The sequence below is a fragment of the Aythya fuligula genome, chromosome 15, assembly GCF_009819795.1.
Source record: "Aythya fuligula isolate bAytFul2 chromosome 15, bAytFul2.pri, whole genome shotgun sequence".
Lineage (NCBI taxonomy): Eukaryota > Metazoa > Chordata > Aves > Anseriformes > Anatidae > Aythya > Aythya fuligula.
This window is the reverse complement of record NC_045573.1, coordinates 17,115,415-17,242,376: the sequence shown is the minus strand read 5'-3', so window position 1 is coordinate 17,242,376 and position 126,962 is coordinate 17,115,415. Positions and strand designations below refer to the sequence as shown.

At 39.2% G+C, this 126,962-nt stretch overlaps 2 protein-coding genes across 2 annotated transcripts; one reads left to right on the top strand and one right to left on the bottom strand.

The window, feature by feature from the left end:
• Nucleotides 1-9,457: 9,457 nt before the first annotated feature.
• LOC116495373 lies at nt 9,458-100,739 on the top strand. Its single transcript, XM_032197794.1, is given in 57 exon segments — nt 9,458-9,595; nt 10,426-10,615; nt 21,357-21,553; nt 29,391-29,573; nt 30,950-31,102; nt 31,480-31,624; nt 33,995-34,153; nt 34,912-35,030; nt 36,070-36,139; nt 37,132-37,214; nt 37,373-37,528; nt 38,000-38,184; nt 39,029-39,211; nt 40,784-40,875; nt 41,071-41,188; nt 41,190-41,238; nt 42,024-42,183; nt 43,983-44,062; nt 45,341-45,521; nt 47,778-47,954; nt 52,748-52,881; nt 53,912-54,025; nt 54,615-54,795; nt 56,636-56,847; nt 58,066-58,182; nt 59,052-59,200; nt 60,611-60,773; nt 60,908-60,994; nt 61,507-61,632; nt 62,069-62,188; nt 62,425-62,642; nt 64,246-64,445; nt 65,140-65,442; nt 66,950-67,079; nt 67,360-67,519; nt 70,439-70,789; nt 71,870-71,980; nt 74,211-74,342; nt 76,472-76,588; nt 79,587-79,724; nt 80,233-80,395; nt 81,623-81,744; nt 82,679-82,819; nt 84,429-84,557; nt 84,983-85,144; nt 86,340-86,504; nt 87,628-87,793; nt 89,038-89,138; nt 89,784-89,876; nt 90,162-90,366; nt 91,198-91,385; nt 92,087-92,184; nt 92,606-92,805; nt 94,623-94,825; nt 95,324-95,501; nt 97,304-97,413; nt 100,596-100,739. Coding segments are annotated over 57 exon segments (8,649 nt in total).
• Nucleotides 100,740-111,897: 11,158 nt separating this feature from the next.
• On the bottom strand, nt 111,898-113,180 carry RMI2 (RecQ mediated genome instability 2). The gene is made up of 2 exons (XM_032197802.1): nt 112,895-113,180; nt 111,898-112,690 (listed from the first exon to the last, which is right to left on the bottom strand). Exons 1-2 carry the CDS (start codon nt 113,175-113,177, stop codon nt 112,542-112,544), a joined length of 432 nt encoding a protein of 143 aa, XP_032053693.1. The 5' UTR covers nt 113,178-113,180; the 3' UTR covers nt 111,898-112,541.
• Nucleotides 113,181-126,962: the final 13,782 nt, after the last annotated feature.

Sequence of the window (126,962 nt, the reverse complement as noted above, 5' to 3'; positions counted from 1 at the left end):
ATTCCTTCCCTCTAAACAATGCAACTCTGCAAAAACAACATTTATATTCCCACATCTGGAAGAACGAATAAGCAGAACAGAAGACAGACAGTGAAGCTCCTTCAAGCAAGAGTGGAAAGGAAATTTTTTTATCAGTAGTTTGGTGAGCTGTGGACTACTAATATCTGATGTATTGTAAAAGCCTGAGTGCTGTCGGACTGTAGTTTAGTCTTTTTTGTGTTCTTTATGCACAATTTCAGCCATCTTAAATTTGGGACTTTGGTTGAAGGGATGAGCTGCCTCCCATGAACTCATTGCTCCCAATGGAAATAGCTTTCCTTTAGTCTCGAAGCAAGTTTTCATCCTGTGTGCTTTTGATTAATTATTGCAAATGATTGCTGGGGTGTTTTTGTTTGTTTTGTTTTCCCCCCAACCTTACTGTGTGGGATTGTTCTTAGCATTTGCTATTTTGTGATGTCATGTACTTCATTTATTTTCTTTGCAATTTTGTGCAATTTCTAACAGGTTAATTTCTTTCTCTCTGCCCCTTTTTATAGCAAAAAGGCTGAAATGCTGTTAGGACTGGATGAGATGTTTGTGTGCTTCTCTTCCCCTTTCTTCACACGTGTACCCTCCCCTCTACAGGCTGCCCTGCCAGAGCCCCTCCTCTGGCTGGAAGAAGAGAAATAGCAAGCTCCTGTTTTGTGAAGGAGGCTGTCTTTCACTGCCTTGCTCAGAGATGCCTTTGAGAGGAGAACTGATGTGATTTTGTTAACTTCTGGGCTGAGGAGGGAATTTCACTGGTCATGGGGCTGCAAGCCATCATTTTACTCTATGCTGTTGCAGCAGAAGCTTCTGGGAGTAAGTAGAATAAACTTTTTCCTCTGCTAAGACTGATATCTCTCAATGCAAAATATTTCTGCCAAGGAATGATCTCACTATCAAAACCAAGGAATGATCTCACTATCAAAACTATCAAAATCTCACTGTAAATTATGTTACTGCTTACAATTCTGCACTAATTTTTGTAGCAGCTTTGTCTCGATTCTCAGTGTAGTGTAGCAGCTAGCTTTACAGAGCTCCCTGGGTGGTACATGGGCAGGTGGGAGGGCACCCTGCCTATAATGCTGTTAAGTAGTGCATCTTCCTTCAGGATTACAAGAGAGAGCAATGGAAATGGTGAGATTATGCCAATTTTCTCACCTGAAAATAACAGGCAAAAATTCTGTGCTAGCCTCTTGTTCTAAACCTGTGCTCACTTTGTAATTTGGCAGATGAAAGATTTTCTTAAAAGTGTGAATAAAACATGAAATGTCAATTTTGTGGTCCTTGGTTATCCTTTGTAACTCTTGTCAACTGAAAAGCGATAAGTACATGAAGTATGTACTATGTGATTTTCTCTATGGAAGAAAATTTACAACTTAAAAAAACAAAGAGCAGAAGCTCTAAGTTTAGGCACCTTAACAAAATTATCCAAGTGCCTGACTGGACTGTCTGAGGTGCCCAGCCAACCACAGCATCTGTCTGTGATAAGCACATTGAACACTTCTGACTACAGCGTTCAGGTATCTACGTGGGAGCTGAGAGAGCTCTTAAATCTGGTCCTGGGGAGGCATGCTGAACATTTGAAAAATCTGATGCTGCATAAGAGATTAATTTTCCAAGTTTGCCTTACTATATTTACTTCAAGTTTATTGAATGCGATACTGATTTCTTCATTAAAAGCTAACAACTTGAAACAAACTTTTTCCACAGTTTAAAAGAAAAGAAGGGGGGGGGGGGGTGGGGAAAGGGAGTGTCTCTTTTTTTGCCTGAACCACAAGATACTTAGGGATGTCTTAGAGGCAGTTGCAGTGATGCACAGGAAATAGATACCCTAAAACTTTGACTGGTCTTAACTTTCCATGTGCAAACAGAAATTCTCCTCCAGTCTGTCATGTGCTTTTTATGTTGTCTAGCAGTGCTTGAAATTCCTACCTTCATGTCAATGCGAACACGAAGCAATTCCCTGTGTGATGTAGGTGTGTTCTGGTCTCCCTCAGATTCACTGCCCTCCCAGCCCAAGTCTGAAGGAAAGTCATGCTGGAGAGCAGGCTCTCCGGTGCTGAAGGATGCTAGCCTTGAGTTGTGATGTTTAAGTGTTTGTTCCTTAGTGGGCTGGTGCTGAAAAAAATCTTTCTTCAGCAGTAAAGCTTGCTCTTGTTCCTGTTTTAAATGGTACTTATGAATTCTTGATTGTCTGTGTGCAATAAAGATTTTAGTTAAGTAGACATTTTCCTAAGTTAAAGGCCTGTGGCTGTGCAGAAGTTTGGCGTATAGGAAATATATTTCTTTCTTGGATTAAGAACCCCTAGTTAATGCAGGCATAATTCCATTGAAAAAAGAGCCATAATTTCCTTTTTGTTCTTTATTTGGTTATCCATGGTATTGTTGCATTTCCATACCTACCTCAATAAATACACTAAGGCATGTCATCCCTTTATCTGTGAGCTTGTGTGGTTTAGACACATGGAAAAGGGTGAAAGCAAAGTCTAATCCTTGCATACTTAGTAGCAAAACTTTTTTTTTTTTTTTTTTTTTTTTTTTTTAGGGGTGGGGGGTGTTGGGCTTTGGTTTCTGTTTGGAACAACTCAATGAATGGTTGAGGCCTGGTAGCAACAAAAGGACAGAGGGTAGAGCCATGCTGATGTTTCATGTGGTCACATACTTTAACTCTGAAAGTAAATGATATTTTTCTGCTCAGTGGTTGTTTCTAAGATTTTCTTCTGGAAAATTGAACTTTTAAAAAAGACAGAATATGCTAGTTATTGTTTTTCTCTTTTCTTTGATCTTTTCACTAAAAAGAAGGCAAAAGAGAATAGATACATATCTATACAAAAAAGTGTAAGATTGAACACTAGTATATACTACCTGAAACAACCACTGCTCTTCTCTCTCCTCCCCTTTCCCCCCCAAGTGAGCTCCAAAGGGTTCAGCTCACAACACCACGGAGGGTTCCTGTCTGGAACAGGAGACCCCTTGCTCTTGGTGCTGAAATCAAATGTACACTTCACTTTTACACAGATGGTGGTGGTACGGAATGGGTAAGAATCCTTTGTAAGAAATATAAAGTGGATCTCAGCACCAAACTGTTGGATATGATCCTTCTGAGTTGCTCTAACATTATGACTCTCAGGGTAAGGATGTGTGCTTGCCCACCTAGGGTGTTCATATGTTGCTTCTTATTATTTCATGTTGGGTTTGTGGTAATTGAAGAGCAGCAGATCTGTCCTGAGCTGCATACAAATTTTCAATGCTTTTCAGTAATCTTACCTGTCATTACAGGATCCTCAGAAAATTTAAGTTCTGGAGCTTCCTGTTCTGCTGATTGTGTTGGTGAGTAACACAAGACTGTATTCAGGCCTTGTATGTGATGAGGAAAGAATGATTTGAAAACTTCCTTCTCTTCAACAGGGACGTTGATTTATTAGAAGAATGATATTTATGTCCAAGTGATATGCATTCATAGAAGTATCTGAGAAGTCCTACTGAACTTTACCATGCACAGACAGCCTCAAGTTCACATTCTGTGAACTGAGAAAACTCATAAACATTAGGGCTAAACAAACTACTAAGCCAGTGCAGGACAAAACCCAGCCATGTATGAATGTCTTTTTTCCAGAACCCAGTGTTAGCTCCTTTCATACTGAAATGGGCATGAAGAAAGACTTCTCCTTCATACTGAAATGGGCATGAAGAAAGACTTCTCCTTCAGTGACCATGAACAAAACTTCTCTTCTTTAAAGGACGGACAGACAGGAAGACAGGATATTGAGCTGACATGGAAAGGTTTGGTTGGATGGCCTGAAGTACAGTTTATAACTTTTGCATCTGATTTACATTGCCAGCAGGTGCTTGAATGTGCATATATATATATATATATATATATATATATATATATATTATATGTTTTTATTGTAGCAGGAGGGAAAGCATGTGGATGTTCTGCTCACAAGATCTCACCCTGGCCTCTTAGCTTCCTACCCAGACAGTGCAGCTTAGAGACTCTTGGTTTGTTCAGCATTATTTCATCCCTGTGTGGCATTGTCATTGAAAGTGCTTGAGTGTGTCAGTGCCACTGTGAGGCAGAGAAAAGGAAGCTCTATTTTATGGGAGTCACAGTGGTCATTTTTCCGGGGTCTTGTCTTCTTCACCTGAGAGAAGAATGTGTATTTTCGATGAATCTTTCCTCTTCTGCACTTCAGTGGTCCTAGATAAGGCCATACCATGATATCTTCTAGGGATATCGTATTTGTTACAATCTCACACATCACAGACACCAAAACTTTTGGCACTAAAGGTATTATGACTCCAATCCTCTCCTCCTATGAGGGTAAATTATCACCTGGCCTAGAAGAGAATCTCCGATTAGAGGAATACAGACACTATGCAACACGCATCAGGGTGTCTGACGTCGTGTTCTCTAGAGGACAGTGCTGCTAATGGACGTTGCAAGGTCACAACAATGTCTTCATATACAAACATGAACAATCCCTCTCTTCCCATGCTTTCTTTTCCTCAGCCTGGATCTTCTAGGGTAGGTTGTCAGAACCAAACAAACTTTAGTTTGTGAAGGTCCAGCTTTGCTGCTCTCTGAAAGGTGTCAAGAGAGCATCATGCCACAACTGCATTACATTCTCTTTCTGCTCTTGGAATTAGATTCCTGACTTGATGGGAATTGTGAGGCTGTGAGCATAAGAGAGAGGGAAATTCTCTCCACCTTCCATATAGGAGCTATTGCTTGCATGCAGGGTGCTTTCAGAAACCCGGTTCTTTCAGTTGTAAGCCCAAGTGGGAAAGGAACATTTTGAAAATTTAGCCCCTTACTTACCTGATTTTAGTGGTGAAAAGATTAAAAAATATATTTTAAAAAGGAGGAAAAAAACCTGCAAGAGACAAAAGGTTTTTTGTTTGTTTGTGTTTCCTAGGACACAGTGCATCATACTTCCCCCAAAGACCTAGATACAGCTACAGGTATTCAGCAGTCACCAACACGTTCCTGCAGGAGAGTATTTATAAAAGCAGTGGCATCTCTTTGGAGAGCACAGTGATCATTGAAGTATTGGGGAACTGCCAGATGGTTTTGAAAGTGAGTATTGTCATAGTCTGAGTGATTGGGATGAGCTAACATGGAACTGTGTCTTTCTGTGGGATTACTGCTACATTTAATATATATTTTTTTCTTATAATTAAAAGTCAGTTAGATCCTGGATCTCATAATTAGAGTTGCAGATTTGCCTGAATGCAACACAGCTTCAAATTAAATAGCTTAGAAGGCAGATTAAACAAAACATTTTATTTCTGAAGTGGCCTGTTTTGTTTTCATAAATTTCATTGTTTTGTTACATTAAGTGCAGAACTAGATATGAAATACAGAACTAGATGTGAAGCTAATCCCTTTGAAAAGAATTTGTTTTATTTTTAATTACTTTCATATCTGTAGCTGTAATTTAAAAATAGCAAACTTTTTAAAGAGAACTTGAGAAACCTGTATGATGTGCTGGATAGGTGCCTTTCCTAGTACAGTGTAAAATTCAGTTTTGTAACACTCCATTGATCACAGTAGAAGATCTCTGTCTTAGTGACAGACCAACAGACCATTTTCAGTTTACAGACCTCTTCCTTGGGTGAACCCTGTGGTAGGCAAGCTGAAGAATTACAGTTCCTAACAAGGTGAGCATGGAAAATAAACTCTCATCTGCCTTAGTTTTATTTGGGTTAACAAATGAGCTTATTCATCCGTTCTGTGTGGGAGTTGACATATGTATGCAATATACAAAAATATAGATGAAGCCAACAAAGAATAGGGTAGTTATCTCTGTCCTAATATGGCTATGTGGATAAAATTACCTGGTCAGTGGTAATGTTTTTGCATAAAAAAAATGAGAATTTGGTTACTGTCTTCAGGTTGAATCATTGAGTTCTGCCTTGTTATATCAGTGGCTGAACTCTGCTACTTCTAGCTTTTTGTCTTAGTTGAGGCCTCATAGGACATGCAAAAGAATCTGTAGTTAAATGCTTGTCTTTATAAAATAGAAAATATTAGGGAAAAAATCACTAGTGGTTGTAATCTATGCTGTATTTAAAAAGGGGACAGCGGAACACCATTCTTGTTACATCTTTCGAGAACAGTTCTTCCTTAGTACTACCAGCCAAATTGGAAATCACTTAGACATGCATTTTCTCCTCTGAATTCAGTAAAATTAAACTATGAAATGGCTAATGAATATGGAGCACTTTACTGTGTTTAGTTGCAAGAATCAACCAACATAAGTAGTCATTTTGCTTCTCCACAGAAGTAGAAAGGATTTATATTTATCCAGGTTCCTACTTTACCTTAGAATTGGTGATTGCTTCTGGCTTGAAAATAAAAGGGTATAACTGTGCTGTACAAAATACACTTAATAATCAGTGAAACTTATTTGTAGAAGAAATTTCTGGAAACTGTCTCAGATATTTACCCTGAAGATGTGGCTATTGCAGTTGTCTTGTTTGCAGCATTGAGGCTTTTCTTCATAGTCTTCTACTTACATGTCGTTATGTGACAAAGTCCACATGTTCCTAATGGCATTGATATTAATTGCTCTATAATCTTTACTTCTAGGTGCAAGATGTACAGATCAAGAAAAGTCTTGCATCCAGAGAAGAGTCTCTGAAGGAAATGGACACTCTAAGGTGGAAAAACTTCTAATTTAGCTTAGTTTTGTTTGTTTGGTTGGTTTGTTTTTGTTTTTGTTTTGATACTGTATGGTTTAGCAGCAGATAAATCTGAAGACCATCAGTAAAATGAGAGTTATATGGTCCAAAAAGATTTTTTGAACTTATTTTTCATCCTTTTTATGTAAAATTATTTGATGAGTAGACAGTTTAAGTGATTCTGGGTACAAACTGTCAAGCCTCTTGCTGCCTAGCAGCAAGTATGGAACATTCATTAGTTTTCTGAGTTGCAGTTGTTACTTGCAGAGACTCTTGAGTTTTGAACTCCATTTTAGAAGTTCTGTGTTTGTAGGGGACTGTATTTCTTGTGATGTAAAACTTTTTTTTTTTCTTCTTCTTCCAGGTGATTTAAATTCCATTTATTCTTCTAATGTCACGAGTCTTCTAATGCCATCTTCTTCCACTTATACTAGCTTACTTTTAATATACTGTCAGTGTGTAGCTCTCTGACAGGCAAAGGTGTGGACACTTGTGAAGAATCCAATATAAAAAGAAGCCTCTTCTAACTGTGGAGGTCCAGTATTTTTCCAGAGAGCTTCTTGTATTACCGAAAAAAAAAAAAAAAAAAAAAAAAAGGAATTTCTGTTGTCTGGTCTGAGCCTCCTAATCTTCTCTTTGTCCTGCTGCTTGGATTCTCAGCCTTTAAACAACACTGACAAGTGAGATAATTGACTCAATTCAGAGTGTCAAAAAGAGCAAGTTTGGAGTAAATGTATTGCTTTTTATGTTCATCAAGAAGAGCTCTGTGTTCCAAAATAATAGTGGTATTGGAGTTCCAATCATTTATACAGGCACACATTCTTCCATAAAGATATTTGTTGTCTTATTCTTTGCAGAGAAGTGAAAAAAGAGGTAGCAAAGAAAGCATTCAGTGAAGTCTGGCTATTGAAAATAATTATTCAGACCAGTGAACCTTATTAGCATTTCCCTCAGCCTATTGTGAATAACAGTGGTATAGCTTGTCCTCTGAACACATGTGTAATTTCCACAAATAGTAACAAAAGCAACCTCATTTGCCTAGGAGTATAGAAACCCTTATCCCACGTACAGTCTTTTCTTCTGGAAAGACTTTTTCAATGCACTAACACCTGGACAATGTTTTCCTCTTGCACTGTCTTTATGAGTTGGCTTGAAATGAACGGTTAGTTCCAATGTTAATGTGCAGAAGAACCGTGTATCTCCCTGTTTGGGAGCTGACCATTGGAATACTGCAGAATTCTTCCTTTAGATGGCTTATCTTTCCCTATTGAGAGGGAAAATAGATTATTAGAGTACATTGTGTTAGGACTGAAAATCAATGTTCGAACACAGTCACTTCCAAAAGTGGAAACTTCTGTACTCTCAGCCTGGGATAGCAAAGTTACTGGGTCAGACAACAAGGACTGGGGGATAACACTATGATAAAGCCCAAGTATGTACACCTAGCAGAGCAGGAAGATAAAAACAAGGGGTTGACTGGAAAGCACTTACTCATGGTTTTGTGTGTATCACAGCAGAAGACAAATTTTTAAGAGTACATACAGCTGCATCACAAATGAGACATGCTCACCAATGCTGCAGGCACCCTGAATCATAAAATAAAATTGCTCTTTTACATTAAACAGTAATTGTTGCCATTAAGTACAATTGCTTGTAAATAGTTTCCCAGGAAATTGCTTTACTAAATGTTACAGTTATGTTGAAGATGTTATGATTATCTTGTTTGTTTGTTTGTTTGTTTGTTTTGATTGTTTTGAAAAGGGGCTTTTAGGGTCAAAGCTAAATCATGAAAAGTAGAGGTTTGTTATAAAGAATGGAGATAAGAGTAAGATGGATCCATTGTGGGGGAACAACTCTGTTCAGAAAATCTGAATCTAATGTCATAAGCTGACGGGCAACCACTGTTTTGAAGTAAGAAGCACTGTTTAATTGCAGGGAAGTACTAGAACAGCATCCTCTTCACTTTTCTTTCCATGATGGGAAAGTTCTGAAGCTCTGTCCTGTAAGAAGTGAACAGACTTGGGCACTAAACATAAAGTGGGGCATTCTCAGTGTCCTGCAGACGTCACAAGCATCCACTGCTCATGCAGTCATTGAAGACGTGAGACCTGGTAGAGTCATGCTCTAGGTTGACTGTTAGCCTTTGTGCCTACTATGTCTATCTCCTTGTTAAAGACTACAAATTGTTACGGCTTGATGACAGGCTAGCAGCCTATGGTGCTTCTCTGATTTGTTTTAGTAGTTAGTGTTATGAAATTATCTGTAATTTGCATTCTTGTTGGGGTTAGGAAGCCAACACATTGTTACCTGAGCACAGTTTGCACTTGTTCTCATGCTATTGCTACATAGCATTGTTTAAATAAATGTTCCTTTATAAGGTGTGGGTCATATTCAATTCGATTTCTTTGAGTAGAGTAAAAATATTCTTCTTAGTTAATGCTTCTCTGCAAACACAGAAAATCTGAAATGAAAAAGCATATGTCTGTAAATGATCTGATTAAAAATAATGCACTGAAGTTAAACACACCCACAAACCCTGGCTTTAATAAAACTTGTCTATGATCTTTAAAATGATTGGGCTTTCTGTGGCTTTTGTATCAAACCAAGTGTCCTGCAAGGTAGAATTTATGTCTCTACTCTTTCATTACAACAAAGCAATGACTTTAAATCATTGTAATAGGCCATAATACTTCCTAGTATTGTAGCATGCATGTGTGATTTCACACTTTACATTTGTTACCAGATGGATGTGCTGGGAATATGCCCAACCAGGTATCAGCGAAAGGGTTCTGTTCTTGTCAAAACAAGGGACTTAAACCTCTGCTCTCATCGATATTCTGGTTTTACTTCTGTGCAGTCTGTTGCTCTTCCTCGTATGTCGGTAAGTGCTGGGAAATGGCATTGGTTCTTCCACAGGTCCTTTTAATTTCTTTGGAAAGTCTAAGGACCAGGTTTACAATTCGTGTCAGGTACTTCTGTGGGAAGGAACATTTTTCGTAATGTAAATGAAAACATTTTGAGTAGTTGTTTATGCTCAATTACGTTTGTGCGTGTCTACCCAAATTTGAATCCTTAGCAAAGAAACAATTACTGTTGTTGTTGTCCTTTTAATGGCTATTAACATAATCTGGTTTTAATGCAGATTTGTACTGTAGTTGTTGAGTATTATAGAATAAATGCAAGAGGTTACTATGGTGCTTGTATTAACCTCTGTCATTAAAACATTATAGTGGAAACTGACAGAAGAGCATGAAAGAGGGGAATAGAAAGAAGGAAAAGAAAGCTTTTTTTAAAAGCAAAATTTACAACTTTTCACTGCTCATAGCAAATACTGTTAATGTTTGTATTTTGTATCACTTTAATTAGGTGAAAAATAACTGTTCCTTGTATTGTACTAGCTAGTCATCATTTACCAGCCTTTTTCTTGACTTACTTGACCAGAAAGATCTGCTTAACACTAATGCTTTGCAAACTGAAATGAATTGAGACCATTTGACACTGAAAGTTAATAGCAGTTGCATTTCAGTGAAGGAAAAGTGTAGACTGAAAAAAAGAGCACATTAACCTACACAAGCTGGGGGCAGTCAGAGGTCTAGACAGAAGACTTAACTACATCACAGAACTGGAAACCTCCATGAAGTCAGGAGTGAAAAAATTGGGCAGCCTGACATAGGTCATCAAGACTTTCCCTGAAGTATCTTTTCTTCTCAGTCGGAGCAGCAGATCCTGTCTTCTAAACTGGAATGTGTTCAGAGCATTAAGGATGGAGTCCTGGCAGAAGCCAAGTGTACTGAATCCAACCTCGTTGCACCATTTTCTCAGAAAGGTGGCAGGGTAAAGACAGAGACTCGGTCTTTGTTGAAACTCTTTCAAGTGGAAGCAGAGACACTGTACAAAAAAGGTAATAGGATGTTTCTGCTTTATCAAGAATAAAATTATTTCTTGCAAAACCAAATGGTTTCCTAGAAGAATCTTGGGACTGCATCTTGCCTGTGAGAACTCCAGATATTTCTGTTCTAGTATTAAACTATGTGAAAGGTGATGTTTGTACAGTCTGGGCTACTGACAGCTGCCATTTTTTTGAAAGCTGGAGAGACTGCTGTAACTGTACTTTGAGTGGTTATCTAAAAGTGGTAGATTGAGCTCTAAATGTGAGGAACCTTTTTTTTTTTTTTTTTTTTTTTTTTTTTTCCTGCTTTAAAAATATATATATATGAATTTCTAGAATACTTTTTATTTGTATTTGTACTGATGTAAGATGACGTGATCTTCCTCCTGGGGAAGAACCTTAGAGTCCAGCCATGTATTATTCTTGGCACACAGATCTATTGAATTTTGGGAGGTTGGGGTATGGGACAGAGTAAATGATTATATAAAACTAGAAAGGACAATGATTGTAAAGAATCAGGGTAATTGTAAAAGGCATATTTATAGCAAACAGGATTTTTTTTTTTTTCAGATGTATCTGCTTTGTTTTGTTTCTCTGAATTTCTTTCACACCACATTTGTGTTTAGGCCTTCATTCTATGATATTCAACCAGAGTACAGGCACACATATTCATCCCTTGACTTTACGGAAACTAGAGAGATTCTTATATGTAGAAAGAAATGCTGAGAGTAACATTTCCCTAAAATTTGGTGTTAACCAAAGCAAATGGCCAGAAACCAGATGTCTGATTTTTTCTTACGTCTTTCCAGTGGACTCCAAGGATCTATATATGACCAGCATGCTCTATGAAAGGGAGCAAACCAAGAAGGAGGTCACTGGGAAGGAAGTGACCAACCTATTGTGGAGGCTTTGCCTAGCACATAGTACGAGTTTTGAGGTGAACTTTTACATGTAACTTCAGTTTCTAGTAATACACTTTTTGGTCAAAAAAAAAAAAAAGTGTAGTGGGCCATATCCGGCTGGCGGATGGTCACTAGTGGGGTCCCTCAAGGCTCCATTTTAGGGCCCTTATAAATGTCCTTACAAATGATTTGGATGTAGGACTAGAAGGTGTTTTGAGCAAATTTGCTGACGACACCAAACTTGGAGGAGTTGTGGACTCTGATGAGGATGGAAAGGCCTTGCAGAGAGATCTGGACAGACTGGAGAGCTGGGCGATCACCAACCACATGAAGTTTAACAAAGGCAAGTGCCAGGTCCTGCGCCTGGTAAGGGGCAACCCTGGCTATATGTACAGACTGGGTGATGAGACGCTGGAGAGCAGCCCCGCAGAGAAGGGATCTGGGGGTTGTGGTTGACGGCAAGTTGAATATGAGCCAGCAGTGTGCCCTGGCAGCCAGGAGGGCCAACTGTATCCTGGGGTGCATCAAGCACGGCATCGCTAGTCAGTCAAGGGAGGTGATTGTCCCGCTCTGCTCTGCGCTGGTGCGGCTTCACCTCGAGTACTGTGTGCAGTTCTGGGCACCACAGTACAAGGACATGAAACTGTTGGAGAGTGTCCAGAGGAGGGCTACGAAGATGGTGAAAGGCCTAGAGGGGAAGACATAAGAGGAGCGGCTGAGGTCACTGGGCCTTTTCAGCCTGGAGAAGGGGAGGCTGAGGGGGGACCTCATCATGGTCTACAACTTCCTTGTGAGGAGGAGTGGAGAGGCAGGTGACCTATTCTCTGTAAACACTAGTGACAGTGATTCAAAGATTGAAGCCAAAATTTCCTTAAGTGGTATATTCTTTATTGCAGCGCTGGATGCACGGGGGATCTTTCCACCTATCGTGCATGTCCGAAGTAACAAACCATCTCATATTTATATATCAAAACGATGAATATTCTATTTAAACGCCTATACATATTAATTACCTAAACCCGCCTACTCTCACTTCGTATGCTAATTAGCTTATCAGTCCTTGCGCTTGCGCAAAGCCTTCCAAGAATTGTGGGCCGGGGTCTTTGGGACGTGGGCAGTGGTCTCTGGGAAGAAGACCGTAGGTCTTCCTCGTGATGCACTTTTCACCTTTTGCTTAAAAAATGCCAGATAGGATGAATCAGTTTTTTTCCAAGCTGAGTTGGATTTCGGCCTAAATGAGGATCGGCAGATAATGGGATGTCTCAGTTAACAAGACATAACAGAAGGTTGACTCAAGTTATCTCAAGTCTCAGCCTGACTGAGGGTTGACAGATAATGGGATGTTTCAATTAACAAGATGCTTCAACATAACAAAAGGTCGACAGATAACAAGATGTCATCTATTTTGTTCTCATTAATTTTTAACCACAAGATTTATTCTATCCTAAAGTGAGTCTATACAATATCAATAGGACCTGCGGGAATGGTGTTAAGCTGAGGCAGGGGATGTTTAGGCTGGACATCAGGAAGAGGTTCTTCACCAAGTAGGTGGTTGCGCACTGGAACAGGCTCCCCAGGGACGTAGTCATTGCACCAAGCCTGTCTGGGTTTAAGAAGCAATTGGACTGTGCACTTAGTCACATGGTATAAACTTATGGGCAGACCTGTGTGGTGCCATGAATTGGACTTGATGATCCTTATGGGTCCCTTCCAACTTGGGATATTCTATGATTCTATGGTCTGAGAGTTCTACACAGACAGATGTATGACTTCCATTGGACAAGTTTAGAATCACTCTAGCACCATTACTGTGGCCCTTCATTATCCTTACGTAATCCATAGCATCAAACCTGTTTCTATGAGAATTGTACAATTTATGATGCAGCAAGAGAGTGTAACAGAAAGAGGGAGATGGGATAGTAAATCTAGTAGCCTCGAGGTTATGGAGGTCACTTATTTTTTAACTGGGTAAATCCAAGTGTTTGAAAGCAATTAAAAAAATAAATAAAACAAAAACCCAAAAATGTTCTTTTGCTCACTAAACTGACTGGCTTCTTTCCACTTACCTTTTTCTATTACCTGCATGCTGTACTTACTGCCTTTGTTCTCCCTGCCCTATTATGATTTAACTGCATGTTTTAGTTGTATCTTTACAACTTTGTATCTTTACAACTTTACAACTATCTTTGTATCATTAGGTATCAAACATATATAAACTCTACTGTAGCTCAGACAACTTTATATATAGGAGTTTAAAAAAAACTATTTTTGCTGCAGATTGGCTAAAAATTTTGAAAGCTGAAACATTGTGTAAAATGGAATTTATGCATAATGGGTTGAAAAGTTTCTAAGCTCTGTTATTATGAACAGATTTTCAATCTTTATTCCAAGTTAGTTGTAATAGAGGTGGGGAAGCAGAAAGATATGTCCCATTTCTGGAGTATGCAAGTAAAGCCAAAAGATGAATATTTACATTAGCATTTAGCATTGCCATAAATTGTTAGTTATGTGGTTTGTTTAATATTCAAAATTACTACCTAACATATGAAACTAATGTGAATTTCCAAAAATATGTTTTTAAACATCATACATCTCTCCTATGTCTTGTGACCTTTTACTGTTCTTGGTTATGGATTTATTGTTAGACATGTCAGAAGAATACTGGCTCCAGGTTCTTCTTCTGGTAGTTATATGTAGCATGGGCCTGATTCTAAGAGTCAGCAGAAGTTTGTTCTGGCTACATTATGCTAAATAAAGAACAGTTTTTGTAGCAGAATATTAAATTCAGTAGAAATTGTAGTTTTGATTTTAAAGGGCAGCGGTTTTGAAAACGCTGAAGCCTTGCATTGTCTTGGGAATGTATAAGTGTTGGATTATAAAAAGATAAAATGCTTTGAAGTGTCACTTTTACATATAAACAATAAATCAGACTGAAAAGATGACTTGTAAGGTTGTAAGACCATTGAATATTGGGAAAAAGCAATTTTGAACTGTATAAAAAAAGTCTGGTTTGTGTTGATGCTGCAGTTTGTACAATTCAGCATCAAAAACTTTTTTCCTACAACTTTACTGGGAGATACTGTCCTTGGTAGTGCTATTGTTTCCATGTTTGAGTTCCAAAGTTCTTTTCACTTTGCCTCATTCCCTTAAAACAGTTTGCACATGAATCCCCTGCTGCTGAGTCTTAAATGGTTTGTTCCATGTGTTTCTGAGGAATTCTAGCAATAACTATCATATTTTTTTGGGAGTGCTGCTTGGGGCCAGAGGGAATCTTCTCACCATTTTCACTGGTGATTGCTGCTAACGTAGGGTAGAATATTGTGGTCACATGGAACATGCAGTACCTTCATTTTTTTTCTGTGATGGCCATCATTCTAGATGGGGGTCTGCTTGTATCCTTAGATTGTTCAGGTCTTGACATTTTTATTGATACACTGGAAGCAACATATCAGTTAGTATTTGTTGCTGTCTTTGAAACGAAGATCCCTATCTTCTGTGAAATTCTGAGGTTATCAAGAACACCTGTTATATACAATAGAGAATGATCAGCAGATGATGGTGCTTAATCATTGCTGATGGGAGAAAACTGATGCCAAAACCTAAGAGAGTGAGCACTGCAATATCCCATTATCCTTCAAATTGAATGGTTCTTGCTGGTAATGGAGCTTCCATATTGAGCTACCTTGAAGAAAAAAAATAAATAGAAGAACACAGTTCTTGTTTAAATCATTCATGGTCAGCATGTTACTAGAAAACAGATATGTCCTATTGGGGAAAACACTGAATTGAGCCTTAGTGCCTTCAAAAAGCTTCAGACCTAGCCTAGGAGAAGGCATTCCACCTTCATTCGTGTAATGTAAGTCCGGTGTCAAGTAACAAAGGCTGTCTGCATCTTTCTTGGGAAGAAGGGACACAGATGCTCCAGTATGGGTACAGATGGGTTACAGGCTTTATGGGGACTGGAGAAGAAAACCATGGTGGATTACAGCTCTGCAGGGTAGTGGTGCCTGTTTAGATATGAATATACTGCATATATTCACTTTTCTCTTAGTATTAGCTGTGATTAACAAGCACAAGTAGGTGTTTGTGTAATGTGGCATGAGACTTATGGTAAAGACATAATATAATAATAAAAAACGACAGCCCTAGGAGTTACTCCTAATGTATTAAATAGTGATCATAGCCTGACCTTGTATCACAGCCTGACAAAGACCTATAGCACTAGGCTGGGGAGCAAGCGGCAGGTGGCCTTTCGAAGTGCTGTTCTGTGGGACACGTTTCTGTCACTGAGCTGTAAGCAAGTCTGCCATCTTTTTAGCATGTGTTAGGGAGACTGGTGCTAAAGAGAAATAGCAGAGCTGTGAAAATAAGGGTTCTTGGTATGTAGAATAAAATCAGCCTCTCTACTTATGATAGCGCTGAATTCCATGTGACTGTCTTTGTAAACGCAATATATAATGGCATTTAGGAACAGACTAGAGTGCTAAATAGTGTTTGGAAAATGCTGAAAAAAGAAATCATTGTAGTGAACCTGAGAAAGTTTCTCTAAATCCTGCCTTCTTTTGAACACCCGTATTTCAATGTCTTTGAAGAAATGGTAGATGATTTTTCCCAGAAACAGAGGGATGTCACTTCTGTCTCCAAAGGGGCCCCGATAGCTTCTTGTGTGGGAAATTTGTTTTGTAAATTACTAGGATTAGCACAAGTGGCTGCTGTCTGTGTCACTGCCTAAAAGAGAGGTGAATTATTTATCATAAGGCTGTCCCAACACAGGGTTTGACTGGTCATCGGCTGTTTTCACTGTTCCAGGGTGTTCCTTCTTTGTGACAAGGCATTTCAAAAGGGATCTGTATTATCCCTCATTCTAACCAATAAAATGTCCTTTTGGCCAGGAAAGAAGTTATGGGAATGGCGACAATGTTGCTTGGGAGACAGCTCTGCTGTTACGCATGTATGGCTTGTTTGTCCCCTTATTGTCTGACTGTGAATGAGGCAAGACCTCATGAATGAGGCATCTCTTTCAGGACCCCAAACCAAGAATAAGTAGAAGGGAAAATCTCAAACTCCAGTGAAAACAGTAAACAGTGGAGAAAATGGAGGAGGAGACTGTCATTTCCAAGGAAGAAAAGCTGTTGTTTAATTTTTTAAGCTATTATGAGACAAGATTGAATTTCAATGTGGTTGTAGATTAGCTAATGGACCATTAAGTGGACAAGCTGCATACTGACAAAGAATGGTCAAAGGGATATGGGGAGAAGGGATCCTCACTTGAGAGAGATTTGAAGGAAGGCTGTCATACAGCTTTGGCTGGGGGCTGCATTTACATATGGCTGTCTGAAATTTGTTGCTGAACTGGTAGCTCTGGTGAATGTAGCCGTATGTGTGCATCCAGCAGCGTGGGCAAGAGTATGTCAGGCTCGCTCACCCAACTTCTGTATCCCAATCTGAGCCAAAAATGCTGACATATAGGGCATAGTCTCACTATTCGTTTTTTGTATGAGCCTTTCTATATACATGCACTATGGACCCATACAGTAACTAGTTCTTTCCATAAATATTCAACAAGAAGTTTTGTACTGATTAAGGAGGTATTGGGGAGGTATTGGGGAGGCAAGGACAATCCCCAGACATGGACTGTATATCTCGAAACAAGACACTGGAACTCATGATAAGGAAGCGGCAGACGGACAGAGAAACAAACGTAAGGACTATAAATCTCGAAACTGGACATTGGAATTCATTATAAAGATACAACAAACGGAAGAATTAGCAACAACCAGCTCTTGCAATTAAGAAACCTGCCAATTCAGCAGATTCCTGACCAAAGGTGAAAAGTACACTGTGAGGAAGACTCGGGGTCTTCCTCCCAAAGACCCCTGCCCACGTCCCAAAGACCCCTGCCCACAATTCTTGGAAGGCTCTACGCAGGCGCAAGTGCCAAAAGGCTAATTAGCATGAGAAGCGAGGGAAGGCGGGGATAGGTAATGAATATGTATAGGTGCTTGTAGAATATTGATAGATTGATTGTATAAATTCAAGACTGCTTTCCGCTTTGGGTATGCACGATAGGTGGAGAGATCCCCCGTGCATCCAGCGCTGCAATAAAGAATATACCACTTAAAGGAATTTCGGCTTCGATCTTTGAATCAATCTGGCGACCCAGATGGGACAACCTCTCTGCCGGACCGCAGGACCCGCTGGGGACAGGACTCCCTAGGGTACCCCCGGGATTTCCCGGAGGGACTCCTCGACTCACCGGATCACTGCGGAGGCAGACAAGGACCCCATCATTGTAAGTGAGTATATTCTTTATTCTGGTTTGGTTTTCTGGTAGACCGGTCATCTGGGACTGTCCAGTAAGTCGGAAGGTGACTTCTGCAGGACAGTATTTGGTATATACTTTGTGGTTAGTACCACAAGTATATCTGGGGACCTTGGGGTCCATCTGTATCTGGAACTGTCTGTAAGTCAGAAGGTGATCTTCTGTGAGGCAGTGTTTGGTATATACTTTGTGGTAAGCACCAAAAGTATATTTGGGGACCTTAAGGAAAGAGCTCGCTTTAAGGTCCATCTGGAATTGTGTTGTCTATTTCGGTTTTCTGACTCATGGAGTATGGTATTTAACTTTGGTTATTGTTACTGTGATTTTGGCTATTTTTCTGGTGGTAATAGTAGGTTTGTGGCATTGTTATAAGAGAGATATCGTTACGGTGTTACACAGTTCGGTTTTCTGACTTATCGCATGTGGAATTTGACTCTGACTATTGTTATTGTGATTTTAGCAATATTGCTGGTAATAGTAGCTTTGTGACATCGCCACTGAAAGATATTGCGTGCCCATATTTTTGTGAGTGATACGTTTTGTGATACGCTTTTGTAAGTAACATGTGTATTCTGAAAGTGTAAACTGGAAAGTGGGGGGGCAAACAAGCAGTGAAATTTTAAAGAAAAGTGTGTTAGGATGTGTTTTAAGTCACTGGAAGGATATTGGAGGATCTGCCGGTGGAAGTGTGAACAGGAAAACATTGATAAAATATCGTAATCAGTGGTGGCCACTTTATAAGCTGGAATGTGGAGAAAAGTGGCCCCTAAATGGAACTTTAAACTATAATATTTTGCTACAGTTAGTGTTGTTTTTGGAGAAGCAGAACAGGATGAAATGTTGTATACTGATGTTTCAGCATCTTGGTGGGAAAAGGTACAGAATTAAGTTGGCCCCTGACTGAGCCTTTGATGATGGCATTAGAGAAGTACAGGCTGGAGAAAGATAAAGGAAGTGTTGAAAGGGTTGTTGAAAGTGTTAAAGATGTTTGAAGTTGAATGAGCAGGGAAAGAGGATGTAGGAATGATAATAGTTCTGCCTCTGCCCGAGGCAGAGATCTTAAAATCAGGGGTGTTAGCCCTTTGGGGCAAAGGGACCACAATGGGTCTGAGAGAGTTGTCACAGAAACAGAAAAGCAGTTAACTCTTAAAAAACCTGAGTTCATGTGCGAGCTCAGATTGCCGATGGGACCGCTCAGGGAACTGTGGACAATTGCATTCCCCTGACCGACCCCCACTAAGACCCGAATCATCCTGAAAATTATGAACGGTTAAGTAAATACTAAAACCTGGATGAATTGGGAATTGAGAATATGCTTCCAACAAGGTCTAAAAGAAACCCCTATGGAATTTTTGGACCAACTCCGAAATGTAATGAAAATAAATAAATAAATAAATAAAACAAAACGGTTTGGACCTGGCTTTGGAGGACAAATTGACTAGCCTTTTCCTAGGGTAATCGACCCCTGATTTCAACAGGAATAATGGGGACTTGGGGAATCTACCCTAGCGGATCCTCCACTGGTTATAATGAAGCTAGGGGAGGAATGGAAGTGAAATTTCTTATTGATATGGGGCAACATATTCAGTTCTAAATCAAGCATTAATGCCTTCACAGAATTATTATGTTAGGGTAAAAGATGTGTCGTGGTTTAACCCGGCCGGCAGCTAAACACCACACAGCTGTTCGCTCACCCTCCCCCTCCCTCTCTGGGACGGGGGAGAGAAATGGAAAGTGAAGCCCGTGAGTTGAGATAAAGACAGTTTAATAAGACAAAATAATAATTATAATAATAATAATAATAATACAATGATGATAATAGTACTACTAATAATAATATGTACAAACAAGTGATGCACAATGCAATTGCTCACCACCCGCTGACCGATGCCCAGCCTAACCCCGAGCAGTCTGGCCCCCTCCCCCGGCTAGCCACCCCTATGTATTGTTTAGCCTGATGTCAGATGGCATGGAATACCCCTTTGGCTAGTTTGGGTCACCTGTCCTGGGTCTGTCCCCTCCCAGCTCTTACTGCACCCCCAGCCTGCCTGTTGGCAGGACAGAGCAAGAAACTGAGATGTCCTTGGCTTGGTATAAGCACTGCTCTGCAACTATTAAAACATCAGGGTGTTATCAACACTCTTCTCATCCTAAGCCAAAACATAGCATACTACCAGCTACTAGGAAGAAAATTAACTCTGTTCTAACTGAAACCAGGACAAGGTGTAACCAAAAAGGCTTATTTTTGTGAACCTTTGAAGTACAAGTTAGGGAAACAATGGGGCATACACAGATTTTTATATATGCCTAACTCCTCATGGGCACTCTTAGGTAGAGATTTATTAGAGCAAGTAGGAGCAGAAATTGTCTTTGAAAAAGGGAAAATGGAATTAAGAATAGGAGAAGAACAACTAACAAATGTGTTAAGCTTGGCACTAATACAAACTGACCCTAAAAGTGAAATACCTTTAGAGATCACAGATCAAGTATGTCCAGGAGTTTGGGCTACTGAAACCCCTGAAAGAGCTAAAAATGTGACCTTAATAATTATTAAATTAAAGCCAGGAGAGAAACCCGTTAAGGTTAAGTAATATCCTTTGAGGATAGAAGATAGGAAAGGAATTAAAGAGATAATTGATCAATTTTTACAGTGTAGATTATTGAATGCGAATCAGAATACAATGCACCCATATTGCCAATTAAAAAGGCAGATGAAAAAGCTATAGGCTAGTTCAGGATTTGAGGGCCATAAATAAAATCACTGAGCATATACATCCAGTAGTGGCAAACCCTTATACTTTGCTGACTAAATTAAAGAATAGTCAAGTCTGGTTTACCGTACTGGATTTAAAAGATGCCTTCTTCTGCCTAGGCTTAGCCACAGAAAGCCAAAACCTATTCGCCTTTGAATGGGAAAATCCCGATTCAGGCAGAAAGACGCAGCTTACGTGGACATTACTACCTCAAGGATTCAAGAATAGCCCCACTATTTTTGGAAACCAATTAGCAAGGGAACTCGAAACATGGATGCCTCCGGACACTGAAGGTGCTTTGTTACAATATGTAGATGATCTCTTAATAGCTACCGAGACTAAAGGGAGTTGTATTCAATGGACTATAAGTCGTCTTAATTTTCTGGGTTTAAATGGATATCAAGTCTCTTGACAGAAAGTCCAGCTGGCTCAACAAAGTGTGACCTATCTGGGATTTGACATTTCGGAAGGACAACGAGAACTAGGAACTGAACATAAGGAAGTCATTTGCCGGACTCCAGAACCTCAAATGGTAAAGAAGCTACAAACCTTTTTAGGAATGACAGGTTGGTGTCGCCTTTGGATTTATAATTATGGACTATTGGTAAAGCCTCTATGTGAATTGATAAAGATTAACCAGTCAAAGTTAGTCTGGACTGGAGAAGCACAAAAAGTCTTTAAACAACTTAAACAAGAATTGATGATTTTGAAATATCAAGCAATATTGGTAGAACAGGACAACGTGGAAATTGTGATAACTAATATTGTGAATCTAGCCTCTTTTCTTAGTGATGCTCCGGCACAACCTGTGATTCACGATTGTTTAGAAACTATAGAGACTGTGTATTCCAGCCGACCAGACCTTAAGGAGGAGCCTATGGAAGATGCGGAAGAAACTTGGTTCACGGATGGGAGCAGTTTTGTTACGCAAAGACAACGTAAAGCTGGATATGCTATAACAACTACTCAGCAGGTAATCGAGTCTAAGCCTTTACCCCCTGGAACATCAGCTCAAAAGGCGGAGATAGTTGCTCTCACGAGAGCATTGGAACTGGCAGCGGGAAAAAGGGTAAATATTTGGACAGATTCTAAATATACATTCGGCGTGGTACATGCTCATGGAGCAATTTGGAAAGAACATGGATTGCTGACCGCTCAGTGAAAACACATAAAGTATGCTGAAGAAATTTTAAAATTGTTAGAGGCTGTAAAACAACCAGAAAAAGTAGCTATCATGCATTGTCAGGGACACCAAAAGGGGAACACCGATTTTGAAATTGGAAATCGATTGGCAGAGGCTAAGCAGGCAGCTGAAATAACTGAGGTGAAGGCATTGTCTTTGATACCAGACGGTAAAATCCAAACTATATCCAAATTATACAAAAGAAGACTTAAAATTAATTGAAGATTTGAAAGGTAAAATGAAACCAGATGGATGAGTATATTTAAAAGATAACCACATAGTAATACCCTCTAGTTTGACATGGCCCATACTTCTTACAGAACACAATAAAACGTATTGGGGAGCTGGCACGCTGCATAAGAGCCTGAGTCAGACATTAGTGGGACTCAACAATGTAGCATTTGCTTACACAGTAACCCCAATACCAAGAATAGAATAAAATTTGGAATAATTGGTAAAGGAAATTATTCGGGGCAACAGTGGCAAATTGATTTTTCAGAACTCCCTAGAAAAGGGGGGTATCATTATTACTGGTTCTGACTGACATGTTTTCAGGAAGGCCTGAAGCCTTTCCCTGTCGAACAAACAAAGCAAGAGAAGTGGTTAAAGTCTTGTTAAATGAAATAATACCATGCTTTGGGATTCTAGTAGCAATGTCTTCTGATAGAGTTTCACATTTTTGTGCACAAGTGGTAGGACAGATAAGTAAGATTCTAAAGATAGATTGGCAACTGCATACTCCTTATAGACCACAGGCAAGTGGACAGGTAGAAAAAATGAACCATTTAATTAAACAATAAATAGCTAAAATTGGATAAGAAGCTAATTTGTCATGGCCTCAATCCCTCCCTTTAGCATTACTTGGAATTAGAGTTAAACCTAGAATAAAAGGGAATTTGAGTCCCTTCAAAATCTTATATGGAAGGCCATAGCAATTTCTATTTAGTGGAGAGGACCTAACGCAGTTAGGATCAGAATATTTATATGCTTATATAACTGAACTTCAGAAACAATTAAATAAAGTACATAAATTTGTTTTAGGGACCAGGGCTAGAGGGTTGGATCAACCAATCCACCCCTTTAAGCTCGGGGATTATATATATATAAAGACTTTTTCAGGACAACCCGTGCAGGAAAAATGGAAGGAAAGTGGACGGAACCATACCAAGTATTACTGAAAACACACACCGCCATTAAGATTAAGAAGCAAGCAGCTTGGATCCACAATTCAAGGGTGAAGAAGGTCCCGGCGAGGATATAGACCACCACTCCAATTGGACCAACAAAATTACGGTTTTCCAATTACGGATTTCCAATCCTAATGATTGCAGGGGTGCGGTTCTCGGATTTGGGGTGGGCAACTTGGGATGAGAACTTACACCTGACCTTAATACAAACAATTTCTCAAGTAACTAATAAGACGAACTGTTGGGTATGCACCCATCTGCCACAGCATGGGAATAAGGGTGTATCGTTAATCTGGATTCCATTGCCTGCAAACTTATCTTGGACTAATTTGTGGGAAAACACATCTTGGGGTCGAAAATATTAAGCAGTTTTGGAACTAGAAGTGAGTAGCTTCATGCCGTTAGAATCCTATTATGTATGTGTACAAAGGTGTAACCCGCCTAAGGGTATAGGAAAACAGCATTGTATAAATACGGATACTACTTATGTGGGAAATCAGACATCTTGTAATTGAACAATTGATATTAGTACGACTAGCGGCTGGGCAAATTCAACCAGCTGGACAGTTCCAGAAGGAAAAGGGTGGTATTGGCTATGCAACGATACAGCCCGTAAGGTCTTGCCTGAGAATTGGAAGGGAACTTGCACTCTTGGAGCGGTAGTCCCCAATATGACAGTACATGATGTAGTGCCTCGAGGTTACCTGAGAAATCATATCCGGAGAATCAGATGAAAAATTAACAATACATTGGTAGAGAGACACACCCCTTTTCATAGTTTTGTGTGATGGTTTATCACATGGTTAGGAGGGAGTGAATTGGAAAAGGCAATAGTTAATATTTCTGCAATTATAGAGAAGTTAGAAAACAAAATTCTGGATGCTATAAAGGCTCAACAAGAAGAGATATCTAGTTTATCACAGGTAGTATTACAAAATCGGATGACCCTAGACTTGTTACTGGCCACTCAAGGGGGAGTCTGTACAGTAATAAACACAAGTTGTTGTGTGTATGTAGATCAGAGTGGAAGGATCTCTACCGACCTGGAAGAAATATGGAAGCAGACCAGGATCCTACATGAGATCAGTAAAGATGATCTTTCATGGAGTTTTAGTGAACTATGGAATAAGTTAACCTCCTGGTTGCCCAATTTCCAATGGTTGAAACAAGTATTCATTGCTCTAATCGTATTAGTAGTGTTAGGAATATTTGTGTGCATGTTGTTTAGATGCCTGCTTTGTTGTGTTACTGTAAATAATGAAAGTATCTGATGCAAAAGAATTTGCATGGGAAAAGAAAAGGGGGGATTGATTAAGGAGGTATTGGGGAGGTATTGGGGAGGCAAGGACAATCCCCAGACATGGACTGTATATCTCGAAACAAGACACTGGAACTCATGATAAGGAAGCGGCAGACGGACAGAGAAACAAACGTAAGGACTATAAATCTCGAAACTGGACATTGGAATTCATTATAAAGATACAACAAACGGAAGAATTAGCAACAACCAGCTCTTGCAATTAAGAAACCTGCCAATTCAGCAGATTCCTGACCAAAGGTGAAAAGTACACTGTGAGGAAGACTCGGGGTCTTCCTCCCAAAGACCCCTGCCCACGTCCCAAAGACCCCTGCCCACAATTCTTGGGAGGCTCTACGCAGGCGCAAGGTGCCAAAAGGCTAATTAGCATGAGAAGCGAGGGAAGGCGGGGATAGGTAATGAATATGTATAGGTGCTTGTAGAATATTGATAGATTGATTGTATAAATTCAAGACTGCTTTCCGCTTTGGGTATGCACGATAGGTGGAGAGATCCCCCGTGCATCCAGCGCTGCAATAAAGAATATACCACTTAAAGGAATTTCGGCTTCGATCTTTGAATCAGTACAAACCCCTAATATTCTTCCCCTGCTTTCCATAATTAGTCCTGGTGGACTAATTAGTTCTGTCAGTAGACTTCAAAGAGAAGATTGTGCCACCTCCATGTGATATCAGACCTGTCATTCAATTAAAGGAATAACTGGTTCTTTAGCATATGTACAGTTGAAAAAAAAATTCAGCTGAAAAACAGAAGTACAGAGAAAAGACTAAGTAATTCCAAAGATGTATATTAAATTTGTTGGAGAGAATGGCTCAAACTTTTACTGAGAACACATATTGGTAGGTGAAAACAAATATGTTCATTGAACACATCAGAGTAACTTCCCTTGTTATAAACATGGGGTTTATCCTTGGAAGCAAATAACGTGTCAAGCTTCCAAAGAGTAAGTGCTCCTGTACATCATAAATAGAAGTATTTTATTGAGAAACGTCTTACTACTATACCTTCTGATTTAAACTATAACATATCTATGCTTTCAGAGGAAAAAAAAAAAAAAAAAAAAGATGGACATACAGATAAGTCTGCAGATAAAAGGAAAAACAAACTCCTGAGTATAATAAAAGCCAGGCTTCTTTATATTTCATTTAGGCTTGTGAGTGGTAGCCAAATTAGCATGTAGTTTCTGGTTCTGAAAATGCAAAGAGAGGAATTTACAATGAGATTATTGTTTCTCTGACATCCCAATTTCAGTAAAACTTACCTTAAAAAGTACAAACAGCCTACTTCAGCAAGCAGTTCATTCCAAAGCTTTATTTTGTTAGGAAATAAAAATAGTTGTTTCTCTGCTAAATTTTGTCCTGGGTCTATTAGTCTAGATGTCTAATTAGATTAGAGTTGGTCTTGTCAGCAGGTATGAAACTGGATGAAGTTTATCTACAGTCTAAAATTATGTTGCCTCAAAATATATTAGTCTGGAAATGGTACAGGGATTGTGCTGATGGGCCACCTGAGCCAGGCCCAGCATGGCCTATTCCCGGCAGCAGCTGCACATGCAGCTCCTTGTGATGGAGTCTGCAAGGCCATGCACCTCCTTAGCTCCCCCCTTCAGACTGCCATGGTGTGCTTACGTGTATAAAAATGGACATAAGGCCTGAATTTAACACATACTTTTGAAGAACTTCATTAAACAAAGTTTTCTGAATTTTACAGACTGTGAAATGTAATCTGTTTCCCCAGCTCCATGGTGCTCAGGGCTCAGTAATTTGTTTTTAAAGTGGACCTTAGAGCTAATGCTGGAATATATGTTTATCTAGCTGGATTTTAGCTAGGAATTATAAATGTCATCCAAATTAAATCCTAGGAAGTGTTTCATGTACAACAATAAATGTCATTTTGATGAAATCAATACATTACTGCTGAAAAGAAGTCCCAAAAGAACAGAAGCATAAACAAAATTTATATTGGATCTGAAAAATGATTTCCTTAGCCTATCAAACAGCACAGTAAGAGATTACTCTGTCTTCTTACTGAAAGATAAATTCTTTTTACTGAAAATGTTTTGGCTGTCTTAAATGAAAATTAAATGTTGGCATTGGGTTATTCCAATTTTTTATTACTTTTGGAAGCAGCTCCTGAGAAGAAGGTCAAGAGGCCCAAATAGGTCTCCCCCCAGACCTTTGGAACTATGACCTAGTGGAATTCACTCTGTTTGTATGATATTTACACAAAGAAAAATTTTTTCATTGGAACCTGAGCAGTAGAGCTGCATCTAAACCTTTCACATCTGAAGTGAATAAACAGTTGAAGTGAATCCTCATGATGTGGAGCATGATTAAAGCTTGCACACTGTGAAGTTAGATTAAAGTGAACATATAAGCTACTGTATTTAACATTCTCCTAATTTTTCAAGTAATGAGACTTATCTCACAGAATCACAGAATCACAGAATTTTCTAGGTTGGAAGAGACCTCAAGGTCATCGAGTCCAACCTCTGACCTAACGCTAACAGTCCCCACTAAACCATTTCCCTAAGCTCTACATCTAAACATCTTTTAAAGACCTCCAGGGATGGTGACTCCACCACTTCCCTGGGCAGCCTGTTCCAGTGCCTCACAACCCTTTCAGTGAAGAAGTTCTTCCTAACATCTAATCTAAAACTCCCCTGGCTCAACTTAAGCCCATTCCCCCTCGTCCTGTCACCAGGCACGTGGGAGAACAGGCCAACCCCCACCTCGCTACAGCCTCCCTTGAGGTACCTATAAAGAGCGATAAGGTCGCCCCTGAGCCTCCTCTTCTCCAGGCTGAACAAGCCCAGCTCCCTCAGCCGCTCCTCGTAGGACTTGTTCTCCAGGCCCCTCACCAGCTTTGTCGCCCTTCTCTGCACCCGCTCAAGCACCTCCATGTCCTTCTCGTAGCGAGGGGCCCAAAACTGAACACAGTACTCGAGGTGCGGCCTCACCAGAGCTGAGTACAGGGGGACGATCACCTCCCTAGCCCTGCTGGTCACACTGTTCCTGATACAAGCCAGGATGGTGTTGGCCTTCTTGGCCACCTGAGCACACTGCTGGCTCATATTCAGCCGACTATCCACCATCACTCCCAGGTCCTTCTCTGCCTGGCAGCTCTCCAACCATTCCTCTCCCAGCCTGTAGCTCTGCTTGGGGTTATTGTGCCCCAGGTGCAGGACCCGGCACTTGGCCTTGTTGAACTTCATGCAGTCGACCTCAGCCCATCGGTGCAGCCTATCCAGATCCTCCTGCAGAGCTTTCCTACCCTCAAGCAGATCGACACACGCACCTAACTTGGTGTCATCTGCGAACTTACTGAGGGTGCACTCGATGCCCTCGTCCAGATCATCGATGAAGATATTAAAGAGGACTCTGTGGACTCTAGAGTCTGGGCTAATTAGTTTTAAAGTTCAATGTCAGGTCTGTGTGAGGATAGGATATAGAAATTTGGCATTTGCAGGTTTATGGGATAGATATAATAATTTTCACTTTAAAATGGGTGAATTTATTAAATTATCAGTGCTTTTTGCTAAGTTTTTAGGTGGGATTTAGAGAAAATATATACTGATCATAGTTTTAGTATTAAGCAAGGAATAAACCCAGCATAGGTTGCCTCAAGGGCATTGATCCTTCAGTTCCCTTTATGACTTACTTATGTGGTTGATTGCATACAGCAGCAGAAGTTTGCTTATCCAAATGTGTTAGTTAAATGCTAGCCTGCTGCCTTTGCCATTGAAATATTTTTTATATTATGTGTACACATACACTCTAAAGTTCATCTTTATATATATATATATATATACACTATATATATATATATATATATATATATATACACACACACTATACCAGTGGAAAAATTCAGTAGTAGCCTTGAAGAATATACCGCACTAGCAACTGCCATACTGCAATAATAAATGGTGGAACTATCCTCAAATACTTAACTTAGTGTGATTTTGCTGTGTGTTACAATAATGAACAGTGCCTAAAATCACAGATCTGCTCACTCTGTGCATTTACCTTTGTTACATCATATCCTCAGGCACCACCAAAGCAAGCATGAACTTTTAGTAGTTTTACATGTACATGGCCCACCTTTCCCTCTGTAAAATTTCTGTTTTGTCCTTCATTCCAGTGACTTTCATTTTTCTGTGATCGTGGTACTTATTCCTCTGTTGTGCAGCTCTTCACTTTTCATTTCTTCATCTCCTCTTCTCTGTTTCCTGCTGTTAGCTCTTCTTTTCCACTTGGGATTATAGCAGCTGCCCTCAGTTTGCTGGCTAGACATGCTGTCACGGCAGCTTGTAGCCTTCTATTAAGACAAGAAATTGGACAGAAATTTGAAAAGCTGATAGGCTGTTACTGCATTAAGTGCAGACGGGAGCAGCTTTGGTAGTGGTGAGCGAAAGAAACAAGTCTCTTTCACCAGATAGAACTTAATTGTTGTTATTATTTGTTTGAAAAGAGTCTGGCTGCTAGGTAAGATGTATATATTAACCATGTACCTTTTGTACAACGACAGATGGCATGTTGTGAGCTAATGTAAAATATAAAATCACTAAAATTGTATGAAATTTGGAATTTTTTTGGAATAAGGAATACAAAAGTATTCCTTAAAAATAATTATTTATGGAAGTCTTCATCAAGGCACAGCATATTGCGTAGTTGTTCTTCCTTAAACATTTTAATGCTAGTTTTTACATCATCTTCTAAATTACTTGTGTGTCACATCGGGGATACTCAATTCATCATTTTGAGCATCCTGGAAACTAGTTTAGATTTGTTTTCTTACTCTTTCCTGAGCACACAGGGCATGATTTCTTGTGGAAAGAACTGAGGTCTGTGTCATACTGACATTACCTTAGCCCTTCTGTTTACATGTGAAGGCGGAAGAATTTTCCATTATTTCTCTGCAGGGTAGTCTGTTCCCCCTTGCCCCTCCTTTCTCCCCCTTTTTCCCTTTTATTCCTTAAAGGGCTGTTTGAAAGCATGCATTGTTGAGATTGAGTTTTAGTATGTAAAACTCCGGATACATCCAGTTTCTCTTGTGTGTTATAGTAATTATAAGGAAGACTTTTCTGATGCAGCCTGTTTTTATTCATGCTTGTTTACAGCCTTTGCTGAAGTCATCCGGAGCAAGCCAGAGCTGCTTCTTAGGAGTAACTGCTCTCTTACGTCGGTTTTGTTCAGCTCACAGCTCTTGTGATGGTGTGCCTGCTGTGCAGAGTATGATGAGGACACTTGGAGAATTTTTGGGAGGAAACTGTACCGTGCAAGATTCAGAAGGTTTGAGCCAGGTATCGATCATATAGATACCAGCATGCGGTATAATGCTTTACCACATTACTGTTATGATCTAGAATATATTTGATGGAAATAGTATTCAGTGGGTTCCCAGAAAGTCATGAATACAAGTTTTTTTGATGAATATTCTTGAATAGTATGAGCAGATATAATTCTGTAATCCAACAATTATTTCTGACCGATCAGCACAGACATTCATGTGTATTTAAAGAAGGAAAAGTCTTGGGTCTTTTCTTGAAGTCATGAAGCGAACTTCATCACTTGAGATATGGAAGAACACCCATCACTCCCCTGTAAAGTGGCATGATGATGAGAGTTTCCTATTCTTTGGTGACTTCCTTTGGACATAGAATCATGTACAGTTGTTGGCTATGATGTCATTGGCTAATAATTTCTATCGAGTCACAATGTCACTGTCTGTAAGCAAATTGTGGTTTTGGGAGGGTGTAATGGGAAAGTCTGTGATTTTTACCCATTTGTCTTCCAACAAATCTCATTAAAATTTGCTAAGAGATTAGAGAATCAGAACTGGGAGTTGAAGTGGAGCATCTTGAAACTCAGCAGCATGTTGCAGTGACATGCATAGGTATCTCTGATGAGGACAACTTTTCTGAAAATGCAGAGCACTACAGGAGAGACCTGCCACCTGAGCTCTCAAACCAACAGTGAAAGGAGTCTTTGACCCGTACTGTTATGGAAGATTTTTGAACATTTTCACTGTGTTGGCTTCAATGTGATTTCCAGGGGACTGTTGGTGAAAAGATAGGCCCTATATTACATACATGTACGTGTAGAACTCCCTAGGCTTTAAAACTCTAGACTTCAGTACAGACCTTTTAGCTAAAAAACCAGATTGCCAGCAATTGATATACTTTCTGGATTCTGAAATGGCACAGGTTTCCTGTATGTTTAGCCAAAATATATGGTAACATATGGCATCTGGTAATGAGTTATTCTTTTAAATCAGTTATTACCCAGTACAGTTTCCTGAACTCCATGTTAGATCACTTAAAGACATTTGACCTTGAAAAACTTTTAGTGTATATCAAGTCCATGACTTCTGCTTTCCCACTGCAATGCAGGTTGGTTGGTTGGTAGGCTTGAATGTGCTATTTCACCAGGTCTAAGCCAGATTTTACTTGTGTTACATGACATTAGGACACCAGTCCCAGTCCATATTCATAAAAGGTCTTGTCCACACTTTAAAGCCAGAGTCTAGCTGTTACAGTAGGGTCTGCAAGGAAACCTCCCATATGAGCAGCAGTTATTTTAAACAGAGATTTTTGCAAAGTAAATGTTAATGCAATAAGTTTTCATGTACAGCTGACAAGATATGGAGATTTATTTATGTTCTACTTTGTATTTACAGATGCAGCTGGTTCTAAAAGCTATTGGAAATGCAGGAATGGCAGCAGCTTCACTTGCTCCTGTTTTGAGCCTGTGTGCTTCCCTCCAAACCAATCCAACTGAAATTCGTCTAGCTGCTATCCAGGCATTCAGACGCATTCCCTGTTCTGTCAGAGTAAGTAATTTATTGCCAGGTGGCTTCATGGTACAGTCGCAGAGTTTGGACTTTCTCTAATAGGTAAGAAACATGCAAGCAGACAAGAAACAAATCTAAATGCTTCTTTCAGCAGAGCTTCTTTGCTGTTGGAAAGGTTGGTATGGCCACCTTAAAACTGGACCTGCGGTAGGTTTTGCAATAGCTGAGGTATCATATCTAGTGACAGAGATAACGTTGTGTGGCTTATGTCTATGTGGGTTAATGGTTAAAAACTTATATAATAGAGTTATTATATATAAAGTTATTAATAGCTTTATGTAATAGCTGTATTTTTCATTCTCTCCTTTTTTTTTTTTTTTTTTTTGGTGATCTTTCTGTCTTTCTTTTTCTCTTAGAATGCTGTATTACTTGAGCTGTATCAAGCAGCCAGTGAAAATGTGGAAATAAGGATTGCTTCTTACTATATAGCAATGAAATGTCCAAATGAAGAGTTGCTTAAACAAGTACAAAAGAGTTTGCTAAAAGAAACTTCCAGTCAAGGTTAGCAAAGCACCATCTTAGGAATTCTTCAGTGATAACGTTAACTTTACAGGTCTAATGGTACCAATCTATTTCAATGTTTATTTAATTTCACTACTGGGTAGGTTGTTTTTAAAAGATTCTTTTTATGGCTGTCCCATTTTGTATTAACATTGTGATGCTGTTACTTGAGCTTTGTGAATTTATTTTAGCAATAGTAACTATTGGCACCATTTCATTAACTTAATGCTGATAAAGAGATGCATGGAAATTCTCTAATGTTTAGTGCATCCCAGATACAAATGAAGAACTACAAATTACATTTTATTAAGTTGTGAAAGAAGTAAATGGCAGAAAAAAAATTTGCAAGCTGCAGGTATTAATTAAACTCTTTCTTAATTATATTTTTAATGCCTCTAAGTCTCATATTTCCTATTAATTTACCATATATAATATTTATTGCCATTGTCTTTGTTTGGTCTTGTCCTCATTTGCAGTTATTTTATGTGTTTTGGTATGGTTTTAATATTGACGGCAGTTTAAAGATAGCATTAGACAATGCTATCTTTAGCAGATCCCAACACAGCAAAGAAAGTCCTGCTGATTTTCATCTTAAAATGCCTAGAAACTTTCAGGCTTCCGTGCAGTTATTAATAGATGCTCCATCACTGTGCCAGCAGTAGTTCTTCAGGTCAACCAATAGTCTTCTAAGGATCACAGTTTGAGAACTGTGGATCTAATGGCAAAAAAAAAAAAAAAAAAATGGTGTCAAGAAACTGTTTATAACACAAGAAAAATGAAAATGTGGCAACTGGGACATATTTGGTTAGAAATGTTCTGAAAATGATTTTTTTGAGCGGCATTAATCATATATCCAAATACATAATAGCTGGGCAACAGTGTAAGAGCTGTTTGGGGAAATAATGAACACAGTTAATAACCTCTTAATCATTCACAGTTCATTCTAATTAATGCTGCCTGCTTGTCTGGTTGTGTGACTGATTATTGCCTAATCTGAGACAGATTACTGACATGAGAGACTGAATAGAGAACTGATGCCAAGTACAAAATCTTCTATGCTATATTTAAAAATAGTATTTTTATGTAAATAGCTTATCTGAAGGAGAAGCTGTTTGGTCTAGTATGAAATCAAACTTCAGGTTCTATAAAAGTAAAGAATCCTATCAGCCCTTTATTACCAATGCACAGGGATTATTTAAAATAGTCCCATATTTTGTATGAAGAAGGGATTTTTTCTCAATAGTTTCAACACATACAATGAAGAATAACTTTAGACTAATCTTTGGCTTTTAAATCTGTCAAAAACATGAAAGGGTTTTTAAGGCAGTTTTCAAGCAGATGAAAGCAGGCTCTGTTTGCTGCCTGGACCCTAGCCAGCTCTGAACTTGAAGCTGTGTATCCATTTTATCTGAATGTTGTGTCCAGACCAGTAAATCCTGCAGGGATTATTAGTTTAGGCTCAGTATTGTGCTCACCTGAAGATATGGACTATAATCTAAATCACAACTGTGTAAATGTATGTGCTTTTTTTTTTTTTTTTTTTTCCCCCAAAGTGTTTTTCGGAAATATTCTGCATTGTACATTGTAGAAAGAGTCTTCGTATTTTGTTTGCTCTATACAAAGAAACTTTCTTGCCAATTTTCTCTTACAAATTCACCTGCAATTCCATTATAAACCTCAGGGTACTTGGTTATCACTTGCCAAAGTTTATGTAGGGAATCTGATAACTAGAATTCCCTATATTTAAAGTTGCTTAATGCTTGGCATTAAAAGGCTTTGTTTACTGCTGCTTGTAGTTTTTATCTGTTAGTTTCAGATTTTCATGTGCTTACTGTCTATCCCAGATTTAATTTTCTTGTTTCTGCACACTGGGTCAGTGATTTGCTAGAACAAAATGAGCATTACTGCCAAAGTGAGAGTGTAAAACCATATTTCAAATAATTCTGTTGCATTTGTTCTTTGAAAAAGGGACAGAAACAGTCCTAAATTATTTGAGCAGCACAGCCTGCCTCTAATTTTTGTATGTATTGTATCTTTTTTTTTTCAGCACTCATTTGGATTTAGCATAGAAGACCCTTTGCAAACAGCAAATACGTATCTTAACATTTCTTGCTTGCTTGCTTAGTTAACTGAGAGGCATAAGGAGTGAAAGGCCAATTACATTCCATACTGGAAAACAGTAAGACAGTATCTAAATAAGCTGACTATGGCAAAGATAGGTGCTGAAAATGAGTGAATGCTCTTGTGATCAGGGGAAATATTTAGGATTAATTGTAGTACAAATAATAAAAAAAAAAAAGACTGTATCAGTCTTAAGAATAGTTTTATTTTTTCTCTGGTTCCCAAATGCTTTTATTTTTCTAATTTAAGTGGGCTCCTTTGTTTGGAGTCATCTCTCTCAGCTCCTGGAGACAGATGATCCACTGAAGAAACACCTTTGAGATTCTATTCCCAATGATATCCTTAGCAGAGATTTTGACTGGGAGACATGGAAATACTCCTCATATTCAGATGTCACATTCCAATCAGGTATGTGGAGTTTTAGAACTTGATGCTTTGGAGCATATGAACTATTGAAATCCCACAGGTCTTTACACCTTTCTTTACACCTTGGTGTGGAGATTTTTAATTTCTAAGACATAATGGAACCCAGTACGCAAATGGAGGCTTGATTCTGCCTTAATATATACCTTATACCTGCCTTAATACCTTAATTGGACTATTACTACTATCAATTGTAATTACAGTAAGCCAGATACCATGCAATTTTGTGCACATGGTTAGTGAGAGAGGAGAATAAGAACCAATGTGGTGTTTTTTATTTATTTCTTTTAAAACAATTTTTATGAACACCAACTTTTGATTCCTTAGTGAGCTTTCTCTGCAGCAACAGAGTATTGGGTTGTGTTTTTTCTTCTGATACGTGTCTTATTCTTTTTATAAAACTCAGATTCCTTCCTGTTTTATTATCTATTCATTATTTGTTTTCAGGGAAAAATCTAGAGAATATTTTTCAGACTAACAATATGATTCATCTATCTCTTCGAACATAGTTGTGTGAGATATGTGTTCTAAGTGCTTTTTTTTTTAAGGTTAGATAACAGGCTTTCAGACATGTCCATTAAAATCTTTGTTATACTAGAGTTAAATAATTTCTCCTGCTGTTCAAATGTCTTACTCACCACCATCTTAAAGGGCAGAGTTGCAATTTCCCAAAGCATGATAAGACTTGAAAAGTATATGAGAATAGCTCATCTCTGACTGACATCTGATATTTTATATTGCAGCTGGTGCAGGTGCAAATATGGAAGCATCAGTGGTCTTTTCTCCTGAATCTTTTGTACCACGATCAGTCATGACAAATTTGACTGTTCACCTTATGGGGCAGGCTATAAATCTACTGGAGGCATGTTCTGGGAATTTTTTTTATCCCTCTACTCAAGGGACACTTGGTGTATTGAAGTACAAAATATTTTCTGTTTTCCCATTACAGTTCCTTTAGCAAGCTATGGTTTTCATTGCTGCAGCAAAGTTGCCTTCAGACTCATGACTCCTTTGCATAACGGACTTAGTTACAATAAACCCGCTCATCTGATAGTACTGTATACCAGTATGTATGCTAATTGAGTTATATTCAGTTGTTGTTGATTCAAATAAAAGATGAAAGCCAGTACTGTTGCTTTCTGAAACACTTGTTTTAGCTCCTGTTTAGGATGGTAAGAATCATCTAGTTGATTTACAATGGAAAATGCATTAGCTTGGATATGCCACTCCATTAATACAAGAGATAAAGAGTTTTATATTTCAAAGTGAAGTAACTGTTCTGGTCCCACTGGCCATACTATGGCTGGGATATTTAAATGGCCTGCCTGCAACCTTGTCATCTTTAACTGTGCCTCTAAGAGAAAGGAATGTTTGGCATGTGGACTCTTCTATTGCAATTAAAAATGTGTACACAAGAGAGAATTTAATTTAACCTTCAGATTTGAAGTGAAACTTGCATATTCCCTGGATTTGTATGTGTTAGTAATACTATTTTAGTCAAACTTGCAAGCAGAATTTTGTTTCAGGAGCAGAAAATTGGTATTTTTTTGTCATAACAACCAAATTACTGTTTGCAAAGTGATAAAATAGGAGTAGCTAACTGTCCTGTCATGGTGTAAATGAACAAGTATCTGAATACAAAATGATTTTTATTTTGTACTGAGTTTCACATAGTCAACAAACTGAAGTGTTTTTGCTAGTAAGATTTAGTACTGAAATGTCCAGTATTGGATGCTAAAAGAGGTAAGACACTTTATAGACCCCAGTGACTTTGTATGGAAAATTCTTGTTTGTACAAAAACCTAAATATTCAATCTTGATATATTTATAGTCATGTTTCTGCCTGTACATCGCTTATGCATCTCATTTTCAGCCTTTGAATGCTGTATGCTTTCCTGTAGGTTGGTGTACGGTTAGAGAATGCTGAAGTTCTCATGCAGAAGATTTTTGGGCAGAAGTTTGATACTTTTGGTGACAATTTTTTTTGCAAACACCAATGAAAGTAACCACAAGTCAGGACACCCTGTGCAAACAACAGGAAAAGTCAAGCAGAGGAAGCTGACTTTTAAGCAATATAGTCCTGCTGATCATCTTGTAACTACGGCTGGCAAGCCAAAGTTGAGAAAAGCTAATCAGAATTGTCCACATCAAAAGTATAGCAAGATGAGTGAGTTAGTGAAGAAGGTAATTGACAGTGTCATGACTTTGAAAAATTCATAACATTACCCAGTTAACCATAGGTCCCCATCTAGCACTGAACATTTGTTTTGCATTAACATGCCTCCCTTGCAAAAAGCATACATACCCTTTTCCATTCATACAACATTTAACAAATGCATAATATACAAAGCACAAAGGGCCATATCTTCATTTTTTCAGATTGTATTATTGTCTCAAAACAATGACTCTCAGCCACAGGAATGTATTGCCTGTGTTTTGGGCTTCATCTTACTATTTGAGTACTGATTGTCTTTTTACTGATGTCCTTTGGGCTATTGACTTCTGTCGCACTTTATACAGTTGCTTGATTCCTGAGTCATGTTGTTTGTGATTTGAATTCCCAGTTTGTGTCAGATGTTACATTGACCCTTTGTGCAATAACTCATGAACAACTAATATTTGGAGAGAGCTATGTTTATTACAGGGAAGATTTGGAAATTTACTTCAATTGTTGACGTATTTTTTGGAAAACTTGGGGGCTGTGATTTCTTTAGTTTGTCTTAGACCATCTGTCCTTTTAGGATTCATCTTCTTAGAGTTTCTTCTTACAGTGCGATCTCATGTTCATGTTGTGTTCCTGTTGTATTAATTTCTATGGAGGGAAAATGATTTTATTTTTTTATTCTCTTAGTTTATTTAGCAATCATGTTGCTCATAATGGTGTATTAACTGAGATTGTATTCCCTGGTATTTTTTCAAAGTTTCAAGTGTTCAAGTACTGCAATACTTATTATTTTGTTCAGTCATCTTAGGACTAGTGCTACCTGCGTTCATAATGGAAGTCAGCTTGTGTGGTATAGAGCCGAGATTTAGCTGGAAAGAGCAGGTATGAATCAAGGGTCTTAAATGGGCTTGAAATATTTATAAAAGGCAGCCAATGTCTGCTTACTACTAGCCTAGCCTGTACTGAAGAATTGTTTATTATAGGCTTGAAAGAAATTTAATATAAACATCCTTCTCTTCCTGATTTATTTATCATGTCAGTTCACTGAGAGAAAGGTGAGAAAGGAGGAGATGAAATGCAAGCTAAGTATGAAAATCTTTGGAAATGAAGTTAGCTTTTTGGATTGTGAAGATTTAAAAAAGCAAATGAAACATTATTCTTTAAATCTGGCTGAACTTGCTGTCAAACTTCTGAAGGTAAAAGGAACCTTTTAAAATTTGAAAGTAAATGCTTTTAGAAACTACTTTCTGATGTATACATGAAAGATACAACATATTACTTATTGTTTCTCTAAATTGAGCTCTAAAAGGCACTAGTATATATTGGGTTTAAACTGTGTATGATTAATTAGGCAAGGATTTGTCCTGCTGTCTAATGGTTCTTACCTCTTGTTTCTGCTGTTCAAAACCATCTGCGTTTAAATAGAAAATTATTTCTTTAAACAGGATAGAACTAGTAGTGAACCCATGCCCTGACCAGATGCTGGCCTTGGGCTGCTTTCTACCTAGTTTCCAGTATCAGTTCAGTTTAAAACAATTTCACAGCAGAGAAATGCATTGGGTAGTTATGTCTGGAAAAAAATGTGCATCTTGGCTTTATTATGCAAAATAGAATTCTGGGATTTTGCATGCATGTATGGTTTTTGTTTGTTTGTCTTTCCACTACAGGGACAAGAGATCCAGCTTAATAAAAGGCTTAGTTTAGCCACGGAAGAATTGCAGTTTCCAGTAATTTCAGGCTTTCCTGTTCAACTGGCAATCAATGCCTGAGCTGCAATCAATGTTAAAATGAAAGGCAAAGCAGATTTCAAAGAACGGTCAAATTTCTTTGTAAATGGCTATATCAAGCCAAGGTAATAGCTGCTGCAGATGCATGTTACTTCCACATATTACTGGTTTTAAGTACTAGTTCCTGACCTGAAAGTTCTGTATGAATGTCATTGTAATCAATTAGGAAATCCCTGAAGATCTTGAACAGTCAATCTTACATTGCTGGGTGGTTTCTATGCAATAAGGGCAGTTGTGATTTTCTATCCTGACAATCTGATTTTGAACTTTATTGCTGTGCTTTTCCAGATCTGTTTCAAGCTGACCATTCTTCCTACCTCTAAATCAAATTCCTAAATGTTTGCATGCAGATGACCTGTATGCTTTACCTGCTACAGGGATAGCACCTTGAATTTTTCTCAGGACCAGATATACAGTTACAGCTTATGGATCAAGAACCAATTGGATGATTTAACCCTACATTTCCTTATCTGACTATTGTAGTTTTTTGTGCATACTGAATATGTTTACTAAATTTCACTATGGGCAGCATAATATATAGAAATATAGATAGGTAAATATAAAATATAGATATATACAAAAGATAAACTTACACCAAACCACTTAGTCCAAATCACTCCTCTTACTTGATATTTCATGCTGAAGTCTGGGTTCAAATCCTTTAGGACACATCTCTTACAACACTTAATTTTACTGTTCTTCTTAGAAAGTGTGTGTCTGTGTACACACAATATCTTAAGTTATTTCCTGAAACAAAATACTCATTATTATTTTAATGCTAGAATATACAGTCTATACCACCAAACACTATGTATTTACTGAAGAGGATAAGAAGACTATGGTTTTGATTAAGTGCTTTAAAAATAAAGTGCTCTTCACAGAAGAATGTATACCTGAATTTTTCAACAGTGCCTTTATCCAGATTTCTGTTCAAATGGGAACTGTGGGGACTGTTGGACAAGCTGGCCTAAGCTGGTTAACAGGAATAAGGACATCTACTAGTCTTGATGGGGGAATCCAGGTTAAAAAGGGGCAAGAGCTCAAAATTGTTTTGAACACCCCAGAAGAATCTATGGAGATAATTAATTTCAGGTAAGCAAGGTCATCTTTCTAAAGTAGTAACCATGGTAACTTTCTTGAATCAGAGCTTTACTGGCAGGCTTATTAAGAGAGCAGAAATATATTCTGTCAGCAAACTGTTTTGGTCTGACTGTTAGTCCAAATCCACTATTCAGAAGAAAAGGAAGGGGAAATAATTATGTGTTTTACATTGTTCTAACAAAAAAAATACATCCTTCCACTGAAGTAAAATGTTCAAATCAAAATCTTGTGATAAAAGGATGTAAATTATTTTTTTCCATACTGCTCAGTTTTTTCCTACTGAACATCAGTGCTGTTTTTGGAACCTTAGTCTTAAAGTAGTCTAGTTCAAGGCACTGAAGTGGTGGAGAGAAACCTTAGCAATACTTCTTCTACAGATGGTATTTACCAAACATATATATATATATAATATATAAAATAATATTTAGCATATATTTAGGTATAAAATATTTAAATATTTAGGTATAAAATAATATTTAGCAAAACACTGGAGTAATTTGAAATATTGTACTAATAAGATGTGCTCATGCACTTCTGATGAGTTTTTACTTAGGTTCTTTAATGTTAAGTAAAGGTTACATTGTCAAATACATACTACCACAACTGACAGATGTTAAGCAAATTAATGATTTGTGCTAATGCAAGCCGTGCTTTTAGGCTCTTGGTTTGTCTTTGGACTTATAGCTTTGTTAGAAGTTCAGCTAGAAGGCACTGAGGTCATCAGTGTGATGACGTTGAAAACCACATGTAAACTGCATGGTTCTTAGGCATGACTATGGAATCATGAAGTATTTTCAGTATGTGGATTGTTATTCCTTTGTGCTTATTTTAATTTTGGACATTGCAGTACTACAGGATATGCAGTTCAGGAAAGACTGTGGAGTTTAAATGTAAAGCATTGATTTCTTTAGGACTGCTGGAAACTTACTGATATAATTCTGTTTCTGTCAGCTAGGATGAATGACAGTCCAAAAGAGTAAAAGTCAAAGTAACTACAAACCTGTTTTGTCCATTATTTGAACAAAAGCCTGTCTGTAGAGCCTACTGGATATTTCACTAACCCTCTTGCTCCCAACAAGGACAGATGCCGTGGTTCTTGTACTAGCAGTTTAGTGAAGTTCTGAAAGAACTTCAAGACTGGAATATATAGTGAAGTTCTGAAAGAACTTCAAGACTGGAACAAAATCCCATGTCCATACGTACCCTAAGGGGAAAAAAATAATAATAATTAAAAAATAAATAAATAAATAACCTAGAAGCCAGAAGGTAAATGGCTTTGCAATAAGCTGACCATACCAAATTGCTCAGAACAGAGAGCTCTAATTGTGACTGTAAAAAGACAAAGGATCCTACAGAAGGATCTCATGATAGTAAGAAATTAAACATGGAAATTGTGGATAAAAATCAGTGCTAATTAGTGGAAATGTAGACTGAGCTTAGTAGAATTTGATTTTTCTTGTGTTTCTCACGTGGTACAAGATAAAATGTAAGAATTCTGTTTATGTATTGTTGTAGCTTTAGCATAATTGGTTTTAAGTGACTGTTTGAAATTCTTGGTTGTAGCTCTAAACTCTTCTTCACAATGGTGGATAAGACTGAACGTTTTGATATTTTCCAAGACCACACGGAAAGCAGATCTTGTACTGGGAAGGAAGGTAGGTCTAGCTATCAAGTTTGTCTGAGAAATCTTGATCATTCTGAAATAACCACAACAGATGTTTTATTCACTAGAATTTCTTCTTTACCATATTACTTCTAGGGGGTTCTTCAGTGCTCAATGTGCAATATTTATTTGTATGTTTTCTTTGCTTGGTGTTCTAGCTGAGTGTTCAGCTGTTTTTTTCCACTAGTGTCTGAGTTTATTGGTTGGCGGCTGTGTTCTGAAATGTCATATCCTGACCCAGCTAGTGCTTTGCTTTATCCTCTTGCTGGACCTTCAAGAGTGGCTTTCACATTAACTAAACAAGAGAGGCCTACAGAAGTACCTTGTGGAAGCTGCATATAACTATGTTCCTCAGGTACCATTACGCTGTGCTTTCCTTGGCTTTTGTAAATTGATTAGTTTACTTACAGTGATGAATGAATGGTATATGAATGGCACTTTATATTCAAATTGACTAATTTTCAAAGTCTGTGGTGTTATTACTTTAATTCCCATTATATTGGAAAAAGATGTAGAAAACAACTAATGCTGACAGTGGGTGAATATTATTTTCATATATAAAACAGTGCACAGGATTTGTTTTGTTTTATTAGATGAGAGTTACAGGACTAAAGCATCTGGCATCATTTTGATGACTTTTTTTCTGTTTGTGACAAAAGACAAAATAACAACAACAAACCCTCCCAAATCATTAACCACCTTATTTAGAAGGAAAACTTTGGCTCCAGTGGATCAATTCTAGAAGGCTGCCAGTTATTTTAATGTGTTCATCTGGGCAAGCCCATGGAAGGAGTCATTTTCACTGTCTGCAGGGGACAGCAAAAATGTATGGCTTTTTCTAAAATAGTGTTACATAGTTGTGGGCTTAGGTGCTACAACTGACCTATTATCATTAAATGAACTATGAGGGGACCAGAAGCCTTTTGACTAGTATGTGCCACTGGGCCACAGTGGGACAATGTACCCATAAGTCATCTGCCACAGGGGCAACATCTGTGGTATGGTTGCTGAAAAACTTGAAAAGCAGATAGCAGAAATAGCTGTAAAGGTTGATAGGATCATATGATGTAACTCATTCTGACAGACTGTTTTGTAAATGCTTTGCCACTTGCAAACGTGGTTATCCTTTCTTTCTTTCAGAAGGATTCAAGGATCCCAAGCGAAGCTGCCCTTCACTTCTTCATTGGGACTCCAAAGTCAGAATTGAAAAGGGATGTTGGTGTTGACCTAAACTTTAATGTCCCACAGAAGAAATTTAGAATCCAATTCATACAACCAAAGAAAAAAATTGAGATTGATGGTAGGTTTTTTCACCTATGAATCAGATCATCTATTAATGTCAACTAGGAGAGCTTCGTTAGAATTAATAGAGAAATGCCAATATATTTCAGTCAATAATCTAACGCTAAAATTAAATTATTGTGTGATAGTCTTTCAGTTTACTGCTTTAGATAACACTAATTCCTAGTGATTTTTGTATTTCAGACTTTCTATTTTTGAGACTCAGCTTTTCAGTACAGGGTTCACAAACTCACATTGAAGAAGAAAGCCATTATATGAAATTAAGGCTGAGGAACAAAATTGATAGTTCTATAATCTTCTATATATGCTGAACTGGCCTTACCTATTCCTGAATTTTAGTTTGCAGTATTCTGTTAGTTACGATACGAAATTACTTGTTGCCAAATGAACTAAGTACTGATTATAATATTGCTGTGCATTATAATTAAAAGTAACATTTAAATCATAGTGTAACATAAAAAAAATAAAATCAATAAGTGTGTGGATGAAATATGAAGTGATAATTATATGGCAATAATATAGGCAATATATTTCATCTTTGACGTGCTGGTCAAGACATCTAGATTTATACAAAAATGTGCTGTCTGCCAAAGTCAGATTTTTTTTTAATTTTCTTATGTATTTTACCAAATCACATGTTTAGAATTTGTTTGCCCCTCCGGATTTGATTTTATTTTATATGTGTAATCTCAGTTATTTTCAAATGGTTTGCACAGAAGATTAACCTACACTCTGCAAAGCTTTGGGTGTGTGGTGGTTTTACCATGCTGGGCAGCTAAACCCCACAACTGCTCTCTCACTCCCCCTCCTTTAGATGAGGAGGGGGAGAAGTAAAGCAAAGAACAACTCATGGGTTGAGATAAGGATAATTTAATTAAAGGAAAATAATTATAATAATTAAATAAAGACTACCATGAACTAAACAATTTAACTAAGGGGAAATAAAAAGGGAAAGGGGAAAAGGAAGGGGAAAAGGAAAAATAAAAAGAAGGGAGGAAAACAAACAAACAAAATAAATGAAGGCTATATGGAAGTGCAGAGGAAAAAAATTACTCTCTACTTCCCACAAATGAGCGATGATTGACCATGTTGAAGCAAGGCCTCAACGCACGCAGCCGGCGTTCGAGAGGAGGACCAACGTTTTCCCAACGAGAGCCCACCCCTCCCCTCTTCTTCCTGTTTCCACCTTTTATTGCTGAGTGTGACATCACATGGTATGGAATATCCCTTTGATTGGTTTAGGTCAGCTGCCCTAGTGATGTTTCTCTCCTCACTTTTTTCCCACCCCCTAGGAGGGTTAGAGAAAGGCCCAATGCTGTGCCACTGCTGCTCAGCAGTAGACACAACACTGGTGTGATAACACTGCTGTTCCAGCTACAAGTACAGAGTATGGCACTGTATGGGCTGCTGCCGGGAAAGTTAACATTCCAGCCAGACCCAGTACAGGGTGGGAATATCTCCACAGCACAACACAGTTTATTAGTTTTAGGACAGGCCTAAAGGAAGTGTGTAAACCACTTCCAGAACTAAACTGGTTTATTGGAGACAGCTTGGTTGCCTCTTCTCAATGAGAATTCTCAGAATGTCATTTTAAAAGGAGGTATGTATTCTGAGAATGTTTCGATGCCTTTGCAAACTCTGTTCCTAACATTTTTCCCTTGCTCTGATATTTATTACATTTTTACAATGTAAATATGTTGCTCACAGAAACAGCAACCAACATTTTTGAATATGTTTTTATGAAGCATTGCTATATGGTGCATGTCCAGTAAAAGTGAAGTTTTATTTCTCTCTAAGGGAAAACTGATTCTTCTAAGAATTCACAAATTGGACAAGTGGTGTTGATAATAGATGACCAAGATGTATATTACATTAAGGCATGTTTTCAGATCATGAGCTCTGGTACTAGGATGAATACTCAAATAAAAGCATGGAAAAGAGAGGAAATTAAATACATGTGTTGAAAAGTAGTTTTGTGAGCAATCCATCAGAGAAATTAACAATACACTTTATTACATATTTTTGAGATAGACTCTGCTAAATTGCCTAAATTGCTTTTTTTTTTTTTTTTTTAAGTTTGGCTTCTGCAAGTAACCTAAAATAATTTTGCTGCATTCAGATGTACTCAAAACCTTTGGGTTGCTTCCAATGTTAAGTCAGTAGAGAAGATCACATTGACTTGTGTGGACTTTGGCCCATTACGTGCATATGCAGTCATACAGTTTTTCAGACCTGTATTCTGTCCGTGCATAGAGGCTTTGAGTAAACCTGGGCTAATTTCTTCATGTATGTGGAGTCTATATATAGAAGAATATATAGAAGAATCTGTAAGATATTGTTCTTTATATCATATAATTTTTTTTTTTTTTTTTAAGCATTGGGAAATAAGCAAGAGCATGCCAGTGTTCAAACTCACAAATGAAAAAGCAAGCAAAAATGCATGTGGGAGTTAATAACTGAAATTCTACTAGCATTTTTTGTTTCTATTCCAGGACTTGAACAATTTTTTTAATTATGCAATTGACAGCCACAGCAGCATGCCATGCATGTCTTATGTGGGCCTCCAAAGTCAGTTAATTTCAGACACTGTGTTTTCCTATGGTGAGCACATTACTTAGATTTATTTTTTTTTTCTAGAATAATGTTGATGTTTCTCCTGGTCTTCAGCAGAATAACAAATCCAAACACTAATTAATATTGCAGATTTTTGTATTTGCATCAAATCCAACCTAAACCCTACCGTGAGGCCGCCAATATTTTCAATAATACCATATTATTTTTTGGCCCAGTGTTAGAACATTCTTTGTGATTTCAGTCACTACTGAAACCAGCAGGAGGTGAAGGAAATCAGCATCTCACACCTCGTATAATGGAAATGTCCATCTTTTATAATGGAAAAATAAATAAAAATAAATCCATCCTCCTTCACCATTGCTTGCTAATGACAAATTTTTATGCTGTTTTTGTTTGTTTGTTTGTTTTGTTTATTTGGTGGGGTTTTTCCCCTGGGATGTTTGTTTTTCCCCTGGGGTGTATAAGAAAAATTCTTTTCTTTTTCTCTCATATCATTTCTCAAATGCCCAAGTCTTCTCAAATCTCAATCAGTTTCTAGTGTTGAGTGCCTGGGGATCTTGTTTTTCGTTTGTTTGTTTTAGGGTATGACAGATTCACAAATACTGAATGGAGAGCAGAGATATATGACCCAAGTGGAGTTAAAGCTGGTAAAGCAAAGCAGTCCTGTCATTCTGTCAGGAAACATCACTAAACAACTTGGCAAGAAGATAGCTTTTTCAGTGTCCCTGAATAATTTGTTGAAGGATGCTGCATTTCTATCAGGTCAGAGGACAATAAGTGTTTGCCATATAAATATAAATTCTGGTGCCCTTATATATTAAAATTGCCTGGGCTTGGACATGCATTTCTAAAGTCCCTTTCAAATCAGTAAGACTGCCTTTTAAAATGATTTGCCATTATAAATTAATGCTAGTATGTATTTCAGAATAATAGGAATTGTAGAATAAATTGTAAAATAAATATCTGTTTATAATTACTGTTGAAGAGGGAGGAGAAAACAAGTTGTAAGGAAGCACTTAAAACATCAAAAACAAAACATCAAAAATGGTTCTCACGATATTTTCTATTGTTTACTTGTGTTAGTACAAAGCAGTGCAGAGATGCTGTAGTGGGTTTACGTGGCAAGGTTTTGGTAGCAGGGAGCCATAGGGGTGGTTTCTGTGAGAAAGATCTAGAAGCTGCCCCATGTTTGGGAAGGGCCCCATTGTTTTCCAGATCCGAGCCAATAAGCGATGTTGTTTTGCGCCTCTGTGAGAGCATATTTAAGACAGGGAAAAAACGCTGCGCCACACAGCAGCCGGGAGAGTCAAGGGAGTGAGAGAACAGCCTTGCACCAAGGTCAGTGTAGAAGGAGGGGGAGAGGTGCTCCAGGCGCCGGAGCAGAAGTCCCCTGCGGCCTGTGGTGAGGACCATGGTGAAGCAGGATGTCCCCCTGCAGCCCATGGAGTACCACGGTGGAGCAGGGTTCCACGCTGCAGCCCGTGGAGGAGACCACGGTGGAGCAGGTGGCCCTGCACCGACGGAGGCTGCCGCCTGTGGAAGACCCCTGCCGGAGCAGATTCCGGGCCGGACCTGTAGCCCGTGGAGAGGAGCGCACGCAGGAGCAGGTGATCTGGCAGGAGCTGCTGCCCGTAGGGGAGCCAGGTTGCAGCAGTTTTCTCCTGAGGGATGGACCCCGTGGTACGGACCCATATCTGGAGCAGTTCTGGAAGAGCTGCTGCCTGTGGGAAGCCCACGCCGGATCAGTTCATCAAGGACTGCATCCCGTGGGTGGGACCCCACAGCACAGGGGACAAGAGTGACCGAGAAGGAGCGGCAGAGAAGAAGTGCTGTAGACTGACCATAACCCCCATTCCCCGTTCCCCTGCGCCGCTCGGGGGGAGGAGGTGGAAGAGGGTGGATGGGGGAGGAAGGTGCTTTTGGTTTTTTTTTCCTTTGTTTTCTCACTTCTCTCGCTTGTTAGTTGTAGGCAATAAATCTTACTATCTCCTTATGCCGAGTCTGTTTTGCCTGTTACAATAATTATTGCGTGATTTTCTCGTCCTTATCTCAATCCTTGAGCCCTTTTCACATATTTTCTCCCCATTCCTCTTTGAGGAGGGGGAGTGAGAGAGCGGCTGTGGTGGAGCTCGGCTGCCCACTCGAGCGGAACCACGACAGATGCAAATATGTAGCTCAGCTCCTGATACTCTCTATTTAAAAAATCTTAAATCTAAAAATCGTAAAGTTATTTTTTTCTCAAACATACAGTGAGAGGAAAATGTAAGAGAAAATACCAGAAAGAGGACTTAACTATTTATATGACGTCAATTCATTAAAATGTAACTAAATACAGTGAAATAAACCAGTATTGTAGGACTAAAGCTCTCATTTTATCTTTAATATTTCTTACTGTAGTCTCCGTGTGGCAAAGACATTGCAAAGTTTTACCCAATATTTTCAAATAAAACTATCTTTTAAGGAATGGATTTAGGAAGATCACACTTTGGTGAAATATTCACCTTAACTTTTACATGGAGTGCCAGTGACTGCATCTAGAAATGGTGCTGATCTGATTTAAATTCTTATCCCCTGAGAACTAGCTGCACCATCTCTTCTATTGCAAAGCCACAACCTTGTTCTGAGTTAATGTAGAAGTAAATCTTCATGTTAGCTGTTAGTCAATTAAAAGATCAATCTCTTAGAATTGGTTCCCATTTAGAAATGACTTTGGCTGGATTCACTTCACGAAACTTTAATATAGTCTGAATATAGTCTCAAATATATAAAATATATATTTATATATATATTTATATATAATATATAAAATGAGAAATATAGTATGTATAGGCTGTATATATGTTCAGGGAGAGTCTGAATATCCAGCTCTCTTTTTGTTTACTACACAGGGAGTATGTGGGATTCCTCAGTTAGACTGGGTGAAACAGGACGCATTTGTGTTTTTCCCAATGTGGTATTCCTTTTTCTAGCTAAAGTAACTACATATTCCACCAGTGTATCATTGCTCCTCTCTTGTAGCATTTCTGGAGAAAAAGTTTGATGATAAGCTGAGGCAGTGCTCAATGGAAGGGAAGACATACCTTCCAGGTGTTCTTGGAGTTCACGTCATTGGTCTTCTCCAGCAACGTGAGGGCTTGTGGTCTCATGATCTGAGGATAAAATATGGACTTCTAGGTACAGTGAAAAAGAAAGAAAGTAAAAACATTCTATTTTTTAACATTTTTCTGCAATTAAATTGCATTCAAAATTCATGTAAAATGTGTTTTTCAAAAGTATGTCCAACATTGATTTAAATTTCACTTTTTAAACAGGAGTTGTTCATAATTTAATTGACATTCCCAGGTGCTTATGCAAAGTGAATGAGCGCATATATTCATTTAAAAGCATGAGGGTTTGTTTCCAGGAAACAACTGTTTTTTCTTGGCCACAAGGTATAAACTGTTTTAATTTTATTGGACAAACCAGGTAAACATTAATACAATTATATCAAGATATTGAACAGTTGTAGTAGCTGGTCATGATATGCAATGTAGGGTGACTATATAAGTAAAGTATGTTGCACGTTCAGAGAAGATATGTAACAGTATGAGTAGTAAAGTTTTCCTAAACCTACACAGGTATGACCCCATAGTTTTGCTAATAATGGCACGCTGATTAAAATATTTTATACATGCAAACAGAAACATATGTGAACATTTATAACCGTATTAGGTGATGTCTAGCTATACCTGTATAATTATGCTTTTATGTACTTAGAGCTTAAGTCATATTTTGATATATGCCCAGTCTGGCAACTATTCAACCTGAAGCAGTCAGCAAGCGTTTTCTTGTAAAGTACTAGATTTTTGAAAAATAAATTAGTCCTCATAGTCAGTAGTTGAAACTTCAAATTCATTATTTTAAGCTCTTCTCAGGGGTCACAAAATCTAGAAGTTAATTTCTGTTTTTCGTTTGTGTCGTGGTTTAACCCGGCTGGCAGCTAAATACCACGCAGCCGTTCGCTCACCCTCCCCCCTCCCTCTCTGGGACGGGGGAGAGAAATGGAAAGTGAAGCCCGTGAGTTGAGATAAAGACAGTTTAATAAGACAGGAAAATAATAATAACAAAATAATAATAACAATAATAACAATAATGTTACAATGGTGATAATAGGAAAATAATAATAATATGTACAAACAAGTGATGCACAATGCAATTGCTCACCACCCGCTGACCGATGCCCAGCCTAACCCCGAGCAGTCCGGCCCCCTTCCCCCGGCTAGCCACCCCTATATATTGTTTAGCATGACGTCAGATGGTATGGAATACCCCTTTGGCTAGTTTGGGTCACCTGTCCTGGGTCTGTCCCCTCCCAGCTCTTACTGCACCCCCAGCCTGCCTGTTGGCAGGACAGAGCAAAAGTCTGAGGTGTCCTTGGCTTGGTATAAGCACTGCTCTGCAACAATTAAAACATCGGGGTGTTATCAGCACTCTTCTCATCCTAAGCCAAAACACAGCATTCCACCAACTAACAAAAAAGAAACACAGACTTTCTTAGGTGTTGTGGGGTTTTGGAGAATGCACATCCCAAATTACAGTCTGATTGTAAACCCGCTCTACCAAGTAACCCGTAAGAAGAATGAGTTTGAATGGGGCCCTGAACAACGACAAGCGTTTGAACAAATCAAGCAGGAAATAGTCCATGCAGTAGCCCTTGGGCCAGTTCGAACAGGACCAGATGTAAAGAATGTGCTCTACACTGCAGCCGGGGAGAACGGCCCCACCTGGAGCCTCTGGCAGAAAGAACCTGGGGAAACTCGAGGTCGGCCCCTGGGGTTTTGGAGCTGGGGATACAGAGGATCTGAGGCCCGCTATACTCCAACTGAAAAGGAGATATTGGCAGCATATGAAGGAGTTCGATCTGCTTCGGAGGTGGTCGGTACTGAAGCGCAGCTCCTCCTAGCACCCCGATTGCCAGTACTAGGCTGGATGTTCAAGGGAAGAGTCTCTTCTACGCATCATGCAACTGATGCTACGTGGAGCAAGTGGGTTGCACTCATTACTCAACGGGCTCGAATAGGAAACCCCAGTCGCCCAGGAATATTGGAAGTGATTATGGACTGGCCAGAAGGCAAATACTTTGGGATGTCATCCGAGGAGGAGGTGGGTCGTGCTGAAGAAGCCCCACTGTACAACCAGTTACCAGAGAATGAAAAGAAATATGCCCTGTTCACTGATGGGTCCTGTCGTATTGTGGGGAAGCATCGGAGATGGAAGGCTGCTGTATGGAGCCCTACACGACGAGTTGCAGAAGCTGCTGAGGGAGAAGGTGAATCGAGTCAGTTTGCAGAAGTGAAAGCCATTCAGCTGGCTTTAGACATTGCTGAACGAGAAAAATGGCCAGTTCTCTATCTCTACACCGATTCATGGATGGTAGCAAATGCCCTGTGGGGATGGTTACAGCAATGGAAGCAAAACAACTGGCAGCGTAGGGGCAAACCCATCTGGGCTGCTGCTTTGTGGCAAGACATTGCTGCTCGGGTAGAGAACCTGGCTGTGAAAGTACGTCACGTAGATGCTCATGTGCCCAAGAATCGGGCTACTGAAGAACATCAAAACAACCAGCAGGTGGATCAGGCTGCTAAGATTGAAGTAGCTCAGGTGGACCTGGATTGGCAGCATAAAGGTGAATTATTTATAGCCCGATGGGCCCATGACACCTCAGGCCATCAAGGTAGAGATGCAACATACAGATGGGCTCGTGATCGAGGGGTGGACCTGACCATGGACGCTATAGCACAGGTTATTCATGACTGTGAAACGTGTGCTGCAATCAAGCAAGCCAAACGGTCAAAGCCTCTTTGGTATGGAGGACAATGGCTGAAATATAAATATGGAGAGGCCTGGCAGATTGATTACATCACACTCCCTCAAACTCGCAGTGGCAAGCGCCACGTACTTACAATGGTGGAAGCAACCACCGGATGGCTGGAAACATATCCTGTACCTCATGCCACCGCCCGGAACACTATCCTGGGCCTTGAAAAGCAAGTCCTATGGCGACATGGTACCCCAGAAAGAATAGAGTCAGACAATGGAACTCATTTCCGAAACAACCTTATAGACACTTGGGCCAAAGAACATGGTATTGAGTGGGTGTATCACATCCCCTATCATGCACCAGCCTCCGGGAAAGTTGAACGATACAACGGACTGTTAAAGACTACATTGAAAGCAATGGGCGCTGGAACATTCAAAAATTGGGATACGCATTTGGCAAAGGCCACCTGGTTAGTCAATACTAGGGGATCTGCCAACCGAGCTGGACCTGCCCAATCAAACCTGTTACGTACTGTAGATGGGGATAAAGTTCCTGTAGTGCATGTAAGAAATATGCTGGGTAAAACAGTCTGGGCTACTCCTGCCTCAGGAAAAGGCAAACCTATTCGTGGAATTGTTTTCGCTCAGGGACCTGGATACACTTGGTGGGTGATGCAAAAGAACGGAGAGGTCCGGTGTGTACCTCAAGGAGATTTAATACTGGGTGAGAATAGCCCATGAACTGAATTGTACCATGTTAATTACTATATAATACTGTATGTTATCACTACTATGACTACTATAGGTGACTAATTAGAATGTATGGAAAAGAGTGTAACCTGAGCATGACATAAATGGTATGGAATAAGGGGTGGATAGATGTCCTGGTTTCAGTTAAAACAGAATTAATTTTCTTCCTAGTAGCTGGTGGAATGCTGTGTTTTGGCTTAGGATGAGAAGAGTGCTGATAACACCCCGATGTTTTAATTGTTGCAGAGCAGTGCTTATACCAAGCCAAGGACACCTCAGACTTTTGCTCTGTCCTGCCAACAGGCAGGCTGGGGGTGCAGTAAGAGCTGGGAGGGGACAGACCCAGGACAGTTTGAGACATAATGTCAATGTCATGATGTCAGCAACTGAGTGGTTACAAAAAATCTTCAAATATTGTGAGACACCAAGAAAAGTTCAAAAGTTAAAAGTGATTAGTGTATACCACTTTTGTTTCACTTAGCTAAAAATCAATTTAAATAATAAATCTATTCTGTTTTTAATATATTTATTTAATTAATTATTTACTTCTAAAGAAAAAGTGAAAGAACCTGCAAATGTGGCAGAGTAAACATCTAAGCATAGCCTTTGCTTCTCTTAAATAAAATCAGCCTAAATCATTGGATTGTATTCATTCTGTTCTTAATGTAAACCATCTGTTTCCAATTGCCTAAAATTGGAAATATTTTAATTTTTTATTAGAGTATAAAATAAACACAGGCCTAAACTCTTATATGTAAAGCCTGTTGCTAGGATTTGCATTTCTAGTATAGCTTGTGAGGAGAAAAAAATAAATTGTAATTCATAATACATTTTTCCCCGAAGTTTTATAGCATATCTGCACTCAGCAGTGCAAAGCTATTGATTGTTGTTAGGTTGGATATATGCTGACTAGCTGGAAAATAAGCTCAGGTATCAGAAACAGCATTTTAACAGCAATATTGTAGTCTTTAAAATGTGTCTAGGCCTTAGGCAGTCATTGGAGATGATTGTTGAGCTGAACTTCATGGTTCTGCTATTATACCAGTACTGGTGCTGATCTTCACTAACTTTGGTCAGTACCTTTAGGCTGCAGAACACACTGCCAAACCTTTTTACATTAATTAGATATGTACTTGACTTTTGTTCGCTACTGTCATAGCGTTTTCATTTTCATCATGTAATTCACTCATTAAGTCATCTAGCAAATATAAACTCACTACTCTTAAATGCAGGTTCATTAAAGGTGTGCTTTCCTTTGGATTCCTAGGATAAATCAACAAGTATTTGTGTATGAAAACAGATGAATCTCACTTCAGTATTTTTTGAGGGGGGGAGGGGGGGGGAAGAAATATTGAAGCCAGCTCTCGATTTCTATTATTAAAATTTATATGCTTACTTTTGAGTTATTTGAACAGATAACTTTGATTTAACTTGAACAGGAGAGGCAAAAAGCCTTCATCATGAATGCAGGATGGGGCAAAAAGTTGAAGAGAAGATAAGTGCACATGACTTGTACAAACTGGATGTTGGCCATGAATTTCATTGTATGCAGACTCCAACCTATAATCACAAGGTAGAGGTACTGACCAAAGCACTTGTTTATATGTGTGCTGAGTAAATTTGTGTCACTCATATACTGAGGGGCTTAAACAGAGCAATGTCCAAGATGTCATTTTTGGATCAGTCTTCTTCTTCTCATCTTTTGTTTCTCTTTTCTTTCTGTATAGACACAGGCATCTAGTGATGTTGCTAATTTGTGCAATCCACTGTTGTTGCTAATTTGTGCAATCCACTGCAGCTGTAAGTGATGGAACTGTTCAATGATGTCATTTTTAATGTATAAATTCACAGACCTTCTGCAGAATGTTTGCTATGGAAGTTTTTGTTTTATGTAAAATGACAGTATTAATAAGTTTGTGGTTTATCTAATTTTTCAGTACTTGTAACTAAAAGTCAGAAACTTTGCTTATTAGACATCCTATGTCTTCAAAATAACCTCATTTTTTATTAGTTTTCTAGTGCAGATCTGGATTTATTCTTATGAATTTAAGTGTGTGCCTCTTTAAATTCTTTTCATTTGCAGACTGTACAGAGACAAAGGTTAACGTAAAGGGAAATTACCATTAATGCTGGATATTCACTGCAGAATAGAGAGCTGGATGGCAAATAAGCTTCTGAAGTAAAGGGAAATTTTGTATCCTTTCAGCTTTGCTTTTCATACAAGTTGAAAGCCCAGGAGTGTTAAGATTTCCCATGTAGCAGGGTCTTGCCAGACTCTGCATCTGCACAGTGAATCCATGCAGGGCAGTCCATTGGGAGTGCAGTTGCCTTAGCTTTTGAGAATAGCAATTTGACAAGCAGTGAATTGACAACAATTTTTGGGCTTTGTAGTCTGAATTGACATATTTTGATGAAACTTGATTTTTGCTTTGGAAAATTTGCAACCCTTTCTTCTTTAGCCTTGCTTGCTACTTGGGAATATTTCTACAGCCAGTTAACAACAGTAACTAAATGAGAAAGCATGGTTTACAGGAAAAAGACAGATTTTCATTCTTCAGGTTCACCTGAAACATGATGTGAGTGCATTTTGGCTTTCCTCCCAGATGGAAGTGAACTATGGGAAACACTGGAACAAAATAAACAATAAGAAGAAACTACTGATCATCCAAACATTTAAGAATAGTTCCAGTTTTTTACTAGTCAAGTATTTCATGGAGGTAATCATGATTGTTGAAGAGTAAAACCTTCATTTCTAATATTTAACAGATGATCTTCTTTCAAAGCGCATTCTATGGGCTACCAAATGAAAGAAAATAATCATTTATATTGGCAAATCCTGTGATGTTTTATTTGTAGGAAGTTCTTACAGAAGCTATTCAAGTAAATTTTTGTGTTGTTTCTTAAAGTAGCAGATCTCCTCTGTTATTGTATTAGAATAGATGATAGTTTTCTGAGGAAGGTTGTCATTATTCTATTCCCATAGAGAGCACCTGTAAGCATAGATTTTATCTGTGATCACAACATAGGCTTACATAGGATTATGGACATTATTGTTTTTAACCACGTAAGTGATCCAAAATTTAGTGGAAAATATCATTTTTGAATCCCTAGTAGATAAAATAAATGCATATTAAAGAAATTTCAATCTGTAATTCATCAGCATTCATGAAAATCTGTAAAATGAATGGCAAATGTCAAGAGCAGAGGCAGTAACTGACCTTTCTGTTACTGTATGTGTGTGTTAGCTTAGATAGCTCTGAAGGTAGGATCCTGTTTTTATTTAAATTTGCTTCACTTGTTTTCCAGTTTAGTGTGCAAGCCATGGAAAAGCAGATGAATTACAGAACCCAACTGCAGCACTCGCGCAGCTCTCAGGGTTATTTGCAGAACAGCACCAACTTTAAGGTGCAGTATGATGACTGCATGCCATTTTTGGCTGGACCGCAATGGAAAGATGTATCCAGAAATGGCCTGAAGAAGTGGGAAGGTGAAGTACCACAAACGATTTCCAGTCTGTGCTTAGAAAAGCATGCATGCAATGTTACAGCTGGGATTTTATGAGGTCGTCACATATGGGTGTAACAGAGTCTTTGAAATATTGGTTGAACAAGGCAGACACTGGAGGTTATCTTGACAAGCTTTCTGCTCAAAGCAGGACTGTTTTTAACAGCATATCACATCTGCTGTGGCTTTGTCTAGCTCACTTTCCAAAATCTCCACCTTTCCCCAGCCTAGCTGACTTAACCTCTTCCAGCAGTTCCTGAGACTCTCAATGTGCAATTTGTGGCCATTGTTCTTGTATTGTATGCCTGTGTTGAAGGGTTTGTGTTTCTCATTTTTGCCATTTGACTTCAAGTTAGCCGTAGGCAGCTATCAGATCTGCCCCACCCCTTTGCCAGTCTAAACAAGCCCAGTTGCCTCCCTTTTTGTCACAGGTCTTGTCTCTAGGCATTTTATCATCAGAACAGCCCTCTGTTCTGTCCTGTCTGATTTCTCACTGTCTGCCTGGCTCTCGGTGGTCCAAAGCTAGGTTCAGTGTTGTAGGCAGGGCTTCTCTGGAGCTTTGCAGAGGGGAATAACTCTGTTTGATAACCATGCTCCTAATGTAGACTTGTATTATCCTAGTAGCTTTTGACTGAGATAACTGACCAAGATGTGAGACGTTTTATTCATTTATTTTTTATTATCAACTTGCTTTAGAAATAGTGATCAGATTTGTAAATACATTAGAAAGTGGGACACTGAGATGAATACTAATGGTATATCTTAAGCTGTAAATTAAACACCTGTGTATGCATATGGATGTATTTTTAAAATCACATTTCTTTTTGGCCTTTGATTCATAAAGTACAGCAGGGAATAGGCCTTTATTATTATAAGCTATATTTTACATTTTTGGACTTCTTTCTCAAATAGAGATTAAATTACCTGTAGCATGCCAAGAATCAATTTTCTGATATTTAGTGCTTAAAATTGATTGAATGACACTACTATTTTATGCTTCAGTGGATTACATGCTATTCAAATCAGGGCAATGATCAGCTCAGTGAGTAGATATGCTATTGAGATGCATTTTTTGAAGCTAGTATATACTCTGTGTGCCAAAACTTGGATCCTTATTACTGCGAAACAACTAGCTTGATACAGTGGATTAATTATTAACTGTTGTGCTTTTCTGCTTGTTAAAGTGAAATGAAATAAGGTCAAATTAATTCTGGTCTTAAACCTGGAGATTACTTTGTGAGTGACTGTTATAAACGTGCATTTCTGAACTATATTGCAGTGGGTAAATGGCATAATTTGATAAATAACCAGTGAAATTTCAAAAGTGAGTTTTCAGCACCTTGTCAGATACAAACATTCTGAGCTGTCTGGAAACTAGTTTCCAAAATAGCCTACCAATCTTGTTCAAAATGTATGTATTGCAGGATTTAATTACTATGTTGGCTTGTGTTGAAACAACTTTGATAAAAGCCATTATTGTAATTGTGTGAATAATAGCTACAGAATTACAGTTCAAGTAAAGATTCTACATATTGTTGCAGGTCATGCAGTAGAACACTTTTCTGGAGTAATTTAAGTACCAAGTTCCATAAATTTCCATTCTTGTAAACGGTGCTGTGTGTTAAACTATGTAGTATGTTACATTAGTGCAGGACATTCATTTAACTATGTAGCATCCAGAGATTTTGACAACTCTGAAGCCAATAGTAGCATTCAGTCTCATTCCAGAAACCCAGCTTCTTGTCAGCTTTGTTGCAGAATTAGAAGCCAGGTAGCTTGAAATCTCACATTTCTGCCACCTTTAATTTATATATTCCTTCCAGGAGAATTAAGTATGGACACCCCATGGCTATATCTGCATGCAGCTCACAAAATACATCAGCCTCAGCATTATGTTTATTTATTGACTATGGAACTGACAACTGGCAAAGTTCTCTCCATTAAGAATCTTGTAGTGGAACTATCCTGTAAAGATCAAGGCAATGAAAAGGAGGGGAAATTTCACATTTACACACCAGCAACCATATACCTGCAGGTAAGTAACATGATGTTTCCTATAGTGTAAAGCTTTGATGATGCAGCTTTGTGATGGGTACCTAACTGAACTGTCATCATACTGGAATAACACTGGCTCAGCTTGTTATATGAAGTAGCTTGTTTGAGAAACTAATCCACTATGTGCCAATTTATAAAAGAGCATCTAGAAAAGCCGATGTTCATCTGTTTCTTATGCTGGAATGACATGCTATTCTTTCTCTGGGGGCAGGCAAATCAAAACAGCCAGGGTTTCTCTGCTGTCTTTGAAAATGTTAGGGCCACTATCTCTGCCTCTATTTGGAATGGAAGTCCATTTATTCCTGCACAAAGCCCAAATATTTCATGTCAGAATTCTACCTAGGAGTGTACAAACAACCGTAACTATTTTTAAGTTCTCTCTCCTCTCCTTTACTCCAAGAAAATGAAAGGTTATTTCTTTTGTTGTGACTCAGAGTGAATTCAGTCTCCCATAATTCTGTGTGAGAATTTTCTCTAGTAAGTTCTCAATCTTCAGTCTTTTTCATAGGAATTCTTCCACTTTCTGTGAAAGGATTAGATATCCCTTGGGTGGAATCAGTCTGCCCTGAATCTATGGATTCTAAGCTTCTTCGTAACTTATTTTCAACTCTGCCGTGCAATGGAGATTTTAAAACCAATTTCATCACCAGCTGATTAACAAATATGGTTAACCTTTGTCACCATGCAAGGTGTAGATTTGCCTTGGGGAAGCTTCATTATTTCCATTGAGGTGGTCCTTATCTGTCTCTGTCTCTGTGAAAAGAGAGTCTAGAGTTTTTGCCTTTCTTCCAGATATTCACAGTGGATTCTAAATCTTTAGTTTGGTTTATCCTTAAGGTTTTCCTTTATTTTGAACTGCAGCTTTCCCTTGTTAGATCACTGATGGTTTAGGCACAGTGAAGAAGATAGTGAGAAACATTCTTCAATGAGAAAGGAAAAAAAGTGTTCATCAACTATTTTCTTTCCAACTACTTAGCTTTCTGTCTCTCCCTTGCTTGTGGGGATAAAATAATTTTTGAGATCTTTATGGAAATTCAGATTATTTGGATAATGGAAAAGCTGATGCACTATTTCTAATAGTTATTGTAATGAGCTTCTCCAAGACAATGCATTCTTTTCAGCTCTGGCCTGTGATGCTGGCACAATAGGATTTTCTGTCTCAACTTAGCCTGACTAGTATGTTCCCCTTTATTTTTAGGCCTCCACATTTAATCGTCTTGAGAGAAACGTTCTGCACAGCTATACTGAAATGGTATCTTTGTGGAATCAGCTTGTGAAGAATGAGATTCATTTGGAGAATAATGAAAAAGACAAATTTCTTTGCTTTAAGATAAAGAGCAAAAAACAGGATTTTAACTTCACAGCCATCTATCAGAATCTGCCAATGGTAAGACAAAAAAGTACAAACGTACAAAGGTAATTTCTCTGACCCAGTGCTGTGTTTTTCAGGTCTGCCACTTTCCCCAAATATGTCTTTGCTTTGTGTTGAAGATTAAACACTTCCAGTGCTCCTTCTTTTTCATCCGTTTTGACAACCTGCAATGTAAATCTATATTTAAAAACAAAACCAACCAGCCATACCCCACCCTCCAATGTCATCCCCCACAACAGTTTTGAGTCCTATGCACCTATCTGGGATGCCAATCACAGACAGAAGGGCAGGGAGGAGAGAGCAAAAAGATATAATATGACTAGAAATAGAGCTATAGATGTGATTGCCTACATTCTTACATTTTGATACAAATGGCAGGTATGGAAGATTATACTGTCATAGGGAATCAGCATATTTTGCCTATGAGTGTGCATAGTAACAGCCTTGGGTTATATGTCATTCAAGCCTCTGCATCCTTTCCAATTTATGATAATGCTTAAAATCATGTTTGCTTTGCTTGGTTCCTACAACATGGGAAACGTATGCAATAGCTTGTCTCCAAAGAGGAGTAATACATTAGTAAGGATGTTTGTCGTCTGACACACAGAGTGGTTTACTATTAATGTCACTTTTATTCTTATGTGAATTGCGATCAGGATTTAAAGTGGTACAGAAAGGGGATGTTCTGTGAAATGATAGTCTCACTGCAGCCTATTAAGCTGTGTGGTTTCTGTTTTGGTGTTCCTGAATATGAATACAGTGAATCTAATGCAATTATCCTTTTCTCTCCTGGTGTCATGATTTGACTGCAGCCTATGAAGACAAACTTCTCTGTGAAGGCTGTATGGACAGATTACAATAGTCTGCCTAAAATTCTTCAGTTTGGAAGTCAGATAGAAGAACTGAAGAAGGAGAAGATGCTCGATCAAAAACGTGGAACAGGTGGAACAGTTTATTTCAGGTTCAGTAGTTTCATTCCTATCTCCGAAGAAAATTTTGGCCTACACTTAATGTGTATCTTGATGCCCTTGGGAAAAAGTTCTGGGCTTTACATGATGAATGTGTCACATGCACAAAGCCTTAAGTCTTTCCCATCTGTCTCTGCACTTTCTTGAGCACACTGCCTCCATGGGCTAGTTATTTGCATCCACTTAGCTTTCACACCCTTTCTTGAAGTGGTAGAGAATAAAGTCATCAAGGGAAACAGGCAGTTTGTGCTGACAGTGTGTTTGTTGGCAAATTTATTAGACTTAGAGCCTTCTTTAATGAAAATGTCAGAATTCACGGTGTCCAAATGTCCAAGGGGTGAGAAGATCCAAAATCTAGATCTGATCCCCTGTGCCATTCAGATATGGTAGGAATAATAGAAGCATTCTAAAACCAAATATTTCCCTCTTAAGACACATAACAAATAGTCTTATTTATGTTTTAGAAAGTATTTCAATTTGGTGGTGAGAATGATTGCACTGCATCTAGACATTGGCTGTTTCCAAAGTTTCTCTTATTTTCGAACTCATTATCGAAACACAGATTGAAGCCTCTGGTAAAAATGTATTGTCAAACCTCAGAAATCTGTATCATCGCTAGAGATATCTCAGCTTTCTTAAGGCATAGTAGGGTCAATCGAAGTGCACAGGCTCCCTTAGGAACCGCTGTGCATCTTGGAAATAACTTCATATATGTATATACGTATATAAATAAAAAATGAGAAATGTCTTTTCAGTGACAGAAAAAGTATAGAAATGAAAAATGAGAAGGTATACCAGACATCCAGAATGTATAAAGGCAGTCCAATATCTGATTATAAAAGTTAATGCATTTTTCCAAGACTTCCAACTAAGTAAATGGTGAGAAATATTTAAGAAAGTCCATAAAATGTTGCACTAAAGTAGTAAATTGAACTATATATTGGCTGAACATCTGTTGCATAGAATTCTTGGCATGCAGTTATTGTTTCTACAGAAAGCATGAAGAGTGTTTGATAGTGGATACGTTGAAAGCTGCCCTAAGCTTTTGGACACTGGACCTGTTTGAAATGAAGTCTTGACCATGCAGATTTATAAAACATATGTACTAGTACGCATGTCAGAATTTTAGCGCATCCTCTCACCTGGTCTTCCAAGCCTTTCCTGAATCCAGGCTGGAAATTCTATCAGAAATTCTGGTAAATGGGTATAGTTTGTATGAAGTTGTAATTACACTCGAAGAATGTTTCAGAGGTCCTGGCTGCATGTGTTTTGCTTCTGTATCTGACAGACTGATGGCATCTGCAACTGAAGATTTGGGAATTCTAGTTGAATTTTGCATGATTTCTCACTGTGGCTGTCCATTAAGGTCTTATATGGTTTGTTCATTCCTTGTTGTCCACCAGGCATCCTTTTAAACTGCCGATTTTGCAGACCTTTTTTCTGCAGGAGACATTTACTGTTGACAAACAGCAAAAGCACTACTTTTTGGAAACAAAAGTTTTGATAAATGGTCTGGAGGAATCAATTCAAACTCTCATACTTGGCTACCAACCTGAAACCCCCTATGTGAGTTATATAAGATTTTTTCTTCTTCTGGTATGCTGGAAAAAGCCAGCAAGTAAGTTATTTAATGTACATATCTTAATATCTTATGTGCCTTCTATTTTCTCTTTTTCTTTTTTTTTTTTTTTTTTTTCTAGATTTGTGCTGGCTTAGCTCATCCTTATAACTACAGCTTGTTCCCCAGAGATGTTGAAATATGCATTTTAACTCGTAGTCACCAACCTGTGAGTAAAATTACCATTAAATTTCATTTAGAAAGAGAGATTGATCACCTCTCTCTATAGATTACCAGTTTATTGTCCGTTTAGACCAAATTTGCTATAGGTCTCTAGTCACTCACCAAGTAAATGCTGTATGCAAAAAATTCATAGCACAATGATGTGCTTTGTGGCTGACTAATACAGTGTTTCATATAATAATATATAATGGTTTGTATGGTAATATATAATAATCCCTAATATAATCTTTCAGAATGAATTTTAAGTATAAATATCATTATAATTAAAAAGTGCAGGGAAAGAAGGGATTCTAGTCCATATCTAGGTGTATCTGTTGATCTTTCTTAACAAATGCTTTTTTTTTCTTTTTCCTATTTTTTGCTCATTTTTCATTCTGTGCAACAATGTAATAGCTTTAAACTGCAATGATTTCTCTCATCTTTCATAATAAGTAGGGTTAATACCTGATATTAATACAATACTAATACAATTCACTTATTCACATTCTTAACACATAGGTGAAGCACGAGGTTGAGACTACCTTGAAAGTCAACAAGCAAGATGTTCTCAGCTTTCTGGGAAGATACCAGGACAAATCCAGTGACATAGACTTCAGATATGTGAATATGATGCACTCATTCCAGGTATTGATGCTGAAACTGGCCTTCCTCCTTTCCAAAGAACAATGTTGGTTCTCCATGTTGGTTTTATTTATGGCACTTTAATTTTCATGTCTTGGTGGCTCTTTTACTGCATTGTCTTTAGAATTTTAATTGTTTTATGCGTGTAAGAATCCTAGTTCAATAAAGGTCAGGCTCTGACAAATGCTCCTTGGTGTGTAACAGCTGATCATTAAATTATAATCCCTGTCAAATATGTCTTGTAAGAAACACAACGAGTATGTGTTTTCATGTGTTTTTTGATGCGTTTGATTTATTTTTCTGTGCCTTTGGGTAAAATTGATGGAAAAAAAATTATATACACATTAGCTTATACTCATCCTCCACTTCATGCTAAAACTTTAGATGGCAAATCTCTTGAAGCAGTTGCAGTAATTATGCATTTTACTTTGTCAAATAGCTTGAGTATCCACAAGCAATGGGCCTAAGTGGGGAGCTATTTTCTAGGCAGACCAATCCAGAACATTTTGACTACAGGGTGAACATAAAAGCGATCATCAACAAGACTGTGTCTTCACAGGTCAGTTCCCTATTTACTACAGTCTCCTTGCATGAACTTTCAGGCAAACAAATTATTCAATTTAATTTTTTAATCCCTCTGACTGAAGTATTTTAATGGGTTCATGAGACTATCAAACCTTGTTTCTGCCTACAGTCTTATTTCTCAGAATGGTGTTTTAGTATGATTTCATTATGTTGTTGGTGTTTTTTATATGAGATTCTTAATGACCTGTTCTCGATTTTCTCTATGCATAGGCCCAAGCAGCACTGAAGAGTTGTGATGAAAACAAGCTCAATGGCTCTCTTTACCTTCATTTTAATGGAGGGGATGTGCTGATGCTGGAAGTTGATATGAACAAAGAAAATAGGAAGAATGCTAGAGGTGTTGAACTGAGGGCTTTTCTCCACCAAGCAATCCTTACAAGCCCTGAATCAGTACAGCTCCAGCTCATGTGCAAAATGTTTCCATCGAGGTAGAAGAATCACAATCTTGGTTAATAGAGGAGCTGAACTGTGTTCTGTGGTAAATATCTAAATGTAACTATCTTCATATAGCTGCAGTGTAAGCCACTGCCATTTCATGCAGTAGTCCTGTTAGTGAAACACTCTTTTTTTAAAGAATTGGTAAAGGAAAAAATTCAATCTATACAGTTTTCAGTCACTGACCAATGAAATGAATATTACTTTGCTGACACGTAGTTCAATTCTATCCAACAAGTAGATTTTTGTTAAAGTTTTATTTGTTATCAGTCTTTTAAGAGGGTTCAACCTTTTGGGAAGGCTCTCTAACACTCTGCAAATAGGATTGTCTCACCTTAAGGTATACTGTGTAGTATACTTGATTCCAGAAAGTCAGATATTTCAGTGGACAGCTTGAAAGAAATTTGCAAATTGTGTCTGTTTTGTACTTGAAACACTGAAAACTGAGCTTCTTGTTTTTCCAGATTTCCCTAAAAAGTTGTGCTATGTTTCTCCAACACTGTTCAGCTCAGGGCTAAGATGCAAAGAAACGATTGTTGGTTCATTTACCAACCCCAGATGTTAGTGGCTGTTATGGTTTAACCCAGCCGGCAGCTAAGTACCGCACATCCGTTGGTCACCCTTCCCCCTCCCTCTCTGGGATGGGGGAGAGAAACAGGAAAGTAAAACCTATGAGTTGAGATGAAGACAGTTTATTAAGACAGGAAAATAATAATAACAGTAATAATAATAGTACTACTAATAAAGTGTATGAAACAAGTGATGAACAATGCAATTGCTCACCACCCGCTGATCGATGTCCAGCCTATCCCTGAGCAACCGGCCCCCCCACCCCAGCCAGCCAGCCCTATATATTGTTTAGCGTGATGCCAGATGGTATAGAATACCCCTTTGGCCACTTTGGGTCAGCTGTCCTGGGTCTGTCCCCTCCCAGCTCCTACTGCGCCCGCAGCCTGCCCGCTGGCAGGACAGAGCAAGAAGCTGAGGAGTCCTTGGCTTAGTGTAAGCACTGCTCTGCAACAATTAAAACGTCAGTGCGTTTTTAACACTTCTCTCATCCTAATCCAAAACATAGCACCCTACCAGCTACTAGGAGGAAAATTAACTCTATCCTAGCTGAAACCAGGACACAGGACAGTGGCATTTCAAATTATTGTTAATGCCGAATTCTCAATGATGAGCTTTATAATTCTGTTTCTAAATCGGCATTGAAGGGAGATTTCATGTTGTGGCAGAGATTAATTTATTTCCAACTCTATCTAATTCTGTCCAACTCTATCTACTCCTTCAATCTGACAATCTTTGAGACTCTATTGAGTATTTTTTTAATACCAAATTAAACATCTGGTAAATATCATGTACTATTCCAAATATCATGTACTATTCCAATGCATCTGACTCACTGATTCACAACACTGGAGCAAATTGCCCAGAAAGTCTGCAGAGTCTCCTTTGTTGGATATATTTAAAACCTGACCTTACACAGACCAGAGCACCCCACTCTTGTCAATCCTGCTTTGAACAGGGTAGGGGTGATGATCATGAAATAAGCATTATAATGGGACCTTACTGGCAGTTTTATCTCCGTCTTTTTAGACTTCTGATATCTTCTGTGATAAAATTTAATGAGAATGGGCTTCATGTGGGAGCCCATTTCATGGGAGCCAGACAGCAGAAAGTTGGTTTTGTCTTGTCCCTAAATGGAAGAGTCCAACACACGTTTTCTGGATTCAAGACTATACCTTATCTCCTTTCTCTGAATGGATTACTAAAGCACAAAAACAACATTCACGATGGTGTGTTCTTACTTTGTGTTTTGCTGCAGCTATCCAAGACAACTTCTTAAAATATTTCTTACTGAACTGCATTTGATGCAGAGAGTATTTAACAATCAAAATGAACTATTGGTCGTTGAGTTGAAACTACTTCTGAGTGAATTCACATAGATGCAGTTGCATTTTTTTTTGTTTTATAATTTTCATATTTTTGTTAATTGAAGGAAGTGGGAGGCATCCTTCCTATGCAGTCCTTCTGAATCACAGAGGGAGACAGACTTGGGACCCTTACTCTTCCGAATGGTTCATGGATGCAATAGGGCACTGCAGAGTTCCAGAGGGATTGTCTAGCTTGGAGGCACACGAGTAGCCTTTGTGATAGGTCACAGTCCCTGTGTAAGTTTTCCCTCAGAGAGCACTGCAGTGTAGTCTGTGGCCTAAAGGGTCAAGGAATTGATGAATAAAAAGAAATGGTTGTCAGAAGTACCATTATGTAATTTGTTTTAAACACAGACACTTCTATTAGTAGATAAACTCTCTCTCAAGAATAAACTGATTTGCTACCTGGATTCGGGTAAATTATCTATTAAATGAATTTTCATTGATTATACTTCCTTCTGATATTAAATAAATGGTTAAGATGTTGCTCGTCAAATCCTGGTTACTTCTGTCCCAAAGGGCACCTCTCTCCATTAATCATTTCTGTTCATTACAGGTAACATCAATTTGATGATCAACAATGCACTGTATGGATTCCATCTCGGGAGCAGAAATGTGTTTGGGAATGTCACCATACGCAATGTCATTTTCACTATGTTTCAGAATGGCAGTCAGGCAATCCCAGTGGAAGCAAAACTGAAAGGACACCTGGAGCTGAGTAAAGAGATGAAAAGAGGTCTAGTTAGCTTCCACATGGATGAGAAGGCCCTTTTTGTAGATTTTTCCAAAGTCATAAGTCATGGACACAATAGAGTCTCTGGGACTTTCACACATAATATCAGCTCTTTAAACAATGCAGGTATGAAGAAATCTCTGACTTGATGGTGTGATGTAACAAGATGTGAAGGTGGGCTTGTCTAAATGTATGCAGATCTGTAGAAGTAGATGAGATTCATTTGTTCACACCAGAATAAAGTTTGATTCACTCTTGATTTAGCAACATTCTTTTTCATGTTAAGAATATACAATAATATGTGTAAAAGAATGCATTTGAACTGCTTCAGAGTAAATTATTTCTCATTTGTACATCTGTATACCTGCATGCTGATCCATTCCTCTAAGCATATTTTTACGCCTGCTTTGGCTCGGGCCACAGTTGAAACACCGAATGCCATTGAATAAATCACCCAGTAAACTGTTTCAAGTGTTGTTTAATAAATCATTTATTAAAAAAAAAAATATCGTTTACTTCTATAGTGCATGCCACATTTTAATTTAATAATCCTTTTTTAAAATATGATTTTTATATGGTAGGTAATGTCCTTTCTTACTGTAAATATCAGAAAGCGCAGCTAACTGGAGGATAGCACTTGACAAATCTGTTTCTTTTTATGAAAACTGTTAACTTTCTTAATACAGTTTTTCAGTACAACGACAACCCAGCATTGTTGATTTTGTTTCCTTCCCTGTCATCTGATTGCCCTCAGATGGCGTTCTCACCATGATATATGAACACGGAACAGGAAATCACACCATTACTGTAGTCCTGCAGAGTGGCAGTGAAAATTTCCACTGTACTTGGAGGTCACAGGCTGTCCACAGAACCTCCTAAATCCCATCTGTCTGTGAGCTTAAAGCACAACGTCACAAAGATAAAGAAATATGGGATCCCTTTTATTGTGGAAGCTGCTGGCTATTATGAGGTAAGAAAAGTTCAGCCTATTATTATTTAATTTCTGGCAGAACCATTTCTAATAACTGGAGTTTATTCCTGTGCACATTATTCGAAACACATCTGCATTTTTGAGATGTACTAAGTTAATATGCGAAACAAAGGTGCCTGTATGGTTTCTTGTCATACAGCGTACCTGTTGCCTGACGTTTTGGATCTGAATATAGACTAAAAGAGATTTTACATTCACGTCTGATTTCAGTGTAGTGCCTTGCTACTACAAGGAGTATTGTACAACAGGAGTATTGTCCAATTTGATTTTTCCCCTAAAACTGGGAAGAGAACAGGGAGGCATTAATGTATGTAGCCGTCAAGAATGTCAACAAACCTAGCAGTGCATTGTGTCCTGTAATGGGATTTATCTAATACTGTTGTAATCCTTTGGATGTTGCTGAAGAGAGGAAGAGTGCTTAGCATTTCTTTCCATTTGGAAATTTCTATCCACAGGAGCATCACAGATCATATTTCATGGTACAGTGTTGCTTGTCTACTCTTTTGTCTATCTGCATTTCTGCTATAAATCTGTGAACTATCTGTGAAATTATAGCTCTTTTGTATCTCAGATTATCCTTCCATAAAATAAAAAAAATAAAAAAGTTCAAATATTTTTCTTGTTCTTATGTATGCTGAAAAGCTCAAGTCACTACTAAAGTTTGTGGAGAGTTCAGCCACTGTGGTACAATGAGCCACAGAGTTGTGCAGAGGAAGAATTCTATACCAATGCCCCTGGCCCTGCTAACCAGTAATTTCACTGGTTTCATCAGGTATGCCTTAGGACTCAAATCTTCCTCTGTACTCAATGCTCTCAGTATGTTTTAAAGCCTGAAGGCATCATTGGCACACAGCATTCAAAAGGTGTAGTATGACAGGAAAATCTCTCTTTGAAATGAAACCGTGTTCAAGAATTTGTACTAGTATTTTGCCGGTGCTGCTGCCCTGACACAGGCTATCATGTTTAAGCATCATGAAACAGACTCTGCCTTTGCCAATTGTTGCTGGGATGTTATTTGTTTCTTCCCATGATTTGGTTCCTTTTGTGCTTAGAATTTCACCACAGATTGCTGCATTGATAACAACCACCATAGAGACAGAACAGCTCAAAATTGAAATAGAGATGAAAACCACTGGCAGTGCCATGGAAATTTCTCTTTCACTTCATCACGATGTGGGAGGACTGATTAACATCGTTCCATGTATACTACAGGCAAGCAGACATCCTGCTATGTGGTGTATTTGATCTAGCTTTCTGTTGTGTGTCAACTATTTGAATTTGTATCATGAGAACAAGCTAGCAGGTCAGAAGAGAGGGTGAATTTTGTCAAACAAAGCCACCACAGAAAGCTTAAGAGTTGTTTGAAAACATGCCTTTTGCTGCTAAGTAAAATGTGGTGGATGACAAAAGTATTAATGTAATGAAATCAGAATGGGCATATATCCAAAAGGGTGCTTGCCCAAGGCCAGTTATATGCAGCCCCATCTTGATAAAGCAGAGTTTTCAGGTGGATCACTTGACTGTTTGTGGGTGTGGTGGTGCTGTCAGAATGTCAGGTGCTGTCAGGTGGTGATGGCAGAATGAATAATAATAGCAGTAGTTTTCACACAGCCAACAGCGCTTCCCAAGGAACTCACTTTCTACATTTGGAACACTGAACATCTATTTGTGACAGTGCTACTTCCCATGCTGCAGATAAGAAATACCACGATCTCCTGCTAAAATTGAAAATCAGAGTACTAAAAAATAGTTCAGTCTAGCCAGTAGTGGTTTCCTATTGCTTGAAGATATATTTCTGTCTTTATCTATACTGATAATATTTTGGTATGATAATGTAAAACTAAAGGTGTGGTTTTTCCTTAGATCCACTAAATTGTTTCTTTTTGGAGATTTAAAAACTTTAATCTTAAAGCTATGCTTTAACATATTCATGCTTTTTATTCTGAAAGCTGCCTTTTTCCTCATTCCTTTGTATTTTAGATCTCTCTGCTTTTCTCCATGCTCTGAATGTGCTTTGTTGATATGCCAACAGGTTACTTGCAGCGGAGAATCTAACAAACAGGTTTCTGGCCTTTGCAATGGAGAGATTGCATTTCACCATTTTGAGGTACTGGATTCATTCATAAACCGCGGTCAACTACATCTTCTTGCAACTACCAGTAAAGGAATCTAAATGCTGGAAGGTGTCAGAGATGTAGAACTGTAGCTGGAAGTTTGACACACACATTAAGATATTCTTAGTTCCTTAATATTGACAGGTTCATACAGATCAGATTACTTGTCCATCAAAAACTGAGTAAGTCCATGGGGAGGTTTGCACTCAGTTTCATGCACTCTTGCGGAATGCAGCATATTTGTTTTTACTCTGTTGTTGAGCAGCCAAGCTGAAATGAAAGGAACAAGGGAGAATAGGAGACACAAGCTGAGGATTTCATAGTTTACTTCTTACTCTTTCTGCTCTTTCTTACTAATAATTTGTTTGTGAAAGTCCCTATGATACTTGAACTGTTACAAAAAGATACACTTTATAATCTGACATTTTCTTAAGAATGTGTTAAAAATGTCTCCTGTGACTGATGTTATATAAGATTGTTTGTCTCTATAAAGATAGTAATCATAGTGATGGAGATTGCCATGTTTCTTCTAATGGCAAAAAAAGACAAATGCATTTCAATTCTGCCCTCATGTAACATGGGTCCCATCTACATAGCACTACTCATTCCTGCTGAGGTCTGGGGGAATAGAACACATTCTCACATTGCTAAAGCTGTATTTGTTTATAGTAAAAACAGAAGTAATTATAACAAAAACAATAGTAGATGATTTTTCTCATACTAATAATTGTTTGAACAGGCTTCTTTTCTTTTCTTTTCTTTTCTTTTCTTTTCTTTTCTTTTCTTTTCTTTTCTTTTCTTTTCTTTTCTTTTCTTTTCTTTTCTTTTCTTTTCTTTTCTTTTCTTTTCTTTTCTTTTCTTTTCTTTTCTTTTCTTTTCTTTTCTTTTCTTTCTGTTATTGTTATTGTTATTGTGGAACTCTAACTAAAGGTTTTTGGCCTTTTCTCCATTTGTTTAGGTACTTATGAATATGTAGGGTGAGTACCAGTATGTTGGCAGGGTAGTGGGGAAATAGTTCTCTTTTAGTAACATGTACCTTTTAAAAAAATATATGACCTAACAGGAAAACAAATTTGACAACATTTTTTTTGGTAATTTTTCAGAATCCAACAAGGGTTTCACTGAATGGGTCGATGATTACCAGCGACTTTAGTGTCATCATCTTTGGACGCATTTCCTTTAATGACATGTTTGCCTGCCTGCAACTTCATGCCAGCAGTAACATCCAGCCTCATTTGGAAATTGACTTCTAGCATTCCTTGCCTCAGCTTCAATCTCTGGGTATTTCCAAAGAGAATCAAATGAAAGTGTCAGCTATCAGAAGTGACAAATATAAGGGGATGCTTGATGTCATCTTCGGGCCTTGCAGTTTCAAAGCTGATGGAGAAGTGAGCCTGACAAACAATGAAACAGAAATAGAATGGATACTTACTTTTACAAACAAGTGTGTCAGCCTAGAGGTAAGCATCAATTGTTTTCTGTATGGTGTTATAACCGCTCTATTTCAAACCATCAGGAATTACAGAGAACTCTCTCCTGATACAGGAGTATCTTTAATGACAGTTTTGGTCATTAAAGTAGTTCTGGTACAGCACTGAGTGTGAGTGCTTGCAGAGGGAGTGTATTTAAAGTTGAGAATTTAGGGTAGTACAATGGCAGATGTTATTGCTGTTGCAATAAAATAGTTGCTTAATTGTAGCTTTTTAATTAAAATAAACTCTTGTTTTGAAATCTAATGAAAATCCTGTACTTAAAATTCTGGAGGCTTTCTTTGGGGTTATGAACTTTTCCTTCTACAGTATTTCTTAAGAGGATGTTTTAGCTTTTTATTTATTCATTTATTTTTTCCATTCTGTTTATTTTGGGGGTAATTTCTGATTTCTCTGTGAAAACAGCTGTCTTGTATGGTCCTTTCCAAAAGCATATTGGTTCAGAAAGAAGAAATGCTTTCTGATTAATTAGTAGGACAGTTTTTTAAATTTATTTGCTTTAAATAGTGTCATCTTTTCTGTTGCAGAGAATGGGACTGCCACATGCTGTAGCCTTTGGGGGCTCATTTCAACAGAACACCTGCAATATTGACTTGTTGATGAACCTCCAGTATGATGGCAAAACAGTTGATGTGCAGATGGATACTTCCTGCAAAAACAAATATGCCTTCCAAGGGATGCTCAGGCATTCAGTTCCCTGGATGAGTCAACTTGGGCTGCCTTTTGAAAACTCTGTCCTGTTCTCTGCTTCTACAGTGTCCACCACTGGGGGCATTTTGTTGCTGCAGGCTGGCAAATGCAAACTTAAGGCTAGAGGAGATCTCTGTACACAGAATAAAGCTGAATGGACACGGGAAACAGAATGTCAGCTTCTGCAGGTATCTCTTGAAGGCTTTTAATGAGAGACTTGGGATCAAATGAGGGCCACATAGAGATTTAGCTAAAACAACAGTGAATGTTGGAAAACTACTCTAAAGACATATCTGTCTTACTGCATTAGGCAAAAAGGCATCTAAGGGATCCTGTTGTTTGTAGCTGTTCTCTGTAAGCTAAGATTATTTCAGTGTCTTTATTGCTTGTTGTCCTGGCAGGCTGAACAGCAATTTTAGTTTGAACCATTTGTCAGAGAAATGTTTCTCTATTCTATCTTTTTTTATCATAGTAGAAGTTGTGAAATTTCCTTGGTTTTCATATCCAGCATCACTGACTGAATTAAGAAGAAAGACTATTGTGAGATTCAGGGTTATTTCCAGATGTTCATAGGCATTTATGTTTTGCTTTTAGCTCATCAGTTTTAACTTTCTCAGCTGCAAAGTAGCAAGATTAAAATAAAAATGATGGGAATGTGTTTATCATTGTATTTTCATAGTCATGAAGAGGGAATGTAAACCACTTAAAATATTAAAAACAGTAGAGTTTTCAGTATCTTTGCAAATATTTCAGAAAAATGAGATGAAACGTTTCATTTGGGATGTTACATAGGACAAACCTGAAGCTTTAGAATCAAAAAATAAAACAAAATCTTGGAATGCCAGATGCAAGAATATATTTTAGGCCTATCATTTTGTGGGTGTTAATGTGTTCTGAAAATTGAGATTGGTCTGGTCTGAATGAAGCAGAGGAATGTCAATAAACCTTGCTACTCTGAAGAAAGTGGCATTTTGCATTTTTGTATTTGTGTAAAATTTCATATCAAGAAAGAATTTGTACATTTTGCAGGGCAGTCCAAAAATCTTCCCTCAGACTTTATTCAGGCCAAATAGTCACCTTATCATTGGGAGTGAGAAAAGCAGGAGTGCAGGGATTGCAGGCTTTGTCTCTGATTTTGTAGCATAAGATCTCCTTCCTTTTGTGCTGTAGGGAAAAGAAAAATTAATCAAAATTGACTCATCTCAATGTGTATGTATAATCAAGGGGATTTTTTTTTGTTTTGTTTTGTTTTGTTTTTATCTTGGTAGGATCTTAGTATTCCAACTCAGTCATGGCTTACAGGATCTGTTCAGAAAGACAAGTGCCAAGCAGAACTTCTCTGTGTCCTTGAGACAGAAGGCAAGACTGCCCATCTTGAAGTAAGAGCAGAGTGCAGACCAAAGATCACACTGGAAATTCAGTTCAGGCATGATCTCCCTCAACTGAAAGATGTCCCAAGGGAAAATAAGCTGTCCATAACTTCACGAAAACAGTTAAACTATCAGATCAGCTTGGGAGTGAAATCAGGTTCTTGTGACATTCAATAGAATGGGGACTTCCTCACTGAAAAGAAGCTTCAGTGGAAAATGTCTATAGAAAATAAATGCCAAACAATTCAGGTATAGGAAGGAATTTTTTGTATTACTCTTTATTTTATGCTGCTAAACCAGAATCTTTGCACCTACTAAAGTAAAAAGAAAACAGTCTAATGATTTCAGTGGTAGCAAAAACCAAACCAAAACAAAAACAAATCAAAACAAAAACCATTCTCTTAATGTAACATTTTACTTTTGGAACCAATCATTCACAGTAGAATGCCTTTAAAAGGTTTAAGCCAAATTTTACAGGAAACAGTGCCTATGGTCAATGAACTTGCTTGTACTATCTGTGGTGTATTTTTCTAAAAGGATGGCTGAGAAATCTGCTTGATTTTAATCTTGAGAGAATGAGTATTCAAAGTTGTCCTTGGTTTCATCTGTGATTGTAATTTCACAGCAGTTTGACAACAAATCTCTATAGTAGTTTAAAAATATATCAAGTAAACTGGGAAACAAAATGAAAATATGATTTAAATGAATAATCTTAATGTCATAAAATTTTCATTCAGCTTTACAGGAAATTGAATTTGTTAGCAAACTGATGTGTAATGTATGAAAAACATTGTGTAGGACACACAGAGTGGAAAAAAAACCACAGCATTAAACAGCAGTTGCAATTTCCTGGGAGACCTTGATTGAGGAATATTTGAGGGGAATTTTGGTTGAAAACCAACAATGACATTTTGAACAAGCTGTTTTGGACTGCCCTGGTGAGGCATTTTCTGTGGTAATTCTTGAAAAGCTGACCATACAGTTACCCCTGAGCTGAATCTTATCATTTAGAGTGCCTGACTAGCACTGCCACGTCACACCTTCTGCTTCGTTAATGAGATTAAACTTCTGAGTGTGGTGAGAATCTCGCTATAGGCTCTAAACAGCAACAGTAGTATAAGAAAGTAGTAGTTTCTTTGTTGAAAATATTTATCTGGTAGACATATGTAATGAAAACTGGAGATCTGTGGAATGACTTCATATCACACATTTGAAATGTTGTCCATCCTTTGCAATACAGTCTCACTGCTGTACAAAACAAAGGAAGGTAAACCCCATCCTGGGGATAATCCACCTGGCAGGCATCAGACATACTGGGAGTCCTCATCTCAGAAGGAGTTAAAGTGCTGGTGCCTGGAAGGTGCTAAGAGAGCTGGGCAGTGAGGCAAGTTTCAAAGCTCCCTAGGTGAAGAAAGGCTCTGCTGTGACCTTTCTCAGCAAGTTAGTGTGGCATGCTGAGCACATTCTACCTTTTGATGGAGGTGTGAAAAAGTGGCACTTCTTCCCTCAGTTCTTACTTATTAGTTTGTTTTCTCAGACTAGACTGTTGTAGGAAGGTGGAGGGGGAGAAATTCTGCAGCAGGATTTCCTGAAGTAGCAGTTTTAAGTGTAGCTAGATAGAGCACTGAATCTTCAGACTGAAAATTCATATTGCTGTTTGAAATAATTGCATTGTTGTACTAGGCCTCTCACAGACCCCACCAGTTAGTGCTGCACAGCCAGGAAATGGAAGGGGCAGAATTGTGTGTGGGGAAAGTTTTAGTGAGAGGTTAACACAGAATGAGCCGTGGATTGAATATGCACATCAGGGAAAAATGGAACATATAAAGATGAGATTTACCTGCCCTCTCCTGAAAACAAAGCTGTCGTAATCAACCTATGTAAACTGTATGGTTTCACTGGATTTATGGATGCTTTTTGTCCTTTGAGCAATGCATAGGAAATCAATTGACACTTCACTCAGGTAGGAAGATCTGTCAGGTTGTCCTGTATCCTATTTATGGTAACTCTTATCGAAAATATGTCTAACATCTTCAGAAGAAAAAAGAAAAAAGTGGATGGGTATACTACCTGATGTGCTAGATTTAGAGCTAGGTGCTATTATGATTACTTAAAAGGAATAAAAACTCTCAGGTGCATAACACCTGTGGGTAAGCATAAAAGGGGTGAATTCTGGTGTTTTGTTTAGTGTGTATTTTTTTTTTTAATTATTATTTCTTTGTTCATTTTACTTCTACAGGATCTTGGAGCACCAGTAAAAATTGATGGTTCGGGCTATATTTTAATGGATAAAATGAACCTAGATTCACAGACCTTCATCATTGTTGATGAAAGTAAATTACAAGTACTCCTTATACTAAACATCACTGATGTAAGTGTCCTGCAGACTATTAGATTGTATGTGCAAAGTACTGGATGACATGCTCTAAACTATTTTATTGGGAACAAATAGACAAGCTTTAGTAACAAATGCCAGAATAAAAATTAAATCTTCGGAAATTTGACACCTGTAATATACAGTAAAATACATAGGATAATATGATACAGGCTGTGACACTTTCTGAAACATTTCCTTATTATGTTCTTTGTCTGCATATATTTCTTTATATTATACTATTTGGTATTCATTGTATTGTGCATCAAATACGATACAACATGCAAACACACAGGTGCCGATCACACTCCAGATATACAACAGGTCCTCCCAGTATTAACATTACTCATTCATAATGGAAATACACAGCAATGCACAAGAAAAAAAAAAAAAAGGCTGTGATTTATAGAGCGATCACTGTGATTCACAGTGCAAAATTAAAAGGCAATGATTAAATGATGCACTGCTGTTTGTTTCTTCAGTAAGACAACACAAGAAAGGCTGTGAATCTCTTGCTTTCTTGTTGACAATTGTTTGGCTTCTCTTGTCACCAGTGCAGGAGAGAGGAGTACATGCAGAGAGAAGTACATGAAATTCCTTTTGATCATTCTCTTGCTTGCCATAACTGGTAATTCCGGGGTATTTTGTGCTGTAGAGAAACAAATTGCTAGTGGAAGTTTTTGACATGAGAGGGAGGCATTTGCACTTTTTGTCTTGTAATTGAAAACTGTTTTTTATACTGTCTGTCAGGCTTTTTTTTCTATTCCCTCTCTCCTCCCCCCCACCCCCCCATCCCCAACCAGTGTAAATTCCTTAATTTCAGTGCAATTAGCTTTAATTAGTGCTGAGTGTAGGACAGACAAATATGCTAAATTCCTGTTTTGAACTATATATGGCAGCAAGCTTTGGAATCTACACATATTTTTCTATATATGTTGTGAAATTTTAACTGGAAAGACAAGAGCTGGATGTTGTGCTAACCCATAACATTCAAAAAGCTGCTGACATTGGAATTCCTATGAGGATGTTAGTTGATATAATATCAGAAAAAAATAGTTACTTCTATAGAGGACTGACTTACTTCTGTGTGAACAACAAGTGAGTATCTTCTCCGTGTTAGGAAGCTGTGAAATAGAGGTTAGCATGAGCTGATTGGTATGGTAGAAATTGCTTTTCCACTTGAAATAGCTGTGCTTGAGACTCTCCTAGGAATACTCTCCAGGGGCTGGTTCAGTTTTAAAGGTCTTACATGAAGCCACCGTCTTTCAACCACTCCTGTGACATCTGTTTTAGCAATAAATTTGACTTCAGCAGTGATCCATGATTCCCATTTGTAAACTGTATGTCCTGCTTTCAGTTTGGCTAGAGTTAATTTTCTTCATAGTAGCTGGTATGGTGCTGTGTTTTGGATTTTGGATGGAAGTAATGTTGATAACACGTGGCTGGTTTAGCTGTTACTGAGCAGTGCTAACACAGAGCCACTCTGCTTCTTGTACTGCCCTACCAGCAAGGAGGCTGGGGGTCCACAACGAGCTGGGAGGGGACCCAGCCAGGACAGGTGACCCAAACTGGCCAAGGGATGTCTCACACCATGTGGCCTCATGCTCAGCAGTAACACGGGGGGACTTGGCCAGGGGATTGCCACTGCTCGCAGACAGGCTGGGCATTGTTTGTCTGGTGGTGAGCAATTGCATTGTGCATCACTTAATTTTTAATATATATATAAATATATATAAATATATATATATATTAATATATATATATATTCAGTCTTATTAAACTGTTCTTATGTCAATCCGCAAGTTCTTGTGCTTTCACCTTGTTCAATTCTACCCCCATCCCACTGGGGGGAAGTGACCAAACAGCTGCGTGGTGCTTAGCTGCCTGCCAACTTAAACCACAGCACCATGTCAAACCTTTATTTTCATGCATCAGCACTAGGTGCCTCATACTCCCTATTGCAGTACAATGAAGTGACATAAAAAAATTAGACAATTTATCACCTTACATTTTTGTAATTTTACTCTAATGTGTAATTAGTAGAATAATTAGAAATAATCAGGGCAGTGTCAATATCAAAGGTGCACCACAGTTAACTTTTGTTGTACGTTTTTTGTGCATAACAGATTAGAGAAGAACTGAGCCTGGTCCAGAAGTTGGGTGTAGTGTCTCTGAACTACAAACTTACTCATAACATAGAGGCACTGAAGGCTTTGCAGGTAGAAGAGAGGACTGAGTTGCAGGTGAGTTATCAGACACTGACAGAGGAGACACGCACCTAGCCTGGAATCAGGTCAAAACATAGAAGCAGTAGCTGTGGAAGTCAAATAGCAGGGGAGTCCAGAAGCTCACTTTGTTCTTGAGGGGCTGGAAGAACAGATTGTTGGGCCCGAACTTTTAATAGGAATAAGAGCTTGGAGGCTTGTTACCAATCTATGAACAACCCAAGCCACAGGTGAGCTTGCCGCACTCCCTACCTGAGGAGGGCAGTGAATTTTAGCATATGCCTTATCTGTCTGATAGAGCTGCAGTGTGCCATGTATAGACTAGACAGAGTTGCGTACTAATTACAACTTCAGGGTTTACATTCCAAATGGTATTTTCCTTCCAGCCACTGATTATCTGACATATTTTTATATTTGAGATACACGAGCCTACAGCACAACACTAAAGCTTTATTAATCACATAACTGCTTGAATAGGGTTAAGGCATGGCCATACTGGAGAATACTTGTTAAAATCTTAAATTTAAAAATAACAGGTAGCTTTCTTCAATATTTCTAACTAGTCTGTGTTGCAAAATGATATGAATTTTTATTTACACGTCTTTGAGATGATGCTACCTAAACCAAAAATAGAAACCTGACAAACATGAACTTTGCATTTTACAAAGCTGTGTTTTCACAAATTACCATTGTTGCTTGCAGGCTATTTTGAACCTGAAAGTGATCAAGAGCTTGAGTATTAAAGTGCTTTATGGTGCTCACTTGACAGTTCTTGAAGAAGTCTGAACTTCTTCAAGAAGTTCAGAACTTGAACTGATAGTTGAACTATCCAGGAGTCTGAAACAAGTACCAATGTAACAGGAAATTTCAAGCATACTTGGCCATGGTTGATACAAGCCAGAATCCCAACATCTATACAGGTAGTTTCAAATAAATATATAAATAAATAAAATTATTGTCCTTTATTGTAAAGTATAGACCATGGCTAAAATGAGAATTACAATTTTGTAAGATGAGACTTTCTGATATTTAATAATATGGATGGCTAAAATCTGGGCTACTGAAATAGAAAATTTATTATTAACTAATTTCTGGACCAGGTTATTCCATTCTGATCAGTGTTAGTACAATGTGTTTTATGAATATTGCACATCAACGGCAGTATGGCATCAGCACATTGCATTGTGAATTGGAATATTGCTCCTGATTTTGTTAATGGGAATGTAATACTTAAAGAAATAATTATTTAAGTACTCTTTCAGGGAGGTACTGGAGCACCTATTCTCTGGTAAGTTTACGAAGAGTTGGAGATGCCTAGCCCTGCAGTTTGGGGCATGCTTGTCTTTTTGCCTGCCCCCACAGCATCAAAGTGCAGCAGACAGTGAAATAATGCAGGAAACTGAGCAAGCTGAGCAAGACAAGAACTTAGAAGTATACCTTAACTTGATGTTGCTCTTCAAATCTTAAGTCATTCTAGCATAATTGAACCATATAAAATAATGGAGACTCTCAGTTTTGCAAATTTTTATCCGTAGGGTTTATCCGCGGTGCTTTATTTCCCTATTTTTTTCTTTTAAAAATAAAAGTTATTTTAAGAAATGAAGAATGAATAGAATATGCTGCAAAGTGTCTGATGATCAATGCCTAAACAGAAAAATTTGGTATAGGGTATATATATATATACACATGTATATATATAAACACAACTTTGAGGATGTTTAAGAGGTGTAATATTTTGAGCTTTACAGTATTTCTGGTATTTCTAGATTAAGTTTGTAGCAAAAGACCTTTGTGCTGAAAAGTCTTGTAAATTCTGTTAAAATGTCTAATAATGGTAAATTCTAAAGCTGGAAACCATGGCAATGCTTGCAAAGTGAGATTCGTATATATATATATAATTTAAAAGAGCTGATGCATTTACTATGACGGCCAAAGTAATTTTTGATCCAGCAGGCCACACTCTGTCCTTCAGATACATACATGGGTTTTTCACTGAGGTCAGAGATGGCACTGTTCTTTAGTTTCCCTTCCCTTTGTATGAATACATCAAAAAATGTGAGCTGGGTAAACTTTCAGTGGAAGGTACTGCAATTTTTAACTCTAATAGCTGTGGTAGACTCAGAGACTACGCAGCTGAACTTGTGTTGTCAGTGAGAGCGGACTTTCTTATATATTGTTGAACAAAAGTCTGTTTCTTCCCTTTAGTGAAGAGTTGAATATAAAAGCACTCCAGAATCTCCCCTTCTTTCTACAGTGCAACAGAACTATCTACTAAGGTAACTATGTGCAAGTTATCTATCACACATCACCACAAACTAGACTTAACTAGTATTTTTGGAGTCAAACTGTGTTATTTCTAGTGCTACTATCCCTGGCCTTCTTGTTGTTGAGGACATTGATGTTTTCAAAGATGCCAGCAGTCCTAATAGAAAAGCTTTGTTCCATTTGACTCACTTCTGTGCATCTGCATAAATGACGACTTCTGACAGAATCTCCCTGGAATATTTTTTTAATTATTCTGGCTACTAAGAAAAGAGAGACTGGGCAGAAAACAATTTTGGATATTGGCTGTTTGCAGAGCAAAAGTATACAAGAGTCAAGGCAGATGAATGGGGTTATTTGTTAGTCAGAGAATCACAGAGGTTGGAAGGCACCACTGGAGGTCAGCTGGTCCAACCTCCCTGCTCTACAAGGCCAAGTAGAGCAAGTTGCCGAGGCAGCTTTTGAAGATCTCCAAGGAGGGAGGCTTCACAACTCTCCGGGCAACCTGTGGCAGTGAAGTCAAATGCAGAACACTGTTACTCCTGAAATAACTGGTCACATACAAACAAACAAATTTCTTATGCGTATTACTCAGTATATACTATTTTGTACCTGTCTTCTACAATGTGAACATAAGGGAAATTGACAAGTCAGATCTGTCTAAGGTCTTGAGGACCATAACATAATATACTGTGACAAGAATATGAGCACTACATTCATCTCTCTCTCTCTCTCTCTTTGGGAACTTTAAAAGGTAAACTCTGACATGAGTGAAGTAAAAGGCAAACTCTACCTCAGCATAGAAAAAAGGGATTTTAATGCTACAGCTAAGCTAACTTTCACTGGAACCAGCTACACCAATGTCATTGAAATAATACAGACAATGTCCCAGGTTGGTACCATCAACTCAAATGGCAAAAGGCAAGCTGTGACTATCTTATTTCTAGAGCATGGCAGTCAGGATGCTGGCTGCCAAACCATGAAGAGCAAGTACAGCTCCAGTTGCTACGAGGTGCTTTGCTCTTGATTTCTTCAGTAGCATGAGCAAACAAAAATTTGAATGGCTGGATTAGCTTGCCTGAATGACAAATGATATAAATCGTCATTTGGTTTGATATTTGTGTGCTCCTACAGACAGGGTATGTTAATACACAGATACCTAGGAAATAAGAAAAATCATATATTAAAAACTGAACTGTTGATATTTATTTATTTTTTTTATTATACAGGTAATAAAAGGAGTGATCAGGCATTAGGGTGTCATTGTGCTAGACTTTTTACAAACACATTTCTAAAGCTAGATTCTAAACAGGTAATTTTGGGTATAAACTATAAACTCCAATAGGTTTTTAACTTTTCAGAGAACTTGGGATTTAATGTTTGTCCTCTTTTATTTTTAGTTTAAAAATCTTCCAGTGCAGCTTGTGTTCATGACAGTTTACCAAAAAGGCAACAGAACACGTATGCTGAGGCAAATTGCTCTGTGGGATGGCAAAGAGGTAAAGATAACAGGAACTTACACAGGACTCTTTCCAAAGTTGCATGGAGGTTATGACATTCAGGGTAGGTTTCTAAATTCTTTTGTTGATAGCATACTATACAATAAACTAAGTCATATAAACCTGATTCTAAAATCCATATTCAAATTGTCTCAGTCCAGGCCTTACAAGATCTTATTTGCTTCAAATTCTTGAGAAGTTTGGCTGTTAGAAACGTCCACTTCAGAGACATATTTCTGCTTTGTGAAGCATGTGAAACTTCAATAACCTTTAGTAGTGCCAGGAAAAAGCTTAGCCAGACTGAAAAGTCATCAACAAATACAAATGTCTATTACTATTTTACAATAAATTTCAGAAGTTCTCTGAATTAAATGAAACATTTAATCTTATTTTTATGTTTGCTTTTGAATATTTTAAATATTTAATGAAGAACAAAAAGATAGGAACTAGTACTGGAGACATAAACAGACTTAGATACCATTTGTAAACAGAGAAGAGCATTAAAATATTGCAGCTACTTTCTTTCTAGCCAGGGCACTAGGATACATAGCTTGGAGATGGCTGACTGAGGTTTGCATCTGCATTCTGTCTCATTCAGAGTAGTAGATTTGAACTAGAAATCCCTGTTTAGATGTGGGGCTCTTGCTCTCTTCTAATTTTTCAATTCTAATTTTTGTTGGTTTATTGTCACATGCTTCTGGGTCTTTTGTCAGAAACTGTAGTGAATTCTGTTACCCTAGTGCACTGGATTGCTGCAGGAAGCACCGGTGATACAGGCCACTACCTTGAGGTGCTAAATCTGTATGCTGAGGCTGTGTTAACTGAAAATAGAGAAAATAACTGCACTTACTTGTTTGAGAATTGTAAACTGTTACATAATGGTAAAGTCATCTCAGCTCCATAAAGATGACTTTCCTGGCTGTTATTGTGGGAAGTTGCTTTGGGTGTAAATATCAATCTTCTGATTATTAGGGATAATTACTGATTTGCTAGCAACTAGAAGACTCCTCATTTCCCTTAATTTTTTCGTATTCTGTAGAAATCAGCACACTGAAGTCACTATGGCTGTTGGGTAGGGGTGCATACATGTGTGTGAACCAAGACCATGTTTTTTCTCTGAACCAATTGTTGCCCCATTCCCTGTGGGAGAGCATATCCTGTACCTTCTTCTTTATCAGGAAGTAAACAGTAATGATTCATGGTGAGGAGAACTTACTTGTGTTTTTATTGTTGTTTTTTTTTTTGTTTTGTTTTGTTTGTTTGTTTGTTTGTTTTTGTTTTTCCCTTGCAGTGGAGCTTTTCCATCCTTTTTCCATTACCTTCCCGTGGTATGTGAGGGTGAAGTTGTATATGAAGCATTCAACATGCAGTCATTGGGATGACCTGACCGTCATTTGGAAGGAAAAGGACCAGGTACAGCAGCCCACAGAAGATATGTGTGGGGGGAATTACAGGAACTATTAAGTTTGTGGATTTTTTTATTTTTATTTTTAAGGCAGTATTAAACAAGTCAAAGAATTCAAGTAGGAATTAAACTATACTTCTCAGATGCATAAAATGTTGTGACTATGGAATGTGAGCAAGCCATATACTTGTTGGGAGTATTTTCAGGCCATAGTATTTTGTCTGCATTAACCCCATAGGCTGCTGCATAACCAAAGGTAATAAAATATATATTTTAACTAACTATGCCAACTTACATGCATGTCTGAAATACAGCATCTTGACTATTACTTTTTTTTTTTTTTTTCTGAATAATGGAAAGAGAAAAGACAATGTGTAAAATGTGTTACCATCAATGTGTTAACATAAATGTGCCTGCAAAAAGAATCAGAATTCCTTTAACAGTATCCATTTACAAAGTGCTAAAATCCCAAATTTTACTTTAGAATTTGTATAGAATGTATTTTTGTGCTACTATTCAAATTACCAAAAAAATGATACCTTCCAGCAATATTATAGAATTTAGTTCCTGACTCTGCAAATATTTTTGTTTGTGCTTGAATTTGCAAGATCTGACTAATCATTCTGTGGCAGTGGAGCCCAGTGATGAAAAAAATCATCTAAAGATGAGATCAAACTTAGGCCTCAACAAACTTAAGCATGGTTCACCATCTTCATAACAGGCATAGAACAGTATTACTTTCAGATGTGTCATGTAAGAAATTCAGGTAGCAAGAATGTCCTTATTTAAACATCAATTTGGCTAGCTACTTTAAAAATGACTTTCTTAAGCAGACATCTCAGGAAAAGGTACAGAAATATCTTGCTGGATGTATGTTTGAGGTCAATATATGAGAGGTATTTTATTTCACAAGCTTCTTTTACATCTGTTTATATTGATAAGGTATCAGTGTTATCTTCTCTGAAGTTTGGAAGAGATCATGTGAATTACAAAGCCACTGTTGCCCACCCATTTAATTACACTTTGAGACTACTGGAGGTTCATTCCCTGTCAGAAAGAAGAGCCAGAAAGTACAACCACCAGGTGAGATAATGTGTAAGGGCTACAAAATACAAAGCTGAAATACTATATTGACTGTTAGTGTTCTTTTCATCTCAAAGAATTGCAGAACCAGATATCATCTCAAAAAACTGAAAAAGCACCAAGTGGTATCATCTACTTGTGTTCAAAACACGAGTGTTATTTCCATTTGTAAGCATAACTGTTGCTAGCTGACAGTATCTGTCTTGCCTTAGCATTGACCCACTTTGGACGGTAAGAAGCCAGAAACACACAAGAGCCAACCTAGCAACGAAGTAAGGCAAATTTTGATGAACAAACTCCCATTCTTACAAACAAATAAATAAGCCAGAAAATAAGCCAGAAACCATTTGATAAGGTTTTTTGTTTGTTGGTTGGTGTTTTTTTTTTTTCTGATAACCTAAATTTCAGTACCATGTAGGAAATTGCAACACGAATGTGAAAATGTGTGAGACCAGAAAGGCTTTAAACTAAGATTGTTATTTATGCTTGCAAAGCATGAAGGGGGCAAAAAGATGAAGAACTCCTCAAATCATCCTTCAAGTTCAAAGATGACAGAATGCTTTTTTATCTGAACATTGTATGCATAATGCAGCACCTGTATGGCATGGGCCTGGACACTTCAGTTGCTGAGGCTGAAGACTTTCTGCTCAGTAACAAGCTGCACACTGTGCAATGTTCTGTTTGTTCATGTGAAATATTTTGGTTGTCATAGTCATGCCACTGAGAGCTCTCAGTAAGTCAGTATGTCTCAAATGTCATTTTCAGTGTAATAAATTCTTTTGTAATGTCATTTACTGTTACCATTAATTACTGTTACCATTAATTGCTATGCATGATGGACCAAATGCAGCTTTCTGAGAAAATAACAGAAAAGCTTCTGTTGTTTCAGTTGTAAAAGAGCAGTTTCTCTGTGCATTTTGCTAAGGCCTTCAGCTTCCAGACCGCATACAGTTCAATGGAGACTTAACACTAGCAGTTTTAATTGTGTTGCTTTTTTTCTCCACTGGATGGAGATCGTTCTGCTACATTGCCATGAAGGCTCTTCTGCTAGTTCTAGTCCTGCTTCACTAGACAAATCCTTGTCTTCTGGTTTCAGCTGCAGCTAACGTGCAATGGTGGGCAGCCTACTGACATCCAACTGACCCTGGAGGATAAATCAAGGACAACATCACTGCCTGGAATGGGTGTGTGTCAGGCTCTTCAAGACAGGTATGAATCTTTGAGTCAAAGAAGGGCAGGATGTAACTGATACTATTTTTCTGTTTCAGAATGATTTTTTTCTCCACCTGTTATTATACGAAAACCTTTTAACTTTTTTTTTTTTTTTTTTTTTTTTTTTTCCTGCCACTGCCTCAGAAGAAAAATAAAAGCTCTGAAGAATTCTGTTTCATGTTGCCAGGTGTTTTTGTACTTGGGATGTAGTTTTTCCCCAGGACAGAATCATCAACCTCTTAGAGACTAAAAGAGTCTTTTATAGATATAAACTGTTCAAGGCTTCTCACAAGGATGTATTTTGCCCAGAAAGCATAGTCCTCTAGAAAGGCCAATAATACTGAACACTTTTTTTTTTTTTTAATTACTAATGTCTTTTTTTTTCCCCCTCCTCCAGCTTCAAGAAATATTAAGTATAGAACACCTTCATGCATGTGGGTCTCTAGAACAAACATCAGCATCATTTAAGGAATATCTAGATCTGAACTGGGATGACAAAAAGTTCAAACACAATTTAACTTATGAGGTAAAAGAAGGCTGGTGTATCTGCTAACTCACCACATTTTTTCATGGAAGTTGTTCTTAAAGGATGGAAATTTTGAATGGCTTTTAATAAAGCTTATGTAAAGCACCATGTTCTATGAAATACCACTATTTCATTTTATCTTTTATATTTTTCTCTCCATAGGAAGAAAAATGAATGTAGCATAAGTAAGAAAAATTGAGTTCTTATAAGCCATACACCTCACTTGTACCCTAAATTTGCAAAGCTGTTGAGTTAATTCAGTAGGATGGGGCCTAACAACTGTGCTGATACACCAAAACATTGCCAGGTGGAAATGTTATGTAAAAACACTGAATCTGAAGTTGAGAGCTCAGGCAAAAGGGTCACTGAGGAGTGTCTAAAGTTCTGTTGTCATATTTTAACTCTGTTTTCTTGTTTAATTGCAGAAAAATAGATTCTTATATCCTGATAAATTTCAGTTAGAAGCTGTTATGGAAAACATTTTCCTGACTTCATGCACCAAACAGAATATTCTGGGTAAAATAGAAACAAACTATTCATTTTACCTGGATTATTACATGAGCTTTGATTTCTGCAACATTCCAAATGTAAGTCTCACATAAGCATAATGAACCTACTTCACTTTAAACTTAATTTCTGGTTTGAAGACTGAATTTTCCTCAGCTGCAGTTTTTCACAAGAATTGCCTTACTTATGTAATTTAAAAAATCATAAATAAACAACGCATTTTGATGGACCGCAGAGGAAGGTTATGTTTGCCACTGTAGTGTTACTTCTTCTTAGTGTTACTTCTTGGGTGGTTGGACCCAATGATCTTTTGAGGTCCCTTCCAACCCCTACAATTCTGTGATTCTATGATTCTTTTTCTGTAGGCCCTATTATGGTTGTAAACATTCCCGTCCTCTATGTTCTTTCTTTTCTATTCCTCTCTCAAAGGTCTTTTAAAAAATTTCATGTTTCTGCAGAATACTAAAACAGGCTCATGCGTGATCAAAAATGAAACTAGGCCTTACCCTGTAGTCGTTTATTTTTTTCTTTTTTTTTTTTTTTAATGCCTGCTTTGCTGGTAGTGGCGGACTTTTGAACCTTATAGTTGTCATTTATTTTTATATTACTCAGACAAATAGAGAACGCTTCCATGACCTTGCTTAGGTGCAAGTTCTTACCCCAAATTGCCCATAGGTAGTCACAACAATAAAAATATTTGAACTTGCAAGACATGTGGTGCTTCTTTCCAGTTGCCAGTGGCTAAAACACATCTCAGTTTCCTCATTTACTGTCCGAGCATGTCACACCCATTCAGGAATGAGAAACAGCTGACAAATTCTGATGCCAGTGAAAAACTTTTTCCAAGATCAAGATGTGTTACTGCTTGTTTATTGTGGGGAAAATGTATATATGCATCACTTTAAAATCATGTGTCTCTTTATTTTTTGGATCCTTTTCTTCAAAATACCTACATAGGGTAGCTGAGAAGCAAAAAGGCAAACATAAATTTGTTTTTAATATGGTTTTAACAGAATTCAGTTACAGTACAGCTGTTCATCGTCTGAGATTGTAATAAGTGAATATGCATTATTGTACCACAAAAACTGAAGATGTAATGAAGTAAGCACTGTGAGGAGGAGGCTGTGTTGATTTCTGAAATTGCAAGTTTTGTTAATAACTACATTGTGTAATTTCATGAGAATGCCAACACCCATGTACAGCCTCTTATTACTATATGAAGAGCCCATTTCTTTGACGGAATTAAGTTTTAACTCCTTCTTTGGTTATACTTAGGTAATTGTTTTCTCTGGAAATCACCAGCTCAACAAAGAAGACATCATTTTGCAATTAGAGAGCAGATTCCACTTTTCTGATCATGGAACAGATGAGGGATTGATTGCATTATCCTTAAAAAATTGGACCACAGCTGATGTGAAAAACTACTCTCTGGAAATTGAAGTGAGTTTTTATCTTATTTTATTGGTAGTGGATTTGCAGGGGTTTTGTTTCCTAAAGACCTACTGCCATCTATCTTCCAAAGTGCTCAGGTGCAGCCAGTGGCTTGTAAAACAGCAGGAAAGTACAGACAATATACAGCATTCCTGATTTCTTCAGTTCTAATTTTAAAGGAGCAGTTATGCAATGTACAAGCAGTATTATCAAGACAGAAAGGAAGGAAACAACATTAGTTATCTGCAGAGCTCAGTGACAAATGTAATAAGTGTATATCAACTGGAGTATATAATTTTTTCAGAAGCTGAGTGTTGTTGTAGCTCACCTTCTTCAGCATGATTGGGCTGTTTGGTAAGGCATGTAAAACCACCATAGCAAAAACAAAAAAATAAACCAACCAAACAAAAAGAACTAAGATTCAAAGCATCATTTGCTAGGAAGAAAAAAAAAAAAAAAGAAAAAAAAAAAAAAGAAAAGAATTGGCCTTCTTAAAAAAAAAAAAAAGCACAGAACAACTAATACGATGCTCATCTTGAGGCAAATCTCTTCCTCTTTCTCTGTTCTGCTCTGTCTTTACTCTTAATTTTCTGTGATATGAATAACATAAACAAACTTACGGTAGCAAAAGAGTGGGACAGAGGAGTGATGTGGTCAGCACTGTCCAAACTCTTCATTAGGAAGAATGTGGGTAGTTAGTCATAATTAACTGAGAGAATAGGCCATCCTTTAAAAAATTATCATGATTTAATAAGTAACAGGCTAAGACAAATGCTACATAATTTTTCACTCTCTATAAACTTGCTCTGCTTAGCCTTTCTCTATTCCTTGTTTTGGAATAAATGGAACAAATTAGCAGCCTTACAGGGAATTGACTGTCAAAGTATGTTTCTTTCATTGCTACCATTAAAGGATTGTCCACAAGCCTGGTCATTCAGCTCTTGAGCCAATCATCCTCATGCTTGTGCCTCTCTCAGTAACTCCTATGTAAGCAGATAAGCATTGGGAAACATTTTCCCCACTACTTACCCCTGTGTGGAAAGCACTGATAGTTGGGCATCATCTCTGAACATGGCTTCATTAATTCTGTGTGGTGGCTTTGAACAAATGTGTTTTCCCTTTATGGCTGCAGTTAAAAGGCTCTGAAGACACTTGGCTAGGCCTGACAGGAACTGCTACTTCCTCAGCTGTTCAGAGCCAAATCCTGTTGGAGGGGATTATTGATCAAAAAGAGAAAGTAAAAGTAGCTGCTTCTAAAGGAAAGGAGTGTTTGCAGTACTACATGGGGTATTTGAAAGGTATGTACCTTCAGAGCTACCAATGGTATGAAGAGGCAGGAGGAAAGGTTGTGTCTTAGTTTCTAGGGCCAAGCTAGCTTCAGTTTCATGGCAATCCAAAGCTATGGTCTTTCACATGATGAAAAGCTGAAGTTTAGTACTTGTTACACAGAGGTCACTTTGGTGGAGACTTTTGTATGAGTACTGCCCAGGGAAGGATTATAACAGTGACTGAAGGTAGGATTCGTTTCACTTTGATTTAGCCATCTTAAAATTGTGTGCCTCATTTAAGATAGTCATTATATTCCAATTTCAGTGAATGGAAAGAGAAAGGCACTTTTAAGAGGTTGGCTCAACCCCCATGCTGAAACAGATGTATGAAATCACCCTCTGCAGGTCTTCCAATCAGACATCATTAGTTCTGACTGACCAGAGAGAGGAAGCAGGGCTGTTATCTCAGACTGTGCTTGGCTTTTGGATGACTGAAGTTAGGTGAAACGAGACCTGCTGCAAGTGCTTCCTGTTGTGACTTATCCAGCTTTTGGACTGTATTAGATTTATTTATGTGCAAACCAGGCAGATTTGGTGGTGTGATAGTTGCCTCAAACTCATTTTGGTGACTATCCCAGTCCTAGTTTCTGTTACAGATTTGCCTGCACACGCTTCTGTTCACATGTTTCTGCAATGTAAATTTCTCTCATGATCATGTCCTCACTTGTAAGTGCTGTGATCCATTTGTGATGAAGACCATTATTTTATGGATTGTTGAGGTCACAAGTTTGTAGAAGTAATTCAGCTCAAGTCTCTATACCCAGATTCTGTGCACATCTCTCCATCTGTTTCTGCTTATTAGTACTTGGGCAGAAACAACTTACATGTGTGACGGGTAGTTGACTGATAATTTTTAATTTATCACTTTTAAACTTCAGCAACAAAGAATAGTGGAAGATTAAAGGTTAAAAAAAAAAAAAAAAAAGCCTGTGAATCACTGTCTGAGAGGATTATTTTGCTTTATAGTAATTAATTGCTTTCTTTGCAGTAGCAACTCTGTACTTCTAAACCATTCACAAGCCACAAAGAGGAGAAAATCAAACATTGATGTTGATCTAATTTTTTCATGTTTATCTCTTTTTTTTTTTTTTTCTCCCATGAATATCTAACACTCAGATACTGATTTATCAGCTAAGTAATTAAAAAACTGTCTTTGAAACAATGTCTGTCTGTGTTGTTCCTGTAAATGAAATGCTCTCTTTTAATTCTCCAAGGGGATCTGGAAGAAGGAATGGAAGTCAGTGCTTGTACTGATGGGCAACAGATGGCTGCCATTAATAGCTATCTCAACATTAATGGTGAAAGGCAAGAAAATGTGGGACAAATTACTCTAACAGCTGTTAATGAAAGCTTAAATTTTCTGGTTCATGGATGTGGGGATACAGTTTTTAAGGCAGTTCAGTGGCAGTTAATTGTGGTGTGGCTTTTCCAGAATAGTGTTTAATCTTTCAGTTGTAGCATCTTCTAGGCAGGCTTCAGTTGTGAGTTTTGGTGAGTAACCAGGGGAATGTTGGTTTAAATTTTTAATTCATAATAATATTATTTTACAATTTGGTGTGAAAAGATATCATGTTGAGAATTAAATAGTTCAGCTACACCTAGAAAGCATAGAAAATATAGTACCCTCTCTTAAAAGGTCTATTCTGTGAAGAGGGTAAGTAAAGTGAGAACAACACTAATTTGCCAGGACTGCTCAGGACATTGGTTACAAAACTGGGATTAGAATTCTAATAGGGTTTCACATACCTACTGCTTGGAGGAGGCTTTACAATTTTTCATCCTTAGACTCTTCTGATTCCATTTCTAACCATTGAATAATGCAAAAGTCATTTCCCCTAAGAAATGGGAGGTCACTGTGGATTTTTGCTGTTGTTGAAACTATTACAAAATTTAAGTGATTTAGACCCAGTACAAGCAATTCTAAATCATAAATTCAAAGTATTTGTTCATCTTCTCATAGGACAAAATTAATGAAATTGGGAGCATTCTCAAAGCCAGACTGATTGAGAAGATAAAGAAGCTTGATGGATATATCTGGAGACTCAGGAGATCAGTAAGCACCTGCACAGCATTTGTGACAGTATCATGAAATGTTCATTCAGTGTTAATAAAGAATCATTAGGTTGTATACAGTTGTTTTGGTTTGCTCAAACATTTAAATGCCTAATCTGGTGCTAAACTGGAATTCATACATTGGCAAAAAGAATGTTTCTTGGTCAAGACCTTATATCTCTGCACCTAACATTGAGAAGTTCAGAATTGCCTTGGAATGGAGTTAAAGTTTTGCTTGTGATCACTGTGTATTTTGATAGTTCTTCTTTTTTGGGAACCACTCCAGGTGCAGCAAATCTATTTTCTGTCTGAAGCAGCTGGCTGGCCTTCAATAGCCTCACAAAAGATAGCAGGATTCCTCCACGGTGTGGGTAGAGCTTTTACCCAAGTGTGGAAGCAAAGTGAAATCAAGCAGATACTAAGAAGCAAGCTCCCACTTTACCTGAAAAAAATTCAAGACGCTGTCCAGCAAATGCAGAATGAATTGCAAAGTAAGTAAAACCATGCAAAGCAAGGAGAAAAACTGCACAGGTCAATGACAGTGCAGGGGGGTGGGAGGGAAGGAGTATAAAAGTTGGTGAACTGCAGATATTTCTATTTTGATCTAGCAAAAGTAGTGACCTTTGCTCTTACATATTACAGAGAAGGAGCCTTGATGCAGTCAGCTCTAAGTAACCCCAGCGTGGCCATCCTTCTAATGAAATCACTGAAGAAGCATTCTCGTGGTCACAATGGTCACAAGAGTCTGGGTTCAGTCAGATGAGAACAGAGACCTAATTCCTTAAGCTGAAGCAGTTATGGTTCCCTGGCAAGCATTCCCTCCCAAAGGGCTGTTCATATCCATCCTTGAGTTTTGAATGCTTGTACTAATCAGATTTCACTTGACCTGTTGTTTTCAAGTCTATCTAGTAGCCAATATTTCTGGATTATGGCCCATATTGAAACCATTGAGAAAGATGGTCAGCCATAATTATCTGTGAGATCCTTCAGTTCTCAAAATAAGAGTAACATCTCATTTTGAAACATCTGACACTAGACTCTTTACACTCAAAAATCAGATTTAGTTGATATACCTAATATAAGTGGAACAGGGTTACAGCTAAATGCCTGCCTCAATTTTTCATGACACGGTATCCACACACACACACAGATGTGAAATATGCCTAACTGCCTTGAAGATAAAGCTGTCTTTTCCTGTTTTCTGTGTCCCTCCTTCACTTATGTTGGAAGCTGCAAGGATTTAAAATTAAAAACCAAATCACTCTTGGTTATCACTTTGTAACATATTATTTAAGGATTGTTTCATGTAATGTTTGCTTCAGACCCATTAGCAACTTTGAAAGATGCCTACTATGATGTAACCTTGAAGCCACTGGATGAAGTTTGGCAGGAGAAGACAGAAGAGTACATGAAAAAAGTCCAGGCATTTTTGCCCAGGATTATAAAAGATGTTTGGCTAATGGAGCCAATCCAGACGACATTAAGGACTGTTAAAACAGGCTTGGATATGGTTGGTATAAATAATTTATTAATTTTTAATATTTTGAAGGAAAAGGCTTACAAATTTAAGTCTTAGCTTTGAACTGTGGATACACAAAAATACTAATATTTATGGAAATTCTGTGGTTATCTTTCTACATAAGAAGCTTATGCACAGCTAGTGTACTGTTCCTGAAATATCTAACTTGCTTTGACAGTAGTGCTTCAGTAGGACAACAGGAGAAGGATTTGCTTTACTGGTTTGGTTCAAATCAACAGCAGTGAACTGCTGCCATCCATGTAGCTTTTGCATTTTCTGTACAGAGAGGAGGGATTGCGATTCCAATGAACAGTGTACAAACAGCTTTGGACTCCTGTAGTTGAAATGATAAAGGACATATCATGACACAAATTTATATTAAGAAAGATATCAATCCCTTTGTAAGCCCCTGTAGCACATTAACTCAGTGAAGTATTGGTGTACAATAAGTAATGTTCTTTTAGGAAAGATATATATTTCTATCCACTTTTTTTTTTTTGCTGGAACAACTAAAGTCTGTCTTCTGGATACTAACCACTAAATGACAAGGTGCTGTCAGGCGAGTGATAAATGCAAGAGAGGTTAAAGTGCAATTTCACTGATTGTTGCTTTAAAACTCATTATCAAGTACTGACCCCACACCAAAGCTGTACAGAAGAGTTTTGTAATCTCCTTTTCTGGCTCTCCAATAGACCACACAGCAGATGCTCAGGTGGGCAGAGGCCATGGTTTCTAGAGCTGTGAGCAAGATCTGGAAGCCCTTACTCAACCTTTACAGATTTTCAGCCAGGTAATTGTTTTTCTTTGGAGGACTTCTGCTGCTGGGTACCATTCTAAATGGATATATGTGTTAATCTTATATTATATGTTAATCTTCATATTAGCTTATATGCTTCAGGCTGAAGATAGCAACCTGGCCATTCTCTTCTGTGGGCACATCATATCATGATGTTTATGTTTGTTGTTCACTAGGATAGCCTGCATTTCAAAGGAAACTACCCAGCAGCAAACAAAATAGCAATAGCTATGATAACTTGGCCTTATATGGCATGTTTTTTTTTGTCAGTCTTAGCAATTGTACATCTTTGTTTTGCTATTCTAACCAGACTACAGTTCTTATGAATATTTCACTTCCACATTTCTAATATAGCAACTGCATTTCATCAGTTTAGCAGTTAAGGAGCACATGTTGTTTTGCTTGTATTCTGCAGGAACTGTTCAGTGGCAGTGAAACTGCCAGTACTTCCTAAAGCATACTGCTCTCTGGATCTGGCAAATATTACTAATTATCTCATTGAAGAAAAGCTAATGAGGCCTCTCAAAGATCTCTACAACATCAACGTGGTTGCAGAGTATTATAGATTCAAACAAAGGATGATGGAGAGTCCCTTTGAACATAAGCCCTTTCAAAGTGATGCTTTTGTTTTTAGCTGGGTCAATTTCCAATTCATTCTAGTCTGCAAATCCTATCTGGAATAGTGGTTTACATAGAGATGGTCACTAATTTATACTTTTCCTTTAAACTTCTTTGTATACACTATTTCTTCTAAAACAGTGATTGTATGTATGATACTCACATCGTGGCTAAAACTGTCATGCAAGAAATGCTCCTCTACTTAACAGTCATGCAAATCTTGCAACTCTTCACATTTCCTACTGTTGAGACTATAAATCAACAGGTGGCATTTAGAATCATAGACTGGTTTGGGTTGGAAGAGACCTTAAAGATCATCTAATTCCAATATGTCTGCAGGGACCCCTCTCACCAGACCAGGTTGCCCAAAGTCCTATCCAGCCTGGCATGGAACACCTCCAGGGATGGGACACCAACTTCTCTGGGTAACCTGTTCCAGTGCCTCACCACCCTAATAGTAAAGTTCTCCTTGATACCTAATTTAAATGTACCTTCTTTTAGTTTAAAGCCGTTATCCCTTTCACTACACTCCCTGATACAGTCTTATCTATATGCTCTTGTGATTGGATTCTCCAGTTCAATGCTAGTCATAGAGTCATAGAATGGTTTGGGTTGGAAGATAATCTAATTCCAACTCCCCTGCCATGGGCAGGGACACTTCCCACTAGATGAGGTTGCCCAAAGCCCCATCCTGCCTGGTCTTGAACAATTCCAGGGATGGGACATCTACAGCTTCTCTGGGCAACCTGTGCCTCACCACCCTCACAGTAAAGAATTTCTTCCTTATATCTAGGAAGAAATCAATATCAATTCAATCTATATCTACCCTTTTTTAGTTTAAAACCATTACCCTTTGTCCCCTCACTGCACCCCCTGACAAAGAGTCCCTCCCCAGATTTCCTGTAGCCTCCTTTAAGTATTGGAAGGCTACTATAAGGTCTCCCCAGAGCCTTCTCCAGGCTGAACAACCCCAGCTCTCTCAGCTGTCTGCACAGGAGAGGTGCTCCAGCCCCTCAGTGGTCTTCATGGCCCTCTTCTGGGCTTGTTCTAGTATCACCATATCCTTCTTGTGCCAGCGGCCCCAGAGCTGAATGCAGTCATACCTTTTGACCCTGGGCCTTCTCGTGGAGGCTTTATTTGTACTCTGAATTGGGCAACATCACTTCTGCTGAATCTAGGATGAAAAAACAGCTCTACCAAATCTTGAGCAGCAGTATTGCCTGAAAAGCACTGCTAAATACTAAAAGACTGCATTAACAGTCCCAACTGTCCCTTGTAGATACTGGATCTTCCAGAAAGACATTTTCAATGGCTCCCTTCCAGTAAGCAGACACAATGGAGGGGACTAAGAGTGGGTCTTAGTGACCAAAGAGTCTAAGTAATATATCAGGAGTTCTTCTGGACTGCAACTGTGTTTGATACTCTGTTTTGTCAGGGTATTTTTTGATACAGTTAATATTCTTGTTCTTTCCTGTATAGGAATGTGTATGTGGGGGAGGGGAATGAGGCACTATGATTATCAAGTAGCATGACTGTAAATCAAGGTGAGCTTTGAATCCTAACTCATATTTGTCTAAACTTTAGGGCACTCACTTGGCTTTATAATGAAAAATAAATCATTAGATCATTTTCTTTCCTGGAGAAATTTTTGTTGCAGAGCAACTTTTGGCTAATTAAAATGTAATAATAGCTTGGAAAAATCTTTTATGAGTAAACTGGTGAGAAGCCGGTCATGTTGCAATATGCAAACAGCAGCAGCACTTGCTGCTCTGTGGACAATTCACTGACATTTCTTCTGAAATATCTTTATCTAGATCATGCTATGTTAATGGGTAACAGGCATGTTATGACTTTTGATGGAAAAATTTATGATTTGGCAACAAAATGCAGCATCCTTCTTGCCAAGGATTTTCTTCACAATACTTTCACTATTATACTAAATGAGGAAATCAGTGATCCACGATCGCTGTATGTGGAGATGAACCAGAGCGCGATCAATATCTATCCAAGACTGAAGGTATGAGGGCACAGTCAAACATTGTTCCTTTCTAGACCAGATATTATCTTCCACCCCTGCCCTCAAAAAGTCTTCAAAGTATTAAAGCTCCAAACATAGATCAAAATATTTCTTGGACGTAAGTACCAGGAAGTGCACTGATCATTAATCAGGAAATAACTCCCCAAACCAAAATCACTTTTAAATCAGGGGCTGCCTCTTTTCTCTCTTGGTACTTAGAAGGAGAGAGGCTTGGTGAACTTTTCAGCTTTTCTCTTACCTGGTCTAAGAGAGTAGCAGTTAAAGGGTCTGATGGACAAACTGGGCCCACATCCTCAGTATACATGGGAGGCTGTATGCTTTCCTGCTCTCTCAGAAGATTAACACAACCCAATTCTTATTCCCTCACTCTGAGCTAAGCAAAATTGACACCACCTAACCTGCAAACACAGTCTGAGCATGCCTTTCCTTGGACTTCCATTGTGGCATATTTGAAATTGCATTTTCACTTTAAAACAGATGTCTAAAGTATCTGTGGTAGAGAACTGCCAAGGACTGGATCAATCCCTTGAAAAGAGTACCAGTGATTCAAGGAAAGAAACCAACAAAATAGAAATATCTGATCACAAAGGAGTTTCTGTCTCTTGTGACTTTCAGTATGATCTCTGTACTGTCACTCTGGCTGGATGGCACCATGGTGAGTATAGTCAGCTTGTCAGCTGTATTTTTCTGTACCTCTGGAGTGTCCTCACCTGTATGGGGGTTGTCTTTCCTTTGCTTCTCCCCATTCATTTATATAAGCCCAGGAAATGGCATTCAGCATTCCCAGTTATTACCAAATAAAATACTATATATTTTATATTATAATATATACATATTATATATATATATAATTATATTAATAATTAATAATGTATTATTATATATATCTACTTTTTGGAGTTCTGCTATACTATACTTTTAGAGTTCAAGATGGAACTTGGTGGAAGAAGTAAGGCTAAAAGCAGGATTGCAACCCTGGACTTTTGGAGACCCAACTTCGACCACTTCTGGGACCTGCTTGGGAGTATCTCATGGGCTAGGCTGCTAGAGGGCAAGGGTGCATGTGAGAGCTGGGCTACATTTAAACAGCATTTCTTCCAAGCTCAGGATCAGTGCATCCCTAAGAGTAGGAAATCTGGAAAGAGGGGCAGGAAACCTGCGTGGATGAGCAAGGAGATCATCGATAAGATCAAAAGGAAGAGGGCCTGGGAAGGAACAACCACATGTATCAGTACAGGCTGGGGGATGACCTGCTGGAGAGGAGCTCTGAGGAGAAGGACCTGGGGGTCCCGGTGGACAACAGGTTGACCATGAGCCAGCAGTGTCCTCGTGGCCAAGAGGGCCAATGGAATCTTGGCGTGCATTAAAAGGAGCGTGGCCAGCAGGTCAAGGGAGGTGATCCTCCTCTACTCTGCCCTGGTCAAGCCTCACCTGGAGTACTGTGTCCAGTTCTGGGCTCCCCTGTACAAAAATAAAATAAAATAAAATTCTCCTGGAAAGAGTCCAGCGGAGGGCCATAAGGCCACAAAGATGATACAGGGCCTGGAGCATCTTCCTTATGAGGAAAGGCTGAGAGACCTGGGTCTGTTCAGCCTGGACAAAATACTGAGAGGGGATCTCCTCAGTGTGTATAAATACCTGAGGTGTGGGAGACAGAGGGATTTGGCCAACCTCTTTTCAGTGGTTTGCGGGGACAGGACAAGGAGTAATGGCCACAAGATGGAGCACAGGAAGTTCTGCACCAACATGCGGAAGAATTTCTTCACGGTGAGGGTGACGGAGCACTGGGACAGGCTGCCCAGGGAGGTTGTGGAGTCTCCTTCTCCGGAGATATTTAAAGCCTGTCTGGACACCTACCTGGGCAGCCTGCTCTAAGGAACCTGCTTTGGCAGGGGGGTTGGACCTGTTGATCTTTCGAGGTCCCTTCCAACCCCTTCAATTCTGTGATTCTGTGATATGTCCCTCCAGTAAGGACAGCAAGTATTTACCCAGGTTACACTTTTTCAGCTCAACAGAGCAGCAAGCAATAGGGGTTAGATGTAATGCAGCCAGCCCAACCTCAACCTCAAACTTTCCTGAGACTCACTGTTCTATAGCAGGCTTGTCTTGTCATACCTGTAAGAGCACAAAAGAGGGAGGCCTAACATTCTCAGGGTTGGGTTGGAATACATTCCTATCCACATGCTTCACTCTATTCTAAAACTCACTCCGCTGAGATTAGCAGAGAATTAACATGATGTATTTATCTGGTCAGGAGAAGCAACTGAACAGCTAACAAATTAAATGCCGTTGCAGTTTGAGGAAAAATCTATAATGGATACTTAGGCATAGTTATCCTCTTCAGTATTGCAGCTGAGCTCTGCTGTGTGGAATAATCAGAGCCCAGAGAGAGCTTCTGAAAGTTTCCTGTGTCTACACGTGACAACTACATTTTACACCTTTTCAATTTAATTCCAGGTATTTCAGCTGGACTTTTTGGTACCAATGATAATGAAGCTGGAAATGAATGGATACTTCCTAATAATTCTTTCACTGATAATGTGCAAGAGTTCACACAGAGCTGGCAGGTAAGGAGCTGATTTTTTTTTTTTTTTTTCATGCAGATTACCTATGGTATTGGAGCACAAAGGACAACATTTTACATGCTTTACATATCTTACCTAGATGAACTGAAGCTAGACAGAGAAAACAGCAGCATACCCTAGATACTTCATTTTTCTATGTTGAACTAAGGCAGAAGTTGCACATATTTGCTAAAAGCCATCCAAGAATAACCTGTGCATAGGTATTGAGCATTTCTGGCCTAAATGGTAAGGTAAAATATGGAGGTTGCTTCTGCTGTTAGAAGAAGAAACTGATGTTTTAACCAAGTATATTTGATGTTTTCCTGTTTACAACACCTTTGTAGAGTACACAGCCAGGTGGTACTAAGTTTGCTGCAAGTACCACAAGGCTGTGGTTTGTACCAGGCGCCCTCTTATATGATGGGTCTGAAGTTTTCTCCAGAGCTGGATGTTGTCGCTGGCAATGCTGAGACTCTTAATCATTTTTTGGTGTTCCTGATTCTCATTTATCAAGAAACAAAACTTTAGAAAACAGTAACTGGTAAAGTTGTTCTCTGCCCATGTGCCATTAAGTGCTAAATTTTTTTCCAGCGGCTTAGCAGCTACTTCAGTTATTAACTTACATGAAGGAACTTTTTCTATTTAAGAAATTATAACATTAAGTAAATAAGTTTTACTCTTTTACCAGTAGTTTTATACCTCTTTGTGTCAAGGAGACTTAACCTTAATTCATGTAATGTATCATCAGATAAAAATAATCTAAATATGAAAAAGCCCATGTATACATGTGAATGCAAATGACCAAAATAAAATCCTAGCCTTAACACGCTCTTAAGCCGTGTTGATAGTTCTTCTAACTCCCTTCATGCATAATTTGAGAATCTACTAGAAACAAAGAAAACATCATATTGCTATTAAGATTTTCTGATTCTGTTTACTTTCAAGAGAAAGAACACCAGAAAGTGTCCCAGTTCTGGACACAGAAATACTACTATTCTCATCTTTATTTCAGTACTTTATGTTAAAAACAAGGATTGCTTCAAGTCTCTTGTACTTTTCCCTGCTACTGGCTAGTTATATCTAATAAGTTTGCAGCCTGTACTTGTGGGGCCATGACATGACTGACTGTTGATGTAATTTTCTTAACTGCTACAAAGATTAACTTCTAACATATTCATAAAAATGCAACTATCTAATGCAAAAGTACCTGGAGAAGTTGAACTAGAAATAATAACCAATTAAAAACAATACCTAATGAAACTTACTGTCATAAACAAGCTGGGGAGTCATGGATGACCTTCTTTAAGTGGCTGATGGCATAATGGCTGTGCTTATGCTATTGATTAGTACATTTTATTTATAGGCCATGGCACATCTGAAGTGCTGTATACTGCCAAGAAAAATTTATAGATGACTCCAGCTGAACTCTGTGCTGTTTGCAGTCATATCCCATTCAGTAAAAATGTAATAAAAGGACTGACTTGCCGATAATGTACTAGCGTCATACATCATTAAAGGAATGGCTGGAAATACAAATGTGCCAAGTCAGGAATTCATACAAAGTCTTAGACACTTTTATAAGGAGGTAAAAAGAGATGATATGGTGGAAATAACCAGTTAAAATAGCCAGCTTTTGCAGATGTGCTGATAATATGGAGCTTGCAGAAAATCCTTCCTGACCAGAAGTTCTGGCACAGCTGTACGTGATACAGAAAGCAAGCAAAAGAATCAGGTTAAATCTGACCAGGTAGAAAAGCCTGAAGCAAAAGCAGTCAGTCACCCTGAATTCTTGGAGTCACCTCACATTGCACTACAAACTCAGTCTGGAAACTTACTACCAGGAGCTTTGCTACAGCTACCTCAAAACACCACGTTGCAGATAGTCAATGAAGCTCTTGTATTACAAGACCAGTGGCTGTCCAAAATGAGGGGATTAGTAAGTCAACTTTACAAATGTGTGACTCCTGCAGGAAGAGAGATTAAACTTGCAGTTTAATTTAATTTTATTTTTTTTCAATTGAGTTTGTTGCTTAAAGAACTTCTTAACTCAGAGATGTGCCATCTATGGAAATTACTGATTAAAAAAATGTGTAAGTTGCTGATTTGATTACAAGTCCTAAAAAGTGTTTGGTCAAAACAAATCATAAGAAATGTTAGTAAATGCTGTTCATTAGCAGTTCTGTTAATATTTAGTGTCATCAGTTTTTGACTGGGACCATATTTAAACCATGTATAACAAAAATGCATTCGCATTTTGTTGTCCAAAAATGCTCATTCTTGTAAGGAACTTCAGGTGTGTTGTTTTTTTTTCTCTCTCTCTTTTTTTTTTTTTTTTTTTTTTTAATTTCTTCTGTTTTAAGCCTTCTTGCTGCTTATTACGTATGAGTAATCCAGTGAGGAGATTAAGATTCTCCCCTCTCTACCCCCCCAATCTAGTAAAAGCACAACTCAAATCTGTCATATATAATGAAGTTAAGACAAGCCAACTATTTACTGTGTCAGCAGCCACCCACTAGAATCCTTTAGTGAATAACAAAATCAATAGAAAAAGGAAACAATGTCTATAATCTGTAATATTTATAAGACAAATACTTTAATTTATGAAGAGTACAAGGTGCTTCACAATATTAATGAAAAATGGATGTTATTCAGGGCAGTGTAGTGAGCTGCCCAAATCTTCCTTCAAACCACTTCACACTGTAAATCTGAAGAATTCACACTAATATATATATACACACATCAGTATAGATTTCCTAGGTGAGCAAGTGCAGTCTCACACAGAAGAATGTGAAGCCATGTCCAATTACAGATAAGGAAAAAGTCTGTAAGGAGTTTTTTGAAGAAACACATTCTTGTCTCGGGAACTGCTTCAAAGTTGTAAGTATAACTGTGTCAACCAAGGACTACCCAAGTACTCAAATGTCATACTTCAGAACAGTGCACAGAATTATTGCAAGGATATAAAAGTTTACTTGCAGATAACTTAAGCCTCAAAGCCTTAAATTCAGGATGAGAATAAAGATTTGTGAACAGTCTTTACAGGGTAGAGCTGGGGGGAGGGGACAAAATTCCAAATCTCCTTTTCAATTCTCTTCCAGGTGTATTGCTAGATTGCTCTCTCTAGAAAAGATTTATGCTTGTACCCCTTACACCAAACAAGTAAACAAACTCCCTTTCTGTTAAAGGTGGACCCCAAACCATTCTACATCATGTGTATATATGACATGTGTGCCTCAAAGAAGATGAAGGCTGCATGCAGTTTAGCAGCAGCTTTTGTTCATTTGTGCAACTGAAATTTTGTTCCTGTGGAAATTCCTCCTCAGTGGTAAATGTCTTCATTCTGAATATTCTGACTGCATTGTTCCAATGCTTTCATATCTGATATTCAAGATCACACAAGAAAATGAAACTAATGAATCTGACTATGGCGTGAGTAAAAACAGTCTTATTCCAGAATTAATTCTCCTTGCTCCTTTTCCATCTTATCTATCCTTTCTGCTGCTTACTCAGAAGCACAGCATAACCTATCTGATTCATACTCTAATGTCTTTCTTATTTCCTCCTAAATTGCTTTGTAGAATAAAGCAGAGGGGATACTTGTAGTATATAAAGGAATTTCATGAGGAGTTCCAATTCGCAGATACTAATTTTGTTTCAACCATTTTTTGGTCTAAATAATGCATGTGGATTCATAGTAACAGTATTATTGTCGTGGTTCTGCTCAAGTGGGCAGCCAAGCTCCACCACAGCCGCTCTCTCACTCCCCCTCCTCAAAGAGGAATGGGGAGAAAATATGTGAAAAGGGCTCAAGAGTTGAGATAAGGACGAGAAAATCACACAATAATTATTGTAACGGGCAAAACAGACTCAGCATAAGGAGATAGTAAGATTTATTGCTCATTACTAACAAGCTAGAGAAGTGAGAAACAAAGGAAAGAAACCAAAAGCACCTTCCTCCCCCATCCACCCTCTTCCACCTCCTCCCCCTGAGCGGCGCAGGGGAACGGGGGAATGGGGGTTATGGTCAGTCTACAGCACTTCTTCTCTGCCGCTCCTTCTCAGTCACTCTCATCCCCTGTGCTGTGGGGTCCCACCCACAGGATGCAGTCCTTGATGAACTGATCCAGCGTGGGCTTCCCACAGGCAGCAGCTCTTCCAGAACTGCTCCAGATATGGGTCCGTACCACGGGGTCCATCCCTCAGGAGAAAACTGCTGCAACCTGGCTCCCCTACGGGCAGCAGCTCCTGCCAGGTCACCTGCTCCTGCGTGGGCTCCTCTCTACGGGCTACAGGTCCGGCCCGGAATCTGCTCCGGCAGGGGTCTTCCATAGGCGGCAGCCTCCGTTGGTGCAGGGCCACCTGCTCCACCGTGGTCTCCTCCACGGGCTGCAGCATGGAACCCTGCTCCACCGTGGTACTCCATGGGCTGCAGGGGGGACATCCTGCTTCACCATGGTGCTCACCACAGGCTGCAGGGGACTTCTGCTCCGGCGCCTGGAGCACCTCTCCCCCTCCTTCTTCACTGACCTTGGCGCCTGCAAGGCTGTTTTCTCACTCCTCTCACTCTCCCGGCTGCTGTATGTCGCAGCGTTTTTTTCCCTGTCTTAAATATGCTCTCACAGAGGCGCAAAACAACATCGCTTATTGGCTCAGCTCTGGAAAACAATGGGGCCCTTACCAAACATGAGGCAGCTTCTAGATCCTTCTCACAGAAACCACCCCTATGGCCCCCTGCTACCAAAACCTTGCCACGCAAACCCACTACAATTATATAAACATACTAAATGTACTCAGTGACATAATTTTGTACTTTTCATTCTCTTATGAAACAATGTAGAACGACCTATTGTCTTTAAACTTACCCTAGAATTTCAAGATTATACTAGGTATTTTAATGCAGATGTTACCTATCTTCAGGGAATCTGAAGTTAGCAAGCTGAAAAGCTTGAAAGAACAGTAATTTTAGTTTGAAAATTTTGGCATTGCAGTCATTGCATGTTTCTTTGTGCATTGCTGCAGCATCTAGATTTAGGACAGTTAGTACTCTAAAAGTGACTGCAGTTGTGTTTTGCTAACTGTACCTGTATTATTTGGTAATTATTGATAAGCACAGAATTCTTGTTAAGTAAAGAAAAACCCGTGTAAGCCCACAATCCAAAAATATTGTTAGTAAGAAAGTTTAGTCCCTTCCTGTTCACTTTCTTCAGAGTTACTGCATTACAGTAGTTACTACACCATACAACCATACAGTTACCATTTCAGTATTATCCTATTCCAGTTCAACCTAACTATTTTGCAATATACATATCCAAAGAACAAACAGCAGTCTATGCCAGAGAACTGCAGTAATCAGAAACACTTTACCATACAAGGATTACAGCACCTATACATTTAGGCATTATCTGTATTATGTATATTCACTAATTTGTACCATACATCATTCCCACATTTTTTTAACCTCTCTCTCCATAGGACCATCTTTGTTGAATTCTGCTATTTCTTGACTACTAATTGTGATAGTATGGTATATTGACAGTGATAGTTTGTACTCCTTGAGCAATATGTGATTAGTCAACAATATTACTGTCTTAATAGAAATTACCATAAACTAAACTTATGGTCGTGAACATTATGATCAAAACTTGCTCTTTTATTCACCCATGCAACATTATTCCTTAGTTTAGACAAAACAAAATGAAAGGACAAAGCCTTCTATGAAATTTGTTATATGCTTTTATCTTTGCACTGAATGAGAACGTTGAAAGAAACACACACATTATTGTCATATTAATTACTGCCACATTTGCCCAAGTAATAATTTAAGACATATTTTTACAAGACTGCAATGAGAACACTTACTGCAAGTGACGGAACCATGCAGATGAGCCAATTACATTCTTGATAAAAGCTTAAATTCGAGTGTTTCATTTCTAACTTCGTTGTTTTGATATACACAATGCAATGTTATTCCTTTGCATTTGTAAACAGACCACTTCAAGAGAGTGATTTGGTGACTACAAGCATATTTGTAGTATACTAAAAACTATTTACAAGTGCTTGCTGGATCTTTACTCACTATCAAAGGGAATGACTACCAAATGTTTGTAGATAATTGTGTAAGCCATAAAATATAAGCCTAGAAATCACACATTCAGTATACATAGAAGTGCATTACATATATACACTCTCATATGCAGTAATAATGCCACATGGCCTTATTTACTAAGTCTACCCTGTGTATAAACAGTAGATGGCCATGAAATTTCAATTTAGGTAGTATCTTGTAAGTGGTTTTAGCTCTAACAGTTTATATAAACAACTCACCAACATATGAATACAACATAGAGACAAACCAGGATGAGGAGATTGATGAGGAGTTCTACAGGCAGCTGACAAAATCACAGAATCACAGAATTTCTAGGTTGGAAGAGACCTCAAGATCATCGAGTCCAACCTCTGACCTAACACTAACCAGTCCTCCACTAAACCATATCACTAAGCTCTACATCTAAACATCTTTTAAAGACCTCCGGGATGGTGACTCCACCACTTTCCTGGGCAGCCCGTTCCAATGCCTAACAACCCTTTCGGTAAAGAAGTTCTTCCTAAGATCCAACCTAAAACTCCCCTGGCGCAACTTTAGCCCATTCCCCCTCGTCCTGTCACCAGGCACGTGGGAGAACAGACCAACCCCCACCTCACTACAGCCTCCTTTAAGGAGAGCAATAAGGTCGACCCTGAGCCTCCTTTTCTCCAGGCTGAACAAGCCCAGCTCCCTCAGCCGCTCCTCGTAGGACTTGTTCTCCAGACCCCTCACCAGCTTCATCACCCTTCTCTGGACTCGGAGTTGCAAAAAAAGTTGCAAAATTGTCAGTGCTTGTTCTTGTGGGGGACTTCAATTTCCCAGATATATCCTGGAAACACAACACAGCCCAGAGAAAGCAGTCTAGGAAGTTTCTGGAGAGCATGGAAGATAGCTTCCTGACACAGCTAGTTAGTGAGCCTACCAGGGGTGGTGCACCACCAGACCTTCTCTTCACAGAGACAGACTGGTGGGAGATGTGGTGATTGGAAACTGTCTTGGGCAGACTGACTGTGAAATGGTAGAGTTCTCCATTCTTGGAGAAGCCAGGAAGGGGACCAGTAAAACTGCTGTGTTGGACTTCTGGAGGGCTGACTTTGAACTATTCAGGAAACTGATTGGCAGAGTCCCTTGGGAGGTGTTTCTGAAGGGCAGAGGAGTCCAGGAAGGCTGGGTACTCTTCAGGAAGGAAATCTTAATGGTACAGGAGCGGTCTGTCCCCACGTGTCCAAAGATGAGCTGGTGAGGAAGAAGAACCAGCCTGGCTGAACAGAGAATTGTGGCTTGAGCTTAGGAGAAAAAAGAGGGTTTACAATCTTTGGAAAAAAGGGCGGGCCACTCAGGAGGACTATAAGGATGTTGCGAGGCAGTGCAGTGACAAAATTTTAAAGGGCAAAGCTCACCTGGAGCTCAATCTGCCTACTGCCTTTGAAGACAACAAAAAATGTTTTTACAAATACATCAATGCAAAACGGAGGACTAAGGAGAATCTCCATCCTTTACTGGATGTGGAGGGGGGAACTTAGTTACAAGAGATGAGGAAAAGGCTGAGGTGCTTAATGCCTTCTTTGCCTCAGTCTTTAGTGGCAATACCGGTTGTTCTCTGGATACCCAGTACCCTGAGCTGGTGGAAGGGGACGGGGAGCAGAATGTGGCCCTCACAATCCACCAGGAAATGGTTGGTGACCTGACACAGAACTTGGGTGTACACAAGGCGATGGGGCTGGATGGGACCCAACCAAGGGTACTGAGAGAACTGGCAGAGGAGATGGCCAAGCCACTTTCCATCATTTATTGGCAGTCCTGGCTATCGGGGGAGGTCTCAGTCAATTGGCAGCTAGCAAACATGACACCCTTCTACAAGAAGGGACAGAGGGTAGACCCGGGGAAATATAGGCCTGTCAGTTTGACCTCAGTGCCAGGGAAGCTCATGGAGCAGATTATCTTGAGTGTCATCATGCGGCACTTGCAGGGCAACCAGGCGATCAGGCCCAGTCAGCATGGGTTTAGGAAAGGCAGGTCCTGCTTCACGAACCTGATCTCCTTCTATGACAAAGTGACGTGCTTGGTGGATGAGGGAAAGGCTGTGGATGTGGTCTACCTTGACATCAGTAAGGCCTTTGACACCATTTCCCACAACATTCTCCTCAAGAAACTGGCTGCTTGTGGCTTGGACTGCCATACACTTTGCTGGGTTAAAAACTGGCTGGATAGCTGGGCCCAAAGAGTTGTGGTGAATGGAGTCAAAGCCAGTTGGAGGCCGGTCACTAGTGGCGACCCCCAGGGCTCGGTACTGGGGCCAGTTCTCTTTAGTATCTTCATCGATGATCTGGATGAGGGGATCAAGTGCAACCTCAGTAAGTTTGCAGATGACACCAAGTTAGGTGTGTGTGTGTCGATCTGCGCAAGGGCAGGAAGGCTCTGCAGGAGGATCTGGATAGGCTGGACCGATGGGCTGAGGTCAACTGTATGAAGTTCAATAAGGCCAAGTGCCGGGTCCTGCACCTGGGGCGCAACAACCCCAAGCAGAGCTACAAGCTGGGAGATGAGTGGTTGGAAAGCTGCCTGGCAGAGAAGGACCTGGGAGTACTGGTGGATAGTTGGCTGAATATGAGCCAGCAGTGTGCTCAGGTGGCCAAGAAGGCCAACACCATCCTGGCTTGTATAAGAAGCAATGTGGCCAGCAGGGCTAGGGAAGTGACTGTCCCCCTGTACTTGGCTCTGGTGAGGCCGCACCTCAAGTACTGTGTTCAGTTTTGAGCCCCTCGCTACAAGAAGGACATGGAGGTTCTCGAGCGGGTCCAGAAGGGTGACGAAGCTGGTGAGGGGTCTGGAGAACAAGTATTATGAGGAGCGGCTGAGGAAGCAGGGATTCTTCAGCCTGGAGAAAAGGAGGCTCAGGGGCAACCTTATTGCTCTTTATAAGTACATTAAAGGAGGCTGTAGCGAGGTGGGGGTTGGTCTGTTCTCCCACGTGCCTGGTGACAGGATGATGGGGAATGGGCTAAAGTTGTGCCAGGGTGTTTTAGGTTGGATCTTAGGAAGAACTTCTTTACTGAGAGGGTTGTTAGGCATTGGAACGGGCTGCCCAGGAAAGTGGTGGAGTCACCATCCCTGGAGGTCTTTAAAAGACGTTTAGATGTTGAACTTAGCGATATGGTTTAGTGGAGGACTGGTTAGTATTAGGTCAGAGGTTGGACTAGCTGATCTTGGAGGTCTCTTCCAACCTCTACAATCCTGTGATTCTGTGAAACTTTGTTAAAACTGTGAGCCTGAACATTCAGCTGATGTTGTGTCAAACAGAGTTTTAGAATGGCTTGGTAGTGAAAAGACTGAAGTCAGTCAGTGCTACTGGTTTACATCATCCCATTTCTAAGAAAAGGATTGGAATTACCGTGGATCACAGGCTCAGTTAACAACAAAAGTATGCTACTAAAACAAGTAGAATATACTGGGATGCATGTATGAAGAAACACATTTAAGATAAGAAATAATTACTATACAGCTTATTTTATACATTTGTTTTTGAGTTAAGTTGTAGACCAACTGAGAAAAGACCAGCGGTCTCTCTGTGGGGAAAAAAGAATGAAGAGCTGAGGGAAGACATGAGTTAAGTCTTTAAATATGTAAACAGGCTAAAGAGAAGGAAGTGTAACAGACCAAACTGCAGTAAGGAAGAATTAGGTTGGATACTGTGAAAGAGATTTAAGGGCCAGGCTAGTCATGCATCATAACAGCCAGCCATCTAAGGTCACGAGAACAGAAGAGATGATCTCAGCCAGTAATAGCCGTATCTGCACTCTTTCTTTTAGAAAAAAAAATCTTTCTTGTCAAGGGTATTCCATTAGATAGATGAAATAGTCTTAACAGTCCTTATTCAGACCCCTTAAACCTGAGTAATAATGCTTTTCTTTTCCCCCTAACTGTGAATGTATCATCAAATATGAAGAAAGAACCTTACATTTTTATTTCAGTTTGGTGTATCTAGACAAAGCTGTAACTAAAACACTAGAATATTTTTCCACAACTTCTTGAAAACATCATAAATATATATGGTTCTATTTCTCCCTTCATAAATTTCTTGTACTTCAGCATAACAACTTGCATTATGTATCATTTGTTAATTTCTATCCTTTAAGTACCTACCAAAAACTTAATTGGATTTCATCTCTTCTTTTTTTCAGCTTGAGCCTTTTTTGAGTGGTAGATACCAGCCCTGAAGATGGAAGAACCCCTTCAGCATCCAAAATAAAATAGCTATTTGGATAGCAATACTAGGGAAAACAAGGGGTGTTAATGAGATAGTGTTATGATGATGAATATAATAAAGCACAAATAAAATATAAAGCATAATAGGGCATATAGTATAAAAGGAAAGCCTTTCATCCAGAAACACCTGAGGCCAGAGTAATCACTTCAGTACAATGGAAGAAATTATAATCAAGCAGAAGGTATTGTATATGAGAATATCAGTTACTTAAAAATAATAATAAAAAAATGTTTCAGCCAGTAACAGCATTATTTCATCAGAAGCCTTGAACCATAGCATGAATACATTTAAAAGATGACAAAAGATCTTTTCCAGTTCATATTAGTACAAATAGGCTACTTTGTGACAGCAGTGTATGAGCTTTGAACCTGCGCAGAGACGCTTACAACTTTTTTTCCAGAACTGAAAATCATCTGTTCAATACATTCTGGAGAAATTAACTTTTTTCCAGAGAAGTGCCCCAACACACACGAGGTCTAAGACAAAAATAAGATGGCTAAAAAGATGCAAAGGAAAGCACTTAATCATTTTCATGCTGGCTGATTTTTCCCTTATCAATGTACTCATTGTTAAAAGAGAAGAAGCCTTCTTGGTATCTGCGCACCAGTTTCACATTCTCCCTTTGTGTCTTTAGAAGTCCCTTCTTGGAAGTTAGTTTAGACATTGGGAAAAGGTCACTGATAGCTCTGGTATTCATAAAGTAGTCTTAAAGTGTTATAGATCCTGTTGTGTAAAAGTGTCTCATCTATTGAATTATTTTCTATATTGCAAGTCTATTAATTAAAAAATGCCTACCAGGAATGTGATTATTTTGTGAAAGGTAACATTACAAAATCCTTCAGCTGTCTTTGCTTAAGAATATACTAACAACAAAATAACAGTGTTCTTAACTATGAAATGTTGATAAGTAGTTAACTTCTTCATTTTTATGCTTCCCCAATTTTTATTGATTATTCAAAGGAATAACATTGAACAGTTAGAACTGGCTGAGTTTAAATGGTTCATAGAGACAAAAACAGCAGCTGGCTACACTTACCTTGGGTTTGGAATGCAGTAAATTGTTTAGTATCATCATCAGCCAGTTTCAAAGCTGCAATCTGGAATGCACCTAGATGTGCACACAGCAATTACATAGCTGGCTGAAGGTAACTGACAAAGATGTGATAATTAGTGATAAAAGCACTAATAAGCCTTTAAAACACGAAGTCCTTTACTCTTTCTCAAATTAGGCCTCTCAAAGTTGTTTTCACATGCATAGCATGCGCAGAATCTTCCATTGCTTACTAGGAGCAACAGTTCCTTTTGAGTACAACTAGTCCAGCCACTTAGATGGGTGCTTTAATAATGTTATCAGCTGGGGTTACATACAAGATGTTGCAAAGGGTACTGAAATCCAGAAGGCGCAGGTGCATTCACTAAGATTGATAAAGAGTTAATTCACAGCCTAAGAAAAAAAAACACTCCACAGAATAACTCACCATCTTGCAGTGTTTTTCAGATAGGGGAAGAAACTGCTGCAGCAAGGTCCTGTTGGCACAGGGAATTCCTAGATGCTCCTTGCAAACACGTGTGCTTTTGCAACTCTTGCAGCTTTTGCTGCAAAAGCTCTTGCTTCACTCACTCATTTGAAGGCAAGGCAATACACAAACTGTTTTCCTACAGAAAACGTGTACAATCCATTTAAGAAATAGCTCATTGCTCTACATATCAGACAATATAAATGACTGACCTTGCCTTCTGGCTCACTGGAGACCAGGAGCTTCTGCATATGTAACTCCTGCAGATCAGAGCACACAAACACACACACCAACTGTCCTTGGAAGAGAATAGAGAGACTAAGTCGTTCTTCCAAGCACAAGTATTTCTAGTGCCTACCACGCACCTTTATATAGGTCTTATACGGAGACCTATACTTAACTCCAGCTCTACAAGTTCCCAGATGTTTATGTGTACCACAAGAACCCTTATGCCCCAAAACTTAGTAGCAGAATTGAGGTTTTGAGCATCTATCAAAGGCCGAGAAAGCTGGAAACACACTGGTCTCATGTTTCTGCTGGCTGAGCTCAGTGCTCAGATAAACCCAGATGTGTTCGTTATGGCTGCTAACATGATATGCACAGAAGCCTTCCAGCCATCTGTCCCTGTCAAGGCCCAAACAGCCAAGCACTCAGAACAAGATTCCAGCTCTGAGCTCCCCCTCCGCAAGGCAGGGATGGAGAAGCCCTACAACTCCTTTGGTTATGTACTCTGCTGTACAACAGCCACAAGCCCACTGAACTTGAGACATGAGTTGAGCTGTGGAAAAGGCAGGATCTGCAGGCTCCAGCAGAGCCCTACAGCGCCTAACAGCCTCCTTGCAGAGCTGCCACAGGAGCGAGCCCATCCCTCCACCGGACAGGAAAGCCAGAGACAGGCATTTTGAGCAAAGTCTGGAACCTAGGGAGCCCGAAGTACCATCAACCATGTGAGACACAGCACAGCTAAACACCAAGTCACAGCTGTCACTGGAAGTCATTTGTTTGCAGGTTCAACATTCAGCTTTGCTGAGCTTCTGCTTTGAGTTCCTAGGAAAGCACTTTTTAAGGTTAATCGTCATAAAAGCATCCAGTCTTGGCTTTTAAATCCTTAGAAGTTACTGTTTTTACTAATGTAAGTGTAATCTTTTCTGAAGCACTGCTTCAGCTAAGCAGCAGATCTCTAATCAACTGCCAAGTGACATTTATAGCTTTAGACTGATCAAATATGCAAAACTTTCCAGAAGGCTGGAACCAGAGTTTATGCCTGGGTTTTTAGTGTGTTTAGGTATATGCTACGGAGCCAAATAGATACTGAAACACCCTAACTCAAGTAATGAAGAGATCTAGGTTTAAGTAGCAGCAAGCAATTGACTGTTAGAAAGCAAGCAAAGAAAACACAGGTACTTAATTCACTCATGAACCTCTGGATAGGGCAGGGTGGTAAAAGATGCAAAGAAAACCTTTACAAATCAAATCCAGCAATATTTAAATCAACCCTAGGTAAATGCAACTATTCGGACATGTTCAGCAAATACACATCACTGTCTCACTGCCAGATGGCTCAACAGTAGGTTAATCCTCTCCTCCTATTTGCTGTATTGTGTACTCGTTATGACAGGGTCTACAAGCCATATTTAACTGCTGATTTATTGGCACAGGCAAGGATGCAGCAGGGCTTTTAGCTCGTATTTCCAGGGTTTTATTGCCTAGTTAGAAAGCATAAGATGAACTTAATTGGAATGAGCTTCAGGTTTCTGGCATGTAAAGCATTCAGATGAAAGAGTATCTATCACTGGATGAAGAAGGCTGCCAACCAACGTGTCACCACATGGATCATTTCTGAATTCCTCAGTGGATTTTTCCCAGCACTGAAAACAGAAAACATACCCGGGCTGTCAAAACCCTGTTTGCTCTGGCATTTCATCAGCAAGCTCTCCGAGCACAGGACCTCCATTACACCGCTGCCACTGATGTTGCCTCATTTGAAATACTGAACTGAAGGACAGAATTGCATACCTCTGAAATTCATCTCTTAACCTGCAAAGATCTCACATCAATATCTACTTAATAGATAGTATTTAATTTCCATACACTGTGGAATTGTGTTTGCAGCTTTAAAATGTATTTATTACCAACCACTGTGTTCTCGTCTTGAACACGGTGCACCGATACATGTACTTATATTTCCAGTAATTTAGGCACAAGAAGTATCTAGGGGATGACTCTCGTCTTGTAGAGAACATCTTTCTTTCGTATATGCAGAGGAAATGTTAATTAACATAACTCGATTGCTGGACAATACAGTCCCAAACCACAAACCTACACCATATGGATAACGCAATGCTTTCTTTAGGACTCCAATTCTCTTTAGACAAGATGGGAAATAGTAATATTTTTCAGAGAGTGCTTTTTAAGGGTTTTTGATTTGATTTAGCATTTTTTTCAGGAGGAATGATAGATAAACGTAACTAGAAAGATACCTAAAAATAGCATACACTTGAACAAGAAAGGAAACCTTCAAACAGACAAATGCGCTTAAGAACAAGTTTTCATGAGGTGGTGAAAGTATTTACATTTTGAACCTGGAGAACCTATTCCAAGGAATTCTGCATCACATCTTTTGAGTTAATTTCACTTCACTGGAACACATGGGTTATTACTGTACCACTTTCACTATTTCAGAAACACAGAAACCAGAGAAGTATTTAAGTACAAGATTATGCTTAGTTAGAAAGAGACATCTTTCTTACAAGTAAAGTTTACTGGCATGGTTATTACTGAAAGAGAAAACACAGACCAAGATGCTATTTCCAGACACATCTAAATGGTCTAAAACAGCTTCTGCTTTCATTCCACGTATCAAGCTCACCCTGGTAACATGAGTTGTATGCAGATCTTGCTGCCGCAAACGCATCACTGGGAATGCCTGCCTAGGCACGTGCTCCTAGAAACAACGGCTAACACAAGCAGAAACATGTTGCATTCATAACAACACTTCCAAGAGCATCAAGTGTTTCTCAGATAAATGTAGTTTACTCTGTTGGTACAACTGTGAAAGAAACAAGCACCGTGATTACTATCACATATGCACATTTCCCTCAACTTAAATCTGAGCCCAACAAAATCCAAGCCCCTGCCAAAAAAAGCCCAAGTCTTGTTATACTCCAAGGGTGTTGTTTGAAATCACAAATAGCCAGAATGGCCCAGCGCAGCGCACCAATACATGTACTTATATTTCCACGTCTTTAGGTGCAAGAAATATCTAGGGGATGACTCTGTGTAAATCCTCCACTTCGAGGCTCCACATATTCTCATGCACCGGATTTTCAGAAAGATCCGTCATCTTTATTGCTCGCAGCACAGGCTCGGGGCTGCAGGACCGCACCACGCCCATCACCATCACGTACTTCCCTGAGAGAAAATACAACAAAAGCAGCCAGTCTGAGGCCCCCTTGACCTTTATGTCTTCATTTCATTTCTAAGGCGGGCAGCGAAGCCGTTAAGACCACGCAACGAGCCCTAGGTACATTTCGGGACTCCGGCCCCGCTCTGCACCCGCCTCCCCGAGGCCTCAGGGGGCCGCCGAGCGCCGCCCGGCCCCGGGCTCCGCGGTACCTGCGCTGAGGCACGGCCGCCCCTGGGGCACGGCCTCCACCCCCAGCACGGTGAAGGCGCCGCTCGCGTCCCTCAGCCGGGCCGAGCCGCCGGCGGCACCGCCCCGAGCCACCTCCAGCACGGTGCCCTGCATCCACGCCGCCCGCAGGCGCAGCGGTCCCCGGCCCGCCTCCGCCAGGCCCAGCGCCCACGTCCCGTCGGCGCCCCGCACGGCGCCCCGCAGCTGGGCCGCCAGCACCTTCACCGGCGGCCCCGCTGCCTCCCCGGACATGGACATGGACATGGCCCGGAGCCCGCCGCGCAGCCGCTGAGGAACGGAGCGAGGGGGAGAGGACGGGAAGCGGCGCCGCAGCCCCGCCTCTGCCGCCTGGCGCCGCTCGGCGGCCAGGGCCGCGCTGGCAGCCCTGGGTCAAGCCGAGGGGGGGAAAAAGGCGGTGCCCGGCCACGCTCCGCCTGCCGCGGAGCGGGGCTGTGGAGTTGTGTGCGGGGAAGGCGTTCCCCATAGCAGCCGGCCCGGCTCGCCCCGCTGGTGGCCGCCGGTCAGTAGGAGCCGGTTCTCGCTCCGCCTCAGTTCACTAGCTCCCTCACCTGCTCCCCTGTGGTGTAAAGACAGAGTGTAAGACCCCAGCCCGTGCTTTGACCGGAGCACAAAGTGCATCCCCGGGGGCGGCACCCTCCGCGGGATGAAGCCGCACCGGGTGGATTCGTCCTGGCCCCAGCCCGGCTGTTGTGGGCAGCCTGGAGCCGGCCCGGGTGCCGGTCCCCGGGGTGTTTGGTAACCACTGAGCCGGAAAAGAGAAGGTTAATGGTAACTGTGCAGTCAGCGTCCTCTGCTTCGTGAGAAAAACACGCTGGTTTGCTCAGGAAGGCTCTCAGGGTAACACATATATACACACATATACATATATGTATACATACAGATATGTGTGTATACACACACACACCTGTGGAAATCTCAAGCACTATGCACAGAAAGCACATGCAGCCGTAAGCTGGGAGCCTTTCAGCATTACTTTTCAGTCTGTTTATATTCCAGATAGGCTAATTTGCTTCACTTCACTTTGAAATCCCTGAAATGCTGTGGTCTGTTTCAGGTGGGTAGGTTGGCACTTTATTTGGAAAATATACCAAGAAATAGGCCAATGGAAAAACAGGAGAATGGGACAAACAAAAGTAAAAGAATCAGGAAAATTGTGGGGACTGTTTCCTCAGGTTCACAAGCTTTCTGTTACCTACAAAAATGCAAAATGTGTAAAAATACATAGAGAACTGACTTCTCTCCAATCACTCTCCAAAGCACGTTTTGTTCTCCATTAAAAGAGCCATTACTCTATTTTAAAAAATCCAGTTTCAAGTAGCAAAATACATTGAAAGACATTTTTTTGCCTACTCATCCATGAATTGCTTATTCAGAATATCTTTTCTCCGGAGACATTTTCCGTTTAGAGACATTCTGTAAATGGGACTTTATTCCTTTTTTTTAGAGTAAGGAAGCAGTTAATGTTTTGTTACCATTTACAGTAAGAATAAAAGATAATATTGGTAATAAAAATAAAAACACTGACATCCAAGTACACCCATTTCAGTACAGAATCATGTAATCTGGCAACCAAATCATATGGGTTACAGGAATAGAAAGACATTAGATGGTTACTGTATATGAATGCAAAATTTGAGCTAGGCTCACTGAAGAATATTTGTAATTTACATGTATGTCCCTAAGCTACAGTCTCTTGACAGCATCAATATTTAGTTTCACATTAAAAAATAAATAAATTGTGCCAAATATTGATAAAAGTATTGTATTCCTATTTGTTACTGTATAGTAGGAGGGTCTAATACTTATTAAACCATTAAATCTACAGATGAAGGCAAGACCCCTACAAGAAAGTAATCTGCAGGAGAGACTAAAAGGTCACTTTTAAAAGACTTTCCTTGGAGAAACTTATGAGAAGAGGGATGGAGTACTGGTGATCTCCACCAAGTAATGGTTTGTTTTCCAAAACCAGAAAATCCTTTCCTTTCAGCAAAAAGCAAAGCTATTCTGAACTATCTGCAAAGTTCTTATCAAAGAGCTGGCTCAGTACGGAGACACAATCTGGGCTGCAGGAAGCACGTCTGATGCCTCAGCAGACAGTGGTGTTTGGAGGTGGTCCCACAGCTGTTGCACCCAGGTTCGTGGCAGCAGAGGAAGCTCAGCACAGTCTTAGGATGGGAAAGGCAGTGAGCTGGTGGCTGGCAGGCTGTAAATTACACTGGATTAAGTTTGAGTGCACATGCTGAGAGTATGCTGCTGAATGAGCCAGTTTTGGTTTGTGGGGAATAAAATTGAGTCAGTCTTTTGTCTGCAGCTGCAACAAGTGCTTTTCTTTAGAGCAGGACATTACTCCTTTCAAGGACGTTACTCCTCACGCTGACATGCATGTGAGAGGTGCAGTTACAGCGTGGGTAAGAAAAGGTCAGACAGCACACTGATAAGATAGCCCGTAATGGAGCCAGGTCTCCCTCTGTTAGGCTGGCACTGGTTTGTTTAGTCTCAGGAAACTTGGAAAAGAATTTGACCCGAGTGTCGCCTGAAGAGATTTCCTAAGAAGCAGCAACTCAAAATGTTATGTCCAGTTCGTACGTTGTCACTCTCTCACTGACACTGTGACTTAAATGGAAGCAATCCTCTGCTTTCTGCCTCTAATTTTAGTGAAAGGCTGCTATTACACAATAAGGAAATTCTTCTTTGCAAAATAAATAAATAAATAAATAAATCTGCTATTTTACAGTCCTTCACCCTACCCAAAAGAATTTTAAAGAAAAGCTCTGTCCCAGTCCAATGACTGTCTAGAGAAAAGTTTCTTCAGTTTCTCTTTCGTAGTACTGAGAAATCCCTAAAGAAACTTCAGACAAACCTTAACGCTGCTTTCAGCACACACAAGGAACTGTCAAGTTTCACCTTTGAGAGATCCACCATAGTTTATGCTTGTTTTCTTATATTGCACACAGAACTACAAAAGGCAATCACGAGACTATATAAAATTCAGTAGTTTCCTGTTCTTTGTTTTGTACCATATAAAAGGTGCAATGTGGACATGCTGACATAATTAATGATTTTAAATTAGCAGGCTAATGGGTTGGAAGTAATGGGTTGAAAATCAGACATATTTGCATCCCTAGCTCAAAGTTCTGCTGCACGCTTTGGTACTGACCTGTCTGGCAGGTGGATGCTGAGTTGTTTCACCAGCAGTTTCACAGGGCTGGGAACCAGACAATGCTGAAACAGGAAAACTACAGCTGGGGCCCAGCAAATTTAGCAGGTTGCTGTGGATACATGTAAGTGACGCTTTAGAGGTGACTTGAACCTAGACATCATGAGCAACAGATGTCATCAAAACACTGCTGATAGCAACGAGGGTCTGGGCTATCGTGTGGTGATGTCCTGCCAAAACTGCGTGGCAGTCACCCCAAGGTAAAAATGAACTAACTTATCTGGTGAATGCTGTCAAGTAAAGCCTTAGTAAGGCACCCTTTGTGTTCTTTTTTTTCTGAGAGATCCTAGCACAGGTGCTATGCACTGCATGTGGGTGTATGCTTAGCAGAGTCAGTAGAGGGTTTTGGTCAGAATACCACAGCTGTGAAGGAGCTGACAGCTGCACCCTATGTATGGCAGAGGGAAAAACAGCATTTGTCTCAGGCACCTCCGCAGGGAGGGTGAAAACCTCAGCTTGTGCAGCCAGCCTTAACACGGGAAATGATTCCTTTGCTCTCAGTGCCACGCAAACTTACCCAGTGCCTGTCACTCAGCACGCATCCCTACCGCTGGTAGTCTATGGGCGATGAAAGCAGCGCAATGCTCTCCAGCTTAGCTGACTCATTTCATTTACAAAGAATACTTAGAGGAAATGCTTAGAGAGCTCCAGTTGTGTTCTGCAGAAGTGGGTGTCACCTGTTTATTCCTTTCTATGCTACAAATATGCCTGGTGAGTAACTGAAATAAATCCACGTACTATGACATGGTGAAAGAAGAAAAAAAGGAATAAATCACTGTATTTACAAGTACTGCTTGCTGCCCTGGAAATGGTCTGTGAAGCTGGCTTCCAGATGGGCTTACACAAACTTCTGCATCAACATAAAAAAATAATAAAAAATAAAAATAAATCTTTAAAACAGGAAATATGAATGGCATCCAAAGCATTAGATCTCAGTACTGACTGAAGTGAAGCCAGTAGCTAGGAGACTTTAGAGGTTCCACTTTTTTGACTTCACTTTGCTTCATAAAAGAGCTGGATGTTTAGGAGCAGCTTAACAAGACTGGAGAGCCCCTGTCAGCAGTGCAGGGGAATACAGATTGCAGCATCCTCCCTGGACAGCTGCTGCTGGCATGCTATAAATATTCTCCCATGAGCATCACCAGCATCCAGCTTATCCACTAAGAGTGAGAACAGAATCATTTTCCTAAAGAAAAACAACAAGAAGAATGACATTTTATTTTCAAAATCTTAAAATCTGCTATGTCAGATACTAGAAAAATACATAAAGGCCAGTGAGGATGAGAAGTTACATTCAACATGGAGCACACCTTGGCATGGTTCTACAAGATTCAAGGTTTGTTCAAAAGGTCATGAAATAACTTCCTTGAGCCTCTAGGGAAAAGTAAGACCTTGAAAAATTGTTGAATTTTCAAGCAGGCCAGGGCTTTCTCAGGTCCAATCAAAGACAATCTCTACTGCTACAAGCCTTACTTTGCTTAAACATAAAACTTTTCAGCTACATCACCACTCAGGCTAATTTAAATTGGTACAATGTTAGAACGAGATTAAAAGCAGGTCAGAGTCTTATTATAATGACTCAGGGATTTTAAAGCCATCTCACATTCAGCACATACCTGCATTAATTCAAGAAAAAATGTTTTGGAAGTTTAAGATGAATGTCAAGCTCTTTGAAGAGGAAAGTTTGAAGCGAGCCTCCATAGAGCCTGAATAAGAAGCCTGAACAGAGGAAGCGCACGTGTCTGTTGCTGCATCAGGGAAGATTTTTGCAGAGTCTTCAGGAGACACATAAAGCAGACACCAGGTTCGGTACCTGCCAAGCAGACCAGTCAGCTGGTGTATTATCTCGTTCCTCGTCACTGAAAAGTTGTAGAAAAAAGTTAATACTCACTAGTCTCTGTGCTTTAGCCAGTGTTTTGTACTTGTATTCCCATCTTGAAGTAGTGAGTGAAACTAATTTTTTAAGTGACCCATAGATCATGGAGAAACATCTAAGTCACAAAATGGGGTGACTGTCCTTAGCTAACCACATTTTGTTCTGAGGTCAGAGCATCTCCATGTAGAATGTCTGCACTGATTTTCTATGGAGCTGTGACTAAAGCTTTGCCTGTGTGATTGCTCGGGGATGCCAGACAAAAAGGACCCTGCCCTGGATACTGGTATGAGCAGCTCTGGAGTCCTCTTTGGAAACTGTTCATGAGGGACTGCTCTCCTGACTCCCCTGGCGCTGGCAGTGATACTGGCAGGAATAGCAGAAATGGCCTCGTATGGGAAGAAATGTGCTAGGTACAGGCTATACAAAGCCTATTTATCTCTTAATATGTCTGAGAGAAGATACAAAATGGTAAATAAACTCACAGATTTCTTTCTAAATGATAACATACCGTGTGTAGTTGCTGAAATATGTTTTCACATTCTAAGGCTTCTTTAATTTATTAAAAAATCAAAATACATGAGATCTCGTAAGCCAACTGGGAGACATCCCATTAGTTCAGCTTAGAAAACCTCTGCAACTCATGTGAAAATGTCACATTTTAAAATATAATTTGACATTAAAATGTCACAAACTGCCTCCACCTCCTGATTTAAGTCATTTTTGTTCAAAGTTTCAAGTTTGTATTCTGCACAGCACCTGACATTAAACACTATACTGAAACTCTCTAATTAAGACCCATCTTTTTCCACTAGGTCCAGAATATACAGGTTCAGATATGAGTTTGAGGGAATGAAGGTCAGACTTTTATTGTTGGCATTTGAAATCTTGCACAACCATTGCTGACAACTTATCCATAAATACCTCATCTCATACATTATTCAGAGACAGGAATTTGGGGGATGGCACTCAGTTTCACTTAAGGTAGATATATTTGCTGGTTTTAGAAGATTTTCATCAGCTCATGCCAGTGAGACTCTATAACCCATGTTATGAACTAAGTAGGAAAACAAAATGAACCAGAGGAACATAAACAGAAATTAAGAGGACCCACTTCAAGGGAAAATGATAAAATCACTTATGCACAGGCGAGCTGACCTTTCTGCTGGTTGTGATGAAGACTGCAATGAGGCAACAATATAAACGTTGATTTATCTCAATAAATGTCAAAAATTAATAATGAATGGTATTCAAAAATGTTTGATGGTTTTGCCAGGTGGTTAAAATGTACGCAGTATTGTAACACAGTGGTTGTTTCTAAAGGCACCTCTTCATATAGCAAACTAAATAACAAAACTGGGACTTGAAATTCAAAGATAATCAAAAAACAGAAAGTGATTCTTCAGGGATTCAAATATATTGAATCCAATAACTAAGCAAGCCTGTCATGAAAAGCAGCAATAGATGATAAAGACAAAACCAGTATGCCTTATTTTCACAACCTGAAGAGGCCATAAAACCAGACTTGCAGTAGAGAACTCCATTGCAAAAGCCAGCAGTGCTCATTAATTCAAAACAGAAATTGGCAGTACTTTAAGAGCCAACTAGGAGATATCAGCTTGGCATAGATGATATCTAAGTTCCATGGAAATGTCACATAGAATAAAGTGACTGTGCAGAGCAGGCATGAAAATGTGTGCATGTTTTTGCTTGCACCTTTGGAGTTTTGATGTTCCAAGCATCAAACACTTATATTCAAATAATTACAAATATTGTCCAGGAACATCTGAAGCTCTGTGGCTCTGCTACAATTTCAGCCAGTATGAATTTCAGACAATAGACACTTTAGAATGGAAAAGGAGAGCACGTGACCTTGGATTTGCAAGGTGAAGCTCATCAGAGTACTCAGGCCTCATTGCCGGTTACAGCCTCATTTACAAGAAATGCACAGGGTGAAAGTGAAAGGTGCAAAGCAGTTTCTTTCTCTTACCCACAGATCTCTGTACTTCGACTATGCTTTACCTAAATTCTTTTAAAACACAGTACAGCGATTACTAGCAAACAATCTTAACAGATGTGGGTTAGATATTTTCATTTTCATTGTTTACACAGATTTTAAGGCAGAGGGAGAATTGTGATCTTCTAGTTGAACCTATTGTTTGACAGAGACCACTGGTTTATTTGCATTTGGAGACCTCTGATTCTTACTTGGCTGGGAACTCAGGGGTTTTGGTCCACACCAAACCATGAGGGCCCCAGCTGGGCCCCAGCAGTCACCAGTGGGAGTAAGGAAGAGAGAGTGCAGTCAGAATGGCCTTCATGCTCCCTGCCATTTGAGCCAATCCCTCTTACACTTTCCTTGTCCGAAGCAAATAACTAGGTGAACATCTGGGCAATGGCAAAAATAATCATCTTTTTTTTTTTTTTCTTTTCCCTCCAGCCAGAATGGTTAACTATGGTTAACCTTACCGATAAAGGAATTCATAGTTCAGGGCAGACATAAATGCCAGTAGGCTGGCTCCAATCACTCCCAAGTTCCACTGCTGCACCTTTCCTGGTAAAATTAAGCATTCAGTCATACAGGTTAGATTCAACATATATAGTAATTTATGGATAGAAGAAAAAAAAAAAAAACAAAACAAACAAACAAACAACAACAAAAAAACACTTTGGCTAGCCCAGTTAATTACAGTAAATGTTACCTGCAGAACCAGCATTGCTTGGTATCAATCTACTGATTGATTCTTCTGCCTTGGGACCTGTTCTGACAGCTAAGCAGTGCTGAGAGATGCTACATACTTTAAGCCATCTGTGGTATCAGCCTGACTGAGAGTTGCAAGTGACTTGCAAAATCAAGTCTGGTAGGGACACTTGTTATTAAGAAAGTCCCTAAAGTCAGAGGAGTGAGCATTCAAGTAGCAGCACATTTGGCTACTTTCCCTTCTGTTTCTTATAAAGGTCATTGTACTACCCTGGATTCCATCTGGACACATTATCTGGGGAAAACAGAAATTCCACCAAAGGAAACAGAACTGAAAGCAATTAGAGAATCTTCTTCATTCATCCTGAAATCTGTGAAATAGATTGATGTGTTTCCTTCTGAAGGCTGCATTTCTCAGCTTTAAAACAACTGTGTTCACTCCACCTGTGTGGAGTGGTCTTCATCACACAGCTGTGGAGCATTGCCAGCTGATAACATTTGTAAAGACCGCTTGCAAAGTCATGAAAGAGGCAGTGTTGCATAGTTCTTACTCCTAAACTGTGGTGGAAGTTTAAGATTCTGTTTTTGAATTCAAAGGGGTTTGCATGTTTTGCAAGCTGCAGTTTAACTTATCTTGAACTATAGAGTTTATGGTATGTAATTGTACATTTTATGGCCTGTAATCTTGCATTAAACCATGTGAAATTCCTGGTACATGAAAAGGAAAGGGTGCATTGTTGCTTTGTTGCTTAATCAGTATAAAGTAACAGACAGACTTTAGCAGAGCTGCTTTAATCTTTCCTAGTAGCCCTCTCTCTTGCAGGGAAAACTGAAGGATCAGTTTCCATCATAGCTTCCATTTGCTGGATTGCATTCACACTGTTGTATTATCTATAAATGTCTCGATTATACAGCACTTCAACCTAATATCTTGGAAGTCATACCTTCTTGTTGCAGCTCTAATTAAGCAGACTGTGCATTGCAGAAGGTGAGAAATGATCAGGCTCTGCAAAACAGTCCTGTGGCAGGTGGCAGGTCACATCCTGGGGCAGCCCGGTTGTCCACCTAGCTCAGGCAGGAGAAAGCTGCTGCCCCCTGTTCCCAGCTTTTACCAAGTGCTACAGCTTGAATTGCCAGTTTGGCTTCTGTGGAAGCAGGTTAGCTCTGATCATAAAAGCACAAGGTGAAGGTGGGATGAGGCATCTGGATTGCAAATGCAGACCTAGAAAGCTCTGAGCTTTGTCTAAGCTTGGCCAGATGCCTCAGGAGGAAGGAGAGCTCCCCTGATTGCAGAGCAGACGCTGATCATGCACTGCTTGGGACTGAAGTACTTGCTGCTTCCCCCCCCCCCCCCCTTTTTCTTTTTCTTTCTCTTTTCTTCCCTCAGCGCTCACAGACCCTGCGATAAAGCGGTCTCATTAAGAAGGAAAAGGAACTCTTTTCCCTCTGCTGCAATTATCAAGTGACAGATGACTTAAACCTGGGAGGCAAGGCAGCTGCATATTTCAACAGACAGGAAATGTTGCATGGTCGCACAACGTTGCAAACACAAAAACTGGGACTGCTTCTATTTAAGCCTCTGCCTTGGTTCTGTGAAGAGATCAGACATAAATCCTAAACACAGGCTTGATTTGCTAACTTCCCTAGAGCTTAGAGATAGACTTCTTTCTTGCTCTGACCTGTTGTCAATTTTAGCATTTATTGGCTGTTATAGCAAAGACTGAATACTCATTTAACCTCACCAGGATACAATCTGTACTTGCACTATATTCCAGGAAACTGTAGTTCACATTTTCACCTTAAATACAATTACCTATAAAGCATTTTCAACATAAGACATTAATTCAGTATGTTTTTCTTTCCCGTAGTTTTGCTACAGTTTGATCTTTATGGGACAATTGTCACTATTTTTGCAAACTGAATGAAATATGGTGCTTTGAAAAAAAAAATCTGGACCTTGCCATAAGCCTATAGAAGGAAACATAATCTGGTTATCCTGTGAACTTGCATTAGTGCCCAAAAAAAGGCATTTGAAAGTCCTTGAGCTACACAGGGAAAGAATGGGACTTTCCTTCAAGCCTGCAGGTTGGGGCATTGATTTGAGAGAGGTGAGGCACTGACTCCTGGCTCAGTTTCAAATACCACTTATGTACTTTACCTAATAACTGCTTAATGTACAATATGTAACAGCACTCAGAAGAGACACCAATATCCAGTGTTTCCCACTCATAGGTGAGCAGTCTACCTGTTAAGCTCCAAGTTTCTCTTGGCTAACAAATATTCCTTCTTCCCTTTTGATGCGAACTCTGCTTTGAAAGTTAAGACACTTTCCAGAAAACTGACATTTTGCCTGCCATTATGCTAAGCAAGGACAGAAATCTCAGTTTTCCATATACTAAAGAGGTCTAAGTAGTAATAATCTGCCCCAGCAACATTCTCTCAACTTGCTTGATTTTTTCAAAGACTGCCATTCTTCAAAGACTTCATTTTGAAGAACTTAACTCTCGAAAACTATGATTAACGTGCATAAACTGAAAAAGTTTCAGGCATACCTTTGTGGGCAATAATACCTTACTGACTGCTTGCACAGCATGCTGGCTGCTTTGGACCTGCTGGTAGAGGAGTTCAACTCTCACTGTTCAGTGCAGCAGTCCACAATACTGCTCCAACACATTATCTCAGGAGCTTCACAATTTTATGCTCAGTGTTATGGCATGCTCCTTTCTTGGCTTTTAGCCTGGTTAATTAGTGAAAGGTTACCAGGCAGTCTGTTTCAGAGCTGTGTTTAAATCTGTGTTTTTTTAATTCTCATTTAGTGTCCAAGCAACTAAATGTGTCTTCCCTTGCTAGGCTTGCTTCCCAATCTATAAATGTGAAGCTGGTCCCTGCAAAAGGTTTTGTCATACATGAATGAAAAGCATGATTTAAACAGCACTTGGTACTGTTTATCACTTAGCAAACTTCCCTTGTTACACTTTACAGACAAGCAATGCTGGGCTTCAAATGTTGAATTGCCCAGGAAAAGCATGTGTGCTTCTTGGAGTCAGATTTTGATTATTTCCTGTATAGACACACTATGCAAGTACACTCTAATTGCATGCAGTGAGATCACTGACAAAATTGACAAAAATATCTTAAATAAGATAATAAGGTGACAGGATGAATTTTCAACAGACTGACCGAATGCTCATACAGATGGAGGGATTTGAACACATTTGCAGTGGTCATCCCAATTGTTCTCTGAATCAGATTAACTCATCATATAATGATAGATAACAGAAAGATATTAATGATCTTATGAACTTAGAGTCTGTAATCTTTTTCAGTCATAATCTGTAATGCTTTTACTAGATGTCTTCTGCATGCAGGGATGGAGATATGATTTTTCCATCCAGCAGAGGGGGCTTGGCAGCAAGTTTTTTAAATACAAACACAAGTGATTTCTTTGGAAATTGAGCAATACTATAATTAAACTGGCTGTTATAGGAACTTGCATAGTATTAAAGATAAAAACAGAACTTCCTATGAACAAGAGACACAAATATAAACAGACACAATTCAAATTGAGTGTCTTTCTTGCTATCTTTGTTTCCCTTTCTTCTCAGTGTGGCTTTTCTATTTCACCAGAAAGCCCTTTCAGTTATACCTGACACGCATAGTGCACAAGAGAAAAAGGGTTTTCTCTTAATTCCTTTGAAAATATGAGTCCAAGTTAAACCTGTCCCTGCAAACTACTTCAATACATATACCAAACAAGACAAACAAACAAACAAAAAAATTAAAATGGGCTGGCTAGTCTTCTGATGTAATTCCTCTTTTTCATGATTAATTGTCCTCAAACCTGTTTGCTAGTTTGATTTCCATATACCCGGAAGAAAAGTGCAGGGAGGTGCATGCTTGAATACCTGGGAATCTTATTCACTTTATTCTTTCTGATGAATAGAGCGATAACTGTGCATGAGCACTTGGATAACAATGCTCAGTAGTGCTCAAAATCTGATTTTCTCCACTGAGAACCATCTCCAATTTTAATGACAGACTCTGGCAAACGTAATTATTGTCAACTTTGTGGCTCCAGCTTCTGGTGAAGGAAATATTGACAATAACGATGCACTAGTAACTTAAAGTGAAATTCACGCCAGATTTAGCAGGAGGCTCAGATGACTCACCATGGCCAACAAGGGTGCAGTGATGTCCCTGCCTGATGTGAACACGGGCTGTCCTGTACTGGTGCGGCAGCAGGCACCTTGCAGGGACGCTGATGGGTGCGGTGCTCTGAGCAGCCCAGGCTCTGCCTACTCACCCCGCCACTTGCTCTGGTGAGCTCTTCTCAGAAGGCAGGATCTCAGCAGCATTGGCAGGGTACCGGGGCTGGCACCCACGTGGGCCAGCACCCACGTGGGCTGCCACCCACGTGGCCCAGAAATTTTCCTCAAGTATTAGTATACTTAAAAAAGTAGTGTGTGGGGGAAGAAGAGGAGGAGAATTCTAGTCACTTGGTGAAATGAAGTTTTCTTTTAGTGTAGTGTGGATATCGGGTTGTCTGCTAAAATTTCTGTTCGGAAGTGAATGTACGATATGTACTGGCAGTATATACCACCGTATTTCTGACAGAAGAAAATGTTGGGCTATGAGAGTTCTGAAAGTTCACTGGGAGGAAGGGGATGCAGCAGGACATTGTGCGTCCTCAGGCCCAAAAACTAAGCCCTGGCTAAGAGCACCAGCTCTGTGAGATGGTGATCCTGGGCCCCCTGCCTTTAAGCTCCCTCACCCATACCACATCTGCAGCACTTCCACCCACTGCTCTCAGTTCCACCATTCCTTGGACCCAGTGTCTTCTGTATCCTTCACCCCACTTCTCCAAACCCATCTCAAAGACTTTACCTTCTCTGTAGAGCTGCCTTTCTCCTCACAGCAACAAAGTGCCTTCCACACCAGGGCATCCCCTCCCTGACCTGCCCTTTCTGCCTGTCAGGAGAGCCTCACCCTCACTTCACAAAGTTGCCTTCTCCAAACCTTCAGGTGCTCCCAGCACCATCCCTGCCTTGTGGCTAGCACCCCACCACCAGGTCCCCCTGCTTCATCCCTCCCCACACTGCCCTGTTCCCTTTGGCCTCTGCCCTTTCCTGGCACCAGCTCCTTGGGTATCCCCTCCTCATGCGCACTGTGTGAGACCCCTGACTCCTGCTTTTCACACAGGAGCATTTCAGAACAGAGCAAACCCTCCACTGGTCACAGCTGCAAGAGCAGCAGAAAGAGGATTTGTAAGGGGAACAGCAACTCTGTGGTAGCTTTCATAAAACAGAATGAACTGCATAGCACTGCTGTGTGCACTGGTGGAGAGGACTGAGGAAGAGAAAAGAGGAGAAAGGTGGGTATTTATGGGAATTTGCAAGAAAGAAAGAATCCACTTTGATGTTAATGACCTGAGTCAAAATATAAGGAGGCTGAACTTCCCAGAAAGGAAGTTCACTAAGAGGGAACCACAGATAAGCTTCAGAAGCTAAACTGAAAACTGGAGGAGAAGGTAGACTTAATTCTCAGAAGAAAAAAAAAAAAAAAAAAAAAAAAAAAAAAACCAACTGTCTGAAGTATACTTTATTGAAGACAGAGAAAGCAAAAGACAGAGAGCAGCTTGAAAGTAAAAGAGGTATTAAACAGAATTACAGGAAGCAACTAAAAAGCAGCAGGCAGAGAAAAGCAGAGCAGAGTAAATTTGAAACCCGGGACACTAGGATTTGTTCACACAGGGAAAGGTCAGATGGCGACAAAGTTCCAGGAGTATCATGGAACAAGCCAACAAAGAATTAGCTGACACTAACACATAGGAAGTAATAATAATAATAAATAAATAAATAAATAAATAAATAAAAGAATTATGAGAAAAAATGTGAACTGGAGGACAAGGAGACAGGCTAGAAATGAGAGATGAAAGAAGAGACGGAACAAATACTGCATGGGATGAGGAGGGGCAAAGAGCAGAACAGCCCATTCTAGCTCAGTTCATAGGAACTGAAAATCTCCCAAATCTGCTTTATTAATTGCCAATGCCAAGTTTAAAGCCTTATGGGTACAGAACTTTTTGCATAGAGAGGCAACTATCTGTGCAGGTTCAAAATGGATATGGGAAAGTGTTAGCTTAAATAACAGAGCAGGTACCGAAACTATGAACCCGGAGGAGTAAGGAGATGATATCTGGCACAGCTTCAAACAAATGTTCTAGGGCAAGTGAGACTC

Bases quoted from the DNA above. Each gene is read 5' to 3' on its own strand.
- RMI2 (XM_032197802.1), bottom strand. From the start codon at position 113,177: ATGTCCATGTCCATGTCCGGGGAGGCAGCGGGGCCGCCGGTGAAGGTG. The intron at 112,691-112,894 runs GTACCGCGGAGC...ATTTTCTCTCAG, and splicing joins GCGGCCGTGCCTCAGCGCAG to GGAAGTACGTGATGGTGATG.